This window comes from Calypte anna, chromosome 2, assembly GCF_003957555.1.
Source record: "Calypte anna isolate BGI_N300 chromosome 2, bCalAnn1_v1.p, whole genome shotgun sequence".
Lineage (NCBI taxonomy): Eukaryota > Metazoa > Chordata > Aves > Apodiformes > Trochilidae > Calypte > Calypte anna.
Genome location: NC_044245.1, coordinates 6547544 through 6691722, shown reverse-complemented (window position 1 = coordinate 6691722; position 144179 = coordinate 6547544). Strand labels below are relative to the sequence as shown.

The window sequence follows — 144179 nt, the reverse complement described above, 5'->3', positions numbered from 1 at the left end:
CTCTGCCCTTGCATGGCAAAACACATCCTCAAAGAGTGTTGGCAGAGAGGATGGATGGGAAAAGGGCATCATCTGCTGATGCTCTCCCTGGCAATGTCAGGTCTGGGTCTGTGGGAGGCTCTGGCAGGGATCAGCATCCTCTGGTTCCTGCAGCCTGGGATTTTTCCAGCCTCAGAGGCATCTACCCATCCACACCCTCCCGTGGAGTTGAGCAGCAGGATTTCCAGCTCCCCATGCTCCTGTGCCTGGCTGCCCTTGCAAGCAGCACTTGGAAATGGGACATTCCTGCCATCATAGAGTCTTCAGGAGGTCTGCACACATTCCTCTGGCCCCTGACATTGTTGGGTTTTTTTTTTTCCTTCCTTTCCCCCCCTGTTTCTATCCAATTTTGGGGACAAAAACAAAAAAACACAACCCACACAGCTTCTGACCAGGCCTATACATGACACAGCTCTTCACAGCTCAACACCCCTGATGTTTTTGCTGTGCCAAAAGGGTCTCATTGTGTAAGGGTTTTCCTTTTGAATAGGGCAAAGCAAAACAGCAAAGCAGTGGGATTACTGGGCTGCTGAAGGGAAACAATGGGGAAACAAAACTCGAGCCCCAGAGACATTTATTTTTTGGAGGGACATGGGTGCCCTTACACAATCCCTTTTTAAAGTGCTGTGAAGTTTCTCTAACACAATCCAGTCCTGCAGCCAGACAGAAATCCAGAGTGTTCAAAACCTTTTATTCCCTCTTCAATTTAAAAAATGTGCATCTGTTTATGACCACAAGCTGTGGAGGTATTAAAGTATAGGAAGCTTTAACAACAGGTTTTGGGGTGTCTCTGTTTGAGCACCTCTGGACATTTCAAGCCCTGAATTATGAGGGCAGTCAGACCTTTCTGTGCTGACCAGCTGATATGGAAATTGTAGCATGCTGATGCAGGTTTCAGTGATCCACTGCCTGCTGACCAAGCACATCTCTGTCATTTCCCATCCCATAGTGGTCCGCTTTTGGTTTCCAGCCTGAATTTTAGCTCACAGTACCTCCAAATGGCTCAAGGCTTTTCAGCGTGGGAGCAAGGAGAAGGAGCTGCCTTCTCTTTGTGACAGTGGTAGTGATCCACATCCATGGTGGGATGGGATTGAAAAGGGGGTGTTAGTTCTGGGGGTGCTGGTAGGGTCCAGGTTTGCTCTTTATTGGGGATTCAGGCTATGACTGTCATTCTTTCCCTTGTAGAAATTTTCTCCAGGGCCACTCCAATGCTGGAAGTTGACCTTATCCATACAGGACCACTCCATGCAGCCTCATTTGTGCTTGCTATGAGCCCCCCCAGATCAGCAAAAGGAATTAGTTTCTTCTCAGGTTCCTACAAGTCAAGCAGTGACTGACTACCTGCCATGGACACAACAGGAAAAATACTGGAGAGAGGGCACTAAGGCATCCCATGGGGCTGTTTGCCATAGGACTAGCTCTTGACACACTCCTTTGTTTCCCCTACAAAGGCTCTTGGGATAGGGAGAAGCCAGTCTCATCATAAGTAAACAAAAGCTCTAAGTTGAATTTTTTAAATGGAGTCATAAATAAAAAACTATCACTGGAGAAGTCCCTGAAGATGCTGCTTTTGCTAGGATTTTTTTTTAATGTTGGCAGCTTCAGAAACTTTTACAGAGATGTCAGAGTAAATAGCCTGCGATCCTACAGCATCTTATAAAAGTCTTTAACAACAAGAAGATTTTTACTCTTTCATATTAGAAAGGTTCCTACTAATAGACATTCTGTTCAGGTATCCTTACTTTATGTAGTGTAGAAAAAAGAAAAATAATCCCTACCTGCAGAATATCTGAAAATATCTTTAGCAATTTCTGACTTAAGGAAGAAAGAACTGGATGCCTTTGGACAGAAGATGATCAGAGTTTTCTGGATCATCCCAATAGCTTCTGCACCAGCCACAAAGGGTGAAGGAGGGGAGGAAATGTTTGTTCTGTTTAACTTAACAAATAGAAATTTAAGTGAGACTTAATCACACCATGCAGGTAAATTTCCTGATATGCTATTAGGAGGCTCTTTCATCTTGCAGATTAAAGGCTACCTGGGGAAGCTGTTGGAAGGAGAGGTAAAATGTGCATTAACTCTCCTGGCTCAGTAAGTACAAGGTGGACCATTTCACTTTCAAAGTGAAGTAAATTTTCTCTCATGAGGAGAGTTACTACAAGGAGTATTAGTACAGTTTGATACATATTTACAACATGCACTTGGTTAGATATGATTCTCCTCATAGAAGAGGTCAAAATCATGAAGGGATACAGTAGATGAAAGCTGAATGTCTCAAAATTCAACCTAAAAATGAGCATATAGTGTTAACCACAGGCATTTTTAGCTCCTGGAACAACTTCCCAATTTCCTCATCATCTGACAGTTTTAAATCAAGTCTGGATGGGTTCCTAGAAAATATATTCTAAGTCAGCTGAAAGTCAAGAGCCTGTTGCATGATTCCCCTAAGGGAGGGCCCTACAGCCTACATTATGAGGGAGGTGAGATAAAGAGAACAGAACGGTCTTAGAGTTGCTGAAGCCAGTGAGCAACATGTCCGACACCACTCTAAACCAATTGCATCTGCCTGCAGAGTGAGTATCTTTAGTAAATCACATGATTTTCCTTTCTGTATCAATCGCTTGTTTCAAGTAGGAAGATTTCTCAAAGGGAACTTTACAGGCACCCAAAATCTTCATGCATGGTTGACATGCCAACATGGTGACAACATTTTGAAACGTGGAGCTGTCTTTATTGAAGTCTGTTCTTCTTCATGTCTGGAACTTATTCCTAAAACCTTCAGATTGTTTCCTTTTTATAATCTGCGTCCACTGTGACAGATAAGGTGCAGCCCACCCAGACCACCTTTGGAGTTGTTCACATTGTTGATGGCCACCTGACACGGTCACTGTATATAGAGGAAGGAGAGAAAGCAGCTTTATAAAGAGTTAATCATCTGGTTAATGTTAGGGGTGAGGTGGAAAGTGCCCTGGCCTCCCTTGGCTCTACCAGCTGGCTTAGATAGGTGAGTATAGGAGGACCTGAGGGTGATGAGCTCAGGTAGATTTAGAGAGAAGATAGTGCCTCCTGTAGCATGAAATAATCTCCAGGGGAGAATTTAGAGCAGCAAAGTTGGAAAGAAGATGGTGACAATTTTTTATTAGACCTACTGATATGTCTAGAAGAAACCCCAGACAAGCTTCTGAGATGTGTTCTTTCACCGGGCTGGAAACAGGTGATTCCAAGAGAAATGCAGGTTGTCTGCAACTGTTTATCCAATTCTCTGCACAGGTCCATCTTGAGGGATAGGTGCTGAGGGCTGTCAGGAGGTGCCCACTCCCTAGGTGCACCTTAGAGCACCTTCCAGTACCTAAAGAGGTTACAGGAAAGCTGGGGAGGGACTTTTTACAAGGGCATGGAGTGATAGGTTGAGGGATAACTGGCATTAAGCTAAAAGAGTAGATTTAGATTAAAAATTAAGAAGAATTTTTTTACTGTGAGGGTGATGAGACACTGGAACAAGTATCCCAGGGAGGTTGTGGCTTCCTGCACCCTGGAGGTTTTGGTTGGATGGGGCTTTGAGCAACCTGTTCTAGCAGAAGGTCTCCCTGCCCAAGGCAGAGGGGTTGGAACTAGATGATCTTTAAGGTCTTTTTCAACCCAAACCATTCTATGATTCTATGATTCTGTACTAAATGTGGCGATGTAACTGCAACTGAGGTGAAAGCCTCATTAGCTTGGGCAGACCACCATGCTCCTGTGGGCATTAAAATCTCAGTTCAAGATAATGCATCAGTGTGATGTTGCACAGTCCTGAATATCAACCCAGAGTATTCAGAAATGGATTGGACATCTCACATTACACAGTTTGTCAGACTAGAGTTTTTATAAGTCTATCTAAAGCTGATTAAGACTCAGACGAAGGAAATGGCAGCCTGGAAATCAGGACAATTTATTGAAAGACAAATTTCTTTTTGCTATGGAATGGTTTCCTGTGGCAGCTCTATTGCTTGGGATATTTACATCTAGGTCTGAAACAGTGAAGATCACTAATGGCCACCAAAAGGCCTCCACTCAGCTATGAACAGAACAATGGTGATGCAGATATCACCCTGAGTAACTCTGAGGCCATTCCTGACAGATGACTATGGACATGATCTGTCAAACTCTGCCCAGATATCACCATCCTTACTCCACTATAGGACACCTATATGACTTTATGACTACTACCAGCTTGGTTTCTGAACCAAGGTGAATGAAAATGTTAAATTCTGGTGAGCCAAAAAGGAGCCTTTGTTCTACAAGGATGTAACAAGGGATGTTTTCTATTATTCTGTGCATTACTGTGTTTGTTGACCCTGATACTATGACATTCAAGGGTGCTTCACCATTAAGAGGGTTTTTTAGGCAAACAACAAGGTAATAAACAGGTCTTATTAAGCTTCTAAAATCTCTGCAGACAAATTTAATTCCTTAGTGTGCAGAGCGTTAAGAATTATCTTGGTGGTTATTGTGTCTTTGAAGCTCAGAACCTGCTGGATACCAAGTGCAGAAGACAAGTACAGACTGGAAGTAGATGGAATGAGGGCTGCTTAGTTGTGTGGAGATGAGTTCAGACAAGGACCTTCTGGTTGTCGGATTGTGGTTTTCTTGTTTACACTGCTCTGCATTACCTCTTTCTGATCCAGAAAATTTCTTGCAGCCAAGCCACATGCGTGCAAAAAAAGAATTGAGAGTGTTCAGCAGTAACCAAGGGCACCAATATTCCTTGACTGCTCCTAGAACTGTGATAGCTGAGCAATACATGGCTGGAGAAATACACTGGGGACCAATCTTATGTTCCCTGGACAAAGCAATTTTTATATATATTAGTCCTACTGTCCACAGATCATGTCAAGTCCAATGGGTCTATAAAGTCACGGAGCCTCTTAAAACAAAGGAAAACCTTTGAAGAAAGCAGAAACAAATAGGCTGAATATGGGATGACTTTCTGATTTGTCTCCCCCCTTTTTATCAGGGCCCACACCCTATCTCATTCCCTTTGTACTCTTCATACATCAAATGGCTGAATACCTCATGGGAGTAAATCTGTCATTATGACTTTACTTAGCATTCAAACCAACTTTCCTGTTGGATGCAACTTGTAGGATCCAAACTTTGCAGACCAAAGATGACTTGCATAGTTTGTGTTCATATGAGCAGAAGCTTTTGCATTTTGAAATGTTACAATCAAATAATCCCATCTGTACTTGGGAGTCTGTGGCAGGCTGACTTGCAGTTGCTTTTTTGCAGTAATTATGCAACTTCTTTGGTAGGAGGCACCTTGGCTGAGTTAGACCTTAGTCCTCTTGGCTTTCAGCATCCTTACAGGATGAGATTTGTAAACCTAATGGAAAACTGTGCATTTCAACCATCTCTAGGAAGACTGACCACTTAGTGACAGCAGCTCCTACCTTCTTCAAAGCATCTCCTGTCTCCTATACTTCAAAATCCCTGTGAGCTTCCAAAGTCACAGGAAGGTATTCTTATCCAAAGTTTGTCCCTGACTTTTGGGCATTTCACTTTTTTCATAAAGTACAGTGAAGACTTAGAGAAGATTTCTCTCATCTTTCAGTTTGAGCTTTTCCCATCCTCCTGATAATGAAATTCATTGTTGCCTTGCTTCTCCCATCACAGCATTTTCGACTGTTGGTGGAATACAAGGAACTCTTAATCAACATGAACAATTAGAATAAAATTTCCCTGCTGCTTATTTGTACTGTACTTTGTAAGTACAGGTGAAGATATTTTTTATAAACTGCATTTCCAAGAATCTGGATTTGAGGTCTGAACGAAGGGTTTCCTAAATGCCAGTCTCCTCCTCCCATGACTAGCCAAGGTTGCTTTGTATTTCTGAAAAATCAGATCAATTGCTAAAATGTGCTGCCAGCCAGAATTTGCCATCTATTGTTAAAGTGCATTAGACTGAAGCCAAAAAAAAAATTTCCATGTCTGGTTTGGTGTAAAGCTCTTTTTCCCCTGAGTGCCTTTGGCTATGAATTCTGCATATTCTAATTTTAAAGTATCATTCATTTTCTATTTGGTGATAAATGCTTTCCTGAGTATGAATCTTTTGATTGCTCTGCTAATTAAAGTGGATAGTTTCCTTTTATGTTGGGTGACTGGGCTTCTGGGTAACTGCAGTTTTCAGGGAACAGTCAAGGTTATGTGGCAGTGTTTATTACCTTCACTCTCATCAACAATGGGTTCATGTTCTGGAGCTCCACATTTTTAGTAAGGAAATGAATTAAGAAAATTAGGAATTTGTCATTTGGAATGCTTTTTGGTCTCCTTTTCCTAGGGAAAGGCTTTTTACACAGTTGGTGTCCCACATCCATTCTGCTGTGAGAAAGTTTTGATGACTTAGAGGGCACAGAGACAGAAGTAGAAATAGAATTTCCATGTTGTCCCTTTTTTTACCCTCTGAGCTGATTTTGGTCAGCATAAATATCTGTGGTAGTGGCACATGAATGTGTACAAGGAAACTCATTCTTTTTGGGAATGCTGTTTTAGTTGCCAAGTGACACTGTGCCTTCACTTCTGCAAAAATGCCTCTCCCTGGATCTGAATTGCTCTGACAAGTGCAGGAGACTTGGTCTGAAATATTGGAGAAAAGACAGGAGAACACTTTGAAGAGAACAGAAAGTGAATAAGCATGGCCAATCAGCAAGACAAGAGGGCACGGTCTCAAGTTGTGCCAGGGGAGATTTAGGTTGGATATTAGAAAGAATTTCTTTTTGAAGAGGGTGATCAGGCATTGGAATGGGCTGCCCAGGGAAGTAGTGGATTCTCCATCCCTGGAGATATTTAAAAAGAGACTGGATGTGGCACTCAGTGCCATGGTCTTGTAACTGCAGAAGTAGTGGTTCAAGCTTTGGACTTGATGATCTCTGAGGTCCCTTCCAACCCAGCCAATTCTATGATTCAACCTATTCAGAGGAAAGCCTCTGTGGGTGGAGATCCAGCAACCACCCAGATAGCTGCTGTTTCCCCAGGCTGGACTTCTCATGTGATGGATATCAGCAACAAGCCACCAAAGAAGGACCTCAAAATATCTCAGTTATCAAAGGGCACTACTATAGGCAAGGAGGACTGCTATATGCATAAAATTCTTTCCAGGGAAAGAGACTTTCAGCAGGCATAAAAAAAGCTTAGAAGGGAAAATGTGGAAGCAAAAGTGTGTCACTCACATATTCAGATGCCTGTGTGTTCCTGCAGCTCATGGTGTATCTGTCTTAAGTGTGCACATGGCTCAGGAGTGCTGCTAAAATGTGACATTAGAACCTTTATCTGTTTTCACACTATCAGTGTGACCATGAGTAATTCTGATGGTGTGCAAGGTGGTGTTTTTGGTTTTGTTTTGGTTTGTTTTTTTATGAGAGGGAAGGTTCCTGTTCTTTCTGAAGTCACTGGAAGTTGGTCTTCAGAGCTCACAGGGAGCAGGAAGGGGTACAAGCCTGAAATGCCACTTTTAGATCTAGTGTCTGAAGGGGCCTTAGGCTAAAGCATCAAAACTCATGGACTAAAGTTTGGGCTGTCCTCATGGTGCCAGTTCTGGGGAAAATTAGGAAATATTTGGTGACCTAGTCTGACAGCTCTTCTCTGAATGTTAAACATCCCTTTCAGACCCCAGTTTCCTCTGTCCTGTATAGCAGCAGATATCATTAGCCTTGCAGGTCACATCAGTGAGGGAAAGCAACCATAGATGCAGCATCTGTGTGTAGGATAATGGGCTTTAAGCAGACTCCTGAAGCAGCAAGAGCTATAAAGCAACAACCCTATAACAGCACCATGTTCAGACTCCACAGGAGCAGAGGAAACCCAAACTGAAACTCTTTAAGTTTGAATGTTTTGATCCTCACAGGACTCTACATAACCAGAAATGGGGGCACTTAAATCATTCTCTTGAAGAAAACAGACCTTGGAGATTGAGAAGAGCTTGGTGTGTGCTGATACCCCTGTAACCATGTCTGCTGGTAAACTGCATTAGTTCTAAAGCTATGCTGTGCACACCACTTTGACTCATCTATAGTAACCAGGATTTTCCTTTTATAAGCCAGACAGTACATATTGTCTATAAGATTCCCCCAGAACTGTCTCTCCTGTTGTCTTTGGGATTCACTGGGTGAATCACCAGCAACATTAAAGAAACTGCTATAGTTTCCTTGTTCTTCACTTCCATAGATGTATCTCTTCCTAATAATGAGTAACAGAAATGAAGAGCACAGACCTCAGGAAGCCACATGATGCAGCCTTCCAGATCTTGTTTACAAAGCATTTCCCCTTTCTAGGATCTGGTGACCTGCAAGAAAGCCAGCACCTCCACCTACAGAGTTGCTCCTGTCTGCATGCTCAATTGGGGGCAGCCATGGCTTTCCTAGTCCATGTTTGTATTTCCATTTGCAGTGCCACGTGAGTGTTGCCATATCTTCAAACCTGGGGCAGTCTCAAGCCCATGTCTTTGAAACTCCCTCCTTTGGGGGTTGGATCTCCAGAATGATTTTGCCTTTGGGTCATCTCTACCCATCATCTGTGTTGCCCTTGCTGAATGGGAACTCTCACTTCTTCCCCCTTGGTCTGAAATATCCCTTAAAATGTGGAAAGAACCAGAGATAAAAAAGACACCATGACAGATGGCTGTGTCTAACACTAGGCCACCCTGGCTATAATGGCTCTAACAAGTTGTCATCCATTACCAGGCTGTCCTGCATGAGGGTGGTGAGACACTGGCACAGGTTGCCCCAGAGGAGCTGTGTAGGATCCATCCCTGGAAGTGTCAAGAACCAGGTTGTATGGAGCTTGAAGCAACCTTATCCAGTGGGATGTGTCCCTTCCCTTGGCAAGGGGGTTGAAACCAGACAATCTTTAAGGTCCCTTCCTTTCTATGATTCTGTGATTCTCCATGTGAAACAAATGTTGCTCACATTCCAGGTACCCCCTTGTAGGTGCAGTGCTGGTTGCCCTATGGAGGCTGATAGGCTCTTTAGAAGTGCCACTCTAGGGTAATGTGCTGCTAATAGGTAGCCAGCAGGTTCTGAAAAAAATAAATATTGAGACAAATACTTCTAGAAAGCAGAATTTCTCTGGATGCTATGGAGTCATCATGAATCCTCCTAATAATGCATTTGAAGCTTGGCTGCATTGGTTCACTGAGATTGTAATTCCAGAGCACCCGTAGAGCTGATGTGGATCTGGGGAGTTGTTTAACAGATGGTTTCTTTCAGAAGCTGAATAAGAAATATTTGTTAGATACAGGACAAGCAGCTGCATAAAGAGTTTTTGAGAGTTCAGGTAGCCTTACAGCTCAGTACATCTCTCAATTTATTTGGTAAAATGCACTAAGTGAAGGAAAATATTAGTATGGAATTATATAGGTCCTAATCTTATCAAAAAATTATCACTGTAAATCAAGGACAAATGCTGTATGAATCCCTAGTGCTTTTTAGTATAGTCTATATCTGCAGGTGTGTTTATTCTGAATTATTTAGGTCACTGGGAGAGAGCCATTACAATCTTCTGCAGTTCTTCTAAGGCCAGGGATGTTGGACTTGTACAAATCATATTTGAAATCTCTTAGTCTTGTAATGACTGAGAGGATGTACCACCTATCATTGAGATTTTCAACAGTCTACCTGAAGGCTTGTGGTTTATTTGTGCCTTGTGAAGTCCTGGAGTTGAATTCAACTTCATGCATCTATGTCCTTGTCTCCTCCATTTCTTGTAACCACATCAAATTGGCAATGAAATGTTTATGCCATGGCTTTTGGGTTTTTTCCTTCTCTGTGAGAAGATAAACTTATGTCAAGACCCACAGCTGAGTGTGATTAAGAGGAGAGAGTTCTCATCAGCTTTGATGGACTTGGTTTGAGTTTGGTATCATGAAGCCTAAGAGGGGGGAGAAGCTAATTCTGGAAGAAATTAATTTTCTGTTTCCTATTACATGAATATTCCTCACTATAGCATGACAACCAAATGGGTTGGATGCCTTTTCTATAGGATGTTTAGTGACACCCTAGTCAAAGATGAGACAGACCCTTAAAATACTTTGCTAGCACTATGAATAGCATCACAATGAGCAGGTAAGTTTGCTATACTTGGAGTGTAATTGTAAGGAAATTCAAATCAATATAGTCCAATCTAAGTTAAACTGAGCTTTAGGGATTAATCAAATCTTAATTACAGACCAAACCACACAGCCACAGTTATTTCTAAGTTCACTGTCTGAGCATTCATGCTAGAAACTAAATATCACCTTTTGCCTTACTGTTATTAAATATTACACATTCATAATCTTTTAGATTGTAAATTATTAATGTGTGTAGTTATACTTCTAATTAAGACAAACTCTTAGGGACAGATGCTACTACTGTTATTTATCCTGTGCCTTTTCCCACCAGGAGCTCCCTTAACTTCCATGGGATGTGATAAGATACAATTAATTTGTATTTATTCTTGGAAGGTGAATAGTGTATTAGACCATATATTCAACGAGGGATTCATTCAATGTCCCAAACAAATTGAAATCTAAAACCAACAAGAAAGAAGACACAAAGTAAAAGAAAGAGTGATACAGAAAATGGATGGACAAACAAAGTGGTAAAATTTATAGCTACCATCACTTCTATGTCCAAAATAAGTGATAAAGAATTTCTGAAGGTCATAGCTGAATTAGGTGAGTGGACAGTGTGAAGGTACATGATAAGTTAGTATTAGCAGTAGTATTTTTTGTGGGCTTAGTTGAGGATCAAGGTCTTACTTTGTTAGGCACCATATAAACCCAGATCAAGGTGAGAGTCCTTCCCCTGTTATCCTTCAGTTAAACCACTGCAGGTGAATGTGAAATAATCCATATAAAAAAAGGTAGAAAGGAACCTGAGCACACTTTCCAGCTGTAGATGCATCCATTCGACTGATGCACTGGTAGATGACAGGGAATCTCCAGGTAATTTGAAGGGATTTCAGAAGGTTTACAAATAAATTAATTTTTAAAAAAATATACATTAGTGCAAAGCAAACTGAGTTGTGTTGACTTCCATTGGCTCAAGACAAATCCTGTGTGGGTGCTACTGAGAGTTTATCTCTTCAGGCACTAATTACAGGTGTCTGTCCCACCCTGGAGGACCTGAGCTGCTGTCAGCAGTGAAGGGTAGTGAGCAGCTCCCTGATTGCAGTGTTGTACAAGCAAGGGTGAGCTCAAACGGGGAATACACTTGCAGAAAGCTTAAGAGTCAAAGGAACACCTTAGTAACACCATTGACCAGCTGAATCATTATTGCACCCTTCTCACTTAAATTTTCAGCTCAGGGTACAGCTCCTGTCAAACAGGCAAACAAAAGGTTAGGTTGTATAAGAAATGGGATGGAGTAAATTTCAACTTGGTATAAAACCAAGGCTTCTCTCATCTGGAATGCTATATGTCACTGCCAAGGGAATTAAAGGATGTTCAGATAAGGATGACAAGAATAATTTGAGACCTGGGGAAAAAAAAATCTTATATGGAGAGAGATTGAAAAGATAAGTGGTGTTTACGGTGGAGGGGAGCTAAATAAGAAGGGATGTGATAAAAGCTTGTGCTGTCAGGGATGTGGCAGGGGAAAGAGGGGGAATGGTGAAAAGGAACCCAGAAGGTGTGAGCATGCCTGAGCCTGTGGGCAGAAGTGCTGCTCAGCCTACTCAGGAAGACATCAAGCAGGGTGGTGGGAAAGCCCCAGGCATGGGGAAGGAGCCAGAAATCCTGCTGGGGCTGAGGATGTGACTTGGGCTCCAAAGGGAAGGGATACACACTCCATGCCAAAACTTCCCACCTTAAATTTGTGCAGTACCAGAAATAGTGGAAAGGAGGTTGGCTCAACAGTGTTGGGGTTTGTGGTTTTTTTTCATGCCCCTCAACACAAGGCCTAAAATAAGAGAACAAGTGATGAAACCCAAAATCAGTAAGAACTGCCACTGTGGAAAACCTGACTGGTTTTTGGAGATCCATTCCATCAGATGTTGTGGTGGCCAGGGACTTGAAGTGATTCAAAGAGGGTTTGATCATTCTTGTGGGGAATTAAAACCCAGTACTTCCACAGTGAACCTGGACAGACTATTCGGAGCAAACAGGCATCCTCCACCTTCATGGGTCAAACCGTCTCTTAACTTTAGAATCATAGAATCACTTTGGTTGGAAAAGGCCTTTAAGATCAGCAGCTCCAATCATTAACCCAGCACTGCCAAGTCCACCACTAAACCATGTCCCTAAGCACCATATCTACATGTCTTGGAAATACCTCCAGGGAAGTGGTGAGATGGAGGTGAGCTGGGGCCTTCATATAGAACCTGATCTCCAGAGGGTTTCCTTGTCACAGTCTGACATAGCCTGAGGCAAGATCCAGGGCAAGATAGAGGCAAGATGTTTCTGATACAGGGGTGAGAGGGGTTATCCTCTAAAGTCAGTTCTCATGCAATTATAAAAAACTTTCTCATGCTTAAGAAAAGCAGTGGGGCTTGGCACCACAGCTCTGAATGGAGACAAGAGAAAACGTGGGCTGTGCTGCTTACAGCTTCATCGCTGGTTCCTTAGGTTGCCTTTTCCACATCATGGTTTCTTCACATGTAATACATGATCAGTGACATTGGCCACACTCAAAAGTTTGTTGCTCTACAACTAAAAACTACCTCAGAACTGCTAATAACCTATATTTTTGGGTCACACAAGACATGCGTAGCTCCAGAGGAGAAATTTACTACCAGTAAGAAGCTCCAGCTGCCTTCTGTGTTGCCATCCTTGCTTCAGACAGGAGTTTAGCATTTCCTCTCCCTCACCTCATGCAGGAAACTGTTCCAGCAAGAGGCTAAATTAAGTTTACCCAAAAGCATTTGATTTAGCTTCACTAAGACAGTTATCCTATATTAGATAAATACCCACTGGGTTCTAAGGGCGCATTTGTTTGAAGATTAACTACAAGGCAGAGTTGTTTATCCAGTGGGGCAACTGGATTAATGAGGTGAAAACTGAAGCACCTATCCTATTATACTAAAACTGATGACCTAGTTTTGATACTTTGACATTTCAGTTTATTCCAAGTCACCTCACCCTCTTGTTTCTCCTGCTCGTTCTTCCTAGGCAAGGCTGCTGACCTCTGTCCAGCTTCGGAATTGGGTACTCAGTTCAAAAAGTGTCAATGGGCTCAGTGACAAAAAATGAGTCTTTGGGATGCAGCCTGGGGTCTTCCTCCTTCTTGCCCTGCTCCCAGAACCCCATCCCACTTCCATCTTTCTGCATTACAAGCTCTCTGCAGACCTCAGATGTTTGGTCTTCAGCTTCTTCTGAAACTATGATCTGTTTTTTGCAGAATCAAGTGTCCTTCAGGAAAGCCTGGATGACCTCACAGACTGGAATAAGTTAATGGGATGAAATTCTAAAATCCTGAAGGCATGACCTTGTGCTTTGCATAAATTCCTGCAGTAATCAAACATTCTATGGATTTACTGAGTTGCAAAGAAGAAAGCCCCACATGTGCTAAGTAAACATGAGATGTCTAAGATACCAACATTGTCACATCATGTCAGACCAATGCAATCTTGAGATCCATCAAGAGACACATTTCTAGCAAAGATACAGCTGTATTAATGCCATTGTACAGGTGGCTGATGAGGTCTCTCCTGGAACAGTATGTGGAATTCCCATCATGCCTGTGCAAAACTGATGAATTCAGATTGAAAGTGGGAGGACCACCCATCAGGGAAACAGGCAAACTGTTCTGCAAAAGAAGATTACAGATTTGATTACTTTAGCCTGGGGAAAACAAAGATATTCAATGGCTGCTTGTAAACATATCAAGGAGATGATAGCCCTATTAGCCTGAAGGACATCATTGGCACAAGGATAAACAAGAGTGAATTTGGTGTAAATTTCAGATATGAAGTTGGAAGAAGTGTGCAGGTGACAGAAGAAGTGAATGTGTAGCAGCCACTCAGCCAGGGAGGGGAAAAGCCTGGTTAAGTTTAAGATGGAGCATGATCAGTTCTGAAAGAAGAATATGGAACATGCAACTGTTAAAAAAAAAAACAACAACAAAAGAAAAGAGGAACTTTCTAACCTGGAATAACGTTTTTTTTCTTTTCTGGCAAGTCCACAGCCCACAATAACGTTGTGTGGATGTGAAAGGGGGAGATGTCAGCTGAAGAATGCCTTTGAGGCCAAGCTTCATCATCCCTACTAAAAGAAAGTCTTCACTGAAATGTAGTGTTGCTGTTGCTTAACCATACTTCATACACTGAACCCAAGAGCCCCACTTCTCCAGGCATTCTGTAGGTACTATGATTCTGTAAAAAACTCAGCTGCATGAGTGCAGTCCCTGACCCAAAATCTTTCAAACTAAGTTAGGACTTCTTGGTTCGTTAAAAATGTTTTATGGTGTCTCAGGACACTTTCCAAATCATTGAAATAAATTCACAATATGCTTTTAGCATTTAACTGATATATTAAACTGGATTATAGACTTGTGCTTTAGTTCCATTAGCCTACTTTCAACATTGGTATTGAAAGCAGATACTTACTTAAATACCAAATTGTGCCTGGGTTATAATCTGTTTCTCTGATATCATAGATCATTTGCAGTCTACAAAGCCTCTTTGATCTTGCAGAATGCTCAACTGAACTTAAAAGGAAATTAAATGCAGAGCTTAATTTTTCATTAAATTGTCACCCACTGTTTTAGAGTTATGATTCTTTAGATCTGTTTCTTCTAACAGGTGGACAAACAGAATGTTAATACCATGGTATCTGTGGAGTTATAAAATCTGCACTGAGCAAGATATTTTCTAATTATTACTGCTTCTTTATTAGAAAGTCTAAAATCTCATGTTTCCAAAAAGTCTCAGGACATTCTAAAACATGATTGAAAAAGCAGGTCTTAAAAAAAATGGGGACAATTCTGTATCCTTGAGTGGTTTAAAGCAGTAAGACCCAAGCAGATTTTATAAAACCAGAGCTGCAAAAATCAGGGCTTATGTGCAATTAAAGAAGTCCTTGATGGGTGTTTCACCTTTCTAAAACCAGGTATCCTCCTCAAGATCTACAAAACAGATACAAACTTTGATTATGAAACTAAAACTGCAGCATTAATTCTTGCAGGTGCTTTTGCCGGGGACATCAATAGGTGCAGAAACAACCTCTGTGAGAAATTCCCAACTTGCTGTATCTCACTTAGGAGGATCTCAGCTATTGTTTTTCACCCCAAAACTGCATCTTCAGATCCCTGGAACACTGCCTGTGCAATGCCTCCAAGGGGCTGAATTAGGAAGCTTTGTGACACAAGCCATAGGTGTGTGTCCCATGACTCCCTTGCTATCTCCTTTTCAGAGAAAAGATCTCTTGCAGCTCCATCCAGACAATCTTTGGTCTCTTTAATCCAAACTGTGTCAGCTTACCATTTTAGGCTTGAAAGCCTCCAGGTTTGGCCAAGATTGTGGTAATATATAGACTTAACAAGATACCTATTAAGGTCAGAGTCTGACACTGCAGATAGAGCAAAGACTGGCTGGAGGGAAAGAAGGAGATTAGGAAGCTTCCTGTTGAATGCATCCATTAGTAAAATCCATTCTTTTGGATCAGGGTTAGGATTGAGTTGTGCTAAGAGCTAAATAGAATTAAAACCTGACTTGGATCTGTGAATTACCTGTGTTCCACACTTCAATTTATCCCTACCAGAAAGATGTAGGTGAAGGGGAATGACTGCAGCAAGCAAGGCTACTCTGTTCATAGAGATGTGTCTGAACTGGGCACATTTCTCTGCTTCTTGTTTCTTTGTTTTGTGGCTGGACTTCGCTGACAACTACGATTTTAAATTATTTTTAATTTTAATTACAGACATTTTTTAATTGGTGGGATTTTAGGTGGGTTCTGTCAGGTCCAACAAGCCCAGTTCTTGGAAAATTGATGGGTTTTGGCAGGATTTTGTATAAATCTCACTCCAGTTTCATAAAGCTTTCTCTTTTGGGAAGCTCTTGCTTGTTTACACAGGTATCCTTCTCTTGCAGGGGTGCTAGAAACAGCAAGCTGCCTCTATTTGCTGCTTTTACACCAGAGCCTTAATGCTCTGATAAGGTGAAATGAAGAGCAGATGATGTTTTTGAATAATGGAGGGAAAGAAGTATTGAGGGTATCTGGGCCTAGGTGGGGAGGCAGATATGTCTGTTCATTCTGGATTTCAATGAGACTGTAAAGGACTGAAAAGCACAGCTATTATTTCCCCAAAGAGGAGTTTGGAAATACTGAGCAGATGCTTTTATTACAGTAATACTGTCAGTGCTAGTTCAATAAAAATTAAAGGCGACCGTTTTCTCTGAGGGAGAGAGAGAGCAGATCCTCTTTGTGTCCTCTCTTTACACAGACACCAGTGGAAGAAGCAGTTCTTCAGGATGCTTTGAAAAGCAAGGGATTAGGACAAAAGTGTATCAGTTTCCATGTCCAAGACCAGTTGCAAATTGCTTTTAGTGAGTATTACAAAAAGTTGTAACTGGTGTCTGTCAGCCCGGGCTTTTTTTTATGTGAACCCTGCAGAAATTAAGGGGTTTAGCTGTAGCCTAGTGGAAAAAGGCTCAGAGTAGCTATTTCCAGGTATAAACTGCGAAGATAGTATCTATCCAGAAGAAGTTATAAGTGGATCAGCTCTGAGTAATGTCCTCTCTATACTCTCAACACCTGAATGCAAGGAATTCTACCAAAAGATCTGGTTGATTGTGGATGATTCCTCTGTCTGATAGGTTTGAAAATCTTTCCTTAATTAGTAAATCAGTGCATAAAGGAGCTCAGAACTCTTTTTGGGATTGTGATGGTCAGGCTCCCATTGACTTTCATCTCTAGCAGAAGTAAAGATGTGGCAAGACTGGGAGTTTATATTGAGGTCTTGCTCATCAATCACCAGCTGAGCCTCATCACGTCTTGTGCATACAAACCTACAAAGAGAACACCCCTGTCTAGGAAGAACCTAGAGGAAAAAGGCTAAAAAAGAACAGCTGTGTGCAGACACAACAGGGATGCATGAGGTAAGATCAAGATAGTTAAAACTAGCTTGAAAATACCATGAACCTCTTGAATGCTACCACATCTCCACTGTGGTGTTTTCCCTAGTGTGTGCAAACAAAGAACAGTGAGGAGAAGCTTCACAAATGGCACTGCAGTCAAAGAACTTTTTATAAAATCTTGATGCTCCGTCTCCATTAGTCTTGTAATACTAATTAGGTCTCCTGGGAAATGGAAGTTCTTCCAGGACAGCCTTTTGCTGGAAGGCAGACTATGGATTGGAGGGAAGATGATCATTCTTTGGCAACAGAAGGCTCAGAAATCCCTTTTGATAACTGGCTGTTCTGGCTTACTTGCAGATAATACCTGTCTATCTGGGTGGGGGAACCAAAATCCAGGAAATCCAATAGAGAGAGTTAAGTCTTCCTTTGTGTGGTCATAATTTCTTAAATTCAGAAAATAATGGTCTCTTAAAAATCAAATCTTAGCCTCTAGCAGTTTGTTGTTGGGAGCTACTTAAGGCTCTGACTATAACTGATGGTATGTGTGATATGTTTAATGCTTACATACACCTAGCTAACTACCAAAAATTAGCCCTTAACCAGATATACCAGGCCTCTGAAGTGAGAGGAGATACCAAGCGTACAGGGATTCTGCAAGCTTCCCTGTCTATTTCTTTCTAGGTGCTTCAACACCTGTGAGAGCAGGAAAGACTCCACCCAAGAGGGTGACCATTTGCATCATTGGTGCTTAGAAGGTCTTGATCCATTTAAATGTTTCCAAGGAACAGCTTGCTGACAAGTAAAAAAAAAGCTTGACCTCATCTTCCAGGCTCAGCAGAGCAAGGCTACCAGCATATTAGATGACTGCATCACATAACAGCCAGACAGAATATGTTATGAGGATTTATTAGGTTATAATCCTTTTTTGATTAAAAATTATAAATCAGCTCATGTTTGATGTTAGCCCATAACATGCAGAACACATGTCAAGCAAAGTGTGGTGTACACGGCCCCTGGCATGCACTGAGGAGCCCACCCTGCTGCTTCCAGAGCCTTGCAGAAAATAATGGTCCCGATCAAAGGAGTGGCCCAGGCTGTGTCGGGGACAGGGCTTTTGAGAGGCTCACTCTCGGAGATGGAGCATGCTAAGCTGTTGCATTTGATTTATTGTCCCTCCTTTCTTCTTGTTTCTCCTTGAAACATAAAGCTTGCAGCCCACAGACTCTTGACATTTCTTTTAAATGCTCTTGTCATTCAGAAATTGCCACAGACATCTCCCGTGACTTTGCACTTAGTGTTCCCAGCCTGGACGGAGTTACTTGAAGAAGCTGAAAAAGAAATATGAATAGATTACAGGGCTCAATCTTGCAAGGTGGAGAGTCTTCTAGCTCTGAACCAAGAAAGCACTTAACTATTTACTTAACTTCAAGGGTGGGAGCAATCTGACAGAACTCTGTTACCACTAACTGAATTATAATACTGAGAATGAAATTGTGAAGCTGTCTGCAAAATAAACAGCCACGCTAGCTACCGAGGGCAGGTGACACTGTGCAGGATTTTAAAAGCATCTTGTTGATTTATGAGCACAATTATGGCTTGCACTGGAACCTGCCACTTAAATGCTTTTCTTAAAATCTGTCTCCCTGTGATTTGGGGTTAAGTCCCTGGGCTCCTCTTTTGCAGAACAGGACTGGTTTTCTGCTCACCCTGATTTAACCACTCTTTCTAATGAATGCTAATGAAGGATGGAGAGTCATTCAGCTTGCAAGACAATTCAAGAGGTTTGCAACCCAGACCCAAACATCTCCGTGGGAAACTCAGTCTCTGGCCTTTGTAGCCACCCAGGGTTAAGAATAAATGTTGAGGGTCAAAAATAAAAGTTAAGAAAATCTTGGGCTTCTGGGAAAGCACCTTTATTTACTTCATTAGTGCGGGAATGCCAGGTGGAGCTTTCACCCGTTCATGAGCCATTGAACTAACAGCCCATTTTTTAGCTCTATTAGCTAATTGTACGAGGAAGGATAGAGATAATCACCCTGTAAATGGTGCTACATTCAACATGAAAGCAAGCATAATACCACCTTCATTATTGCCCTCTGAAAGGCAGCCAAACAAAGGGAAGACACCCATCAGGACCTGCAGTGATTTCTGATGGGAAAGGTCCTGTGGTTCTGACCAGGGAGGTGCTGCTGATTAGAGAGTGCTTTGGTTGGGTTGTTTACCTGGTGTGAACCTGATCCTCTACCCAGTGCTCCAGGAAACATTGGCTGTCACCCCATAACATAGTCACTGTATGCAATTTAATATTTTATTTTATTGGAAGTATTCTTGATTTATCTTTTTTGGTGGATTTTTGTGTGTGTGACTAATGCTTCCAAAACCTTTTCCTTTCTGAGCACAGGGGAACCTGAATACTAGCCAGCTATTCCAAGGACACATGGAACTCGTATTTCCTCACTGAATCCTGACAGTTCACTGGGCAAGAAATCTTCGGGGGGTTTGCCTCACATATGCTGTAAATTGGAATAAAAATCTTAAATTTTCTTAGTTGCTTGAGGGTGAATGTAGCAGTTGTTTCAATGAAAAGGTCACGTGAGAGAAGCATAACAGGGTGATGGCAAATTGGGGTTTCAGACCTCTACAGACAAAGGAAAGGAATGAACCCAAGTTTTCAATTTCTTGAAGATGTGGTTGCTATGGAATCATAGAGTCATAGAATCGACTGGGTTGGAAGGGACCTCAGAGATCATCAAGTCCAACCCTTGATCCGCTACTGTTGCTGTTCCCAGACCATGGCACTGAGTGCCACATCCAGTCTCTTTTTAAATATCTCCAGACACGGAGAATCCACTACTTCCCTGGGCAGCCCATTCCAATGTCTGATCACCCTCTCAGTAAAGAAATTCTTTCTAATGTCCAACCTAAACCTCCCCCGGCACAACTTAAGACCATGTCCTCTTGTCTTGAAGATGTGGTCCTTTCTCTTTTCACTGTACCCTTTCAAATGAAGCTGCTGCTGGAGTCCAGAGAGCACCTTGCCTTCTGGCTAGGGCATCCCAGGTATTTTGGGGCAAGAAACAGTGTTTGTGGGCACCATAGTTGGGTATGGGACCTGGATGGGCTTGGTGAAGACAGGAACATCTACAGGCATGGGAAACAGTGAAGCTTTGAAGAGTCTTCAGAATATTCAGCCAGGGAAATGTAGACACAGCTTTGCAGGCACCCAAGTAGTGTGGCATTATTATTTTCATAGAACTCTGGGTTCAGCTGAGGTAGCTGTGTTTTGTGCAACTGCTCTTTTAAATGTTGTCCTTCATGATCTGCAAGAGGAGGCCTCAGGTGGCTTCAGGAAGCCATTCCACACCGAAAAGGCAGAGATTTCTCTCAGTAATCCTGGGTAAGATAACAGCGACAAGTGACATGAAAGGTGTGTTTTGCATGAGGTACCTGGAAAAGCCAATTACATGTAATTAATGTTGGTTAAATGCTTTGAAGATGAAAAGCTTTTGTAGAAGTGTGATTAACATATATTCTGTCAAAATGATTGTCTTTATAATGTTTTAAGAAGCTTAGTAACATGCTTCAGCTTTTCAGGTTTTATCTCTGAGACGTGATGACCCTATGTAAAGAACTCACTGGAAAACTACCTAAGAAAGGCCTTCAGTGGGAGTTGTTGTTGGCCACAAACCAAGAGGAACGATTGAGATACTGTAGGACAGACATGATTCACCTGTCAACAACTCAGTTTCTTACAAAGGTTCCTAATCAGCAAACCAATTGAATGATGCTGAAGCATTATCCCAATACAAGGTCTTAAATTGTGAGTGCTCACTCACAGGATGGCTTATGGAGCCTATGGAAAAGTACTCTGTGCATGCTGGATCACTTTTAGAAGGTGGTAAGGCAAACCAGCTTATGCTTAGCAGGATCCCAGGATTTGGCACAGGGCCAGAGAGACACCTTCAAATGGGAATTTTGCCACAGATTTCAATGAGCACAAGAAATGCCTACATTTTAGCATGCACAAAAATAAGCTGTTATTCACTCAAGGCTTGTAGTCAATTGTCTTGCTCCAATATACTTTGCTTTCCCCTGTAAATAAAGTGGATTTCATTGTAAAACACTCACAGGAGATGAGAAACAATAAGGGTCAGACACTGAACAATAGGTGTTCTGAGAAAACAGTGAGTTCATATGCTGGCAGTTGTTGTTATTTTCTGAAAATGAGCACAGATGTTTTAGTATGCTGAAATCACTCAAGACTTTTATGGCAGAAAGAGGCCATGGAGTAAATAAACTGGTGACAGGTATAATGAAAGGCATTCCTTTTATTTGCTTGTTCAGAATTATTTTATTCAAGAGAGCCCTGTTTTGCCTACCACAGGCAAATCCCTGAGACCATCTTGAAGTAGCACCTCCTTGGATAAAAGAGTCATGCAAGATCATGTAACAAGCCCAGGGCTTCTGGATGACAATCAAATGGGTTACTTACTTCTTTGTGAGCAATTCCTAGAAAGCATCTGTCCTCAGAAGAGACATATATGAATGCTTTGCTCTTTATTTGCTGGTGGGAAAACAAAAGGGCTGTACCTCCAGTAGTGAGGGGAAAACCATTTGAATCTCTCATGCTGCCGTTGCCAAAAAAAGAGTCCAGATGTCCCCGAACTTCATGCTGCTGTTAATATCAACTAGGTAAAGGTCAGGGAGGTTTGCAGGGCTGTAGGAATGGACAGAGGTCATGCTCCATCAGTTAGCTCTTTAATGAGCTGATCACCTGCTGGGTTAGGACCAGTCACCTGCAGGTTATACCTCTATGGTGGAAGTTGCAAGGGAGCTCCAAGAGATGAGTTGCTGCTCTCCCTTTTTCTCAGCCAACCTACCAAGCCCTTCCCTGCATTGTCCTCCTGGCAGTGGTTTGGGAGCAGGTGCTGGGGTCAGTATTAGTATCAGTTGCAGCAGTGTTTGCCATCAAGCAGTGAGGCAGTGCCATTCTGAGCTGTTGTCCTTCAACACCCCTCTTCAGGTTCAATACATCCCTTGGAACAACCAGTAATGTGGTGGAGCACTCAGCACTCACGAGGTACCACCCTCTACCCAGCTGCAAGGTCAGTGCTCACCTTGTCAGTCTGCACAAGGCAAACCAGGTGAGACAACCTGAGCTTCTCTTGGACCTGCTAATGCACACAGAAGATGAAAGAGGTCCTCAGGGCTTATCTCTGTCAGTTCACATGTATTAATACTTCGGCTGCTTTGCTTGCACTGGGATTTTACCTCAGGTTAATTACTCTGTATTTGCTAATGCCATGTAGGAACATGCATTTTTTCTCCCCCTGGTGAAGAAATGTTGGATCCAGAGAGGCACTCACTTTCACTACAGCTCACTGGAGCATTGACAGCTTTGTCTTTCAAAAATGCAATTGGTAAAAACATCCAAACTCTTCTCATGAGGCTGTTGGGATTCACATGCCCTCCATGCTCTCCCATCAGGCAGCAAGTTATATTCCTGGAAAACAGGCATTGCTTAGGCTGGACCCCTCCCTGGGATTTACTATCCATCAGGTTTTCAAGTCCACCACCTTTCATAAGCATTAAATGCCCTAAGAAAAGAGTGTTAGGGGAGGAAGCTGCAAGATGACCAACCTTTCCCGCAAGGGAAGGCATAAGATAACTTCAGTTTTTGTTCCTGTGACCTGCCCTTGCAGAACTGAAAAGACCTTTGAGCACACACCCAGGAGAGCAGGAAATCTCTCCTATGGATCATTTGTATAAGGGCCCAGTTTGAAAACACGCTGCAGAAAGAATGAAGCCTGACTGCAAAGGAGAGTGGTTTTGTCTTTGTTTTTGTTTTTGGTTGGGGTTTTTTTTTTTTTTTTTGGTTTTACCCATGAATAGGATTTCAAACTAGCAGCCAAAGTGAATCATTATACATCCTTGCCATATGCCACTTTCAATCAATAAGGCCTTATGCTCTGCTAACAATCATCCTAAACTATACCTATTAACAAGAATGCACATTTTCATAGAAATATTCCATGCACGTCAGCGCACACAGACTGCAAACAGTCGAGAGCGATCACAGCCGAACGGAGACGGAGTTCCTGAAACAACAGGCTAAGTGTGTGGACGTACACCACACTGTAGAGGCTGCCACTCCTACACGTGTAGGCTGCTTTTTGCTTCTAATGGCATACGCTCCTACAGACTGATGGCTTTTTTTCCTCTCGAGCATATTCTTTCCTGATGACCCTGCCAGTTTCTCTTCTGATAACCCGAGACCTTCTCAGGAGTGGCTGATGCACAGGGGATAAACTGCAGCTACTGGAGGGGATGAGATTTGGCTTCAATGGGAGCCCTTTAGTTTGGAGGGGGAGTAATGACAGCAGTCCTCATGAACTAATCTTCAGTATGATTAACTCATACCTGAGATAATCTCTCTGTGAACACACAGAAAAATGCTATAAAAGAGAAGTGGGGGTTGCAGGATGTGGAGCAGGAGGTATAGGCTGTATTTCATTCTGATCACGGGGCACCCATTCTCCACATTCTCCATTCTCCACAAAACTATTCCTTTTGTCTGCTTACACTGCAAACTCCTTCTGATGGGTGTCTGTTCTCCAAAAATACTGTGCTTACCACAGAAGCTATTGACTGAAATGCCTGAGCTGCTCAGAGCAGTCAAGACTTATACTAGGGGCACGAAGCATTTGGTAGATTCACCCAACTAAAGCAGGAATCTGCTCTTGAGCTGATCACCCGTGGCTCCCTCACTGGTCAATGCAGAGCCAGTCAATACAGTCAATGGAGTCTGCAGTGATTCATCTCTTCCTAAAGTGGATGGTTAAAACAGAGCAGACGAATTGCATAATAAAAACACTTATTTCTTCTTGCTGCCTGGGAAGCCTAGCGTGACAGCTCACATCCAGAAGTCTACTCTGTAAATATCTGAAATGAAGCGAGCCTCATCCCACCACTGCCCTCATGACCTTTCCCTGCCCTGATGCTCTCTGTGCACCTCAGCCATTTGCTGTTGCAGCTCACTCTGTGCCCTGTACTGCAAAGAGAGTTGCAATCAGGTTGAGGGGTGCCAGAGCAGGGTGTCTGTAGTGTAACAAGGCAACCAGGTGCCCCTAGTTGCCAGGGAGTGGGCATGAGCTTGTGTTAAGCCCACCTGTGCCTAATTAGGGCGGGCTCCCACTGCGCATGAGCAGGACCAGGGGGCCAATAGCAATTAGGGGTACCTGGTTCCCTTGTTACATTACAGTGTCTGTTTCACACTTAGGTAGCTAAAACATAACACCTCTGACTAGCAGCCCACAGCCTAGCCTCTCTTCTGTGTCCCTAGACCCCAAACCCCCAGCCCCAACCAGGAGTCATGGCCATGGCTCCGAATGCAGTGTGTGGATTGTGAGTTGGGATTGCATCAGCCCTGGGGGGCTGGCTGAGCAGGAGCTCAGACTAGACTATACAAAGTTCTTATGTCCCTGGATTCTGGATTAGTAGAGCATATACAGTATGGCGTGTCCCAGTAAAATGGCCTTCAGATGCTACCACATAAAAAACCCTTCTATCTTCCTCTCAAAGGGTGAATTTAATCTTTGCTTATTTCTACATTTTAGAACTAATGGCTGCTTCTGCAGCTCTTGATTAGGTACTTACACATGGTCTGTGTGATACTCTTCATGACTAATACTTGTCTGTTTTGCAAGGTTCAACATAAAAATTCTTTGCTTATCAAAAGATATTACTGCTCAGATGTTTCTGTGCTTCAAAATAACCTCCAGTCTATCAAAACCCCTTCCAGAAATCCTTGCCCATTCTTACAGCTTTGTAACAGTGTTTTCTGTGGGTGAAGGTGGGAAAGGAGAACATGCTTACCTTTGAGCAAAGAGCTGGGTGACTCTAGGAGCCAGTAATACCACCAAAATATAGCTGAGGTGGTGCAGTGCCTTCTTGCTGGCTTTCTATGCAAGCACATATCAGTAATAGCATCATTTGTTGCAAAGATTTCCCTTGTTTTCTTCCTCACTGGTACAGAATGTATTCATTGAATCTTGAAGCCTTTATTCCTCAGACACTTCCTCTTGCCTTTGATGAAGATTTGTAATCCTGGAAGGGCTTTTCAAAATTTATGCTACTAATTTTTCATATTTGAAGATATTAATGATGTACAAGTCATGGATTCAGTACAAGATAACTGGCCAAATTGCTGCAGCCTATTTTATATGTGAAGTAAATATCAGTGATCAAAGGGTAACTGCTGGCTTGCAAATGCACTAATATTACTAATATCAACTGAAGTAATTAAGCTGCATTTATTTGTTTAAACACTTAGTGTAGCTGTTGACACTATGGTATTCTCTCCCTCCTTGTCCAGAGACTTTGCAACATCTGTGGTATGTTTAGGAATGAGAGCAGTAAAGCTGGACAGAAAGCAGAAATGCTCAAGATCATGAAATCAACACACCCATATTCCAAATCAGGATGAAAGCTGAAAATCACAGCCCCAGAATTCAGATCAGGCAATGACAAAACCACACATGGTCCCATCTAGTTTCACATCTGGAAAAAATGTTCAAACACCCCCTAACCTCTTCTGGCTGCTCTTCCTGGACTTAGAAGATGTGCTTGTTCCCAAAGCAGCCCTGCATCCCTGGGGATCCCATGAAGGCAAGTCATGGGGATGCAGGCAGTTCCTTAAGGCAGCTAGATGGGGAGAAGGTCAAAAGATGACCTTAGATGGGTCTGAACAAACAAGCTGGTGGGTATTTCATAAAGAAATGTTCCTTTTACCTTACTTCAAAGGGCTATGGTTGGTTGAAAAGCAGATTTCCATTTGCCCATGGTGAGCCATCCCCAAGCTGTCCCCAGGCACGACACATTGCGTGGCTTGGGACATGGGGTTTCTTTCTTACACATGTCCTCTGTGACTTCTGAGTTAGGATGGCAGCTATCAAAATAACTATTTTGTTACCCTTACTGTATCCAGAAATGCCAAGCAGTCTTGTCCCCTTGCCTTCTTGTTTGGTACACAGCCACTGAGGCTGGGTCTGCATGGACATGTTGAGATGAATTTTGAGCAAACTCAACTCCTTGTGCTGCAGCTAATTAGAAGGTGCTTCCAGTCTGTGAGATACTGAGGAAGAGCTTTAGCCACAGCAAACTGTTATCTCCAAACAGATTCAAATCCACAGCCCACCCCCAGCAACCGCAGGAGTGTGTCCTCTACTCTGCACAGACCACATTTATTAATATTTCTGTGTCTTGAGTTTTTTCATCCTTCATTTCTCTTCGTGTAGTTTTATTTTTCCCAGTCAATAAGAATGATTTTATTCTTCTTAATTAGATTTTTTTTTAGGTTTCCCATAGTAATTAATGCACTTTTCTTCAGCAACATAACCTATTTCAGTAGTTAAAATATTAAATCATGACTGCTGCCAGATCTAAGGGACCAAGAAACATAGGCTTTTCAATAGCCACTTTGTCTTCATCTTTTGAATTAGTCTGCAGACTGCTTTACATTTTGGGGTAAGTAATAAGATTTGTTAATTTAAATGAAGAACGATATAAAAATAAATTGCATTGTACTCTTAATTACATAGTCTTAATTTTTGTGGTGACACTCCAGGCTCTCATGTAATGTTGTTTAATGTTTACTTCTCTTTATTGATTTGATAGTTTAAATATAAAAAAAAAAAAAAAGTGTCAATTTAATTTGCAAATTTCTGCATTTGGTGTTGGGGTACTATGCTCATTAAGGAATCAGGGGAAATCTGCCTTCCCCCATCTCTTGCATGCTCAAGCAGGCATGGATGTTCCATATTTGCTTTTTCTTAGGCATCAAATCCCAGCAGCAGAGATGCTTTCTTCACCACTGTGAGACTGTGATCCTCCCAGTGTTTGTCATTCAAATAAGGGGACTTGGTGTGAGGTGAGCAGCTGCTCCAGGGAGGCCTTTTTTGGGGGGCACTCCTTGGAGATGGTTGAAGATAGCAGTGGGAAGGTCAAGAGCCACCATTGGACATGCTGCCCTTGGCAGCCTCAAGCACCCTCCCAGCACTGAGAGTGAAGTGAGTCCATCCATTTCCTGCAGAAAACATGATCGAAACAGATCTTGCAAAGGTCCACAGAAACTGTAGGATGAGCCCAGTTTGGTCTCCTTTGGTTTAGCATGAGAATGATGTCCTTGTTGCTTTAGAAGCGGATTAAGAAATAGATATAAGAATGCAAAATACCAATAGAAAACCTTCAAACCTTCCTTCCTCCATCAAAACCAACATCTCTTCTATGCACATAATCTCTCTTGGACAGGAGGCACAAACACCACTGCCTCCTGCCCCAATCAGTGTTAGGTACCCAGCTAAATCCCAGCTTTATGGACTGGTTTTACAGTGTTTGTCTTTTAGTTTTGGAGCTGCAGACATATTCTGGAATTTCTAGAAGTTAAGCTGAACTGAACTTTTCTTTCAAAAATCCATTGCCATAAAAATGTTCCCCCTCTCTCTTCATTAATGATTTACTTTCTGTAGAATAAATGCACCAAGTGAGAACAGAATCATTATTAAAATCTCAGTTAGCAACACAATATTACTTTGGTCCTTTAATTTCCTCCACTATTATAAATTTCAAGATTAATTTCATTTATTAATATTAGCAATCTATTTTGTTTTAATTTTGACCAGGCACAAATTAAAGAAAGGATGATATGGAAGAGGCACTAGAACTTATTCCTTTTTCTGTAAAATCTATTTTTTTCCTTTCCATTAGTTCTTTCTTTGCATCCAATATTGGCTTATTTTGCATTGATATTCCCAGTGCCTTCATTTGATGCCTGGCATTACTCCCATGGATGTCATTTGGAAGAGGCCACCAGACTTCCTTGGAAGGTGATTAAAATTAAAGGTCAGTGAAGAGCTGAAGACTGGCACATGGGTTTGGAAGCAAGGGAGCTGGGTTCTGGTTCTAGCCTTGCCACAAAATTGCTCTGTGACCCTGTGCTAGTAATTTTATTTCTCTGTACTGCCATTTCCATGTGTTTAAAATAGGAACAGGAGTGTCTGATGCTTGTTGTTCAAGTCTCCCAGCAAATAAAACATGATGTCTAAGAGCTATCTGAGCATAAAGGCCCAGATCCTTCTCTCCAGAAATTTGTGTCCTACAGTAGGAGCAGACAGCAAGGACTGGGGCAGCACAGAGGAGCACCCTACTTTTACAAGAGCTCAGGAATTGCTCCTGTTCCCTTTATAACAGATCACTGCTGGTGTATTTGAGTGAGATTTCTGTTGTGCTGCTCAAACACTAAAGGTAACTGAGATTTCTTTGCAATATTTCACACAGAAAAGCTCCACTCATGTGCTGTGTGTCCTTATCAAAGAAAGGATGGATTTTTAATGCTGCAGAACAACCAGCTTCCACAGTTATGGAACATATGTTTCTTTGCTTGTTTCTGTACCCTTATAATCCCAGGAGTTTTACAACAGCTAAATATGTATTGGACTGCTCTTGCCATCTCTTTGACTGCAAACAGGGGATTGCTATTGTGGTGGATATTCCCAAACTGTGGGATTTCAGTGGCAACTGGATGGAAGATGAAAAGAAAGTTGGATAAAACCTTCTAAGAGACCCTTGATACAATCAACAACACCTCTACCATCCCTGCAAGATCTTAGTCTAACACGTTCTTGCACTGACAATTCCACAACAGCCTATGGGAATATCCTTGTGCTGAACTATCCATAGCACTGGAAAGATTTCCCTATTTTTTTTCCCTATGTCTTCCCTGCTGAAGCTGAAACCCATTGCTCTCCCTACATGCAGAAGGTACAAGGATGTGCCACTCTTCTTTGCATCATCCTTGCATGTGCTTGGCAACTTGCTTTGTCTCGCCTTGGTCCCCTTGTCCTCTCTTCAGACCACACACTTCTCTCTCACCCTTGCCTAGAAGGCAGGTTTTCTACACCTCCAATCATTATTTTTGCACCTCTTTAGGCTTTTCCCAGCTGAGCCATATCTTTCCCGAGGTGCAGAAATTGTTCTTGTGCCAAGACCCTGCCACTGCCAAGCTGAATGGAAAGATTGTCCCATGCTGTCTGCAGCATGCCCTGCTGCACAGGCATCCCAGGAGGGCTGCTGGATCTTTGCAGCCCTGAATTTCTGCTATGTTCCCAAACATCACAGCCCTGGATCTTTTTTTCTGCATGGCAGCAGCCTGGCCAATTCCTCCTCATCTTGTATTTGAGAAATTGATTTTAACTCCCCTGCCAGGGAGTGCAACATTTTAATTACTTCTCTGGATAAAGCACATTGTTCCCATTCTGATCAGGACTTAAGAGATAAGTAAAGCAAAGCCTATCAGAGATCCTGCAGAAGCTTGAGCTGGAACCCAGACCACCAGAATACCCCCAAGCAATGCCTCTGCCATATGTTCTTCACCCTTCTCATCCTTGTCCCATGCCAACCTTGCTTTTAAAAAAATCTTTCCTGTCCCTCCATTATTACTGAATTCTTGTCAAATCTGGTGTTGGTAGTCACTTGCAATGATTTTAACCATGGTAGATGAATAGTTAAGGGTCTGTGCACTATCCCACAGCATGGAGAGGCCACAGAAAATGGGAAACAGATTGGGTGCTTGCTGGATTATTGATAGTTTCCCTGCTGCCAGTGCCTGATTCTCAACACAAATGAGTGGCAGCTAGTGACAAAATAAAGGCCTTTGGGAGCAAGAGAGGCTGAGTGGATACAGGGCCAAGAAAGTCAAGTGTAGCCTCTTTTCCAAAGGACCTAATCCCTGTTTAAGGGAAAAAAAGGCACCTACAAATAGATAAAAATTGAAGCTGGCTACAGAAAAATATTTCTGTCTTGCTCTGAAATCCATGGAGAGGATTGCCACATGGCGTGCCACTGCCATGGAGAGGCACTGCCCATGCCAGGAACCCACAATACCCTGGCAGCACAGTCTGCAGGGCTGGATGCTCTCACTTGTGAATGTTTTTATCACTGATAACATGCCAAAATGTCCAAGATCTGAATGCTGGGCAGTGCTTGAAAGGAGAGCAGGTTCTTCTCACAGTCATGACCAAGTGCAGCAGGACTTTATCTGTATTGGCAATGTGTCACTCCTGTCTCTCTACAAAAATGACATGTGGTGTGCTCTGTGCTATGCAGCTAAGAAAATAGTCTGACAAAGGGCTCTAGGGCAGCTGGGCAAGAAGTTGTTAGAGGGTAAAGAGGTAAGACCAAGGTGGAGGCCCATGAAAAGCCTGGATGGCCCCATAAGGGAGCTCTTCAGCATCCCAGAGAGCTGTGTTGTAACAAGAGAAGTTCCTGCAGACATGTGCCAGAGATGGTGGTATTAGCAGTCCAGGACTATATCATCTGTGGTGGCAAACACCATGAGGCCAAAGGACCTGCTGCAACAGGACAAGGGGTGATGGTTGTGAAGTAAAAAAGAGGGGAGGTTCAGGCTAGATATAAGGAAGAATTGTTTTTAATGATGCATGTGGTGAAATACTGAATCAGGTTTCCTGAGAGGTGGCAGAAATCCCATCCCTGGAAACATTAAAGATTGGGCTGGATGGAGCTCTGAGTAGCTTGATCTAGTTGAAGATGTCCTAGTTCATTGCAGGGTGTTTGACTAGATGGCCTTTAAATGTTCTTTCCAACCCAAAATATTACATGATTCTAAGGGAATTAAGCCCCTGAGATATGATTAAGATCCCCACGGAGAGCAGCAGAGACTGACATTTTATGCTGTAAAAAGAATCCCTGCTCCTAGTAAAGATACAAGGAAAACTACCTTACTAGTGATGCCCAGTTCATTGCTCAATACCATGTAACACAGTAATGCTGCACTTCAAACCTTAGAGCATCTGCCTTGCTCTATTTAGTCTGTGGTCCTGAGTGTTTATCACCTCCTGCTAATGGCAGGAGAGTATTTGCCACAAAAACTTAACTATTTTCCTTCTTTGAGAGGGTATTTTTCCTGATTAAAGCCTTCCTGAGAGCAACACAGGAAGCACTCAGCCCCACCGGGCATTCTTATACCCTAACCACTGAAATCTGGGACAGAGGCCAATAATCTGGGACAAATTCTAAAAATACACCAAGCACTCCGGGACATATTTTATTGGTCCTTCTCTACATGCCTTGAGTGTGTCAGGAGGCACAAGGCCACAGGTAAGAACAGTGAAAATAAACCCTCTGGTCCAGTCCAGCTTGCTGCTGGGGGAATATGGATGCATTTCTTAGGCAGAGCCATTTCAAAGAGAGACAGAACCCCTCCCTATGAACCTTCCCATTGGTAAAGCTTATTTGCAACCAGTCACCTCCCCCCCTTCCCCACCCTGAGTCTAGTTTTTAAAATAAAATACTGGCATTTGAAAGAAGTTCTGCCAACCAAACACCTGGGAAGGGAAGAAAAGGAGTGAGCTGGAGAGATGACAGGCCTTGACTCTAGGCTGCTGTAGCCACCATATGCACTTTAAAACACCTGCATTGCATTTTCAGACAAAACATTGATAGCTGAAGAAACTATGGGTAAATACCTACTATCATCTGTCACAGAGGATGGTAACTTCAGTGGATGGGGTTAGGGAATAGTTGAAGGGCAACAACTGGAGATGTTCTCACTCTGCAAATTGCCTTTTTTTTTTTTTTTTTTTTTTTTTAAAGTAAGCTGTTGCAAAAGCCCATGGGATCTGCTGGAAGCCACCCAACAGAGTGCAGCTCATCAGGCTGCACTAACCTGGTCCAGACACATTCCAAGCCCAGAGGTTTACCACCTTGTCCTTCCCCTGCCTCCTCCTGTCAGTATCATCAATTTTGGCCATTGAGCAAAGCAAAGCAGAATGAGCATGGCCTGGGCAGCTCCTGAACCCTGGGCTGGCAGTGTTGTTTCAAGGATGGGAAGTTTTGTTTTTGCCCTTCTGCTTGTCCATTTCACATTGAGGCTTTTTAGATAACCTCTGTGCATGCAAAATGATTCTGATGGTGTGACCCATGGTTATTCACCCTTAGCTTTTAGCAAAAGGAGGACAAATTGCTTTATAGACACAGAGTGAGAGATTTTAATAGATTCCCATTACTGGAGGCTGTCGCAGTCATTGGGATTGTCACCAAGAAGTGATTCTGGTGCTGCTACCACCAATTTGGGGGAATGTTTTCCTGACAGGCATCCAGGCAGTCTTAAACATTTCAAGCAGAAGGGATTTTGCCACTGTGGCACTTGGTAATCTGTTTGAATGACTATCAGCTGGCAGAAACATCTTCCTACCACCCAATTTAAGATGCATTGACTTCGTTTTGTTGCAACACACACTCTCAGAAGTTAGAGGGATACTTATTTTGAGACAAGCACTACCCATGCTGCAGCTGCATTTTGCAGGGAAACTGAGGCAGAGAGCTCAAAAGCAGGACATTAAAATGAATGCCTTAAGTTCAGCACTGTAGTCTGTGCTTTCCCTGACTCTTGGCCCCTGGATTTTCAATAGCCAGAGCTTTACACCTGAGGGAAATCCCTCTGTGAGCTGTGAAATCAACACAGCCTGGCATTTCAGGGGAATTTGAATGCTGCTTTCTCATCACTAAGAAGCAGAGCACTGCTCAAGGGCATAAGACAAAGCCAGCAGCTACGGTAACCTTAAGTACAGTAAAACTCCGCAAAGAAAATCCCTGAAAGGCACCTCAAACATCGGGCAGACCTTTGACGCCAGGCCCTGGGTTTAAAAAAGGCAGAAAACCCAGTCCTTTACCAATTAAGCACACACCGTCACTGCAGAATCAGTCATGTGATGTCCATAATCCTCCTTGTCTAAGCACAGAAGTCTCCAGCTCCAGCGTGGGTGTGCTGTGGTTCCCGACGAGCTGGCAGGACTTGGGGGTATGGATTAGAGCCTGGAATCTCCTTTCAGAGGAGGGTAACGTGCTAAAGGTACAGCTACCACACAGCACCAACTGTCTTCTGGAGCTTTCTTGTAATTAAGCTCCCCACCCAATTGCCCAGGCAAAAGGATTTAAAGGGAAATAATCATATGAGGACTCTGCTGGTTGCAGCAGTAAAAATTATGAGTTATGCCCCAGAAGTCCTAACAAAGTTCATGGATGACTTAAGAGATGCTGAAGATCCAACCTGAACAAAGCTTTGGCACCAGCTGACACGTGCCAGTTGCTGCTATTTACACTTTGAGCAAAATAAAAATGAAAAACCAAGGGAAAAGTTCAAAACCTGGATGAAAGCAAAACTGCCAGCTTATGGTCATCCTGGGAACAGATCCGTTTGCTTGGAATATTCCCTCCTATCTGTAAACATCTGATGCCTTGCTCTTTAGTCTGGAGCTAAGAAAAGCTATCAAAAAATACCTTCATATAGTTTAGGGCCCATTCTGTCTGCCCTATCACTTGCTATTTTTACCAAGTGCCCTGAAGCCAGACCACAAAGGGCAAATTTGTCAACGTGGGTGGGTTTTTTTAGTGTGAAAACCAAGGGCTCACAGAGACAGTAGCAAAGACCATCTGCATCCATGTCTGGAAGTTCAGGCTCTAATTTAAAGCTGCTTCAAATATAGACATTCCAGCAAAGTTAATTGTAGCTGTGTTATGGGGAGGTGACAGCAAGTGAGTCCTTAGAAAGCTGGGGAAAGTTTAAATCTGCCTCAGCTCTGCTCCTTTCAGAGTTGGGCAAAGCCACCAGGAGCAGAGTCAGTGGGTATAAGTCCTACCAGGAAATTCTTCAAGTGAGGTGCTGGCCACACAGCAAAGGCATTTCTTGAAAATAAGGATCAAGTTCTTTACCAAAACCACCTTTTCTCCACATGTTGAGAGAACTCTGCAACACCACCCTGCTGTATTCATTGGCCTGTGCCCTTCAAAGCTTCCCACCTCTGCTCACAACTGAGAACTTGATTTACCCTCAGAAACCTCTTTATGGTGTGCAACTGTTATTACTGGGAAGCTCTTATTACAATAAAATGTGCAGTTAAAGTGACAATTTAATTACTGAAGATTACAAATACAGATTGTTTCCTTTTCATGTAATTTGAAATGGGAAGTTAGAGGCTGGAAGTTTCTTTAGGGTGAGTGATTTCCTACAAGCATCTTTAGGAACTGATATGGGAACTGCAGCCTGTAAACCAGTTTGCTGTCTTAGGGCCACAGCAAACATTTCTCACCTGTTGCAAGGAACGTAGGTTTTGTTTAAGAAGCCTGGAAGCAGGTCCCTTTATTTGCATCAGAGTTCTATAACCTGCAACAAACCAACGCGGAGCTGAAAAATAAATCCCCATTAGTCACTATGTGAAGAGATAAAAGAAACACTGGGTCCCCTTCCCCACAGTATTTTCCATGCTTTATAACACCTCTGTCAGTATAAATTTCCATTCAGTGAAGAAATTACATTTCACGAGAGCTACAATAGGATTTTAAGATAAACGACATGCGAGCACTGCAGTTTTGTAGAGGCTTAAGTGATCCAAGTATCTTTATCACGTGCAGGGTATCAAAATACATGAATTTGACTTGTTACAACAGTCACACGAGAAAGATTGAGTGTCATATGAGGCTGCAAAGCATAAAACCATCTCAGCTAAAATTTATTTTACTGTGAGAGGGGTTTTAACTGTTAAGTATAATTATTTAAAAATGGTCTGAGCCGTGCAGTTCTAGTGATAACTGGAAACAAAAATGCTCTTGAAAACACCACTTGTAAGGGCACTTCTTGCAAGCACTGCCCTCTCTTAACATTTGCTACCTTTGTGTCTGGCTATTTCTGAAATTCTTGGAGCCTGATAAAGTTTTTTAAGTGTGGTTTTGCTAAGGCTGTAACATTATCTCCAGCCAATAATTAGTCCTGGGCTTTTATGTTGCAAGTAGAGAAAACATGTTAGCTTTTCAGGAAAAGGGTAAACATCTCCCTGTGAAACAATGTAAGCAGGACGGACTGCTTTCATTTAATAAATGAAAATTCAAGGTATCAAAAAACCAAACCAAACCAAAGCCAACAAAAAAAACCCCAAAACCACCCTGGGTTCATCTCTCTTGTGGGTTTGCCCTTTGCAGCATCATTTGCCCAAGTGCAAGAGGCCACACAATGCCCACCTCTGTTGGGTGGCTTTGGGACAACATCTGAAGGGCACTGGGCAGGTTTCCTCAGAAGTGATTACAGCCCTGTGATAAACACACTCCCAGCTCTCTGCCTGTAAAGCACAAATCCAGGTACGGGGACATGGGAGCTCTTCATGGTGCAGTGATTAAAAATAGGAGCAGCATCAGCAAGGGAGCATTCGAGTCCAGGCAGGGATGCAGCCCAAGTGATCACTATGTTAGCCCTGCTGCCCAGGGCTAGTATTTTATTGGTATGAACTAAATGCCTTGTTTTAGTTAATCATGAGGAAGCCAGTACAGTGAAACACTGGGCTATATTTTATTTCCCCACACATCCTGCCCTGAAGTCCCTTAAAAGAAAAAAAAATAAGTTACAGAGTAGATATGAGGCAGAATTTCTTTACTGAAAGAGCAGTTAGGTGCTGGAACAGGCTGCCCTGGGAGGTGGTGGAATCCCTGGAAGTATTTAAAAACTATTTAGAAGAGGCACTTCAGGACATGCTCTAGTGGACATGGTGATATAGATATATATTTTATTGTATTTGGGGGGAAGATGTTGACAGTTGGATGCAGTGATCTTAGAGTTCTTTTCCAACAATTCAGTTCCAACAATTTTTATTACAATTCTGTGATTTTTCCATTTCTGTGTTCATACTTCAGCCAGTTGGTAGCTGTTAAAGAATTTATTCCCCAAAAGAAATAAGCACAAATATTGACCCATTATTTGCTCTCAAATGAAATAAGAAACCTCACAGGAAATACTGACCCATTATTTGCCCCTTCTCTTGAGGCTCTGAACATACCCCAAACCGCTGCAGCCCAAGGCCAGGAGATTTGCTTCTCCTTTGACCAATATTTCACATTCCCTTTTGCACCCTGTGTGATCTTCTCAGTGCTTTGTCCAGTCACAAAAATCAGTCCTTGCCACCTCCAGATTAAAATAAAACAAACAAAACCCTACTTGTGAGCACTTCTGAATAAATAAGGATAAGTCCCTGACCTATTCCTTTGCCAGAAACATCTCCTTATTTCTGTCCATGATTTGACTAGCTGAGTGTCATTACCCACCTTGCTTTTTCCAGGCCACAGATCTGACCAGCAGCAGTTCCCTGTGGGCTTCTTTTTGCTGCTTTAGGCTCCAAAAATTATTTTCTTGAGCATCTTTTGCCATCAGTGCATGTGCAGGCTGTAATGTTCCCCCGAGAGTCTCATATTTAAAATCTCAACCACTACAAACTGATGAATTCCTCTTTACTTATAGCAAACATATGAGTGAGGTATGATACCACGAATGATACTATTAATCAGTTTATTGCAGCTCCACTCAGGAATCCCATTCACATTCACTTGTTATACAAGTGCTTTACTTATACAAAACAAGCTTCCAGCTTCAGAGAGGTTACAAGCCCTTTAAAAAGCCTCCTGAAGTTTCCTGCAAGCTTCTTACTGTAACAAAACAAATCAAAACAACCCAACACATATTTCTTCTCAAACTTTTAAAAGAATGATTCATATTTACTCTTACCTTTCTCCAGAGGAAAAAGCAAACACTTTTAGAAATATTTTCAGCCTTACTCCCCATAGGACACATTTGCAAGATCTGACCTGCAATTCATGACCACGAGCAGTGTCCGAGCTGTGGCCCTTTCTCCTGATGAGTCATTGGACCCAAAGCCTTGGGAATGACCCAACTTCAGCATCTTCCCTTCCTCCTCCTTCCCCTTAAGATTGCTCTGGTGCTCCCCAATGCCATATTACTTAGTTATAATTAAAATAAATTGCAGAGAGAGCTCCATTCCTGTAACCCTGGCAATGGAGAAAAACATTAACCCTGAAACAGGCTGAAAATTGATTCTGCCGAGGTGCCGCTTCAGCTCTGGCACCCAGGACACTCTCCCTGAGCCATTGCTCTGGCAAGATCTTGGGGTCCAGGGATTGTTTTGGGTGCAGGGGGCTCCAGAGTAGACAGGACAGAAGCAGGAAAAACATCCTTATCAGCCTGGAAGAGAAGGAGTGGGTTTTTTTTGCAAGGATACAGTTTATTCCTATCTCTGGGAGGAGGCTCCATAGCTCTACCCCATGGAAAGGCAGCAGTTGTGGGGGGCTTCCCAACAACCATCCTCTTTCCCCAAGAGGATGTGGTGGCTTTGCTCTGTGCCCCTCCATCCTCTTCCTCTCCCATGTTGCTACCCTTGCCCCTGCCTCACCAGCCCCTGCCCCACCACTCCAATCTCCCAATACCCCTATCCTCCCTCTCCACCTCTTATCTTCCCCTCACTACCCCAGGCCCCACACCTCCTACCCTCTGCCTGTCCATTTCCCCACTCCTACCTCAACACCCCCACCCTTATCCTCTGCCTCCCCATACCCAGCCCCAATGCCCCTTCCTCCTCTAGCACCCCCTGCCCCTATCCCCCCCCTCTCCAGCACCCCCTCCCTCATCCCCTATTCCTGGCCCAACACCTCCACCACCCCTATTCCCTTGCCTCAAAACCCCCTCCCCATCCCCTCTCGCCCGCCCCCCCGCCCCAACTCCTCCATCCCCGCACCTCCTGCCCTATCCCCCCCTCCTCATCCTTTGCCCCTATCCCTTGCCTCAAACCCCCCGCCCCTATACCCTATCTCCGTCCTCCTACCCCGGGCCACCCAGCGGGCGGTCCGCGGCTCTCCGCGGGGCGCGGCTGTGACGGGCAGCTCCGCTCCCCACTCAGCGCCCGCGGAGCCCCCGCGCCGCTCCGCCCCCCGCCAGCCCCTTTGTATCAAACATCCGGGTTTCCCCCGCTGGCTCCGCTTCGGCTTCTCCCTTTTTTTAGAAGCCATTTTGGACTCGGTTCAGGTTTTTTTTTTTTTAATTATTAAAAAAAAACAAAACAAAACCAACAAAACAAAAGCAAAACAAACCTCCCCTTCTCTTCCCCAGAGTTGCTTTTTTTTTCCCTTTTTTTTTTTTTTTTTTTTCTCGCCCCCCCCCCCTTCCTTTCTCTGTACATGGCAACTCCCGACCCAGCCTCCGCTCCCACCGCCCCCTCGCTCCGCACCCCGCGCAGCCCGCGATGCCGCGGCGCGGCCCGCAGACAGCTCCCCGCCGCCCCTCCGCGCCCGCTCCGCGCCTCCTCTGCGGGCTCTTGCCTGCCGTTCCGCAGCCGCCCTGGATGCGGGGGTCGGTAACCTTGCAAAGTTTCGCTGGGAACGAACGCGTGTGCGTTGCACGGGGTGCGTGTGTATGCGCGTGTGTGTTGCGCGCCTTGCACACGGCTGCGCGTTGCGTTGCGCGGGGAGAGGAGGGGGAGGGGGATGGGGGGTGTGCGCGCACACGATCGTGTGCGCTCGCCCCTGCTGCTGGGGGAGCCGGAGGGGCTGGGTTAGGAGGAGGGGAAGGAGGAGGAGGAGGAGGAGGGGGAGTCGGTGTGTGGTGCACGCCGCGCTCCCAGCACAAAAGCCCAGGGAAAGAAACTCTTGGAAAGCTCGGAGCAAGCGCCGGGGCCAGGCGGGAGCAGGTCGAACCGTCCGGGGCTGTTCCTCTCCACTGGATACATTTTGCAACTGCGAAGGAATTAAATCCGATTTTTCTTTTCTTGTTTTCCTTTTTTTTTGTTTGTTTGTTTGTTTTGTTTTGTTTTCAGGATTTTTTTCTTCTTTTTGCTTCTTGAGAAAGAGAGAGAGGGAGTGGGCAGAGCCTCGCTTCTCTCCCCTTGTTTCACTCTCTCGAGCTTATTATTTTTATTTTTGCTTCCCTTGGGGATAGAGGGGCACACGAGGAAAAAAAAAAAAAAGGAATATGATTGCTTCGTGGCTGACTTTCGCCTTGCTTTGTGGAACTTTCTGTGCAGGTAAGTGCATTTCTGCGTGTTTACCTCCCGCTCGGGCTTCTCCAAACGCAGAATTGAATGGGCTGTGCAATTATTTGCAGCCACCCTCCAAAACAGAGCAGAGCAACCAGCGAGCCTGCAAACTGGGGAATAACCCCGCCGCTGCCATCTGCTTAATTTTCTTCAGGTTTTTTGTTTATTTGTCTTTTTGGTTTTTTGTGTTTTTTTTTTTTTTCTTTTCACCCCCCTCCCTCTGCTTTCTCCCTGCTCTCAGGACGAGCCTTCCCGTGCTGCTTTTTGTTCCCTTCAGGCAGCCTGTGGGAATTAATGGCAATGTAAACACGGCGCGATATCGAGGAAACTTTACAAAAATGGGCATTTACTTTTGGGCGGGTGCTGCTGTGTGTGTGTGTGTGGGGGGGGAACCGGGGGTGGGAGGTTGGGGGGAGAAGAAGTTGAGACCAACGGGAGGAGACCTGGGGGTTGCTCCGAAATGGTGCGGAGCCGCTCAGGTAGTGGCCATGTGTGCGCCCTGCTGCTGCCGGGCTGTGGCTGTGTAACCCGGGGGGGTGGAGAGGAGCACCCCCCTTTTTTTCCCTTTCGTCTTCCTCCTCAGCTTCGAAGGGGGACACACACACACACGCGGTCCCTCCTTAGCCTCCCGGGTCGCTGCGGTCCCATTTGGGTTTGGCTGTTACCACGAATGGAGCCGCTTGGTTCTGGCTCGCGCTGCGATGAACTGGGAGAAAGTTGGGGGGAGGGGGGGGGAATATGAGTGTGTGTGGGGCCAGGGGAGATGTGCCTGGGGGAGCATCCCCTGGGAGAAGCTTTTGTGGCAAGGGGGTGTGTATTTTGTATGTTCTTAATCCGTTTATTCTGTGGAACTGGGCTGGCCCCCAAATTTCATCTTCAGCCTGCGGGGTGCGCATTTTGTCGAGAAACGCGGGGTGAAGTTGGCTGAACCCCGGGCACGGCCGGGGGAGCAGGAGGGGGCACCTGGGCAGCGCTCCGTGGGGCGAGGGGTTCCACAGGGTACCTTATCCCATGGCCGTGGGGAGGCGGGAGCAGTCACAGACCCCCTGAGTCCTCCTCCCCCAGCACTGAAAACGCGGGCAAGCTTGAAATCCCCCCGCTCCCCCCTTTCCCTCCTTGTTGTTATTTATTAATTATTATTATTAATATTTTTCCCCTGTTCCTTTCTACTACTGCTGCATATTCTCCAGGAGAAGCCGGGGCGGCAACAGTTTTGCCCCCTTCCCACCTCTTGCTTGGTCACCACAGCCCCTCGACCCCCCCCACCCCTTCTCCCTCAAAGGCTGAGCCCACCGCCCCCTTCCCCGAGCAATGGGTAGTAACTTGTTACGTTACCAGCATTCCCCAGCCCCGGGGGTGGGTGGGTGAGGGGTGTTGAGGGGCTTGGGGGTCGGGGTCTGTTTGTGGTCAGAGGCTTCCCGGGGGCAGGGTGTGGGAGGCAGCGATGCTGCAGCCGTGCCCTTTCCCCCTCGCTCCGCGATGGGCAGCCGGGGAGTTCCCGTCGGATTTGCCATCGCTCTTCACTGTGTTAAAAAAAAATAGTAAAAAAAAAATAAATATATATATATATGAAAAAGGGGGTGGGGGGTTTCCCTGCGTGAGTGTGTGTCCTCCCCACCCCTCCTCCCTTCGGGGAAGGAAGGGGCTGCCCGGCGGGGCCGGCCCCGGGGCGCTCCTGCAGCCGGGGCTTCCTTTGTTCCGAGTGCCCATTAAATATGCACTGCCACTGCCTGCCTTTGCCATTGTAAACAGTGCCATCGCTTAATCATTATTATTTTTTATTTTTTTTTTTTTAAGTCACACCGAAAGTGTGAAGGGGGGGGGGAGGGAGGGAGGGCGAGGAAGAAAATTAAAAGGGAACAGGCAATAAAAATAATATTAAGAAAAAAAAATCTGATGGTGAGCAAAGCCAGCTTGGGGTTTTTCTTTTTAATCTGATCGCTGGGACACTTGTACGCAGCTTTGTTTCCATGTGTTAGGAAAGGGGGTTGTGCGGGCTTGTATTTGCATAGCAGTGCTGAGGGAGAGCAGGTATTTTGGAAGGAGCAGGCAGGGGGTGTGTGTGTGTGCCATCAGTATTGGTGGTGCTCGGCGTTGCTATCATCACAACAGCTCTCTTGGCTGGAAGATTCTATTATGTGCATAAAGGAGATTTATGGTCAATGTATTTTCTTTCCATATATCTTGGAATCCTTTTATCTCGGGTGATTCAATAAAAGAGATGGCTTCCGGGTTTGGTTTTTTTTTCTGTTTTGTTTTTGGGGTTTTTGTTTGGTTGGTTGGTTGGTTTGTTTTGGGTATGGGGTTGCTTGTTTTTATTTTATTTTATTTTTTACCTACTCTTACGGTTGTGTGCATACAGTGGTAGAAATCTTAAAGCAACTCCTTTTTTTCCTCCAACTTAAAAAAATTAACCCTGAAGGCTGCTTAGATGTATCATGTTATGAAAAGGATAACTGATAGTGCATACCTACACTGACTTTTTCTCCACCCTGAAAATACAATAAGGAAACCCCAGAAAATGAATATAATTCTGTTTATTTGGAAAGGTGCTCTTAAATCAGTGCATGAGAAATTCTTTAAATCCATCTTTTTCTTTTAAAGCCTTTTCTGCCTTTCTTTTGACATTTATGAGTATTTATCAACGTGATCTTTATTGTCCAGTTTTTCCTAAACATGTCCAGTAAAAAGAAAAAAAGCAAACAACCCTGGATACCCAAAGTTGCTGTGTGTTGCTGCCATCCATAGCACTGGGCTTTGCTGGATGTCTTTTGTTTATGTACATGTTAGGACTGTGCAAAAGTGGTGGGCTTTTTGAAAATCGTTTGACCTCCATTGTTGATGCTTCTCATCACTACCTTGGCTGGCTGTAACAAAGCAAGCATGGGCTGCTATTCTTTAAAAAAATAAAATAAAATCTGTTATTCTTAATTTTTGGAATACTGAGGATTCATTGAGGAAAACATTATGTTCATTTTTAGCCCTTTGTTTGCAAATTTTCTGCAGCCCAAATGTTCAGAAATAATGTTTTAATCTATGAGCTTTAGAAAATACAGAAGGTGTAAAAGGATTTGTCCTGCAGAATGCATCGGTAACACATTTTCCCAAGCCATTATATTACTTTTATTTTGGTACAACTTTAAATAATGCCATGCAGCAATGAACTGTGCTGCAAATGGATCTGATCTTCTCTTTCACTGTCTTGTGTTTATCCTCTTGTGCTTGAGAAAGGGAACAGAACTGGCTTCATTAGCTTGCTAATTAAACACAATGAAGTGCATGGCCCAAGGTTAATGGCAATGGCCTTTAAAAACACAAAACTCTTGAACAGGTGTTTAGGATATATGTATTTTTTTTAATCTGTCATCAAATCTAGGTAATGATACCACTGAGAGAACCATTGTCACAGTTCTATGGAGAAGAAAATGCTATGTTAGAGATAGGAGTGCAGTGTATTATTTTTAGTGGTGTTATTTATAAACACCTTTCCAGGTCCAGCACAGCCTGTGGTTTCTCTCCCCCCCCCCCACTTCTCTCCCTCCTCTCCATTTCAAAGCATCTTCTGCACCTCCCCTGTGGGGTAGGGTTGTGTACATCAGGCAGGGTTAAAAATTCACTACCTCTGGACCTGGACTGAAGTGAGAGTCTAACCTGAGCATGGGTAGTTAAAGTATTTATGCACTTAAATTCCTGCCATTTCTTGTGTCTTTGAGCAACCCTTCCAGGCTGTATCTCTCCTGCTGGTGAGATAGCAAGAAACAACCAATTAAAGCTGAGGTCCCTCGGTCCCTGCGCTGGAGCTGTCACCAGCCTCCTGTCCACTCTGGTCTCCATCAGCTAAAACATGCTTGTCAGGTTTTTTTGTGCTTTATGTGACGCAACAGTTGTAGACCTCCCCTGCTGCTGCTGAATGGATGGTAAAGAAGAAAGAAAAGGCCAGCCTCACTTTTCTTCTTTTTCTTGTTTCCCCCCCCCCCCCCCTTCCCTATCGTTCACGCTTTGCTTGCCTTGCAGATCAACCTAGGGGAGGGGTTCCTGGCTTCACCAGTTTTGGGAAGCAGGATAAAAGTTCAGATGGCAGAGGAGCAGCTTCTGGAATGTTGGTAACAGGATTGTCATTAGGACCAGGGCAGGAGTCTTGCAGCTGTGGTTTGCACCATGGCCTGTGCATGGGTTGGGTTCATCTGCAGAAGGTGTGAAAAAGACCCAAGGGATGTTTCTCTTAATTTATTAAGAGTAAAGGAGGTGGGTGGAAAAGATGGTTTGAGGCTGAGCCACAAAGCAAAGGTATACTTGTGTGCTTTGTTCTCATGGTGCCTGTCCTTAGAAAGCCAGGACACCTTTAAAATAAAATAAATAGAAATCGAAGTTATTTCACTTTTGGGCCTTGTAGAGGAAGGCGTTTTGGCTGTCATGTTTCAGGACCTACATTTAGAAGCATTTCTAAAATGTAATGTTTGTACCAGTTGGTCACGTGGAGCTGCACTAGAATAGTCAGAATCAAACGGGGGTTTAGTGGCAGTGAATCTTTCAAACCCCATAAAATACAACACCTTTCTACCAGACACACTCAGGACAGTAATTTTGAGTTTAATGTAGTCTAACAAGTTGTGGAAGCAACAGATAACCCCGTTGCTTCTGGCTGTGTGTGGCCAAGGCAAGGGAAGGCAGTAGTGTGCTGGATGCCCCTTCTCCAGGGACTACAAAATCCAGCATTAGGGATGTGGCCACATGGCCAGGTGTCTGGCCTAGAAACCTGTGTATCCAACCACATCATCCAGTGCTGAAAAAGTGTAGCTGTAATTTGAGAAATGTGGAGACAGGGAAGGGAGCCTGGTTGAGTTCAGTGGTAACCAAGACCCAGGTGAAAGCCCTGATGGGTTCTTACCCTCAGCTTCAGTGACTCAAGAACTGCTTGTGGGCTGAAAGAGCCTTGCAAGGGCAGTTAACTTCTATGGTTGGTCAGTACTTGCTTTGGAGTTGGCTTTCTCCTTCTCTTGGCCTGCAGGAATGGTGTCAGTGTTTTCCTGGTTCAGCTGTGGGCAGCACAGGTCCATCCCTTGGTGCTCCTCAGCACGGCTCACACTGTAACAAAACATTGTGGGAAGTTGGGAAATGGGAACCGTGGAGTGTAATCTCTGCTTTAAAGAGGTGTTGTCTTTCTCTTTTATCCCTCCTTGGCCTTTGATTTTAAAGCTAGCAGGGGGGTGTGATTTTCTTGCCTGGCCAATAGCGCTGCCTGGATCTGAATTATTCAGTGTAGCACTTGGCATCCTGCACCCTGTTCCCACTTAAGCTCTTTTTCGCCTGTTCCTTCATGTGGAGATTTTCACATCAGTGAAATTGGATGTGTTTAAGAGAGGTGTTTGTGGCCGAAGCATTCACCAGTATAAGCTCTCCTCTGCCATGCCTTTTCCCTCCATTAACCATTGAGGATCAGCTAATGTCTAATCTCTTTTCTTTGTTGTTTCTTAATTCTGAAATAATTTTGTATTTCTTTTGTAACTTGTTCCTTTAAGGTGTATTAAAAAGTATGTATCACTTCTCCCCCTTAAATGTTGTAAGTTCTCTTGGAGCCACTGAAGTCAAAGGGGCAGAGAAGTAAATTGGAAATGAAACACCCTACTTGCATTCTGCAGACCCAGCATATTTTATGCTTGGATTTTAATATAACTGTTGGTCTTTTTCACCAGTTTCACCAATTTCCTGTTTTCTCTGTCATCTTTCTCCTTTATTAGTCTATAGCTTCAATCCAAACTAAAAGTTAAGAGCATCAATTGTCTGTGTACAGTGTAAAATAATAATATGCTTCCCTCCAGCACACAAGTACCTCTTCTTTTGCCAGCATTCGAGTCTTGTTGCTCTTATTATGTTATTGCAGGTGGCATCAGTCCATTGTGCTACTTAAGAAAATAATATATTACTGGTGTTTGTGCCTTGGAAAAACACAGCTCCTCTTTTGCAAAGTGTTATTTGCATAGAGACAAGGTCCCTGCCCCCAAAAAACTGAACAGAAGGGCTGAGCATGGGAAAATATTGGTATCTGCAAGTGCTCCATGCTGCATCGTGAAGTGGCTCAGCTAAGGTCACATCAAGTACTTTGTACTTGAACTAAAAAAACCAAGCTGCCTGAGGAAGTGTATCTGTATTGGGTAGAATTGATTTTGAACCTGGTATTGTGCTCTGGCCGCTTTGTGATTTATTTTTTTAATTCAATTTTATTTTTTATTATTATTATTTATTTATTTTATTTATCATTTTGGTGACTTTGTTGGAGGTGATTGGTGTAGTTTTGCTTCTAGAGAAGACCCTTCTCTTTGGGGCTGGGTAGGTTGCAAGGTTCATAAATTTAAATATAAAAGAAATGCAGCATAATGAGCTAGAGCCTGTTTGTGCTCTGCTGGAGGAAGATGTGAATTACCCATTTCTCATTAATAATTCTGCAATTTCCAGCTTGGTGTGCTGTTTCACTGCAGGTTTGGTTTCAGACCTGAGAGGGGAGCTCTGTGGGCAGGAGGTTGCTCAGAGGAGGATATGGGGATGGATGTGGACAGGGGCTGCCCTCATGGGTGCTGAGCAGGGGGCAGACACCACCCAAAATGTTGGGTTTTGCCTCATTGACAGGTTTGGGAAGCAGGGGTGTTGTAAGGAGATGAAATGAGCCTGTTAAAAAGTTTGCACACAAGCTGTTAGAAGTAAAACTTGTCTCTGAGGATGTTTGCATCCTGTTTTTATAGTGTGTAAATTATGGGACGTACCTCTTCTGTGGGAGTCACTTTTCAGAGATCTTGGGAGTCAGTGGCAGGGCAAGAATATTGCTCCCCATCCTCTGGAGTTTGCAGCTGGAGCTCTGACCACTCTGTTACCCTTTTTGTCTACCTGGAATAAAATTTGCTGGGAAAAATGGAATGTCCTATTAATTTTATGAAACTAGAGGTGTAATTTTATTTTCTCTCTCCTTCCTCAGTCTTATGCTAATAAACCCACATATGAGTTCCTCCTCTTTAAATAAAGAAAAGAAAATGTGTTCATAAAAAGATGCAGTGCTTTCCAGTCTGAGCTACATTCATCTTCCATCTAAGTGGATACTTGTGCAAATTAAGATATGGGTTTTGAACTCGACACTTCATGTCTAATGTCTATCCTTGTGTGACAACAGTAAAAGATGCTCACAGGAGCAGAGGGAGTGTGTCAGTTCTCTCCACTAAAGCTGAAAAGGGAATGGATTGCTGTTATTTTTTTTAGAGAAAGAAACAAAAACTAGGAGAGATGAGTGTGTCTTGGGTACTTTCCAGAGCAATCCAAAATCCCAGGCTGGTGCTGAATGATCTCTGAACCACAGCGGAGAAGGTTGTCATATTAAAAACTAGCTGACACCATAGTGTCTTTGGTGCTGTGACTCTCTCTACCTTTTTTTAAAATTTATTTTAAAGCTTTTCCTATTACAGAACCTATTTTGTAACTGGTTGCAGAAGTTTAAATTTTCTGTGTGATGCCTGTAGTGCTAACGTGATGCTTCTTCCTAATTTATTGATCCGAGGTGTGAGATTATAAGCCTTTGAGTGGATGAGAGGGATAAAGTTAGCTCCATTTATGCCTGATCTATCAAATGGTCAATCTAGGTGGCTAACCCTTGTTTCCTCCAACATCATCTATTTAAAATGCCTTGTGTAATGTGTGCAACTTTTAAAATTTGGCTTTTAGGAGTATTTGGCTTATGCATAATTTACCTCTACAAGCAGCCTGGAATTCCTGAGGAGGGAGGAATGTAACCGTGGGTTTGAGGTGAAGAAATGTTCAGTCAAGTTCTTTCTCCTTTTTGTGACTTTTTAAAAACAGTTCATAAAACTGAGGGGGTTTTAGGCTTTTTAAGCCCTTTTAGTGCTATTCTCATGTTCTGCATTTCTGGCTTGCTTCTGCAGACTGGTGGCTATTGCTGCAGTTTGCCTGAGCCCTCTGCAAACTCTGGTAGCTCTATTTGCCATTGATAGATTTTTTGGAGGGGTGAAATGATGGTATTTAAACTTTGCACAGTTGATATCAAGGCCTCTTTCTGGGGCAGCAAGCTGAGCTTTATAGAAGCCTTCCTGTACTTGAAGAGCCCTACAAGAAATCTGCAGAGGGACTTTTTACAAGGGCATGCAGTGATAGGACAAGGGGAAATTGTTTCACACTGAAGGAGGATAGATTTAGATTAGATATTGGAAGAAATTCTTTAGTATGAGAATGTTGAGACACTGGCACAGGTTACCCAGGGAAGCTGTGGATGCTCCATCCCTGGAAGTGTTGAAGGCCAGGTTGGATGGAGCTTGGAGCAACTTCATCTAGTGGATGGTATTCCTACCCATAGCAGGATGATCTTTAAGGTCCCTTCCAACCCAAACAATTCTGTGATTCTGTATGATTTTCTCTACTTAAGTTGTAAGGAGATTATGGTACCAGAGTCTTAGAAGACTCTGTCAGCTTCATAAGTGGTCAAGTGGGAGGAGGCCTTTGCTTTGCCTGAGACCCATGCACTGCTGCTCAGATGTGTAGAGGTCCCTATACTCACCAGAGGGAAACTACTGTTGACTTGAGGTGTGGTAGCTCAGCAAAGTGCAGATTTGCAGCCACCTTGGTGGTAGCCTTGCCCTGGCAAGTTCACTCTTGGGACAACTGAGATGGCAGCACAGCCTGTAGGAGCACAACTCACTTGTTTCTCCCAGTCTTTATTTTTCTGTCCCCAGTATGACAGCAGAAACACAGCAGACTTTTTGTAATCCTACTTTAGCTCCTGAGAGTAATTAATGGGTTAAGAATGCTAATTCCCTCATCTATGTGCAGGCTGAGAAATTCAGTTGTCCTTGGGTTTTCATGGTGGGAGTATCCAGTTACAGCTCTGGTGGCTATTGGGTAGCTGTCGGGTGCATGAAAGTTTGAACTTGGGATCCCTTGCTTTCACATACACCCACAACTTATCAGACACTTTTATTTTTATAGGAGAGTCTCTGCTGAAGCACATTCTTATGCCTGGGTCAAAGCATTTTCCCAAATACCCATTTCAGTGGCACTGAATAACACTCGCCTACTTTGCTCCTAAAAAGCAAATTTGGGATGATAGTGATGATGAGCATTCTCCCTGACATACCTGAAGCAGTTCCCTGCTGTGAAATTCCTGTTTATATAAGGCACATGGGATGAGACAGAGCTTAGCATGACCTGAAGGAGAAGGGGAGGAGGGTGTATTTGATGATACTCGGTGCTGGCTCACTGGGATGTCAGCTCTGGATGTTGTCAGGCATGGTTTTAGTGTCTGACTCCAGTCGTGATACTGGAGCTGTGGCATCTCTGGCTGAAACTGTGTGTGGACCCTTGGGTGGGGATTCGCACATGCATTTGGTTTTAAAATAATGAAACACCCTAATGAAGTGAAGGTTTTATCTGATCTCTGTAGTTTTACTGCCTCACTGTTACAACAAACCTTAGTCACCTTCTCTGGCTCCTGGAGCATGTTTTTAAAGTGAAGGAGTAAAGCAGGGACCTGTAGAAAGGACAGGCTTGGCACACTTAATTATAGTAAGAGACTCGTGTAGATTTTAATCACCTTTTAGTGTCTTGGAAGCAACACGATGGCCCTTCTTTCTTCATTTCCAGGCTCCTTTGTGCAGGTGATAAAGCAAAGCAAAGCTTGACGGAGCATTTCTGATGCTGTTGCTGGGCAGTTCCCACCCTGGGTGCAGCTTGGTGACACAGAGCTCATTCAGCCTGAATTTCGAAGGTGATGGATGCAGGGAGAAAAAAAAAAAAAAAAAAAAAAAAAAGAAACAAACAAACAAACAAAAAACCCCATCACCCAACCCCCACTGAACGTATTGTCCCAGCAAGTACATGTCCCCGTGGCAGTCGCTTGGCTGAAGCCCTGGCACTGTGCCTGTTCACATCAGCAGGGAGTTTGGCCCCATGAGTCTGTTCCTAGGGGGGTATTTTCACATCTATATTGTACCTGAGATAAGCAGGGAAGTCTTTTACAGATAATTTTTATGGCTATAGATAATTTTCCGTAGATAGCTTTTGCGGTCATCTAATGGGACCGAGTTAGTGCTGCTAAAAGCAAACATGAGGAACCTTTTTCTTGGTTTTGTTTTTGTTTCTTTTGGTTTTTTTAATTTATTTTCTTTAATTGGTAATATAATTTCCTTCCCTGTGCAATCCTGTAGAGACTGGCTATTTATTATGTAAATAACAGCTAAAAGAAACCCTTCCAAGGTAACTGTAAGCCCCAAAGGTAAATGAGATCACTCCTAGCCTGTTAGATAAGTGAGATGCAAGTGTATCTGGCTCTGTAACTCTGTCTGTAGGCTCCTTCTCAATGAATTGCTGATGAAAGAAGAAACCTGGAGCGAGGGACGTGCCATTCCCGCAGCCTGGGCTCGAGAATCACCCCAGTGATGTCCCCAGTGTTTTTTTCTTCATGGAAATGATTTCCAACCACCTAAAGTGCAAAACTTTTTGAAGTGTGGTATGACAAGATAAAATCAACTAAAAATAGGTCTGAATATGAAAGCCAGGAGAAAACCCGGAGAGGGGGGAGCTGAGGGTCATTTTACAGGCATTGTTGATAGAGTTTCAGGGTCCTGAGAAGGGAAGATGAATGTCTTTCTGTTATAGTAACAGCTGCTCTCTGTCCATTGGGATCTAGTGTTTGCCCATCCAACTCATAATAATTAAACAAAAGAGTTATTTCATAGCAGCCTTGGTGGGGGATTTATGTTGGAATTTCATCGTTCTCCATTAAGACTTTTCTTCGCCTGTTAAAGAAAAATACAAATTTAACCTCTCACCTGTACTGGGTCATGCCTCTTGTCAGATCCAGCTAATTACTACTGGGAGGAAGCTTGCTGCTAACTGGGCAATCAGAGTTATATTTTTAGAAGAAAATCTCCAATTTTCTCTAATGCACTTGTCCTTAAAGAGCTTGTCAGGGTTTTTCTGGCCTGAATCCTTAGGTGCTTGAGTGACTGTGGGGCTGTTAGTAGTTCCCATGTAATACAATGTGCAGATTCCTTTTCTTCCTTTTCCATATTTTTTTTAAGGAATTTCTTTCACACCACCCCATTTTGAGTGCAAATAGCTTCACAGGAGTTGCATATGCAAAATATAACAGTGTTTCAGGAATAGTGCTACATCACAGGGCTTTATTCCAATGAAGTTAACTCTGCAAAGCCCCCTGGGATGGGTCAGTCTTTGAGGAGGTCCAGAGCAAGCCAAAGCTTGGTTACTCAGTGCCTTTTTGTGTATTCAGGCACAACACTTAAACCAGTTTGGGGTTACAGCTGTACTTGGGAATAAAATGGTCCTGGCCATGAGGTACAGCATGGCATGGCATGGCATGGTGGGTACCACATGCCTCAGTTCTCATCCATTCTTAGCTGGATTGGAATGTTTGAGCCCTGTTCCTGTCCTTTCCCATCTCCTGGGTGTGGTTTGGGAGAAGCATCACCCAGAGCCATGTCACCTGTCCCTCTCTTTGCAAATCCCTCCTACCATTTTCTGTCACTGGGCTCTGTCCCTGTAGATGCTTTCCAGAAGATTGCACCTAGAATTGCTGCTTTGCAACTGGTTTTCTTCACAGTGACACTTTTTTTTTTCCTCCCCCAAAATACACTGAAGCTACCATTCCTTGAAGATCAAAGGCTTGAGTTTGTGCCATGCTGAAGCACAAGCCCAAATATCCCATTGCAGAATCCTTTCCTGGGTTCCAATGGGATACATGCCTCCATGTAGCTGCCTGTTGAACCCTGTCTGTTAATTTAATACTATTTGCCCTTCCCTGAAGGAGAACAGGCCCAGTTGGATGGTAAGGTTAGAACCTGAGCTGTGCTATGTTTATATTAATAATTTCCACTGGTGAAATATGGATCTGAGACTTTCCTCATTCATTTAAACCTCATAGTTAATAGGCAATAGTGGAAATGTACTGTGTACATGATTATTGCAGTGAGCTGATTTCACTTGTATTTCTGATCTAATGTCTATTTAAAAATAAAAAAAAAAGGGAAAAAAAAGAATTATATATAAAATTGATTTTGGGAGCCCTGGGAAGGAGAAGGAAACCATTTATTTCAACCCCCAAATTCCTTTGAGCTGTAGAAACATTGTCAAAGTAATTGTAGCCTTTTCAGGTTTTTTTTCTGTGTAGATTTCTTTCTGTGTAGTCTCAGAAAAACTGTGCTCTGTTGATGGATGTCACTGTTTTTTCTTACTTGTGACAAATATCTCCCAAGGTATTGTTTGAGGGATGTAAAATTGGTTCATGTGTAAAATTCTAGCTTTTCATGAATTCTTTATCATGGATATGTGTATGCCAGGTTTTTCTGGATTAAGGTGTTATACCTTTAGTGGTTTGCTGCAGGATATCATCCTAATAATTTTTGATGTAATTTAGTCATCTTAATTAAAACTGCATTGAATTGTGGAAAGTAATTTGGGTCTGGAGAGCAGGGGGTTTTGTATTTTTTTTCTTTGGTCTCGTTAGGAGATGGTAACAGTCTTGGCAAGATTTTGCTAAAAATTAGCACAGTCTACAAAAACTCATGTTGCCAAGTTAGTACAGTATTTCTCCACCTAATTGTGGCCTTGAAGGGTATAATATAAAAGGTCATCTTTGTTAGTGAACTGCAGGCTTCTCCTGTGAGACAGAAATCCATGTCCTTATCAAGGATGAAATCTTGGCTCCTTGGTTACACAATTGAGCTTTGCTATAATTTGGACATCATTAGTCTCTTTATTAAAGCAGTGGAACACTCTAATCAATCTTGGTGCTTTGCTTTCTTAAATGTATTTCTGTATGTGGATTTTTTGTGACAGCTTCCCTTTCTTTTCCTCCTCCACAAACCCTGTGAAGGGGAAGGCTTTCAGGATGAGGTGGGATGAAAAATTGCTGTTTTCTTGTTCTGGGGGGAAAGTTCTATGCCCAGAAGGTTCCCGTTTTTGACCAGTTTTGAAACCTGGGATGTTTGACCTCTTCTTGTGTTGAGAAGCATCAAGAGGAGACCATTCAGGAAAGAGCAGCTACTTGTTTCAGTTTGTGATGTTAAACCTATTAAAAACAACCCCCAAAACAAAACAAACCAAAAAGTCAGCACAAACTCATAAAACTTAATGAATCCAAAATTTAATTTAGAAGTTATTTAGGTGATTGGCATTAATTTTCTTTCTTTAAATTGAGGTGCTGAACACCAACTCAGAACTGTCTTTCTATGGTACATGGTCATGGGATAGAATTTGGAGGGAAAGTAAAGAAGTTTTGTGGTTTTACCCTTTTTTTGTGCTCTAGATCTTGTTTTCATTAGGGTGTTAGCACTCCCAGGGATGGGTTATTGTGGCTCTGACTTCTGCATTCTATAACATAGCTGGTGTTTACCATCTCTTTTTCTTTGCTGTTTCTTTAACCAGCAGATACTTTTCTGGTTGGGTAAACAAATGGATATTTACTGCTTACTGGACAGTTAGATCTAATTTTCCACAGCTACAAAGGTCAGACCCAAGATTTGGTAGAGCTTCTCTCACAAGGTTTTGGAGACTCTACATTTTGGTGCCTTCCATCAGCTGTGTTTGGGTTGATGATATGCTGGAAGTGCCTGTCTCTGTGAGACGTAGGTGTTAGAAATGCAGAGGCAGGAACAGCAGTATCAGATCATCTCTGTAAGGGACTGTCTTCTGCAGTATCCCTGCCAGCTTCACTTTCATACATTTTGAAGATAATCTGAGCATACCACCCCAGTGGGATGGGAAGGTGCTGTTATTTGCATGCACAAATGAGGACCTGAGTGGAGAGTGATGCTCTACAGGAGTGATGCTTGCACCCATGGTGGTGTTTGGGCAAGTTAATGTCTGTGGCCCTTGATCCCCAAAGACAGAGATTTGTGTTTAGATCATCTTGAAGTCCCCATGCTGAGAGGTAGGTACCTACAATTATTTTAATAATGTACCATATACATGGCTTGATCTCAAGCACAGATGCTGTGTCAAATATCTTGTTTTGCAGTTGCTTGGTGTACGTGCTACAGCTCTACTCAGAGTAACATGTTATACCCTTAAAATAATTAAAACTGGAAAACAGACTCTGTTGTGCTGGTGGATGAAGTTGTGGCACCCAGCAACTTATTTTCAGGAATTCTGCTTTTCCTGGAATCTGCTTACTGAGGGCTCCCAACCACATGCTGGTACCACCATTAGTGACTCCCTGCTGGGTGGCTGCACACCAAAGTACTTGGTGGCATTTGAAATGTGTTGTGCATCACCTCCTTTACAACCCCCTAGTTGGTACTTCTTCTGTTTCTGCTTAACACATGCATGTGCTTTTGTAGAGCTCTCCCCAGCTTTCACTGCTTCATGCAAGAATTTGCTTTTTGAGCAATTAGGAGAAGTGAATGTTTGTTCTCTGAAGGGACAAGCTTTCTTGGACTGCAAGTTTTTAATAAAAACTTTAGGTTATGAATGTGTCATCATCTCATTACTGTTCCTTACCACTTGACATCCTGTTGGTCTAAGCTAGTTTAACTGTCTCCAGCCTAAAATGAGTTCTGCTTTCAGTATTTATAAACTCTACAACTGTTAAAATAAACCAAGCCTCCAGTTGCAGCAATGGCAGTGGGGTTGAAGGCAAGGAGGTGTCCCTAAGGAACAGAGTCTATCATATGTTGGGTATAAATCAACCTCTGACTTGTGGGTGTTGGGAGGAAAATTTCCTTGGGGACTTGTAATCCAGAATCAGCCTCCTATAAATCTGCTTGGATCTTCTTCTGAAGCATGTGGCAGTACTGGAGAGCTGATTATGGATGTACACTGTGGACCTGGGAGTGTGAAATACTACTGCTCCTTCCTTTCCGTCACCATTCTGGACAGATGTGTCTGAGGAGTAGATTGTTTTCAGGATGTTAGAAGTGATGAGTTCATTGTCCTGTTCCCTTCTTCCCAGTAAAACCTCCAGACTTGGCTTTTGATACTGGGAAATGAAAGCAAACAACAGTTATAACTGGGTTGGTTTTATTTGCTTTCTGGGATTTCAGGTGCAAGAACTCACACTGGTTCCACTTTTTGTGCTTTTCATATTTCATTTCCTGTTCCTTGAGGGCTGGAAAATATTCTTCTTTAAATGGAAAGTGATATTTTACATCTTCAAAGTGTCTCTGAAAGATGAGTTTGTAGCAGACAAAAATCCACTGCTTCACTGGGTAGCAAGAAATCCTGGGAAGGGAAAAGAGGGCAGGAACTGCTGCCTCTGAATCTGCAGGGACAGGGAGGTTCATGGCATGTGGACATGAGGGTATGTGAAGTTTGTCTTGGCATGCTTTCTCCAAGGAAAGGGCTTTTTTTGTCTTTTTGTGGTGCAGCCCAGTTGTCTGCAGCAATCTGAGTGCTGCAGGTTAAGGCACTGCTCAAAGAATGGGTTCTGAGAGCAGCTCTAGGCCTCTGGGGGATTGTGTGACAGAGAATATGGTTGATGTTCTCTTTGTAATTGATGAAATCTTCTCCAGAAAGGTAAACCATTCCTTTGGCAGATCTAAATGTCATCCTTCTTCTGTGCTAGGGAAACACCAGCAGTTATTCCAGTTATTCTCTCCAGTTACCTGGTAGGTTTATTGGCATCCAGGTCCAGGAAGCTTCAGCATCAAGCACCTCCAAGATGTAGGCTGTGTCTTCTCCTCGTGTTGGTCACCTCTTCATCCCTGTGTCCATCCTGGTTTGACCACTGGTCAGATGTGGTGTTACAGGAGGTTTCTCCTAATTGGGAACATGGCTGATAGCAGATCATACGTAGACTTGAGTGGTGATTTTTTTAAATTTTATTGTATTTTTTTATTAACCTTTTTCTTTTATCACTTCTCAGGTAACTTGTCTACTTCTCTTCTTGCTTTTTTTTTTTTTTTTCCCTCTCTCTCTCCTCTCTGGCTGTGATCTCTCTATCTTTTTCTCTCCATAGAAGAAATTGTCTGTTCTGACTTCAGTAAATGTTTTCTCACTTGTCAGAACAAAACCAGCTGAGCCCGGTGGCTTTTTTTGTTCATGTGTGTGCATGGAGAACGTGTCAGGGTGGTTTTATGGGCACTGCTGCTGAGCTTGTCAGCTGCAGCTGGGCCAGGAAAGCCAGGCATCTTCAGAGATTGCATATCTTTACAGATTTTTATCTCCAGTTTGCAGGGAAGGGTGGCCTGAAGTCAGTCTTGACAGTGCATCAAAGGAGGAGGCTGTAACCACACCAGTCGTGCAGTGCCTTGCCCAGCTGCTGGCAGAGTAGAGGGGTGATGGGTGCTGTGGACATGGACCCTCTCATGGCCTCTCCATCACCACAGAGAACTTGTCCTGCAGTAATGGTCCTATCAGTCCTTCTGCTTTTGCAGTGAACTCTGCTCCAGTCTCTTCCTCACAGCTGGAGGAGCCTAACTGGAAGTCAAGAAACCTATCTCTGCCATTGGGGGAAGGTCTTCTCTGGCTTGGCTCTTTGGAGTCCTAGTGACAAATGATTTGCTGTTAGTCAGCAGTCCTTAAAACTATGCCTGATAAAGGCTTTTTATTTATCCTTCTCTCAAGTGGCTGTTGGGGGGTGGATGTTTGCAATTCTTTATGCATATTTCTTCTCCTGCTCCTGCTTCAAAGGGCCCTGGAGAGGAACTGACTCCAACTCTCTGGGCTGGAGCATCCTACACCCCAGGGTGAGCTCCCCTTCTCATCCTGATCACGCTTGACCTGTTTTTTGAAAAATCTGGGCAATTCCTGTTGTGCTCTGATGCATTTTAGCTGCAATTTAAAGACTTCACAGGGTCTTTAAACTGACACTCATCCATCCTCCCCTGTGGTATCCGGGACATTTTATCCACAGCAGTTCCTTTGTTTGGTGGGGGATGAGCTGACAGGAGTTAAATCACAAACAGGCAGCAGGTAGCTGGACTGAATTAAACTGATTTTTCCCAGTTTAGTAATATTTCCCTACTAAACACCTTGTCCCTCCCCTCACATCTTTGGGAATACGTTTTATCTAGACTGCAAATTAAATTATTGTTCTTAAGGTTGCTTCGAAGAAGCTGCAAGAATGTGTTAATGGGAGCTCCTGAGAGAGGTCTCCTAAGAAGATCTCCTCTTAATAAAATATTAAGGTATCTTTTCCTAGTTTCCCTGTTTTGTCCAAAGTTAGAATAAAAGCAATCATTCCACTTCTAACTCTCATAATACATTTCCAAAAGAAAAAAAAAGCACTCTAAAAATGTCTTGAGTATTGTCTATTCTTGCAGACTTCATTGTGAAAATACTGAGACCTCATATGCTTGGTCAGCATCATCAAAGCAGTATCTTTGTTTCTTTTTTTAATAATACTTAAAAAAACCCACAACAAAACAAACAAACAAAAAAGCCTAAGGACACCCTCATAGCCTGGATATGCTTGTTTCTTTGGCATTTTTGGTATTTCTTTACCAGATATGAACCTGAAAAAGAGCACTTTTTGCATTGTCAAAGTTGAGCTAGCAGCAGAAGAGGAATGTTTGAAATAATGCTACAGTTGAAGCAGGATGAAAAAGTTTTTTTAGAGAAAGATAAGGCATAAAAAATACTTTTTGGTTTTTTGGTGCATTGATTTTTGTCTTTTAGGTTCAATGATGGCAGTGGTGGTGGTTTGTGGTGTTTTTTTGTTTTTTGGGGGGGGGGGTTGGTTTTGTTTTTGTTTTTTTGTTTTTTGTTTAATTATCCTTGTTTTGGAGTAATTGAGGGTCAAGTGCCATGGAAGAGAAGGAGGGGGAACATCAACCATTCACACAATTTGGACAGGAATGAGTTGGATAACTGGGAAGATTTGCAGGGAGACAGACAAGCTGGTCTGCTGGGGCTTCATTTCACCACTTCCCTTACTGTTTTGTTTGCACCTTTCCTGCCTCTGGACCTTGGTATTGAACAACTTAATGCTTTTGATACTGGCATCTCCTACACATCTATTTGTCACTCTGCTAAACTCCTTCAGTTGAAAGCATTTTGGCTTTTGTCCATCAGGAATAGGCAAGTGGCATTTGGGTGTAGGGTGGTACAGGAAGGTGGTGGATGCTCTGGGGTGTGAGGATCCCTGAGGGCTGCCTTGCAGAGTGCTCATGGCAGATTCTCTGGGATGTGAAATAATAATTATAAAGTAACAGGGAGATGTTCCTGCACTTCCTCAGCACTGATGCCCTCTTTGAGTTTCGAATGGAGAAACTACTGTTTGTTCTCAGATATGTTGTTCCCAGGGCACTGCTTGGAAATCTCTGGTCATGGGAAAATACAGGGGGTAAAAACCAGCTGGGGGAAGGTATTTGAGTCTTTTTATGACATGTAGCTACCTAACGTTTCCTTACTATTTCTATCTCTGTGAAGATGTAGGGATCTCCCTTCTTGTGAGCTGTGGTGGCATTTAGCCAGGGCTGGAAGCTGGGGCTGATGCTGGTGGTAATGAAGATCAGATTTTGGTGCAAGAGATGGACTTTCTGGAAGTGACTGACGTACCAATTCCCCTCACTTATTGGTGAAAGTACAAACTTAGGAAGTCTTGCCTCTTGTACCAGTCAAGAAAAGACAAAAACCAGCTGGGGAGATTTTTTCCTAATGGGGATGTTAGTCCAAAACCCAGCAGCAGTTTCTTGTTTCTTGCCCGCCAGAGCACACTGCAGCCTCTCCTCCTCGAGCGATTGTGGTGGCTGACACAAACCCTATTTTTCAAGTAAGAAATCATCTTTCCCACAAACACAAAGATCTCTGTGTGTGTGTGCAAACCTTCTTCTGTGAAGGGAATAACGTAACCTCTGTCCTTTCGGGCTTCACCTCAGTTGATCTGTACCACATGGCCTTCAAGGTAAGCTGGGTAAGTGGCTAGCAGTCAAGGCAGGGAAAGAGAAATCCCATTTGAGGCTGACCTGATGCCATCTGACATTTTGCTTATTTGAAAAGAGGAGGTTTGATGTGGAAATGGTGGGGCTGCTTCTGGGTTGCTGCCAACCCCTATGTTGTATTAATTTTCAGGGTGAATATCAGCTTTATAAAACAAGGCTTTTTACTCTGTGGAAAAGACTTTTTCTTCCACAGACCACTTACGTCTGCTTGGATCCTTAACTTGTTTGTGTGCCTCACTTGAAGCATGTTGAAAAGCTGTTGTATACCTAGGTACACGTGCTTTAATTCTGTACAATTACTCAATTATTCCTCTACTTAGGTTTTGTGGATGATGTGGTGTATGTTCCCGTCTTGTGAGGCCAATAGACGACTGGTCTCTCTTTAGCTGTTCTTGGAGAAGCTGAAAGTTTGTAGTGTGCTTTGAAGATGAAGTTACCTCTGCAGCCTCTCTGCTCTCCAGCAGATACAATCCCCCTTCCCTTAGGAAGCATTCAGATAGAAGTTACTGAGAATAAAGCACCTCTCTGTACTGTAGTATTTTCATTTTAAATGGGGTCTAGAATTCATTAGAATGGGTAGGAAATTTAGACCACTGCTTCTCTCTCTTTCTTTTTTTTGGTGAAACAGCAGTAGCTTTGAGGCATCTTGATACTTCCTGTTGACCTGGTGCCAGGGTTAGGGTTTCTAGAGTCTGCCATCTAGATTTCTGTACCATACAGTTTGGAGCGTGCCACCAGCATACAGCAGATCCGAGTGGTCCTGCCTTGGTGCAGCAGCCCTTATGTGTCCTCCCTTATTCCAGCTTCTGAGACTCGGGTTGGGAAAACATGTGCAGCTGCTGCAGAGAAGTTTCAGGCAGTGGAAAGTCTGTCCTTGCAAATAGAAGTTGCTGAAAGCTTGGGTTTTTTCTCACTTTTGACTGGCATGTGTGATGTCCTCAGGGGGACGGGTAGGAGGGGTCTGCTCATCCCCTCTCTCCCAATATTCAGCAGCTGGCCAGCCTGGTGGTTGCTCCTCTGTCCCATCCCCATTGCTCTTGGAGCACCAGAGAGCTGGACTGGGGTTGCATTTCTCATCGTGCATTCACTGGGTGCAACCAAAGAGTGGGAAGAGCCAGGAGATTGGTTTGATGGTTCCCACTAGGACATAGGGAGGGGAGTGCTGTGGCCGCGAGTGAGCTGGGCGCTCTGCCGTTACGCTTTCTGCCCACGTCCCCTTCTACAATTGCATCTCATCCAACATTCCTGATTCTCCTTGGCCCAGCACTCGTCTCCAAGAAACCCTGCTGGGTGCTCTTCAAAACATACTGTAATCCAGACGTTGGCTCTGTGTGGTCTGTGGGCCACCAGCCAGGCTATGGGACAGGAGCTGCTCTCTGAGGCGGGGTCCTGCCCGGCTGTTGCGGGAGCAGGTGGGACCATTGCCCTGGCTTTGGGGACATCCACACAGCCATCCAGTCCTGGATGGTTGTAGGGATGGGCCAAGGGGTGATGAGGATATACAGTTGGTGTGATGTGGGTTGCAGTGAGAAGGTGAAGAGCACCTGGAGATCCTCAGTGGAGCCGTTCCAGTAGGCCAAGGGTCATTGGCTTCCACACACTTGAAGTGTGCATATGGCAGCTCTTCCAGACCCCATGTTTCCAGGCAGCAGTGTGTACTTCAGAGAGTTATTCAGGATTTTCCTCCTTGGGAGGAATTACATTGGGTAAAAATCCTTGCATGGAAAAGCTGCTGTTGTCCTGGTAGAATCACATTTGAGGGATCACATTTGAGACTGCCTTCTAATTTGAAATCACAGCTGAAGCAAGGCTTGCATCTTTTTTTTTTTTTTTTTTTTTGTATGTGTTTGCATTCCTAAAAATCATCCAGACTTTTTCTCCTCTTTAAAAGCAGCAGTGCTGCAAACCTCTCCAGCTGCCGTTACAAAATGAGTGGGTTATTCTAGCTAAATTGAGTAGATTGGACTGGAAACACTTCTGGAAATACTGTGCAGGTTGTGGACCAGCTGTTGGCAAAACTAGCCGGGGTTTCATCTACACTGGGTCTCAAAAAAGAAATGATATTTTGCTGTAGTGGTATCTCTCCCCCTTCCTCCTCTTTATTCTGCTACAAGCACAATCCTGCACTTTTTAATTAAAATTTGAGCTGTCTCAGCACTGGGAGAGGGCTGTAAGTCTGCATCATGAAAGGGCATCCGTTTCCTTCATGGTAGCTGGTTTCTCTGCCTCCATCAAGCTGTTGGTGACCTGAGACAACAGCACGTGTGAGGGGACAGAGTGGAGGGAGGTTTTTATATTCCTCTCTGAGGCAGAGTTTTCCTTGTCTTTCCAATCCCCTTCATGAGCTTGACTCTTCCCCTGTTGCATTCAGTGGGAGACCCAGCAGCAGAGGGAGTAAAGGAAGAGTTTGTGTTATTGAGGTAACTCAGCAGAGCATCCAGAAGGGAGCATTGGGGTCAGGTAGACCCCCACTGATCTGAATCCAAGCTGGTGCAGGTTAATGTCTATTTCCTCTAGTGATGTCTCCATGTTTGCCTCAGTTTAATGTTCTTGGGCCCAATCCAATTTCTTGGAAATTTTCTGTTTTCCCAAGAGTGTATCCTAACTTTAATTTAGGGCTGTTGTGGTGTGTGAAGGTCAGTGAGGGTCCTTTCCTACCTGAGAAACAGGGATAGGCACTGAGCACAGAGCAACCTCAGTGGATTTTGAGGTATTTTTCTTCTGGATGCATAGACAGAAATTCTGCCAGCAGCATCTCCCCTGTTTCATGGGAGGTGTGTTTTCATCAAGAAAAATGGACAGAGCCTAATTCTTCAAACTGCTGCTTCTTTTCTTGTTTGTGAAGGACAAGTCTGGTTAGGTTGCCTTCTTAAACATTTCCCTTTTACAGTTTGGATCACCTCTTAATGCATCAGATTTTCAACCAGATGTACACAGATAGGACATTTATTCTTGTTTTCTTGTTGCACTTGCTTGTTGTCCAGTCAGCTCAGCCAGAGCCAGATGCTCTCTCCTGCCTGTGCAGGAGAAGCGAAGTCCAGACACAGCCTTGCCACTGTTACCTGGGGTGAAGCTACCATTAGTTTCTGAATGAATCCAGCTTTAATGTCTTACGGACTGGGAGGTTTGTACATGATCTTTCCCCCAATCTCCCAAAGGAAAAAAAAAAAAACCAAAAAACCAACCAAAAACCAAAACAAGTACTCTAAATCACTGTATTCAAGAGTGCAACTTTTCCCAGCCCTTTGACCAAGAGGTTGACAGTACAGATGAGATGCTGCTGGTTACATCCCATCTACTGCTGGGCTACAGAAGTTTTAATTAGAATAAGTTGAATCAGTCTTTGCAGATTGAGATGTTCCTGCTCTGCACCAAGCATAGCATATAAAAGCAGAAAACCTTGGAAGTACTACAGCAGGAGCCTCTTCTTCCAGTTAATCACAATCTTCCTTCACCAAAGACTTGCTTGCATTTGATGTTTTTTAGCAAAATCATGATACTTGGGAGCATGGGCAATTCAGGATGTGTTGCAGAGGAGCAGCTGTGCAGTGCATACTCCTGCAGCCAATATTGTGGCACCTGACTAAGGTTTTGAATGTTGCTTGTGGTCCAAGAGCACGTGGCTTTAAACAATGACTTTAAACTAGGACACACTCTGATTTTGGAGAAAACAAAGCAATGGAGAGCTGTGATTCAGTGACTGAGTAGGAGTGCTGTTGAAGGAAAATAAGCTACTGTGTCCTCCCTCTGCTCCAAATTTTACTAGAGATGATGCACCTGTAGCGTGCATCCTCAGTGACATCCCAGGACCATGCTTAACTTTTGGGGAGAACTTAGCTGCTTTGCTTTTGTGATGATTTTAGAGTGGTATAACTATTGTGCAAAAATGAAAAATGCTGAAAAAAAAACCCTACCCCAAACCTTGGGGGGGTGGGTGGGTATTACTCTTTAGCTTCATCTTGTTTTGTAGCTTGAGTGAAAACACCTGCTTTATCCTGCTGTGCACACAGGGTCAGAGGCCCTGCATACCTTGTCTGAAACCCAAAAGCACTTGGTGAACTCCATGGATAGTTCTAGTAGGTGTACTTGAGATTACATTATGCTGATTCTATGTTTTAAAATGCTAGGTGAGCTATTTGGCTGGGGCTTTTGGTTTTGGGCTCCATGTGCTTTGAAAAGCACTTTTCTCCTTCAGGCAGGAAAAAGGAGGATCTGAAGGGGCTCAAATTGCTGCATTTGGCCTCGGGAATCCTCCACTGGACTGTGCTGAGCAAAAGCCTTGCTCCTGGCATTGGTGGGGAGGGCAATCACCCTTTGGAAACATTTCAGTAGCGTGAAATGCTGTCCCACCCTGCAAGGAGGAATTTTTTCCCCTTCCCCCTCTTGCCATTCTAATTTGTACATGTGCAAAAAAAAAAAAAAAAATTGCCTTTAATTTTTCAAATTTTTATTATGAGCACAAATTGCTTTCTTCTCTCTCATCAATGTAAAAAGCCATTTTGAATGGCCAGTCTGCTTTTTGGGGAGTTATTTAAGCACAGGAGGTCATCAATGTATTGCACATATTATGGCCATGCCTTGGCATTTGTTTTGCATTTGTAATCCAACACCCAGCTGCTTCAGCCTCGAACTCCAGGCAGCTATTTAGTGGTTCAGCTAGTGGTGAGGAATGCATTGTGGTGCTGTTTACTTTGGTACGTGCAAGGCTTGTATGGAGTACAGTGAGGTTCAGTTAAAAAAACCCAACCAAACAAAACCAAACAACAAATCCAAACCCAAAAGCTGAAAACCCAGGTTAGGAAGTGAAACCTAAATATTGATGTTAAGCCAAGGGTGAGTAGAGGGACGCAACAGACGAAATTTGGGTTATATTCTGCACTCATTGCAAGCATTCTTGACGAGAGCAGAGATTACTTACAGTGTGATAGGGAACTGGACCAAGAAAAAAAAGAAAGTATCCATCTACTCCTCTGCTGCAGCTGTTCCGTTGCTTCTCCATCTCTGGCTGAGCACAAAGCTCTGAAAAACCCCAAGCAGAGCAGTGAAGGGGACTTTCTGCTGGGCCTGCTCAGTTTTTGCTGGTCCTGATCTAATTTAATCTTTCAGCTGTAGACTTGGCAGATGGTTTCACCCTGTGTTTTACCTACAGCCCCAAACTCTTGAGTTTTACTGAAGTGCTATCTGGTCAAGTTACTGTGAGCCTGTATTTATATCCAGTGTGGTAGTGAAAGTGCCTGAAGTCGAGGCGAGTTGAATTCATTATGTTTAGCTGGATAATTAGGATGCTGCTAGCTGGTTACGAAAAGGTGGTAGTAAACAAAGCTTTTGATCAGCTGATGGGGATTTTGCATGTATTCCTGCTGAGGCTTTCTAAGTCTCCCCCCCGGGGGTGAGGAGCAGTGGTGGCTCTTAAGAGGATATAAGGTACTGAGATCTGACTGCTCCGGGAGGAGGGAGAGAAGGCAGAGCTTTAGCAGGTGGGGATTGTCATGATGGTGTCTTCTTGGTCACAGAATAGCTTCTTATGACAGCCAAATATGTTTCCTCTGAAATGAGGAGTGATTAATGGGGGACTATTCCTGTCCCCATGCTGCAACAGCTGGCGTTGGAGGAGGGATCTGAGAATACAGAAAAATTCGGAGAGTTCAGCCCTTATTCCTGATGGTTGCTCTCTTGGAAGAATTTTGGGGTCAGGGTGAAAGTGGTTAGCAGGACTCCCAGTTTAGGCTGACTGCAGCAAGACTGGAGATGAAAAAATGTGCTTTTCTGAAGCACAGGTGCAGCATGTGTGTGTGCAGTCTCTTGGACGAGCCACTGCACTGCAGAGGTACCTGCCAATGCTCCAGCAAACAGGGTGTGATACTCAGTCATGGGGTTTTGCTGGTCCAATATGTTAGTACCTTCTTGGGTCGATCTGTGGTTTTTCTGGAAGGAGAGAGTGATGATCTTCTCCTGCTTTACAAAGCATAAGCCCATTGAACTCAGATTTCTTTATTCTTTTCAAGCCATACATAATTTTTTTAAAGGTGAGATGAGAACATAAATCTCAGTGTGGCTTGGCTGTGTGACCTGGGCACCCTGCACAGTAGGTTGGTTTTAATTTTTAAAATATTGAGCTTGAGAACAGTCATTCCAGTTTAGACTGGGGATTTTTTCAGTTTACCCATTTGTCATTTCTAAAATGATACTATTTTTTTGCTCCTCACTGCTCTTGTGTGGGAGAAATAAGCAACATTCCCTGTAATGGTAGAGGAATACATCTAGGTAGGCACTGAGGAGGTCTGGAGTTCTGGCTGGACACAGCTATCCAACAGAGCAGTTTTAAAAATTCATTTGGTTTATTCGAGCAAAAAGTCCCTTGGTATATGGAGCTGCATCTGACTTGGCATTTATTTTTCAAGTTCAGAGATCTGCTTTAAAGCTTTTGTGTCACTGACATGATTTTAGGGGATGCTGTTATATCCAGCGAGCAACCTGTGCTGGGTTTTGGAAGGGCTTAATGAGTAAAGGTTGGAGCAGTGACCTTTTTCACGTGTAGTGTTTTGGATGTGATCCTGCCTTAGAGCCTGGTGTCTTGACTGCCCTGCTTTTGTGGCTGGAGTCAGGGCTTTATCAGCCTCACTCAGCATTGCTTATCAAATCCCTGGACAGGAGTTCAGTTTCAGTGCCAAAAGGAGAAACTCTTGGTGGAGCATGTGTGTTTTTGTTTTGGTTTGGGTTTTTTAAATTTAAATTTTTCTTTTCTTTTTTTTTTTCCCTCCAGAGTTAAATGTGAAGGAAATGGGAGAGACTGTGGTCTTTCCCCCCTCCCCTTCCCCCAGGACGTTAAACTGCTGGAGGCTGGGGAGTAAGGTGGGAATTCTGCCCCACGAATCTCCTAAAACCATGTACAGAAGCAGCATCCTTTAGAAACAGATCTCTGCACTATGCTTCTGTGTTGAAAAAGGAGGGAGAAAAAAGAAATCTTAAGCTTATTTGTAACAAAGCAAATAAGAACTAGTATTTTATTTAGAGGGGACTGAGACATCCCTTAATTCCAATAAGCTCTTTGTCCTTTACAGCAGGAAAGAAGGATCCTCCTGCCTCAAAGCTGAAGCTTCCAGAAGGGCTTCCTCTGTGTATAGCAGCGGTCTTTAGATTCAGAGAGGTGTTGGATCCTGAAACGTCTTCAGCTGTGAAATGGTTATTATCCAGCTATTTTTGTAGCAGAGGGCATGTAAAAGTGGCTGTGTGGATTTCATTTGCCTGTTTTCCCTGTCAGCATAGGTTAGGTATCTTGTCATACTCTGCGGTGGCTTTCATTAAAGTGGTTTCCAAGCAATAGCACTTCAGTGGTTTTTGTTTTCTTTCTTTTTCTCCCTACTTTTCTGTCTGCACATTTCAGGTTTTGAGAAGAGTTGAAGAAAACCAGGCATGTTTTTTCTGCTTTCTCACCTAGCCTGAAAATCTTTCCCTGCAACCTGGGACAACTCCTACCTGTGCCCCATTTTTCCTGGCTCCCAAACCTTTGCTTTGCCAGGCTTAAGAAACAAAAAACCACAACTAGCTGCTGCTTTCTGATGTGCTATGGAATAGACTAAAAATAGTGCATTGCCCTTTTTAACAGAAGCATGTATTATTAAAGAAAGAATGAATAGGCAATGGAACCAGAATAAAATCCCCCTTCTTCTAGCTGAAGATGAGCTCTAAAAACCTTTAAGCTCAAATTTTTGACCCTTTTGAAAATAGGAGCTCCTCCTTGGAAACTGCTGTGTAAACTTCAAATTTCTCAGCTTATGACAAGGTGGTTGTTTGCCTCCCCAAATTTGGTACTCAGGTGATGGGTGTTTGGTGTGGTTTGGGGTTTTTTTTGTTTTTTTTTTTTTTTTTCCCAGAAGGAGCAGCAGCAATGATGGAGCTGGAACCAGCATGTTCCTAACCACTCTGTGCCCTTGCATTTCTGCCAGGTGCTCTTATGTGGTTTATATATAGTGATAACAGGGCCAATTGTATTTATCTTGCCTGGGATGTAGTGGTATAAAATACTTCTAAATTGGGCTGGTAGCATCTGACACTGCACAGTCATTCACAGGGGTGCTGTGGTGTGTAAAACGACACCGGGCTGCTGCGGTAGCATCTTCTATTCACTGCAAGGCACAAATGAGGTGAAAAAAAATGCCCTGTGCCTTTTCTTGTCTGAGTGACCGATTGGGACAAATTATTGAAGGGTGTTTTATAAGCAGCAGGCTCTTCCCGTTGGCTCAGTTTTCTGTGTGTGTTGCTGGTTGAATAACAGTGTGTATAATAAGCAATTAACGTCTATACATTTAATTTTAAAGGACACTGTAAATAACAGGTTTTACTTCCCTCCCTCCCCCAACTGTTGCATTGAATTTCACCCCCTTTAATTATACTAACAAATGTGGAAAAAATTATAAATATTTATAGTGGACTGGGTGGCTTTATTCCAGGAGTGATTGTCCCAAGGTTGATTATAATCTTCCATTCAATCGCAAATCAAAAGTATCTATTGTACCGCTTCAAGAATGAAACTCTAAACTTCTGCCAAAGGCAGAATGAAGCAACATTGGATGTCGGGAATGCTGTTAGTGTGAGCTGTGGTGTGGCTGGCCAATCCATGTTTGTTATTCCTGTTTCTGAGCAGCTAAAAAGTGAATTATATGGCTGTAATTGTGGTGTGACACTGCACTTTAGATGCTGCCAGTAAGTAATTTTTGGAAAACAAATGTCAGGCACTGTTCTTTGGCTTTGACTTTTATTCAATGTGTCTTTTAGATTTTTAATTTGTTCAAAGCTATTTAGCCAGGCATATGAAATAATGGGTACAGAAGTGCTTTTCCCACATTTTAAATACAGTGTCAAACCTTTAGTTTCAACATTACATTTATATCCCAGGCTTCTCCTTGACAATGAGTTTCTTCCTGCATCCTGTCCACGATGATCACAGGTAAAAGCCACCCTCCTGGCAGAGTAGGGTGCTACTGGGAATAAGTTCATATTGAGGACTATCAGAAGCATAACCCTTCATCAGTCCTCAATTTTTTTTTTAAACTTAATGTTCTGTCTTTTTTTCATTGCTTGGGAAGTGCTGCACAATTAAAGAGAGAGGTTTTCTTTTGCTGCTGTAAGAGCATATGGTTTCAGATGGAGCATTGGAAGGGCTGAGTTTTGATCCCTTGGTGGATAATAAGAACTAAGAGTTTATATTGTTTAACACTGGTGAATTTGCATCAGCATATGGCTGTTTTTGCTTTCTGCTTGTATGGCTGAGAAGAAAGGAAAGGAAAATATCTCAATTTTCACCTCTGACCTTAAAATTGTCAGTTTAGTGATGTGATCAGCTCTCTGGATAAATTCCTCACTCCATGTGCCTTTATATATATTCAGGAGGCTTTTTTGACTAACTTCTTAATCCAGGCTTCTCAAAGCATTTTTAAAAAAAGTTGTGAAAATATTGGGGAAATGTTGCTTTACTTCTAAAGATTTTGCAGATGTTGGGACCCTGAGTAACCTGATCTAGTAGGAGGGGTTTAGAACCTGGTCCCTTCCAAGCCTCGCTGTTCAATGATTCTATAATTATGTAACATATATAAAAAAAAAATATTATGTATAAAAATGTTAAAAAGCATTGAGTAATGTTATGTTTGGGTAAAATTTTTGTGAAAAGAAAATAAAGGGAGGACTTTCAAACCTTTTTTTAAGATCTTTATTTGCTATTCCTCTTTGTCATCCCACTGCTGTAAGCCAGCCAGGTGGATATTTAATGGTATGGATTGTATTTCATAAAGAGTCCAGCATAACAATGTCCTAACTGGAGCCTGTACTAGAGACAGTGATCATTACTGGCAATAAAACGAGGCAAATTTGCTGGAAGTATCTTTTGATTTTATGCCTTCAGTTGTCTTTCTTACATTATGTTTAAATAATCAGGTCTCAAATTAGGAATTGAAGGCTTAAATTAGACGAATGTTCCCACAAGTTTCATGAATTTCATTCTGACTTTGAAGAGCTGAAATAAAATCACTTCTGTTTATTGCTTTTCCCCTTCCCTTTTTATTACTGAAGAGGACTGAAACAACAACTTCAAAATACTTTAAATGTGTTTGTTTGACATGTTGGTCATGTAACTTTTTAATAGGCCCTTTCAACTGAAATAGCAGGTTTGAGCTGAGGCCTTGAGCAGAAGACACATCAGAGAGATTTTAATCTTATTTATTTATTTATTTTTCTTTTTAAAGTAAGTTACAGTGATAGGCAAATGCAGTATGGTCTCACATGCTCCTGGCATTTGCTCCTCTGGCTTCTCCTCTTTGGCTGTCCCAGTTACATCATCTCTGTGAACATCCCCCAGCCCTTCTTTCAACATTTCTTCCATCCACAGTATCACACCATCTTTTTTCTTTTTTTTTTTTTTTTTTTTTTTTTTTTACTCCTTTTCCTCATCTTTAAAGATTCATTGTGGCTCCCCCTCTGGTCACTTTGGTGATGTGATGCTTTGCCATGTCACTGGGACCATTCCAGCCTTAATCATCCCTTTGTCTGGCTCTCCTGCAGGCATCCTCGGCTGCTCTTTCATGTGCTCCTTAAACAGAACCATGAAGAGGCTGCTTCTTCCTCTGGGCATCCTACAGAGAGTTGGTATTCACACAAGCTGGGAGAAAGGCCCTTTTCATTTGCTCAGATAGGTCATTCAGGGAGTCCTGGGGATTTAGTTCCATAGGAAACTGAGGGTTTGAAAAGTTAAAACCCTCAAAGTTAAAACCCTATGAGTTTTAGATGGTGCCTGTGTAAAATCACATTATTGGTGTGTCTTCTTGTGGCTTTCTGGTTTTATTTTTATTGTTCTCTCTATCCATTGTTTCTTCTCAAATTAAATTGCAATGTTGGGGTGGCAGCTCAGAGAGGGAGAAGAGGCAGGAATTTTTCCTTACATTCTTGAGTGGATCCTACCACAGTAAGAGCTCAGTCCTGTTTCATACCTTTGGATACTGCTCCAATATATAGATCTTTTAATGGAGTGGTGTGCAGTTCCCCAACAGCTCCACCCATCAGCACCTTTATGGGGATAATTTGTGATCCCTGCATGACCAGGTAGTTTTAATGTATCTTTTACATAGCCCACAGTGACAATGAGATACTCAACAACAACCCATTCCATTTTCTTCTTTCTCCTTCCTAAAGTTGGATGAGTTTACTTGCATAGTGTGGATGCTGATAAAGCTTCTGGCAGTCCAGCTCTGTTAGCCAAATGAAATTGGGTTTGAAGTGCTTTCCCTGTTTTTGAACATCAAGTTTTGCCACGCTGGGTCTTGATGGCCATGCAGTGGGAAAGAGGCCTTGCTGGTGACATTCCATGTGCTCTGCTGGGGGTGTCTGCCGTGGCAGCTTTTGTCACGTGCAGTAAAAGTCATATTTGCAGATCAGTAGTGCCAGGCTGTCCTGTTCCTGAATAGCCCTGATTTGTACTTCACAGCCCAGGAGGCACCCAAGTGTGCTCCGAGGGTGAGAGCGGCTGAAGTTAACCAGGAGCCAAGTGGAAGGAGAAGGGGGAGAAAGCAAGGTCCTAATTTTTCTAAAGGAAAGCATGGCTGAACACCTGCTGTTCCCCAACAGAATAATATGAATTTGCATTAAAAAGGGGTCCCAATCAGTTGTACTGACTGCTTTTGAGGAGAGCAGTTGTGTCTGGAGGCATTCTGTTGGGGGAGATGTCTTCCAGTGAAAGCATTTTCCACACAAGGGCTGTGGGGCCCACCCTGCGACTGGCATTTAGAGAGGGGTGGAAATGCTATTTAAATTTCAAATAGCCTCAAGTTTTCACAGTTGCCATGTCAATAGATCAAGTTCCTTGAAATACATTTTAAGCAGAGTTTACACAGAGCCACAGGAGCCCGTATTGACTCCAAGGGCTGCCTTTATTGTGCCTCCAGCAGTGGTAAGTCAATATGGCACATTGAAAGCAGCTCTGCTTTGCTGCCTAGTGAATGTTAGCAAATTCCCCCATCTTCTTCCAACTCTTTTCTTGGATAGCAGCATGTTTAACTAACTGAAATGCCTTCTTTTTGTTTGGTTTTTTTTTTTTTCTTGTTTTGGGAAGGTGGTGGCTATCAGACTCATCGCAGCTTCCAAAGGGCACAGTCCAGGCAAGGATGAAAAACCCATGGGATGCAAAGGAAGGTGACAGGAAAAGAAGCAAGATGGGACAGTTTTGATAAGGGCTGACAGTTGCTTAGTACAGAGCAATAGAAACTAAAACTAGGGAAACAAATCCAGCCAGAAGGGTGGTTGTATTTCATTGTGGGAGCTGATAAAGGTTACAGACTATAAATCCAGTGGTTCCAGGAACAACATCCTCTGGGAGTGACCTGATCTGACCCTCCCTCTCACTGGTACCCTTGCCTAATTGTGGTACTCTTAATCTTTTCTACCTATCCAAAACATCTCCAAACCTCATGGGTTTAAGGTGTGTGGCAGGTGTGGGCTGTGGGCAGAGATTCGGGAGATGGAGTTCTCTATAGCTAGAGATGAAGCTCCCAGTGTGGCTGGAGGTGGCTGTTGCTGGGAGAGGCTGTCGACCTTGTCACTGACTTCCTCAACTGGTCCACCAGGGCACAAATGTGTCTTGATTTTATATATATATATATATATATATATAAAATATAATATATATATCTTAATTTTTTTTAATTTTTCCTGGGGGAAGGGTGCATGGACTAACACATTCTTCTGTGTTCTCTTGCTCATGGCTGACTCTGGAATCAAATATTGTCCCTGATCTTCTGCCTTGTCTCCACTTCTGGTGCGTGGGTGCGTGCAGCAAGTCTGCAGCACTGGAAATTGTTTTCTTTGATTTCTACCAGACATGTTTGAAATGATTCTGGAGATGTTGTGTGTGCTTCTTTCTCCATCATCCAGTCGTGCATGAAAAATAATCATTTCTCCATTGCGTGACTACCGTACAGGCTGTCCCTATTAAAGATGCTCATTAACTATTTCTTGCTGGGCATTCCCAATGGGTCTGTGAATGTGAACATCCCCATTCATGATGAGCAAATGCCAGCAGGTACTTCTGGCTTTGAATTTGTTCTACTTTGATATTTTAAGATGTGGCATGTTATTTGTCTACTGTCCTCTTGCCCTTGAGTAGTGTGTGTGGAATCTGGAGCAGCAGGCAAGTTAGAGTCTAGACATTGAATTTTAAATGTTCTGGTATGAGTTGTTTTGTTTCTGTTTGGATTGCACCTATCACTTTTACACCCTGGTGCTACCCTTGCCAGGAAAAATCACTCTTGAGGTGACTACACATTTCCTGAGAAATCCTGAAAGCAGATGACTGACCTGGCAAATTGCCATGTGATGTTGGGTACCAATGGTGGAACCTTTGATCCTGCAACCCAGTGAGTGTTCCTTTGCCTTTTTAAGGGCCTTGGTACAGCTCTGTGTTTGCAGTACACAAAACAGGATGGCTAGATTTAAATTCTACCAGAAATAGAAGAGAAACATATGCCTTGATTCCTAAATGGGGAAAAAGGAAAATATTTAGGAAGGAAAAACAGTTCTGTGACTCATTATTTTTAATTGTTTTCCTTTTAAGAAAAGAAAGATCAAGATTGTTAGAGTGCTTCTTCCCCTCCAAAACATCTACCAAGTGATCAGGCTACCAAACAGACTAATTAGATGTCAAATAGACTTCAGTTCTTAAATTGGTGTAGTTACACAATAAAAAACATCACATTGGAAAGCAGATGGTGTGTCATTTTTAATATGTCTTGTAACTTGCCTGAAACCACTTCAAAGTTTCCTTAAAGAAAATATTGCATCTACTGACCAAAAGAGATGCCACCGAGTGTCTCTCAGTGTAATGGCAAGATGTTGGGCCAGTCTCTTGCAAATATTGTTGGTGCCTTCAGAGGCTTAGGAGGAGAGTGATCTTTTTAAAAGGGTTTACATTCAGTGGATAAAAAGATAATGCTCCCTTAAAAAATGTGATTCTTTAAAGGCTGGACAAATTGGACACCCAAAAAGTCAAAGCTAATAATAACAAAGTTTTTAAAAAATTATTTTCCCTTACCCAGACTGTGGGTCAGTTGGAAAGCCTGTAAGGCCATATCTTGCCCAGGAATGCCTGGGTTGCACTGAAATGTAAGAGATCTGTTGAATAAGAAAATGGAGAACCAGAAAACCCTGCAGCAGTAGGGGGGGAACTGTTAACCTTGTTTGCAAAAACATAAAATTGCTTGGTATCTTGTAACTTGAATCATTACACATTAATAAAAACAGCATTAAATCCTGCCAGGCTGTTCTATTGCAACCTTAATTACTTGAAAGAGTGGGAAATAAATGTTTGGGTGGAAAACAGTTTAGGATTGTGGTAGAGATCAAGTAATAACAAAGAGGAAGGGGAACTGTGCTTGACTGACCAAAACTAGGAGATAATCTCAATTATATTTCGAATCCCTAACCAATTCTGCTTCAGTGGCTTTGCAGGGTGTATTTGTTGCATAGGTGGAAAAGTTCATGAGATGCTGACAATAGCAATGAAAATAAAGTTGGTAGCAGGTGAGGAGATGAGTTTTTTTTTTTATAGGCACTGCTATATATGGAAGGTCATTTTAAGTGTCCTCAGATGATTTAATGCTTGAAGACACACATCTTCCCATTGTAGGTTTCATTAGCTATTATTAGAAGATTATCAGTTTGACTTAGAATTAAAATCAGAAAATAAAGCAGTATAGACAAAATAAGGTGGAGGGCTTAATGTCTCTAATATTATTCATTCATACACAACATTAATTTTCTTACTTAAAATTCATATTTCTAAAGGAAAGTGATAAATGCAGAGAATTAGTTCCAAATTAACATTTTAACCTATTGTGCAAACTTTTGAAATATTCTCTTTTATCACAAAGCAACACAAAATAGTGATGTTTCTTCTACCTCACCCTTCCCAAGCTCATAAGGATCAGGAGGAGCAGGGTAAGCTTTGCCACAGGGCATTCTCTTGTGAAAGATGCTTAATTGCCTCCAAGTCTAGTAATCTAATATATGAACAGATACCAAAGCATTTAATTGTGTTGATTTAAAACCCATTTCTATTTTCTTTCCACCTTCCCCTTCCAAAGTGTCCTTCTGTATTAGTCCTGTTGGCATCAGACCATCAGTTGTGAAATTGGGTAACATATTAACTTTTTTGGGTCAGAAAACTGTGGCTTGCAGAATAAGTGGTATTTAAGAGGGAAGGAAGAGATGGAGGAGTTGGTTTGGATGTGGTGGTAGTGGGGTTTGCTTTCTCTTGGGATGAGGTGTGATCCAAAACCACTGTTGGATGGGGGACCTTTGGTCATCCCCATTGGAAAAGAAGAAAACCAAGCTGGATTATCCCTCCCCTCCCATTTTCCTGGGCAGGAAAGAGGGGAACTGGCCCTTTTGAGTTGTTTTCACACCCGTTAGTTCCCCTGCTGGTAACAGAGTTTATAATTAACCTCATTAATACAGTATAAAGGGTTTCAATCAATCTGTGGGAGATTGCTCCCAAGGATATCTTGCTAAAGGACTATCAGATAAGCACGTTTGGCACCAGAATGTGCTGAAGATCTTTGTCCGTGGCGCTAATTGCTTGTGTCATCCTTCTCCCTGCTGCCAACTGCACATGGTCCTGGAGATTTTCCTGAATGGCAGAGTTTCCTTGGAAAGAAAATGACCTTGGCTGTATTTTTTTTTTTTTTTTTTTTTTTTTTTTAATAGCAGTGGGTAGTTTTTAGTGCTGCTCTAGGGGATTGGAGGAGGTGGAGGGCATTTGGAGCAGGACCCCATGTGAACCCAGTGGAGAGCTGAGTGCTTCTCACCTTTGAGTGCTTTAGAAAAATCTGTTTCTCAAAAGGATTCCAACCCCAAACAGAAGGTGTAAAATAAGCAAGGAGCAGGATCTCTTGCCTTACTTTTTTTCTTGTTGCTTCCCCTCAATGTGGGTGCTTTACAATGTGGAGCTGCGTGAAGGTCATGAAGTTCACAGAACAGCAACCAAGTGGAGAAGCAAAAAGTGAACACAAAACATACTGGGATTAGTTTGGGGTGTTTTGGGGGGAAAAATGGTTGTCCAGATTGTTTTCGTGGCAGGCTGCTTTCTATTGAGACCAAATTGAGCCATCACATCTTGTTCAACTCTCAGCATGACTTTGTTTCTTGGTGCCCAGCAGGGTTTCATCATGGCTTTGTGGACCCTTCCACATTTTTACTAAGGATTTACAGATCTCAGGGAGCACCTTTTAATAATATTGGCTTTAGAGTTGCTTTTATTTGTTTTTTTCCTAGACCCTTCGCAAGTAGTCCTGGGATCCCTAAGAGTGTGTGCCATCAGTAGTTTAAAACTCCTTATCCCTTGAATTATGGTCGATGGGCTGATCAACTTTTTTTTCCTTTCTCTCTTTTTTTTTTTTCTCTTTTTTCTTTTTTTTTTTTTTTCCTTTTTTCTTTTTTTTCCTTTTTTCTTCTTCTCTCTCTCTCTCTCTCCTAAGAGGCAGAGCAAGACTGGGAACTGTTATGGAAATTTTCAGTTTGACAACACTGTTTGTCTCACAGTGGATGCTGGAGTTATAAATAAAATAATTAAAATAATAATTTTGGGTGGGGGAGGTGGCTTCTGGGTTGCCTTTGCTAGTGGATGGCTGTGGGTGTTTGCTCACCTTTCTGGCTATGCTGGATTATTGGCTTCATTCTATCCTGGTGTGGGAAAAGGTGTTGGAAGAGGAAGGGAGAAGCAGCTTTTTTAGCCCATCTTGGACACTGATCCTGCCTTGCTCGTTATTTTAATTACAAATGTTTTACTCATGGTTTTTGTTTGCTGGACTTCTGGAGTAGACCCTTAACCCATAAACTCAAATGAATGGGAATGACTTGAGAAATCTGACCTACTCTTGTCTTTCATTCTCAAAGCTATTTTCAGTAACTGCAGTTTTTGTTTGTGCTACAGCTGAAGGAAAATCCCTTTTAGCAGCCCCAACTGGTGGACCGGAGGAGGATGGGAAGGCCTTGTAGCCATTTCCCCCATTTTATTTTCCATAAAGTGTGAGCATTTTAAACAGAAAACCTGACAAGTCTTTCCCTATCATGCATTGTAATTATCTATTATAATAGGGAATAAAGGATTAATTAGTTTTCAAGCTGCAGATATGATTTAATTAGTTTTCAAGCTGTATCTGAAACACCTGTGTCGGCAGAATCAAAGTGCTTTAATTTAAGGGGAAAAACAATAGGGGAGAGGAAGAGAAGGAGAGAAGTGAGTTCAGGGTTTTTTGCTGACCACAGAGTGACTCCCCCATTTTACACCCTCAGCAAGGTGTGAGTTGGTTTTTTTTGTTTTAATTGCCCAATTTATGGCAAGTGTCTGATTGCACTAATGAGTGCACCTGTGCTCAAGACATGTCATTGCCAGTTCATGCCACTGCCCCCCAAAACCTAAGAGATTTTAGTGGTCCTCTATAGGGTACATGTGCTGGCCCCAGGGAGGTCATAGCAGAGAATAAGAGACCAAAACTCACTGTTCCTTGTGAAAATTTCAGCTCCAGTCACTTTGGTGGCTGTGAAATTCTGCTCTGGTCATTGATTTAGGGGCAGTTGAGTGCTGAGTGTTTGATTTAGGTCAAAGGATGGTTTTGTTCTATGTGAGTGGCAGCTGATGTCTGTCATAGGCAGCAGCATCTTTACATTTGGATTAAATGTGATTTGGGTGGAAAAGAGGATAGAGGGATGGCACTCTGGGATGGAGTGGGAAGATGAATCCCCTGGCTACAGCTTCTCCTGGGAGCCAGCTCTGCCTAGGAGAGAAATGGCATCCTCTCTGGTGTCTTTTCCTTCCTAGTAATAATAACGGTGATGATAGCAGCAACAACAACATGCAAGAAACTATGCTGCTTCTACCTTTCTCTCCCAGCCCAAATTTCAGGGTCACTCCCTGGGAAGAGGTTTCCAAAAGATCGAGAGGTTTCCCATCTCATCTTAAAAGTTGGAAAAAGGGACCAGTCTTGATAAGAAGGCTATTTTTTTTTTCTTTTTTTCCCCTTCATCTAAAGATTTTTCTTGGCATGTATGTTCTTCCCTCCACCTCCCTTTCTCCCCACCACTTTTATTTTTCATTCTTCCTCCCCAGAGCAGCTCTACCTCCCCAGGCAGGCACAGGGTGCAGTGTGCTGCTTTCTTCCTGTAGTAGTAGTAAAGGTCACGCTTCCCTGCGGTGGCTTTTTTGGCTGGGTTATTTTTAACTCAGAACAACCCATCCGTGATTCTCCCTTCCCATCCCATTCGCACGCAGCGGGGTCTGTGGGAGCAGAGCAGCAAACCCGATTGTGCTTGAATTTATTTTCTTCTTTTTATTTTTATGTTTATTGTGTGATTTTTGTTTTTTGTTTTTTTGTTTTTGTTTTTTTTTTTGAACCGCTGGAGCTCTGTGGTTGGGTTGTGCCTGGTTGCTTGCCAGCAGCTATAAATAGCGTTGTGTACAAGCAAGAAGTGCCTGAATGAGGTTGAGCGGCAGGAAAGGAAAAGCCCCTTTTGGCTTCCAGCTGGCTGCCAGCCAAGCAGCGCATTGCTTCAGCAGATGAGTGTTTTGAGGTAGCGTGGGAAGGAAAGAGCAGTGAGTAAGATGGTCTTTCTCCTGTTAGAGGTGTGTGTGTGTGTGGTGTGGATGTCTGCCTCGGTGTCTTTTGTTGGGGTTTTTATTTTATGAATGGCTGCCTGCGGGTAGGGCGGTGCTGCCGGAGGGGATGCTGAGGGCTGTGAGCGGCTTCCTACCAAGGTTTGGTGCCTAGAGGTGTCAGTGGGTGAGCCTTGGGATGGACACAGTGGTGTGAGGATTCCCGGTGAGGTGGTGCTGGGCTGGGAATCAAGTAGGTTTTGGTTGTGGTTGTGGTTTTGCCTCTGTAGCTGATGGATTTTAACAGCAGTCAAGTTTCTTTTTTTTTTTCTGATCTAGAAATTCACGGTCACATTTGTACTGGGGTGTTGCACTTGTTTATGTGCATCCCATCTCCTGTGCTTCTCATGACAGATCATGATCCTGGTGGGATTTGGACTTTCAAACTCAGGAGTGGTACTTCTGCAGTGGGAGGAATGGGACCCTTCTCCCTCATCATCCCTGGAGCTGAGCTGCTGGTTGGGCACCCCAAAAGGCATCACTAACCCCAAACCTGCTTCTTTATATCCAGGCTCTTCCTTCCCAGGGGCTGGTGTTGATTGTTGCATTACTCCAGCACTGAGCAGACCCCAGTGCAACTGGGGCTGTACAAACAGATCAAATGGAAACACTGAAAATCAACCCTTGATACATATTTTTTCCCTTCAGTGTGTGTAGAACTTAATTTTAATTAAAGACTTTACTTGAAAAATATTTTGTCCATAGATATATGTTAACAAAAATGAAAAATACCATTCCTTTAAGTGCTATATATATAAGCACAGATTAAAAGGCATCATTACTATCAAATGAGTTTTTTTCAGAACACTTAGACATTTTCAATAAAACCTGAATTGAACTGGGGAAACTCTGACTTTTCTCTCCAGCTATTTTGCTCCATGGAAAAGCTTTCGAGGAAGAGCTGCAGCTCAGCGTGGAGAGCCTGCCAGGTTTGTGGGAAGGGGATAAAAGGAGAGTTTGCTGTCTTTGGCTTTCAGTTTTAAGAAGAAAAGCAGTAAAAAAACCCTCACTAAATTTCCTTTTTTTACTCTAGTCTGAATTTGTAAAATTTTGGTCTGGAACTTGACTATTTAAATTAATTATGAGAAATTATTTATGGAATTTATCCTCGTCCCTCTCCTTAGTATAATTTGTTTGCAAATTCTGTGAGAGACATTTATGCTGAAAGAAGATATTCTTTAAGAAGTACAATTGGTGGTTTAAGAAACCTTACCCGGTTAAGTAAAACTCCAAAACTGAGGAATTAATTAGCACTGAAAAAAAGTGTGCAGGACATTAGGGATAGGCTGATGAGCTGATGGAGGCAGCAATAGTTTTTAATAGTGATGGTAATGAGTAAGCGATTGCTCATGTGGCAGAACAATATATTTAAATGTTTATGGTTGTCTGTGCTGTGTCATGCCATGAATAGCAGTTACTGTAACCAGAAAAGCCATATACTGTGAGGTTTGAGCTCTTATATGTTCTGGGGTCTTTTCTCCCTTGGAAGCTTTGTGATATCATCCTGCAATACAGATAATGAATTCAGCATTAATTTAATAAATAAACAAAATATCCTTCTTTTTTGTTTCATAGCTATTCAGATTTTATAGCTGTGTGACATTGCTGGATAATTTCATTTCTGTCTGTAATTGAGTAGTATCAAAATGCAGAAACAGCACTCTGCTTATTTGAAGTGTTTAGAGGAAAATTGATGGAGGTGTTTTTATGATTGGTCTTTTGTGTCACAGTTTTATTTTCACTATCTGATATATGTACCTAGAGTTAAAGGACACCCTCTGCAAAAAAAAACCAACCAAAAAAAAAAACACCCCACAGAAAACCTAAAACTTCCTCATTAGAATTGCTGATACTTCTTTTCCAGAGGTTTAGGTTGGGATTTTGTAGTTTCTTCCTTCAGAGCAGGAGACAGAGCTCGTGCAGGGAAACTTGAAATTGGGAGTTTCTTTTGTGCTGTTGTGATACTGGGGCTGCTTTGATCTCCCAGGGTGAAATGTAAGATGCTGGAAAATGAAGGGTTGCTGGAGACTGAGGGGAGGGGGAGTCCCCCTTAAAATTCTTCAGGCGGCTGGATCAGAGAGGGACCCCCGGGCAGGAGTGGGATGGGGTGGGGGCTGCAGACTGGAAATGCCATTAGGAGAATTTGAGTGATGAAGGTTGGCAGAGCCCATCCTTAAACCTAAGCCAAGGTTGTGACCTCCAAGTCCTGACTGGGGCACTGTCCCCTTTGAAGCTACAGGATCACTCCCAGATGAAACCGAGATGTAGAGGTTTGGCTTTCTCTTTTTCTGGACTTTATTTAGACAGTTTGTTCTGTTGGGTGCTGTTTGCTAACTCGGGTCAGGGATCAGACACCAGGCTGAGCAAGGAGGTTGTGAATGATGGATTGGGAAGTCTGTAAAGCAGTGGACATGGGACAACCACCTTCATTACTGGTTTTGAAGCTTTCTCCTGAGCTGTGTTTTCTCCCTGGTGCCAGCCCTCTGTGGCTGTGGGAGGCTTCCAGAGGTGCTGCTGCAGCTACTTGAGCAAACCCAAATTTAAGGGTGGGTTTTGATAGCTTGGCAATTAGTGACAGCCTGGCCACACCTGTGTCTCCAGTTACTTGCAATGCCAAGGAAACAAGGTGGCTTGAATCCCTGGAAGGAGAAATGGGATTGAGGCACCTTCCTGTTCCAAGGAGTTCCTCAAACCCAGCCCTTGCCTGCCTGCTCCAGGACAGGTTTTGGGATTGAAACCTCCTTGGGATGGTCTTTCACTTCCCCATCTCTGCCCAGAAGGGGCTCCCAGCCATGCTGTCTGCACAGGCAGCGTTGGAGGAGCAGTGAGTTCTGTCTGCACCCTGGGAGGAGAGAGCCCATGGTGGGCACAGCCCTGGGTCATTGCTGCTGTGGGTATATGGTGTCCTTCCTGAGCTGCCAGATAAGTCACACCTCTGATTTTTTCCTTCCTGATGTGCTGTGATTTTATGAAACCCACTTTTGGCTGACTCTCCCCAAAGTTTTGCTAAAATATTTATAAATCTGGGGTCTGCCATTCAGCAAAGGCAGCTGTGCCAAGTGCCTGGGCTGGATCAGAGATTGTGGTCCCATAGTGAGCAGCTCTTATTTGATACAGTGGGTTTAAAATGTTAAAAAGTTTTGGGTTTTTTTTTTTCCCTTTGTGGTTGTCATGTGGGTTTTTTTAAAGCAGATAACTATCATAGGATCACAGAATCACAGAGTGGTTTAGATTGGAAGAGACCTCAAAAATAATTCAGTTCCAACCCCCCTGCCACAAGCTGGAACCCTTTCCACTAAATGACATTGCTTTAAGCCCCATCCAACCTGGCCTTGAACACTTCCAGGGCTGGGGCATCCAATCTTCCTGGCCAACCTGTGCCAGTGTCTTAACACCCTCACACTAAAGACTTTCTTCTTCTTTATCACCAGCTTGTGGTTCTGTCCTTTTCCTCCCCTCTCCTTGCCTAAGGACTTGAGCTGGGTTGCAATGGGACTGGCTGCTCCCCAGCATCGCCGTGGTGCTGAGCCCCACCAGAAGGCCACTGGAGGAACCTTTTCTGACAGCAAGAACTTGCTATCCAGGGAAATGCTGTTATCTCTGTGATAAAATGGTGTTTATGTTTTTTTTGGCAAACAGCCTCCATCCCGTACAGTCCCAGCTACCAGAGGAGTTAAATCATCCAACTCCAAGGAGATGGAGCCAAGCACTTCAAGTGCAGCTGCCTGCTCCTGGGGAACTCCCTCTCCTTGGTGGCCTTTGCTTTTCTGTGGCAGCATAGCTTGTTGATAGGGAAGTGTTGTCCTCTAATAAATGAGAGATAGTGGATAAGGACATGTTCATAGTGGAAGGTGCCATATGAGAAACAAACACCAAGAGTGTTTCCCTTCCCGTGCAGACTCTGGCATGCTCCTGGGCTGCACAGTTCATGAACTCTCTAAGGGTTGTTGAGAGGTTACTGGTAGCTCTGAGGCTAAAATCTGCTTTGGTATTATGGTATGATACCTCTACATTTTACACTTTTTTTTTTTTTTAACTTTATCAACTGTATTTTCTAGTTAGAACATCTCCAGACATGGCATACTTTTTGTTTTCTGAGCATCTAACACTCACTGTTAGTGAAGGGAGACAGAAAACCTTCTGCCTATGGTGGTGCCATGTACCCAAATCTCACCATCCCAGAAGGGATTCACGTCTCCTGGTGCAGCTGAGAAGGTCATACATCAATGGAGAGAGACCAATTGATACCAGGCTGCTTGTCTGAACTTTCGGTAAAACAAAGTATGAGACCATGCTTTAACTCCTCTGCTAAGTCAGAAAAAAAGAGATGAGATGAGAAGATAAGCTTGTTCCCACTAAAAATCCTAAAGCCATGCAGGTTTTCTAGCCATACAGGTTTTAAAGCAAGTATAGTCACTGTTGAAGGCCATCTCTGCTCCATCCTGTTGATGAGAGGGAGGATGAAGCTGTCATCAGAGCTCTGGACAGGTAGGAAATCCTGGGCTGATCCTTATCTCTCTGACAGGCTTTCCCCTGGTCCTTGGTAAGTCCATTTGCTTCTCAGTTTCCCAGCCCCCAGCCTCTAAGCACAGAATATGCAGGGAGACCAAAAATAACGTATCAGGGTGTGTAAGGTACTCACACTGTCAAGTGGAGGTTTTGTGTGCCAGCAGCACATGCATGCTGAAACTGTCTCCTGGTTATGTGTACCAGAAATTACTATTGCTACAATTCCACATGTGTAAAGTGCTCCTTTTCTGAGCTGATCAGGTTGTATCAGTTTGGCCTGAGCTGATGGACTGGCAGGTCATGAAAAGTGCTTTGAGATGTGGAAACCAAGGTGTGCCATCCCTGACCAGCAAATCTCTTTATTGCTCCCTTTACATACTTTTTTTTTAATTGTAGATATGTGCACTGAAATTATTGAAAGAGTTTTGCAGGGTTGTTTCAGAAGCAAAGTGCCATAAGTGGTCTGGATGCCTGCAGTCACTGGAGTGAGTGGGTTTCTAGGTCATGTTTTCTTTCTCTGTTTGAATCTTTGGAGTATGAAGTTGTACAGAGCTGTGTTTCAGAAACATGCAAATCAGTGTATTTGAGTGTACAGCGTAATTAGCAGTGTAATTATCCTTCTAATTAATGAAAGCCTTGATTCTGACATCCAAAATAGTGTCCTGGTGGCTGGGAAGAATACATGTCACTGTGATGGGGTTGCACAGTGTCTCTGAAGGCTGCACTGAGAACTGCTGGTCCAGGCACTTGGACTGAGCTGCCATAGGGATCCCAATGAAATAGATAGGGCAAGGATGTGTGCTATTAGAAGAATTATGTAGGCACACTGCCATGGAGATAGAGGTTAAATCACTGTGGCCTAATGCAGATTGGCATTAAACCTCACCAAATTAAATGTTCAACCTTTCCTCTGTCAGAGGTTGCATTAGCCAATAGTGTAATTAAGAAAAAAACAGTAATTTCATTCTGAGAGAGAGCTGAGAGGGGTCTTGTACCTTGAGTTGCAACAGTGATTAACGTGGATGTCTGGCAAATTCAAGTGTTCATGCTAACAGGTTTTTACCAAAAATGAGTCAGGATGGAGAATTAATTCTAGCGCCAAGCAGAAGTTCCTGCTGCAAAATACCATGGCCCAAAGAAGTGGAGAAGATGAAGTATGGATGAAAGGAAAGTTGAAACTCCCTTTTCATTAGTGGGATATCAGTGAAAATTGGCTGTATCACTAAAACGAGTGTAGGTTCAGACGGTGCTTTCTTGTTTATTTGGTTTTATAACTGTGACAAAACCCCCACTGATTTTAAGCAGTTGAACCATTTAAATGAGGTTTTGGATTTACTTGATTCTTTGGCTCTGCATCATTCATTGCATCGTTCATCATCCATCAGTGAAGTCTGATGGTTTGGAGAGGGCTCAAGCAAACATGTTGGTGTGGTGGCTCAGATCTTCACTGGATTTTATATTCCTCCAGATGTTGCTTTTTAAAAAAAAAATATTTTAAAGCTCCTTTCTCCTGTAGCTGTTTGGTGTTATTTCAAGCAACTTGAGCAAGCCAAGTGCCTTGCCTATGGTGACATTGCAATGCTGGAAGAAAACTGTTGGGTTTTTGTGTTGGGATGAACTTTTGAATACCTGATCCTTTGTCTGCCTGGTGAGAAAACAGCTGTCCCATTACTGCTGATACTTTCCATGGTGGAAATAAGACAAGTGTGTGCCTGGAGATGTGAAGGAAGAGGAGAACACCCATTTTCTTGGGCTGGAGAACCAGTGTCAGGGGATGTGACTCTGTTTCCCTGGGCTGGAGGAGCAGTGCAGACTCAGTGGAGGCAGCAACATGCTGGTGAGGTTCTAAGCAGCCAGTCTGCAAGAAACCTTCAAGTGAAGTGAGACTTCCAGGAGCCACCTGATCACAGAGCCTGGGCTTGATTATCAGTAATGATGGTCTAAGAAGTTGTGCTGGTCCTTTCATCTTTCCAAGATGATCTGAGCACTGTCACAGTTGTTCAGGTGTAGTGAAAAATTCCAGGTTTAATAACATGATCCTGAGGGCTGCAGCATCAACCTGAGCTCTGCCAGGAACAGCCCCTGTGGGTGTTGTTAGACTTGACAGATTGAAGATGCTCGTTCAATTAATGCTGCATCATGGTTCACTTTTGGTAATGCAGGAGGTGTCAGCAGTTTTGTTTACGAGCCTCTGTGCTCTCCCTGTTTAAGTCATTCCTGACAAAAGGAAGTTTAAATGCTTCCATTGATTCCTGGCGCTGCAGCGCAAAATATCTGCACGTGGCAGAGATGCAGAGATTTTTCAAAGCAGCCTAAAGGATTTAAAGTGCTTTTAACATCTCAGGCACTGAGCTCACAGACCTTGGACCACTGCTTTTAAGTCACAAATAGATTTAGAAGATAAAATGCTGTAGGCTATTAGTACTCTCAGTGCATACTTTAGTTATTATTTCTTTTGAGGACAGCACACTGACTAAATTTACCCTTTATAATGTTTAGAGATTGATATTCACAGATTTGACCTTTCTAAAAAGCCTGTTGGGTTTTATAAATAACATTATGGCTCAGAAGCAAGATTTCTCGAGACTTTTTTGTAAGTGTGGTTGTTATTGGGTTGGGGTTTTTTTGTTGTTGTTGTTTGTTGTTTTTTTTTTTTTTAAACACAACATTTTAAATAGAAGTGGCTAAATTTTGCCCGTTTTTAGTGGAGTTGAAATGTTCTGCAATTGAATGTTTCCTTTGAAATCTTTCTGAAAGCCCAATTCTGTGTTTACTGAAAAAAAATTAGTATTGTTATTAGGAAGTCCCAGTATTTGGGGACAAAAATGTGAAAGGCAAAAAAAAAAAGAATTGAAAATGTTTTACATGTCAGATATTTTGGAGTTAAATGGCTTTTGTATCATGTTCATCTGCAGTGAATCTACCAAAACAACCTAGATGATTGCTTTGCTCCACCTGGATATTCTCTTGCTTCTTATAATATCCTGTGCCACAGGACTGTGGCTGGCCATGGCTGTGAAAAAGCTTGCTGGAGATTCCCAAAGATCTGCTTTGTTATACATTACCAACTTGTCAGGGACTCACTTGACAAATTGAAAATTAGCCAAGTGCTTTTCCAAGCCAAAGTAGCCTGAGATGATGTCTATGCATCATACCGAAGAGCTCTTTTTAGTTCCTTAAGGTGACTGACTCCAAATACTCCTCAGATTATTAATAGTGCCCTAATAAACCTGGAGAGTGATCCTATAAATTTCTACATGTTCGAGGGTCAAGCAGCAAAGTCAATATTAATTAATAGTCAAATGCAGTGTTTTATTTCATGTAATCAGCCTCCTGACAGTCTGAGCAGTCTTGGAGGTTAGTTATGTGCAAAGAGTGGGAACAATGCCAGAGCATCCTGTGCTCTGTTGTTAGAAAACAGCAAATATTCTTGAGCTGTTGCATGTAATATCTGCAGATTCCATCCATTGCCTGAAGTGCCCCCTGTCCTTTTATAAGGGATGTTCTGGTGGACCTCGTGGTGATTTCTCCTTGCCCTCCCCACCAACTCTTGGTGTGGAAACGTTGCAAAGCAATGGAAGAAGGTGGTTTTATCATGAGGGCAGGAGAAGGGGTTCAAAGACCTGAGGGTCAGGGTGACCAAGGGTGGTTGGTAGCTTCAGTGGCTTCATGGTGGCAGCTTCAAGGCAGAAGGTTGCAAGGAGGATGAAGGACACATGGAACAGATTTGCAGCTGTATCGCAGATGGAAAAGGAGAGGGACTCCAGAGGGAAAGAAGATGCCCCTGATGTCAGCTCTAGTTTAAAAAAATTAATTCAGAATGTTTGTAATACACTACTGGGAGTATTTAAAGGATTAAAATTATTTTTGAGGGGAAGTTGTGCTTGTGTACCAGGACTGTCAGATTATTCTGCTCATAAGCAAATCCAGTTATTTCCACCAGCACAGGTTGCCCAGGGATGTTGTGGCTGCCCCATCTGTGGAACTGTTCAAGGCCAGGTTGGATGGGGCAATCTGGTCTAGTGGTTTGGAGACTCAGTGGAAAAGGGTGGGAGATATCTAAAACTCATTGCTGGTAATTGGATAATCGCACTCATTTGATAATATAAAGCTCCACTTGTCCAGAAATTCTGTCTTTGCTCATTTTCATGCTAACTCGAAACTGTAACCTATCCCAAATGCAACCCTTCATACCCATTAAATGTGTAAAGGGGGGAAGAAAGAGAGGGGAAAAAGACAGTATTTTCCAGGCAGATGCACAAATTCCTCTTAGCCAAAGATATTTGACAGTGTGAAGAAGGATGCTTCATCCAGTTGTTTGTATTTTTTCTCCAATCCATTTTTAGGTGACTTAAGCTACCCTTTTGCTACCCTCTCATCTCTTCAAGCAGCAGGCTTCTCATAAGTTATTTACATAGTATATGTCACCTTGTTAATTACATCCCTGTACAACCTTATGGAACTGATGCAAAGTGTTCCCCAGCATGAGGAGGATTCATGTGTGACCAAGCCAGGCTCATCTCCCAGCCTGCACCACACTTCATTCTAGGGGAATAAAACTCAAAAAAATTGCAGAGATGTTTGGTCAGTGAACCCAGACCAATACATCATTTCTGTGGAAGGAGAAAAAAGATTTGTGGCCAGGGAAAGGTTTACTATTGAATTTTAAAGTATCATGTATATACACATAAATACAATACGTGAATTAAAATAAGCATATATTCATTGCCAGTCCTACTGATGATGTTGTAATTCCATTTAAATACATTTTGGCTGCTGTCCTGCTGTAGCTGGAGTTGCCATCTTCGGTGTCCCCAGTGGAGTCCCTCACCACAGGGCAGCCAGGTGGTGATCTAGCAGGGTAAAGCCAAGTATGTTGCTGTTTCCAAAACAAGGCTGCTCTCTTTTTCAGTTATTTTTTCCTCTATGGAACCTGATCAGTTCATTCAGAGAATCAGAGAAAATAAACCTGTGGCTAAAGTCTTTCCCTGTCCCAGTTTTGGCCCCTGTTCAGTGGAGCACATCTTGTGATTCTAGTTTTGACGTATCATTTATTTTATATACATTGTCCTACTGTCATGTTTAAGGCCTTTGCTGAAAGATTTGGACTAAAGCACATTATGTCAATGCCCTCTGAATTGGGGTCTTTAATGGCATTAACCAGATGTTAGGCAGCCTATTTTGGGGAGATGGAGGGTAGGAGTGGCAGCTCTTCCTATCATCCTCTGTTTCCCTAATGCGTAAGGGAACAGTTGTTCATCATCCACATTTCTACATCCAGATACAGATGAAAAGAAATGTTCCTGGTTTTAATCATTTTTCAACAAAATTGTTTAAATCCTTCCTTCAAAGCTTGGGGTTTTTCTTCCATGAACTCTTCTTATCCCAAGAAGTTTCCTAAAAGAGATGCTGGGTGATGATTTTTGTGTCTTTTATTGTGATTAAGTTTTCAAAGCTGATGTGTGTTTCTATACCAATCTCAAGAAAAGGCTGTTGGGTTGAAAAATTGTGTTTCTGGTGTCTTCTTGGCCAGATGTTTTCTCCCATCTGGACTCTTGGCGTTTTGGGGTGCAAACTCCAGCTGCAGAAGGAACTGCCCCACGGGCCAGCCCTCCAGCCACCAACTGAGTAAACCCCTGGCCCATGGGGCCCACAGGGCACCTCTGCAATCCCACAGAGTTTTACAGTCACTGCCTTTTTCTGCTTTATTTTCTAGAAGTGTTTTGCTTCATCTCTGGCTGTAATGGGTGTTTTTTTGCAGCTGAGGAGACAAGCTGAGAAGCTCCACTTGAAGATACCTCATTGACAGCCTCTCCTGTGCTCCAGGAGTGCGTTTTCTTTCGGGTCATGGGTGGTTTTTCAGCTGTAGGGGCCAAGTTTTGAGTGTGTCTTGTTGAACGCATCACAAGGCTTTTTGGTCACCAAATCAATTCCCTGGCATTACACTGTGTTTTCCTTTAATACAAGCAACATCAAAACAATTTAACTAGATATCTTCTCTCTACATTGCTACAAAAGCAGGATAAATAACCATAGATTGAATAATTTGGAATTTGGGTTTTGGTGGGAGGTTTTTTTTTTTTCTTCTAATTCGTGGGGCCAAAAATGGTCTTGCCTTCATGAAGGTGAAGATGTATTCCTGTGGTGTCTATTAAGTACAATCTGGTATGTCTCCTAATGAGAAATCTGGCTGCTTACTTTCCCCTGTAGCAATTCCTTGCTCCATTTCTTGTCTTTTTTTATAAAGTGTGTGCCTTCCATAAAGCCCAATATATTGAGCATCTTTTAGTCTCTGTTTAAGCACCTCTATGCACTGCCTTGGATAGGGGAGGACTTAAGTCCTGATCTGCCAGTTTCTACATTGCCTGTTCCCTGAAAATCTGTCTAAAAAGTTAATACAAACCTCCAGCTTTTTTTCAGATATGCTTGTGACATGAGTAAATAAACAGCTCAGTGTTTTCCTAAAGGACTAAATATATTCCATAACTGTACCAAATAACTCTCACTGTGCAGAGGTATTTTGAATGAGGCCACCCAACGAGTTGGTTTTATTGTGGTTTTTTCACTGATATCCCTGTGCCTAAACCTGATTTTTTTATTTTATTGTGTAGCTGCATCAGCCAGGGATTTGGACAGCCACAGTGCTGGGGGAAGCACCACATCAGATCTTTAAATAGCTGCTTTTTGAACTAATTTCTTCTGTAGTGGTCTAGGTTTGAGTGGATGGAGAATGATTAACATCTGCCATTGAGTTTGGATGATTGTGCCTGAACTCCCAAACATAATTGTTATGACTCGGGGTGGGAAGAAATGACAGGAGCTGGTTTAACAGGTGAAGTGTTAGTGTTATGTGGGAGGGAGAGGCATGGTGGCCAGGAGCCCAGGGTGCATGCCTTGGTTGTGTTTTGTTCTCCAGGGTGGGAAAGAAGTTGTAGACAACAAAAAAAATTAAATAAAATACTTGAACATCTCAATATTCTGACAGGTCTGAGCCTTTGAGCTCCAAAGGGAAACGTTTGCAATCAGACTCCTTGTGTGATTGTTGGGTGTATCTGGTATCTACCCAGGCACATCTAAGTTTGTGAGAAGGTACTGGAGTTTGGGTCTTCCATCTTCATGCTTGTTTTTTTAGCTGACTGCTAAGAGGCTTTAGGCAGGATGCTGAGACACCCTTTGTCCAAGTGGATCCCTCTTCTGTTTTCAGGGGAGCTTGAGCACACCTGCAGAGAAAAAATTCTATGCGAACACATCCTCTGTCAAAATCTGTATTAAGTGTAAATAGGGCTGGTTGGACTCTTCTAATCTCTAGTTTGTGTGTCTGGTGATGGAGACAGTCTTGGCCTACTTTGAAGTGAGAGAAAGGGAATGTGTAAGGGGAAGCAGGAGCTGGAGTTGCTAGGGAAACACGAGCAGGGATGCTTGCACGGCTCTCACCTGATCCCTGCTGCAGCTCCACGGCTCAGGTTCCCTTTCATACAAGGGTCAGGTGGCCTCCTGGGTGAATTCATGGTCACAAAAATGCACTTAAATTGTCCACTTCTGAAGCATTTCTCCACCGAGGTTTAAGAGGCAGCAGTGGTGCCCCACAGAATCCAAAGGAGATGATGACATGTCAGCTCCTGGGCAGCTGCAGGGATCTGCAGCCATTGGCATCATGGCCAGTCCACAAGGGTTGCACTGAGGAATGAAGCAAAAAGAGATCTTCTCCTTCTGGGACCACTTTTGGGGAACTACCAGCTCTCCCCTGCTAGGAAGAAAAGCAGCAAGTTTGGTGGTTTCTCCACTTGTGCCCATATTCCAGGACATGGGGGTTGATGCTGGACCCCTCTGTTTTGTCCCCATTTTCATTGCTCTTGCCATTGTCATTCCATTTGTCCCCCTGGACTACAGGTCCCAGACTACTTTGCTATCTGTTGATGCAAAACAACCTACTTCAACTCCTTTTTTTTGGGTGTGTGTGCACAATGAAAAATAAGCCCTAGTAGAAATCTGAGTATCTGGATTTCTCTTGGCTTGCTCCCCCCTTGGGTACAATTTGATAATATCTTGTAAATGTTTTCATCAGCTGCTCCTGTGTGATTTAATTGAGTGCAGATGAGTGAATGGGGTCTGTATGACTGGTTTTGGTTGATTGGTTGCTTGGGTTTTTTTCATGTTTGAGCAGCGATCCATTTGGTTTAAGCAGTAAAAACTTTTGGGAAGTGAATGGGATACTGTTTGTAGTGTGTTCTTTTCTTAAGTTTAGAATTAAACACTTGAGGAGCATAGCAACTGAAACTTCTGCCAGTTTGTTCCTTGGGAAGCAGCCTGTACTGTGCAGGAATTGGAAGCAGCTGGCTTTGCTTTATAATTAATCAAGGCAGCAATTATCTTGTGATAATCTTGCCCCCTTCATCTCCTATGGCATAAGTAAACACAACTTCAGCTTGTATAAATGGAATTTTGGCCTTCCACCTGTTGCTACCAGAGGTGACAATTCAGGCGTGCTGGGGTGAGCTGCTCCTCCTGCAGCTCTGCCCCTCTCACCATCCTTATCTCCCTGCATGGGGCTGAGCTGGGCTGGCTCTGCCAGGAGCAGTGGTGGATCCTGGTGCCAGCTCACCCTGTCCACGAGTGAGCTGTCCCCAACTCAGTGAAGCAGAGACACCACATTTCACAGCCAAACAGCCACACGAGGAGAAGAGATACATGGGTGGTCCAAGGCTTCGGTTGCACTCCACTAACTGGATTTTATTATTTTTTTTAAATGAAGCATTTCTGGCCTGAGGCTGCTGCTTTGAGCTTCAGTCAGAAGAAAGGGACCAATTAAAAAATGGAAGGGATGGACATGAGGCTTATGTTGTGGTACCACGCAGGGTGGTGCTGGGTCAGGTGAGCTCAGATTAGTTGCACTCCTGTCCTTAATAGCCTTGGTTACACCTGAACTTGCAATGGACTTGAGAGGTGGTTGTCACGCACATGGGCAGCTTTGGGGCAAAGCCTCCAATCCCTTTCTGCCAGCTTGCCCAAATGCTGCTGGGGCACTGGCATTGCCACTTTCTGCCTGTCCCAGCACCCCAGGTTAGGGCTTTGCCTCTCCAGGCTACTTTCAGATTCCATTAAAACAAAAAACAAATGAACAAACAAACAAAAAACAAACAACAACAAAAAAAAAGAGGCATGTCTGAATAGCAGATTTCACATTCATCTCTGCTTTTCCTCCTTACCCTTCCCCTGTGATATCTTCCCTCTGGGAAGGTGAAACCATGAGCTGGATGGAACTGGCTCCTTGGCTTGTCAGTGGCGCCAGCATGGCCCATGTGCTGGCCCAGAGGCAGTGAATGCTCAGTGCCAGCTCCTGGTCAAAATACATTTGGTTTCTAAATTAAGATGGGGATTCTGCAGAAACCCTTGGCATAGGTGAGTTAGAAAAAGGTTTTAAGGGTAAGCAGGTTATTTATACTCTGCCTTGCGTGCCCGCCCTGTGTTTGTGCTGCTAAGTCGTTTATGTTAATTTTATGGAGAAAGACCTGTGCTATAAATACTCCTCTAACTATCAGTCATCAGCACGTGCAGTGATCCCCCTTGTGAAGTCCCTGGGAAGTACTGTTTAATGTATAAATATAAAATATACATTTCCCTTCTCTGGACACAGGTAAGAATTGGCCACATGGCACTCAGACTTGTAAAAGGTGTTTAGAGGTGTTTCCTGGTTTCAGGGCTGGAGGAAAAAGGTTGGCAGGAGCTGAAACCCATGGGGTATAAAAGAAAATCCCTATTTTTACTTAAAATATCTGCGGGGGCATTTATCCTCACAGTTATCTCAGACTTTATAGTGGGAAAGTGTTAAATGTTTACTCACAAGTAAACATTTCATTGCCACAGCCCTGAGGAAGGTTCCTCTTCAAGAAATAAATGTAGCACGTGTTGAGCTAAAAATATTGCAGGAGGAATCCTTCCTTGGCCACAGGCCTGATATGGGAAAGTATCTGGGAGTCATGAGGACTTTGTTTTTAAACTTCGTCTGTCTTCAGAGTCATGCTGTGGTGGTCATGGGGAATTAAAAGAGCCAAAGTCTCCATTGAGACTTTTGCATCCTAGGGTGGATGCAGACTAGGATTTCTTGGCAACTATTTGCAGCTTGGATTGGAGAAGGTTGTTGGTTTAACCTGACCTGCAAAAGCAGGAAAACTGGAGGTTACCAGGATGAGTTGTGCATAGGTGGATGCAGGATGGAGCATCTTTTAGGTTGCTTGCCAGCATGGTGATCTATTGCTGCACAGAGGAGGAGGGTGAGGAGAGACATCTCAGCTTAACTTTTTTTGGGAGTCAATCTGTGACACCAAACCTTCCTCATCGAGCAATGCACCTGATTTGCTGTCTTAACAGGTAAAATGGATATTGACCCTTCATCCTGAGTGTCTTCCTCTACCTGCCTGTGCCTTTGATCAGCTCACCTCTGTTGAGAAGGCAAGCTGCTCCCATGTGTGCCTCACTGGGGTGGCATGTGGCTTTAACTACTTTAGGGCATCTTACCACTGGAGGTAATTCCAGCTTAGTGTTTCCATTCTTTAGTCACCCATAGTGTGGGGTTGTTGCTGCCTTGATAGTGTGTGATAGGGCTTCTTTGTTGGCTGTATTAACCCTCCAGGTGGATGCTGCTGCTGCTCATCATAGTGAAGGATCTGGGAAGCTGCACTCAAGGGCTGCTGTACCCTGTACTATCTGCTCCCACTCCCAGATAGATCATTTTAAATTAGACTTTACTTTGTATTGTAAAAGTAAACCTTTCCCCCTTTTTTTTGTTCTTTTTTTTTTTTTTTTTTTTTCGTTTCCCCTCCTCCCTTTCCTTTTTTTTTTTTTTTTCCATCTTCTTTTCTGGCCAGTCATTTGCCCAGTACCTCAAATCTCAATTGAGACCTGACACTGAGGGGCAGATGAGGCAGTGAATGTATTCAGCCCGATGATTTCCACATGAGCAGGGCTCTGTGCTGGTGAAAGACTTGAACTCATTGCAGAAACCTTCCAAGAACAAAGCTTTGGAGAAAGGATCAACCTTATTAGCACATTTAAGGAGAAAGGGGGGTTGTCACTGTATCAGTTTATGCTTCAGCACATTAGCGTTGTAAATCTCATTGTGGAAGGATTGATTACAAAACTATATTTATATTGCCTCCTAAAAACCCAGAAAGAAAAAATTAAATCCTCACTGCACTAGCTTGCTGTAAATCTCTTAAACAAAGTTTATGGGAATTGATGGCTTGAGGCCTTCTGCAAATTAAAATGACTTTTTTTTTCAAGCAAGTTTCCCAAGTATTCTTCTGGCCTTTTTACTTCAAAAGGAAAGGCAGACTTTTATGAATTGAGCAGGGGCACTCTTTGAATGAAGCAAGGGTCAGTGCTTCTGCAGGCTTTTCTTCCCATTGTTTAAAGAATACACTGAGGATGTTAGGAGCAGATGTGCTGCTTCTCTCCAAGCTTATTCTGCCCCTAGTATGGATATCAGCTGCCTTTGCATTAATTCCTTCTATAGTTAATGCAGTTTCATCAATGTTACCTAATGTATCAAGGCCATTCTTAAGCACAGAGTGAGGCTCTTCTGATAAAGAGTTGGTGCTTTACATTGAGAGCATCCCATTTAAAAAGAAGGAAGAAAAGATGGAAAATACCAGAACAAAAAATTGGTGGCAATCTTTCAGTTCTGTGATTTATGCTGTGGGATGTATGCACTGCACTTGTGACCCTTGGTAGAGGTGTATCAACCATGAAGTCCTACTGCATCTGGGCTTGGCAAACTTAGCCAGCTGTGTAAGTGATGGAGGGTGAACTAATGCCATTGAATGCTGAATGTGAAATGTTGTTTGCAATATATCTGCTGCTGGGATTATATTTTATTAAAAAAAAAAAAGTGGAAGGGGACTGAATTTAAAATAAGTGTATGTGAATGATTTATCTGAATTTCATAATTTACAGAAAGATTAGCTGTGCTTTGAGCACTAGACTACTAATGGCTTTTGCTTGGCCAGTGGTTCTTGATTTAACTGTTCTGTAAATGAGATGGAGAATGGGTACTTGTGGTCACAAATGTTTTAATGTTAACAAAAATAAATGTCTTTTTTATTAGGGTAGAAGTTAAGCAGAGTGTGGCTTGGGAGCACAGATGTTGCATTAATTAGAGGAAGTTAGAAATCTGGCAGATTTTTTGCTTTTCTGGGGGGAAGAAGTCCTGCAATGAGGCCCTTGCTTCTCACTGTTCAAACTGACATGAAAATCTTAGTTACAGATGTAGCATCTTTGGTTGAGCTTAGCCCCATCATGAAAATACTGCTCTGTCACTGCATGTCACCACCAGGGTGCTGCTGTTATGGTATCTTTTAAGGTAGGGTTTGTCTTGTGGGCACACAGCATTGCAGCTGCCATTTCAAGGACAGTATCTCTTTCATTAGGACTGTATCTCTTGCACCTTCTGAATCTCTCATCCCCTTGAAACAGAGCAATTGTTCAGAGCAGAATGTAAGGTACATCTTCATCCATACCCGCCACTGATGATGGAGGCAGTTTGCTTGGGCTGGGGGAAAAGATGTAAAATACATATAATAATTCATCTATTCCTCTCCCTTTCTGTCCCATTCCTTTTTCCTCCATGCATGTGGAAAAGGCTTTGCCAAGAGCAGAGGACAGAGCTGGGCAGTGGTCTTTGCAATATGAGGAAGCTGTAGGAAACCCTGCTTGCATGAGCAGTGGCTCCAAAGAAGAGGTTCATGGTCCATTTGTTCACTTGTAGTGGGCAAGGAGTGATCTTTACCCCATGAAATGCCCATGTGGACAATCTGCAGTGTGTGTCTCACTTCTCCAGAGGAGGGATGCCTTTCCTCTCTCAGGAAGAAATCCAGATCTGCTCTGCTGGAGCTGCCTTTGCCACAGCCACCTCTTAATTCAGCGTCGTCTGGATGAAATTACTGCTTTGCACCTGATTCATTATCAAAAAATACTTAACAGTGAGGCTGGATTAACTGTGGTATTTTACAAGGACAGCTGGGAAAAATGCTTTATGATTAAGTGAAGCCATGTGCTTTACTCTCAAAAATACCTCGTTTTTGGAGGGCACGATGCCTATTTCTCACTTTTGCTCTGACAAATACATTTTAAAAACAGGGCTAAACTGTAACTGGTCAAACTCACTCCATCCCCAGGTCGGAGTTGGAGAGATGCTGTCTTCAACAGAATTTATGATGCATTGTGTGCTTGGAAGATGCTATGTGATACCCAGCCTTAGGATTCAGGGAAGTGGTTGGATGGCAGAAGGAGTCACTCAGCAGAAGCTTAGTGTGATGGGCTTGAGATTTAGTAGACATTAACGCTGTTGAAGAGAACTGTGGTGAATTTAACTTTCTACATGGCATGGACAGTGGAATTTTATCTTCTGATACTCACAGCCTGTCTTTTTCTACTGGGTACTCTTCAGCCTTAAAATCTGTTCCCAGATAAGAGTCGCCTTAAGCCTCTGAGATTGCTGAGCCATCAGTAGAGCTGGAAAGAGCATGGTTGGCTGAGAAGCAAAATGATGCTGGGGATATCAGTTCCAAACCCTGCAGGAATACCCATGATATGGTAGAGGCTGTTGCTACTGACAGAAAGCTCTGCTGAAGGAGTGGTACCCAAGAAATCTGACTGTAATGAAACCTAATATCCACAGTGGTGTTTGAGGTGAAAACCAGCTGTTTGAGCTCTCTTGCTAATCCAGCATGAGAAGTTTATGTGCTTGCAGGAGGTACTGTGGAGACATTGTGTCCTTCATGTGTAAGTGGAAGCTGAAATTAAGAATCAGGAGACAGAAATCATTCCATCCTAGGATGATAATGAGACGAGAGAATAAAGCATCAGGAGAAAATACCTGGGAGGCACATCTGGTTGATGCAGATGACTGAAAAAAATTAAAATTGCCAATCCTTAATCTCCTACTGAGGATGCCCTGAATTTGAGATTCCTGTTGTGCCCCAGAAAACATCTTGCAGATTCATCTGGCTTCCCTGTGCGTTAAAATGCACGAGAAAGATTCACACTGCTGTGGTGTGCTCTATCTGTTCTTGCTGTCCCTTAGGCAGGATTTCCCCAAAGCACTTCATATTGACTCAACCCTCCTTCCAGAAGCCAAGCTGAGGTGCTTGGAAGTCCCTTTTGGAGTTGCTCAGGTCTGTGGGGACTTCCACATGTGCTTTGATCTTGCTGCCTGCTGTTCGTGGAAACAAAAATTTTGTGGAGAGCAGATAGTCATAATTCCTGATTCCTGAAGACTTTTAACTTCTGCTCCATCTCAGTGCATCTTGTTTTTAGGGTGATGATCCCCCATACAATGCAGCTTTGGCATTTTTGGGTACTGGCAGACTCAGGGCTATAGCCTTCTGGTTTGCCAATTTTCCTATTTGATGGACAAGAGGATTCACTGCAGAAGGGGATGAGACAGGAGTCTGGGGGAAGTTAGATGCAAGCAGCAAGTCATGGCACCGAAACTCCTGGGTGTGCTGGGGAAGATGTCCTTGTCTAAGTGCTGTGATCTTCAAGTCCTCAAGTGACTTTGAGTCTCTGTGGGGAAGGTGGTTTGCTCTGTCCTTCACCAATGAAATTGCATCCACGTGAGGCTTTTCTCCAGTGGCCCAAACGTGCCTCACTCTGCTGCCAACAGCTCTGTGGATGCTGCCTGGGGAAGAGCTCTTTGGACTGCTGTTGTAATGCTCTCACTCCACATACCCCGTGTTTGCCTACCTGGTTTAAAGTGTTACTAGTTCCTGCATACAGAAATTATTTGCAGGAACTTATTAGCTTCCCTGCTCTTGAGCACTACAGCTTTTAAGAAGTGGTTGCTAAAGATGTGGTCAGATGTGCTATTAAAATTAAAATGCGGTGTGGATTTAATGTGAAATTGCTGCTCCTAAATGGCTGCGTACACATAGCTGTTCGTAACCCGGTGGGAAGATTAATTTGTCATCTCTTTGTATTTCATTGCAATACGTCCAGGAGGCTAAATTCAAACAAAACAATATTATTCCAGGATAAACACGCTCGCCTGTGGGTATTCGGGAGGAATGGGAGCCTGAACAGCTCTGCTGGAACAGCTCTGTGCGTGCAGAAGCCGCAAAGTGATTGCAGGCGGCAATCGTCTGCTGTGATTTTAAGAGGGAACCCATGATGTGGAAAATCCTTTGCAGCTGATATGTCAGTCATACCTGAGGATCAGCTGGGAGGGGAGGGATAACAACAGCACATTTGCTTCCCAGTCAAGGGTGAGCAGCTTGGAAAAAAAAATGGTGTAAAGCTGAAAATAAGATGCTGGGAGTTAATGGGAAAGTGCAGTGTGGTGTATAAGCAGGTATAATGTTGGAGAATAAAAAATAAAAATGCTTGGAAAACAAAAACAAAAACAAAAAAAGTGAAAAAAAATCCTACAACTGAGCTGGTGCTCCTGATCTTGATCAGTGTCTTAAAAGCAGTAAGATTGATCAACATTTCCTGCAAACCACCATTTTCTGGAGCATTTGCTTGAAATGTCCTCTAAGTTAGCTGTCTCTGCAGGAGCCATGGGGACATTTTCAAGGAGGTTCTGGGAACCTATTAGGCTAAAAAAAAATGACAAATTAACCTATGATGAGTATGAGTGTTCACTGTTTTTTTTCTTTTAAAATTTCTGAGCTGGGCTTCCCCACCCCTCCATCACCCTCTCCAGTGTTGGTGTTTGTGTGCACAGCTTTGGATGTGCCAAACCAGAAATGCCCAGACCCTTTTGGCCAGATTTTGGGGCAGGGAGAGATGTTTCTGACTCACAGGGCTTGAGAGGCATTCAGAAAGCCTTTGCTCTGGCAGAAGTTTCCCTGCCAGGCTGCCTCCTCCTCCTCCCCCTGCCTGAGCTGCTGCTGTGGTGCTGGTGGTCCTGGGTGGGTTGATTGGCCCGGTCAGGTCAGAGGGATGACATGCTCTGGAGGCACCTGGGCTGTGTGGCCATGGGGTCTTCCCCACATCCACCAGCTGGAAACGGTGTAGGATGCCACATTTTACTGGATAGAGTTAAGTAATTTTTTTTTCCTTCTCTTTTCATGAGGGACTGTGATACTTTTCCACTTCACTTCCACTTCAGCTATTTATACATACAGGCAGCCCTGCCTGCTAGTACTGGTCCCTGTTTTAGCACAGCCCAGCTTCTTCCTTTGAGGCTGCCCTCACCTGGTTTCTTTCATGATAAAATGAGCCCATCTTCATCCTGGCTTTACCTCCAGGGCTGTGAGTTATGAGTTAAGAGCTGTGGTATTTTTCTCTTAGTCATATAGAGGTGCTCAAAGCCCTAATGCTAAGCAGCAGTGATCCCAAGGGTTGTGGGCATCTGTGGGAATTGGTGGAAACATCCTTTTTCTTTTGGGGTTTATGCATTAATTTGTTTTGCTAATTGGAAGAAGCTCTAAAAATTCTTCCCCTTTTCTGTTGCTTAAAATTCCACAAACCCATTGCTTCAAAAGGGAGAAGAGCACAGGTACAGGGCTGAGGCTGGGACTGTGGGTGGTGGTAGCAAAGCAGTGAAACACTGCAGGGTCCTGGACTACTAAGAGTCATCACACCCCTGTGGCATCTTCTTGTCACAGAGAAACATTTGATTTCATCTTAGCAAAACCTGCTGGGTAGTTTGTGCTGGAATGGTGACAGTGGCACACTGGGTCTGTTCCTTGTATTTGGTACTGTGCTGTTTCACCTCTGGTAGAAATTTGGTTCTTTTCATCTAACCCCAGCATCATCTATTGGAAAGTGGTTGATGATTAATGTGTTTGGGGTTTTTTTCTCCCTAAATTCAGGGAAATCTCAGTAGAAGGTTGGAGCAGAGCAGGAAGCAGCAGCAAATGCCATCTCTCCCTCACGGGGATAGATCCTCCTCCTTCCTTATTCCTAAATTGACAATAATGAAATAACTTCTTTATATTCATAGCTGGCCAGAAATAACTTGCCCATCTCAGGAGTCTCCTTATGTGTTGGCTGAAATTTTTTTACAGGATGTAGGGCTCATTTTTCAAGTTCAAGGAAATTGCACTTTGTGTTTTTTTCTGGTATTAAACCTTACAGCAGGTTTACCTGCTGGAATCAAGAGGATTTAAAATGAAACCGAAGACGTTCAAGTGAAGATAGTGCAGTGATGATGAGTCTGAAGGTGATAGAAAATGGCTGTAAAACATGAGGAATGGTAGCCTGAAATCTGAGACAGTAGAAGGCTAATGAGAAGTTAAGATAGAAAGTTTCTCAGAGGCGTTTGCTAAATAAAATAACATAAAAGCTGTAGAAGTGGTTTGCTGCTAATGCACACACGAAAGATTTGGCAATTCAAAGAAAGAAAATGCTAAAAAAAAGTATTACAGTTCCTTATATTTTTTGAAAGGCAAGAGACTGCTGCCTTAGAAGAAGTGCCATTGGCATGTATTCTAAAATAGCTTGAGAGAGAATATTGAACTGGTGGGGGGGGAACAGAGGGGGAGACTAATTATATATAATCTTAAAATGAATTAGGTGATATAAATGTAATGAAAGCAAATCCTGTTCCTGGAGAGACTTTTCAGTTTGCATTTTGATATCCTAGGGCAATGGCATGTTGCTCTCTGACAGACAACCATTTGATTTGGAAATATGTGAATAATTGGGAAGTGGAACCTCTTTGAATTTGTTCCCCTCTAGCGTTTGAAGGACTAATTATAGGCAGAGCTGCAGAATGCCCGGTGTGGACACGCATGCAGCCAATATTACACTGTGCCCGTTGCGTGAGTCACTGCGCCGCATCCTGCACTCTTTGATATGTGTCCTTGCTTAAAAAAATTATATCTTTATTTTCTAGATGGAGAGATAAGTGGGTTACACTCCCTCTTGCCAAGTCCCTGCTAAAGATACCTATGGCAAAAAAAATGCGCAGCAGCTCTGCGGTGGAGGCAGGGGCTGGGCTGGGACATGCAGGTGCTTGGGTGTGAATAAACACACGTGGCCAATGTGAAAAGTGAGTGGCTGAAAGCTTAAGCATCTTGGCAGGGCTTGTGCTGCCTGCTCGACTGAGAGGCACCGCCCTGCTTGAAGATTATTTTAAAATGAGTCTGAGGATCCTCCTGTCTGCAGTTCTTCACTTGACAGCAGCTGGAGGCCAACCCTGCTCCAGGCATGAGGGGCCATCTGCCCCTGCCCAACATGGCCACTGTCAATCCCCTGGACAACATGGGCAAAATCAATGTTACCCACTCAAGGTTTCTGATGAGGAGAGAGGGTTAATGAGCTGCGTGGCTGGTCTGGGATATCTGATCTCATTTATCATCTCTGCCTGTGGCCATCCCCTGGGTGGTGGGTTTGATGGGAGGGGATTAGGGCCAGCATCAGGGCAGGGGGAGACACTGAGTGTGTGAATAAAAGTACTTCTTGGTCTGGAAGAAAAAACAGTATTTCACTACTTGAAATAGCTCACACATCCTAAATAATACTACTCTATAAATGACTTAAAAATATATGAAGAACTCTCCCACAGAAGGAACATTCATGACGGGAGCAAAACCGTTGCTGGACTGGGCTGTGCAAGGGGTGGAAAGAGTGACAGGGGAGTGATGGATATAAGACTAGAAAAATGCATGTGAGATCTGCAGTTCCCAAGCTGTGCTTTGCACACCCTTTATAGTGTTGTGTTAAGCTTTTGTTGTTTAGGCAACAGGGAAAGTTTGGAATCTTCTGACATTGAGTCAAATACTCCTAATGCCTTATTCCTGACCTGACTTATAACCTTGGACTTGGAGCTGTGCCTCATCCTCCCTCTCTCCCCACCTGTGGGAACTGGGAAATTTGCTGCTGTTTGTAAAGTAGTGCTGGGATGGAGAGCAGCAGAATGCATCGGGCTGCTTCTCTGGGCTGAGATGCAGGAGGATCTGCTCATGGTTTTGGCCAAGAGCTGATGTCTGAGGTTGCACAAGAGTCGGTGCATCCTTTGTCTTCCCTTCTTTAGGCTACATCCTCTTGGGGAAGAGACTGGTGCAGTGAGGACCAGATGTATGTTAAGCCCTTAGGGCCATATTGAAATGCAAATGGAAATGAAATAGTGTGCTGCTCCCAAGAGCAGTGATAGTGGTGCAAAGACAAAAATGCTGCGTTGGTAAACTGTGCATCAGAAGGAGATCACTGGTTATCGGCCCTGACAATGCTTTATCCTGTTGGGAAACCTGCATGCAATGCAATGTTGTATTTGGGGTTTTGAGGTCATTGTTACACAGATTATTTAAGCCTGGATGCATTTTTAGCTGGACTTTGTCTAAAGAATAAACATAGCCAGAGCTGTTTTCCAGTCATCAGCTAAACAGCCAGATCGAGGGCTTGAATCAGCGATCCTTGCAAAACATTACAGGCTGTCTTCAAAAAAATTTCCTAACACTTTTTGCTTTTGAAAATGTAATCGTGCATAAAGTGATGCATGTTATTTTTACTTCACAAGCCATTTTGAAGCCTGGACCTTGTGTGTGTGTGTGTGTCTTGGCTCTGCTTCTCAATTGTGTGTAGGGTGATTCCTACATTCATGTATGCCTGAGATGGCAGTGTAAGGGGGGGTCTAGTCCTCTTCCAGGATTAAGAAAGTTTAATTATTCCTTCTGCAAAACTAGTAGCACAGAGACAGGAGTTATACTTTTGCTATGCTAGTGATGTGGAGCTTGTATCAGCATAATTAGATGTCCCTATCCCTCTAGAAAAGCCTGCTGTTACCCAGGGATTCCAGCTCTTATAAAGCTGCCCTTGCTTTTGATTCAACCTCCAGAACTACTGTGTTCCAGTAGGAACACAGGCATCATTCAATTTTGCAGTGCAGTAGCTAAACCCATTAGTTATCCCACACTCGAAATGTATCTTTTATGGCAAGGAAGACAGTGGTTGATACCTGGCTGTTCTGAGATAGAAGCTGGTTGTGAAACTCCTGCTTGGACTGAGCACTATGGTGACTTCTCATCTCTGCTTAGATTTCTCAAAACTGTGTAGTAGCTTGTAGAAAGTTAATCTGAGGTATTTTAAGCATTTTTAGCCCCCTGAGGAATCAGACACCTTGTCAAGATAGCTTTGGTGGGCTACGCTGCATGGAAGTCTTTACTCCTTTGAAACTCTTGGTCCACATCTTCTTCCGAAATACAGCTGGACAGGCACAGCTGCTTCCTCTGCTTCAGTGCTGTTAATCCATAATTGCTACTTCATGCTTCCCTCCTTAAATGGCCAGAGCATCCTTGCTACATAAAACATTAAAAAGTTGCTAAGGTGGAAAATACCAATGAACAGATTAAAACCCTGTGCAAAATCTCTGCCCACTGGAAAACAGTTGCAAGGGTTGATCTGAAGGGGAGCAGGGATGGGATCTGGCAGGGAGGAGCTTGAGGAGGCGTTGTGTCCTTCTCCCAGCAGCTGTTGGCTCCAAATGGCACTTCTGGGCTTGGGGCAGTTGTTCGAAAGTATTGGGTTCCTCAAATCCCAACATGAAAAGAAGGGCAGGCTGTGTGGATGGATCAAATGGAAATAAAGAACAAAGTCACAGTCAGTAACATACTGCACTTGGTTTACCATTAGTTGCTTGGGTCTTGCAACATTTGAAGTCTTTTAAAACTATTTTTTTTAGTTTGAAGACATTTAGTATGGGAGTTGGAAAATGGCCAGCCTGGGCTAGAAAAAAAGTTCACCCACTCTGGTGGCTTCTCCCCATCTATTGCCAAAAGATGCCTGGGGAAGAATGGCAGAACAAGTAAGTGCATGGGGTTCTTCTTAAGACATTGCGGAGCACCTTCTCAGAAGAGGTTCCACATGTCACTTACCTTTTGTATGAGCAACCAGCTTCTCCAATTTTGTTTTGAACCTGAATCCCACCAGCTGTAATTGTTTCACCCTTCATCATTTATTGTTTATCACATGTTTCACCCCTCATTGCTCATCAGTTGCTTGCTCCTTCATCCCATGTTTTACTCAGTTGTCTCTCTACTGCAAAGCAGGGGCCATCTTATGGGATGGAGGAGATCAATCAGCAGTATTATTCTCCAGTCTTAATTCATTGTTAAGAAGAGCACATCCAGAAGTCCCAGGACAGCTAGAATTATAGGTTACATTTTGCCAAGGCTAGTTTATTAAAGAAAGTGAGTCCTGTACTAGGGTATTTATATTGCAAAGCTTGAACTGTGATGTGGTACCCAGGGGAAATCATACAGGTACTGGTGGGCTGAAACACTCCTGTAGTCTTATATTTGCTCCAACATAAGAGGAAAGATAAAAAAAGTGGAAAATTTCCCACCCGTGTTACCCTTTGCCTGAAGCAGGTGCGTTCACCTGTGTGTCCGAGTGGGAGCAGATGAATGGTCCTGCACTCTCTAAAAAGTTATCACAAACTTTGTTTGCTCTTCTCGGATAGCTGCAACACCTTACCAAAGTTCAGGAAAATTGGCTGAAGAGCACTGAGATCTGTGTGTTCAAACCTATTTGGTGGTAGCTCAGTGTTTTATTGCTCAACAGGCTGCTGCTTCAGTGAAACTTTTCACAGTACCTTGGAATTTTTTTTCTTGTTCTATTTAGAGAAATGTGGAATTTATTGATGGCATGTCTTCCATTTCTGTTCCTGCTGATTAACAGGAGTGTGCAGTAATGTCTCATATGGCATTTTTTTTTATTAGAGAGGTGGGAGGAATTTGCATGCCTATGTGCCCTGGTATATCTGAGCAGAGGGAGGCAGTGAGAAGATGGTTCAGGGCTGCAGTTTGCTCATCTCTGTGTAGCTGCCAGACCTCTGGGTGTATGTGCTTGCAGACAGCTCTCTCATCTTGCAGCTCATGCACATGGAGGTAAACAAGTGATTATTGCATCTTGCTGATGGGAGAAGGGTTTGACTGTAGCCTAAAATGATCACCTTGCAGGCTGTGGAGGAAGTATTTGAAAGATTTTTTGCAAGGTGTTTTAAAGGAGGATGAATTGATCCTTGGTTGCCCTCTTACTGAAATCTGTAGGAGAAGGAAGAGAAGGAAATATAAAGTGTCTTCACATTTTAAAATGGTTTCCTCTGTCAAGGTCAGACCTTCTCTCTTACATCAGGAAAGGTCTCTCTACTGAGTGTGCAGGTTATTTAGAAGGAGGATTTATATAAATTGATTGCTTATAATAAATTCAGCTACATCTTGCATAATGCTTCAGCCATCAATGCCTGTTGGTAGTCCTTTTTTATCTACAGGGAAACCAAGGCTCATGGCAAGTCAGGGGGTGGCTTGGGTCAGTTTGTAGCTTTGTGGTGGGAGCAGAATGGTGACTTTGGCAGCAGAGCTGGAGCTGTGTGCTCTGAGTCACAGCTGACTCTCAACATGATGAGAATCACCAGGGATCAAACGTCCTTTTGTCACCACAACAGTTGTGTAATCGAGGCTGACAACCGTGTACCGTTGTTTTTCTTTCAGAGACCCAGCTGTCTACATTATGGAATCACAAAATGGTTTGGGTTGGAAGGGACCTTTAAAGATCATCCAGTCAACCCTCCCTGCTATGGGCTGGGACATCTTTCACAGATCAGGTTGCTCAAAAGCCACATCCAGCCTGGCATTTAACACTTGCAATGATGAGGCATCCGTAGCTTTTCTGGACAACTTGCTCCAATGTCTCCCCACCCTCATCATGAAAAAATTTCTTCCTTATGCCCAATATAAAACTACCCTCCTTCAGTCTAAAACTCTTACTTCTTGGTCACTCCAAACCTGGGTTAAAAGCCTCTCTCCGTCTTTCTTGTAAGCCTCTTTTATACATTGAAAGGCTCCAATAAATTCTTCCCAGAGCCTTCTCTTCTCTTGACTTCTCACTGCATTTCCAGTGATAAATCCTTCTGAATACTTCAGTGTCCCTCCAAGTGGCCAAACAAGGCTACCTCCATCTCCTTGATCTTATGGGAGCAGCTTCCGAGATGAAGCTTGTGGAGATTCCCACCTTTCAGAGGTTAGGAAATTGTCTAGAAGTACAGCACTGAATCTTGGAATATTACTTTATGTTGTTTTACGTAATATTGAAGCCTGGTCACCATGGGAACGGGCATCTAAATAGAAGGTTGAAGTGGAAGGGGGTGTACTCAGTTTCTGGGGTGGAGCTCATGTCATCCAGAAACCTTGGACAGGGACGGAGGGTAAGTGCTTCTTCTGTGCCACGTGCACATTATGGTCCAAAATAGTTTGGTCTTCCTTATGGCTTGAGAAAACTATGAAACACCCAGGAAGGAGAAGTGTCCAAGACCATGCAATTATTTTATTGCTTTCTGCCTGCATAACAGGCAGAGTTTCAACTATGGGACAATCTGCTCAGAAACATTTTTATTTCAAAGTGGAACACAGATGCTGGTGAGTGCATGTAATCAAGATGAAAGCTGATAAGTTTACTTTATTCTCCCCCCCCCTCCTCCCTTTACATAATACCTCTTCAGCATCTCTTTTATGACTTGTCTTTAGAGAATCACTGTAGTTATCCAGCCTTTCATTATTGTAACAGAAACAATCACTGGAAATTGCATGATGGTATTGGATTGTGCTACATTCCTTCCTCAGGTCATTTGACAGGAGCTTTTTTCAGTACACCCAAAGGAGAAAGGTGCATTTCTGTAAACATGTGACAAGTCCTAGATGTGCTGTAGCCACTTGGGGGGAAATTCCATTGTAGAAGAGGCTTTTAAATTGCTCGTGTGGGTTTTGCCATTAATAGTGTAAAGATGGGAGAAATGGACTTCTGATTCAGCTGACAACTTGCTTCTCATCCTCTGAAGAATTTTAGGAATGTCTTTACTTCCTTTTGGAGAGCTAAAGGCTAGTGTGTGGTTGCAAGGGCTAGAGAGTTGCTTTTCTTCCTGCCTCTCTTCCAGGCTAGGCTCAGATGCCTTAGCATGCCTGGTCTGAAGCTTGTTAACTCTTTAAATACCAGAGTATGCAGTGAAAGATGCTTTTGAAAGTCAGTGGTTTCTTCTTTTTGCAAGACTCAAATGATGTAAATATCTAGGATGTAATGAAAAAGATGTTACTTGCCTCAGGGAGTTATCAAGTATTTCCATATATACTGATGGGGGCTGAACTGAGGGAACTCTGACTGGGGTGTGATAACATGGGCTTGTCCTTCCTCAGTGTAACACTGGCTGTAAATTTTGCTAGTGCTGGCTTGTGCACTGTATTTTGACCAAATTCTTACTCTTTTTATCTAAAAAGCACCAGGGCATCAGAGCATCAGCGATTGCTCCGGTGCTGGGGAATGCAGGTCGGACTGGCAGGTAAAATTTGTGGGCTTTATTCTCTAGAACAGAGAGAAATATGGGAATTTTGTCATACTGTATTTTGATGAGAAAGATCTTTGCCCAAAAGGACTTGATAGCCCATCAAAATGCTGAACCCTTATATGGGCTTTGCTGCAGCTCTCTCTTAGGGCTCTACCTAAAGACCTGGGCAAGCATCCTCGGCATTGTCCTGAAGTTTTTCTTCTTGCTGAAGCCCTTGGTTCCTCTAAAGCAGGAGTCTGGTCTTCTTAGGGGAATAAAGTAGAGGTCCCTGTTGGAATCAGCCATCATCACACTGCAACTGAGGTTTGAATTTACGTATCTGGTAAGATTTTCTCTCTGGCACAGGCTCCCCATTGGCTGGCTGGCTGCCAAGGAGAAGGCCAGTGCCTGTAAAGCTAAGGAGCAGCAGAAATGTAATCTTAGAAACCCAATTTCTAACTCGAGAGAATCTTCTACTATCAGAGTTATCAAATTATTTTTTTTCCCTGAGTTTCCCACTTACTCATACAATCTGCTGATTTAGTCAACTCTATGGTGTATTTGAATTTTGGTCAATGATGGAGTTGAAAACAGTGATTTTGAACCCTCTCCCAGTTTAGAGAGATTGTGTTTTATTATTTCCTTTCTTCCTCCTGGCCAACTCCGAGCTTTGATTATCCAAGTGGAAGACAATGACAAGAAGACAAACAAACATCATTTAGTTCTTGGGGGCTTGCTTTCCTGATGCTTGACCTTTTGGACTTCCAACATCTTCTTGTCCATTTACATGCATTACAGTTTTTCCAATTACCAGTGGATTAAATTTGGAATTGTGGTATTTGGAAATGTCAAGCAGAATCAATAGAAAAACACTTGGGGCCCAATCTAGTAGACTCAGCAGATTTTAAAGCATATTTGAAATGTCCCTGCTGATAAATCTCAGAGGACCACACATAGGTTATGAAGTGGGGTGCTGCTGTTTGGGCAGCCAAGCTCTCTGGCTTGCCAGGTGGGCTGTTTTACTATTATTTTAGGTGCATAGTGTTCTTAGGCACACATTTTCCATGAAGAAGACCTTAGAAATCAAGAGCTCTGGAAAACATTTCTGCTGGTGACGTTGACATTGGCATGGGAGAATGAGGATGGTGGGGTGGAGCAGGCACCCATAAAAGAGCTGGGAGAGGTTGCCACATGGTTATTAGTGTTCCTTAAATCTCTGCACTCCACAAGGAGATGCTCCTGTATCCTCATCCCTTTGTCTAGAAGGAAATTTATTTTGTAGACTTGCTTTGAAAGCTTTTCAAAACTTCTCTGTGTGGGGGGAAAATATTTACGAGCATACGTGTTTTCACTTCCTCCTCCCATACTCTTTGGGGACCTCATGCTGGCTCCCAAGGAGAACAGGAGAGAACAAATGATGAGGTTTTTAAATGTCATTTCAGAAATTGCTGCATATTTTACTGAGTGATTTGTGGCATCTGGTCAAAATCTGCCCTCTCTTTGGTTTTTAGGAGTGTAGTTGGAAATATCTTAATCTCGTAATTAAACTCTAATATTTTCCGTCACTGAAGCAGCAAAGTTTTGGGGCCGAGACAACCTTCTCAGTAGCTTACTTGCACAGTGTTTAGCCCACAAGGGTCCATTTTTCATGCCAGAGAGCAGTCATTGCAGCTACAAGCTAAATAAATTGTCTGCTTAATGCTTTTATAAATGCCTATCTCAAAGTTAGGAAAAAAAATCATCTCAATAATGAGACACTTGTTTGAAAACTTATGCTCCAGGGGGAAAACACAACCTCTCCTCTATGGAAATGTGGTAGTGAAGCAAGGCAGTTTCTTGGTGTAATGCTGCAAAAAAAGGCAGGAGGTGTCTCCCAGTGAGCAGGGTAGATGGAGAAGCAATCTGCATTTGTCTGCTACACTTCTGGCAGGGGTCCTGCATGAGGTGGTAGCCTTGGGGATGATCACACATGAATAGATGGAGCTTTGAGCAATCTGGTCCAGAGGAAGGTGTCCCTGTCCTTGAAGAGGGAATTAGAAATAGGTGACCTTCGAGGTACCTTCCAACCCAAATCATTCTATGAGAGACAGCAACTCGGCATCTCAGGAGGTTTGGATGGGCAGTCTGAGGATCCGTGCTTCTTCCTTGTCGTCCTTGTGCAGGCAGGTGGTCAGTGGCAGGGCAATTTTTGGATGTGTAACTTGGTGTTTGTTGAGGCTGACTTGATTTTGCTTTTATCCTCTGAGGTGTAGTGGAAGAGTGTCTATCTATTAAAAATAAGGGATAAGAAAAAGAATTTGGGCTTTTTTTGTGTGTTATTACTAATCTGATTTGAGCTCTGCTGTCCAAATTGCCTCATTTGTGACCCAAAGTGCATTTAAACATGAACTGCAGAAGCACCATGGCATTAAATGCTTTTGATTGATCTCCCTGGTGGTTTTATTAAAGAACTAAAACCTTTTTTGGGAGACAGATACAGTTAGCGATGAGAAAGGAAAAAATCTAATTACATTTTGGCTTTGTCCTTAACTGAAATGCTACAAAATAGGATTTTTCTAATGGATAACTGAAATGATCTCTTCTTTAAGTAAAATATAGAAATGACCAGCTGAGTTCAAGTAAAAAATGCACTGCTTCCAAAAATTGATTAACTGCTGGCAACGTTTCTGTCCTGCTGCACACCAGTCCAGCCTGTGACCCGGCCAAACCTCCTTGGATCACTCTGCTTGGCCAGAGGAATGATTTACTAAACCTTTTCCAGAGTGATCCTCCCCTTCGGGCCAAGGGATTAATCTCATCAGCTCTGTGTGTGTGTGTGAGCGTGTGTGTACACTCAGTATTTCACCAAATCGAATAACGCTGTCATTTCACCCAGCTCTGTCTTCCCTAAACAGGAATCTGCCTGGTTTTATGGACTTGTAAGGAGTTGGGATGCTCCATGTCTTTCTCCAGATCCTTCTGTCTGCCCTGTTTGACTTAAAATACCAGGGGTATTATTCAGAAGAATTAAATCTTTGTTGCATCCTTTCCCCAAGCTGGTAGTAATTGCTATTAAAAAATACTCCCTATATTTTAGAAACTAGGTTTTACTGCCAGTTTGGGGGAAAATTCTAATAAAGATCTAATTCTCTTCTATAATTTTCTTGTTACCTTTTACTGACTTAAGCCCAAGTTAAAAAAAAAGATATATAGAGGGGGGGATTGCTACACAGATGTCCGTGGAAGCTGTGAAGTGTGAGTCATGGCATGAATATAGAAGCCCTGAGTTGCCATCCCTGGTGAGCAGGGAGGATGTATTTCTTAATATTAAAGTTCCTTTTTTAATTTTAAAAGAAAATGACTTAAAGCCTCCTGTCCTTTTGAGACTGGTTGTCAATGGCATCATTGCAGGTTACCATGGCAATATATGCTGAGATAATAGATTAACAGCCATTGATTGACTTGAAAACTTAAAGCTCCTTTATCGTGGGATATGCCAAATGTATTGACAGAAAACAAAATTCAAAGTAATAGCTTCCCCTGGCATTCCACTGTTGCCATTCTTTGTGCTGCGTGAGCCTGTTTTCACCTGATCTGGCTCAAGAACTGAAACATTTTGAAATAGTAGATGTTTTACCAGTTTTTTTTTTAAATAAGCCAGGGCACTGCCCATCCCTTCACCCAGACAGCTGGAAGGGACAGGCCTTGGGGATTTGATGGCTCCAAGCTCGGGTATACATTGGCCTTGGGGGTCCCCAGAAGTGGGGTGAAGTTTTGGTTTGTGATGCAAACAATGAAGCTTTAAATCCTCATGTACAGTTTCTTAACCACAGATGTCATTGCTAATTTGATGCTTTGGCTAAAAATGTATTTAGACCTCGTTATTTAAGTACAGCAGGAATGAAATCACCCTGCTTGGGGAATAAGCACTGGAGCAACACTTGCTAATTGCAGAATCATTATCAGCTCTGTAGAGATGCAACTGGGTGGTCTCTCTAAAGCAACATTTTTCAAACTTCCCCAATTGCAAGCCTTCATTTGGCTTGATTTTGGGATTTGCAAAGCTAGTAATAATTATTTGAATTTCTTGAATCTGTGGTCCTGCACATAATTTCTGGGCAGCTGCGAGGGAGAGGGAAAGCTGGGGGGAAGCAGCCCTCTTTCTCTGACTCTCCTTCTCCACCAGTGCCTCTCAGTTTGCTCTACAAATGTTTAGATCGTGGTCCAAGGATGTGCCAGACCGCAGCCCCAGGTTCAGAGGGGGCTGGTTTAGCATCTCCACAGGCACTGGGCAATGGGAAGGGCTGGGTGTGAGCCAGCACTGAAGTGGCTCATCCCAGCAGATGCTGGGCTGCAAGGTGAGTGCCCAGCAGCCTTTTCCTTCCAAGTTCTGCTCAACCATGTTGCAGTTTGAGGGATGGGTCTTGAAAACAAACTCAAACCTCAAACAAAGGGCCCGACTTTCATAATCACACATGCAAGAATGCATCTGCAGTTGCTTAATTACTACATGCAATTACCCTCCAAATTAGAGGGCAATTACCCCAATTCAGTGTACAATCTCTGTCGTTTTATATTATAAAATTACATGTACAAATAGCTATATAGGGACATAACGAAGTGTTTGCAAATAACTTCAGTTGCATACACAGTTTCATGGATGGAACCCGGTGGTTTTGACAGATAGGCAAACAGTCTGTCTGGTAAATCACTCAGTGTTTGTGCAGACTATTTTGACACATCCCATCTTTTTGTATACACTTTCATCTTAGGTTTTTTAAAAGGGGAAAGGCAGAGATAAGGAGCCGAGATTTGCAGCAGCCTTCAGCCTTGGGGAAGATACTCCCTATGTATCTAATTATGAGTTAGGAGTCCAGCAACTGCTAACACCTAGACCCAGAGTTGCTACACTGGATCTTGGCTATAATTTAGCTGTTGTTGGATAATGACACAGCCACAGTGATCTGTTGGCAGCTCCAAATTAGGAGAGCAGAGTTTAGTCTCAGATCAGCAGCAAGGTCCCATGCCTCAGCAAGCTGAAGTCCTTCAGTTCAAGAGGGCCCTTTTTAATGAGTTCCCTCTGTGCCTTGCTACTCCCAAGTAGAGGAGAGAGGTCTCACACATCGCACGGTGTGTTGGCTGCTCTTCCTATCACTGAGTGTCTCTGATGGGTGCTGGGAATCTTGCTTGGAAAAATCCTAGTGATGCTTCAGTCATCTGGAGCAGAAAATTTGCCCTATGTCATCAGCATAATGATAGTTTCTCAGGACTGAGGTAACAAAGTTGACTTCCTACCCAAAAATGGGTGGTGGTGGGTAGCCTGCCTCTGCCTTTGTGGTGTTTTGGGTGTTATTCCAGCTTGGTGGTGTTTGTGTAAGGTGTTTGTTTGGGGAAAGTGTTGGAATCCATTCTGCATCATCCCCAAAGTGCTAGGTGGATGCAGTAGGATGCCAGAAACCTATCTGCTCCTGCAAAGCCTGATTCTTCCTTAGGCTTCAATTTCACACAGGACTTCAGATTTTATTTGTTCTATGACTATTCATGGATCGTGGCATTAAAAGGTTTTTGCCCAGCTGTTAACATGAAGCTCTTTTCTTTGTAGAGAGCATGGGCTGACAGCAGGCTGTGCAGCTGGGGGTGCCATGCTCCTAGTTTGCTTGCTCAGCATTTTCTTAAAAGCTGCAGTTCTGCCTGCTGTAGCTTCTTCAGACATGGCTCAACCATCATCTCCCCTGCAGAATGCAAGGGCCAGCAGGTCCCACCAGTCTTCCAACAGTTCTTTAGTTAATAGTTTATATCTTGTTACACCCAGCTCCAGTTGACTTTCTGCCAAAAGCTAAGCATGAGTGTCCTTACCAGGCAATGCCACCAAATGAAGAAGGTCAGGAACTTCTGTCCTGCATGCCAGTGCTGGCATGAGGGAGAGTAAGAGCATAGTGGGGAGTGAAGAGCATGACCAGGGGGTGATACAGCTGTGGTTTATGAGGGTTTTAGTTCAGGAAAATCTTTTTATTGCTAAAATTAATCCTGTCCCTTCTTTAAGGTGCTCAGGTTTGGTTCTACACCTCCCCTGAGCCAGGTCCTGCTGATGTGGTTTAAGGGAAGTCCACTCAAGTTGAACCCAGCCCTTGTTGCCTGAATGCATCAGCTGTGTCTGGTGGAAGGAGACGAGTGCTTCCTGCATCTTTTTTTAGGGCAACACCCTTCAATTTTTCTTGCAACTTGCCGTGGTTAATCTGTGCCTCTCCCACCTGTGTTGCTCTGCAGAAGTGTTCAGCTCTGTTTCTTCTAGACCTTCTAGCCTTGGGGGAATGTGTACTTCCACAGCCACTGTTCAAGTGGGAAAGAAGAGGCAGGAAAAACTACCTGGCTTCTTGGAGATGCAGGAACAGAGCTCAGATTTCCTTCTCTCAGTCACCACCACCCCACCATTCTCCCTCAAAGGGACAAACCCCAGTTTCAGTTCCCTCTCCCCTCTATTCCATTGAGGTTTTTAACACAGTGAGTGTAGATTGGTTACAAACTTTGGTCTCTGCATGATCCATTACAGAGCAAGGTGTGAGTGTTTCTTGATGAGCTAAAGCAGCAGGTAAATTAACACCCTGTTCTGGAGCTGTGCCCCTTCCTGCTGAGACTGTCTTGGGAACAAACTAAATGGTTTCTTGCAGTCCTGAGCACCCAGCAGGATGAGGACCCTTACCAAACAGCTTTTTAAAAAGATGTGAAAGAAGGTAGGAAACACACAGGTTTTTAGTGTCTCCTTAATGCAATCAGACATAGGAGCTGTTTTAAGGAAAATGCACATGTTCAGTCATCAAAAACTTTATACAGGATTTTATTCGATTCATCTAAACTTTGACAGTGAAGAAAAAAATTGTGAAAGGCCTTTTTCCTGGCACAGTTGCTGTTTGCAGAGTTTGGTTTGTGTGTTTGCAAGCAGATCTTAGTCTTCAGCTGAAACTTGTTCCAGAAAAGACAACTGTCTTGGGGGAGGGGAGCCTGGGCTCAGCAATGGATTCAGCAGCCTGGGTTTGCTGGTCCCAGAGCTGATACAGCTCCTGCTTCACATCTTTTTAACATTCCCTCTTCAAAGCATAGTGGAACCATCAAATCTCCCTGCAGCTTTGTGCATTGCATTGGCCTTCATTTCAGGTGGAGAAAACAGAGGCTACACAATATTGCTTGAGGTTATAGACAGAAGTGGCTAAGCCAGGATTAGATTTTGGGGCTGCTTCCCAAGCAAATGGTTCATTAAACCTTCCTGCTTTTTGGGAGATGGAGTTGGGGAGGGAGAGAAGATTTCCATCTGGAGCATGAGCAGGATTCCTTTTGGTATGATGGAAATGTTATTACAAAATGTAATTCAAGGACTGGGTCAGAAGATGATCATGACTATCGGGTATCAGCCATGTGAAGTATCACAATGAAGCTACGATATTTATTAATTCCTTTATTTAAAAAAAATAAAGTATCACCCTCCTTGCATACAAGACAATGCTCCTTCACTTGCCTGATGTTTAAGTGGCATTTAGCAGAAATACTTAATCTGCCCTAACAAAGAGTGGTGTAAGTATCAAGAGGACAAATATCAAGGCTCTAACAAGGAGTGTCAATATTGACACTGTTCTGTGTTGAGGGATATTGGTAGGTTGTTTTTATTATAGCAGGCAACTTGTCAGAGGAAAACTCAAATGGAGCTTTGCAAGTGCCAATAAAACCTGCAGGTGCTATTGAAACTGAGCCTTTGTTTGCATGTGCTTTGAATATAATTCCCAGTTTCAGAAGTCAGCTTTATGACTTTCTCATACCTCTCCTCCCTTTGTAGCCTCTCCCTCGATGCAGATTAAACCCCTTTCCCAAAAAAGCCATTGTGGGATTAAACACCTCTGCAACGTGCAGAGAGATCCTTCTATTTTGATTTTGCTCCATACCATGAAAATTGTCCATTGCTGAGTACAGGTGTCAGTATCAAGAGAAGGTTGGACACATCACCCTGAGCTTGGACAGAAACCATGGTTTCTCCTGCTACTTTCTTTCCACTCTGTGCCAGGTCCCCTGCACTCCTTGCTTGATACCTGTAGGCAGCTGATTCCCTGCAGCAGCTCAGGCTACGTTCAATAGCTTGAGTGCAATCTCTAGCTCAAGCACTATCTCTAAAGGGCTATCCATGCACTGCAAAACTGGAGGTGAATCCTGCTTCCAGGTAACAACTTGGAGACATGGCAGCTTGAGGAATTGCAGGCTGTGGAAAGGCAGGTCAGGCTTCTCCCAGCATCCTGGTCACTTGGGACAGTTTGCTTAATCTTGGCGTGTTGGATCTGCAGGTGGGAGTAATACTCCCTTCTCTGGCTGAGTGTTGTGAGGATACTTAAATTAGTAGTGGATGGATGTTCAGGTATGGAAATGCTAAAGCTACAGAAGGTATCTGGTGCCTGAGCTCAGGCTGGCTATTTATCTGCTGGCTGTAAGCCACTCACTTCTCAGTCAGTGTCTTAGGAAGAGTGAATTGCATCACCTTGTAGAGAACTTGGCTGGTTTGCCACGTTGAGTGGCAGTCACAGGCTTGAGTTGCACTTAGACTGTCCAAACATGCTCCTGCTGCCTTGGTCTCAGTATTAAAGGTGTCACAGCCTTTGGAGAAGATAGTCACAAAAGCACTGCAAATTTTTTCCTGCCAGAAACTTGGTTCTGTGCTTTGCAAAGGTCTGGCTATTCTGGGAGCACAACACTTTTCATTTCACCATCCTATGGGACCCATTTGTGTTTTCTACCCAGTTGTCAACACGTTTTATTGGGATACCTACATTTTCCATGATTGCAATCTGTCAAAATAATGGCCAGGTCTGACCTTGCTGTAGGTTGGGTAATCCCAGAGAGAGATGGCTGCAGGGCATCTCAGGATTTATGAATCCACAAGCTTCGTGGTACCTTTTCTGGTTGTCTGCTTACATGTCATGTCTTTGTTTCATTCTTCTTTTCAAAGTAATCCTCAAAATGCCAGATAGCAGAACATTTACAAATGAAGGGAGGATTTCTGAGGCCTAGGACAAAATGGGTCACTCAGATATGAGGTTTACCTGACTCTGATGTGTCTGTAATCCCATCTCAGTTCTGTGCTGTGGTGGCCACAGAGGAATTGTTTCACTTGGGGCAGTAGGAACTCCTCAGCTCTTTGGTACCAGTCTCTAATGGGGTATATATGGCTCTCTATAGGCTATATATGCCTATAGGCTATATATGGAGACTTCTTGGTTTGTGTTGACCAGAGTTTGGGTTGGCCAGAGTTGTTTAGGGAAAAGAGTTGCTTTTTGCTGAAAGTCTTGCTTGGGTGGCAAGGCAGTGTGGACTGTGTCCACCAGAGCTAAAAGCATGGTATTTGTTGTATGGAGACATAACCAAGTGAGCTTGAGCCTGGGATCTAAGTATGGAACAGGGAGTTCTCTGGCCCTGCTTTGTAGGATGAATAATATCTCCTCTTAGTTACATCCTATTGATATGAGAAATCATTTATTTTTCAGTAGTGTTTCCCAAACTAGTGGTTGAAAAGGAGGGTAACTCTGGTGTGTGACAGTCTAAGAACCAGCAAGTAGCACTCTGGGAGATTCTTTTTCTAAACAGGATTTTTGTGGGTAGAAAATACTGGATTTGGATTGCCTTATACATCCTCCTGGTTTGGGTTCTGTGGTTGAAGCACTGGCTGGGGAGGGGGAAGGAAAGGATGGTGTGTGATTTTACCTGGGGTCTTGGCTTAACCATGAACTTCTGTTGTAAAACTTGGCAAACCTGACCTCTCTTTCCCACCACACACCAGCAAAGGAGAAGAACTCTCCACACTAAGCTGAAGCTCCCCTTGATGAGCTGCTTTAGCTCCACATGCATCACCTTTGTTAAGCCACGTGGAGATGCCTCTCCCAGGATCTGTGTCTGATTTGCTTTAACATACCCGGGGTTTGGATTTTCCTTCAGGACCAGGCCACGGGGAGGCCGAGACAAGGGAATGCATTTACTACAATGCCAACTGGGAGTTGGAGAAGACCAACCAGAGCGGCGTGGAGCGCTGCGAGGGGGAGAAGGACAAGAGGCTCCACTGCTACGCCTCCTGGAGAAACAACTCAGGCTCCATTGAGCTGGTGAAGAAAGGCTGCTGGTTGGATGACTTCAACTGTTATGACAGGTAATAGTCTGCTTTTTCTGAGTGCAGGTTTCATTGCTCCTCTAAGAGCAAAGGCTTCTGATTTTCATGTGGAGGACAAGCAAGGAAGTCCAAGTCAACTGGCACATTCGGCCAGATAATTTCTGATGGTAATGCAGCTCTCAGAATTGTCATTTATCTGCCTTGACTTTCTAAACAGAAGCTGCAAAAGGCACTTCTAGGTTTTTTTGTTTTGTGGTTTGCTTTTGTTTTGTTTTTTTCCTTAACAAAGCTTTGATAATTCTGGCATGCATCAAAAAATGTGTCCTGTATCATCAAATGAAGAGCAATATGTTCTTCCAAGAGCATTTGGCAATACAAAGGAAAACTTGGAATCATTTGAAGCTCTCTAGGAACGCATAGATATCTGAGCGGGGTTAGAGATTTAGATACTCTGGTATTTATGATGTTGCAAAAAGTTTCAGCATCTTTTGGCTGAGTTAAGAGATGGGCCAGGAGAAAGAATGGGGCAGCAAAGGCACTACACGTGTTTGTGTGTCACTGCCTGTAACCAGCTGAAAAGGAATGAGGTTTTGTAATATGAAATAAAAATCATTAAATAGCTGAGAAAATAAACTAGTTTTTTCTCATTTTCCTTGATTCAATTTATAGAGCGGAGAAGAATTACAAACAGCTCTCTGAAGTTTCACAGTTTGAAAGGACAATGCTCAGTTACTCTGGGCCTTTCCTCAGTGTTTCTATTAAAAAAAAAAAAACAATGACAAGCCAACCAAGCCAAACTCATCCCTTTCAGTAAGGATTAGCAGAACATATAATTCAGGGATTTCCCTTGATGTAACACCAATGTAGGCTGATCTCACCTTTGTTCATTTCCCAGCTGTTCATCTTTGTAGCTTCTCATTCAAAGAAATTTAGGACATCAGGCCCTAAACTGTGGAACTAGATGTGTCCCATGACTGGAGAGTTTTCTCCCTTTGGCACTGTGCACTGTCCCTGCTTTTGTGCCCGTTGCCATAGCTTACCCTGACTGTGAGCTGTTCCTCATCTTCTTTCTATTATTAGCACCAGGGTTACTTTCCTACCACACCTATTCCCTTGCCAGTTGTGTAGCCAAGCTCTCTATATAGTTAAATTTTTATTCTTTCCCAATAAATCAATCCTCCTGGGCCCATTAGTCATCTTAATGCCAATCCTTCTGAGAACAGAAGGTCACTCTAGTTGCCTCCTTCCAAGCACAAGTGTTTACTGTAAACAGATTTCTCCTTTCAGTGCCTGCTCTCATATACAGTGACACTTGTATTGTCACTGAGTGTCTCTGTGCAGGGATGTAGTGGTTCTTAAACTTTGTCATAATGCGTTGCTCTGTTACAACAGTAAAAACTTTCCAGGGCTCCTTACAAGCCTTTTTGCAGCCCTGGGGTTGAGCATCCATTATCCTGCAGCTTGATGCTTCAAAGCTGCAGTTCTAGGGCAAAGCTAAAAGATCTTCTGAGAATTAACAAACAGTGCAAGTGTTGAAAGCAACATTTGAAATAAAGGTTAGCTTTAATTAAATAAAAGCTGTTTAAATTGAGTCTTTTTTTTTTCCTCTTCCTTTGAGTGTCCTTGTAGTCTTTCATGCAGGTAGTGTTGCATCCCAAGATGGCAAAAAAGACTATAAAAAGATGATTTTTTGATTGATGGTGCTATGCTGATGCCCTTTTCTGTCTTCAGCATTTTTGGATGCTAAGCTCCTTCATGCAGCTCCAGGAGATGTGGATAATGGTTTTAAGTTGAAAGAGGGTAGATTTAGATTAGGAATTAGGAAGAAATTCTTTCCCTGGATGGTGGTGAGACACTGGGACAGGTTACCCAAGGATGTTGTAGCTGCCCCATCCCTGGAAGTGTTCAAGGTCAGGTTGTACGGGCCATGGAGCAACCTGGTTTAGTAGGACGTGTCCCTGCCCATGCAGAGAGGTTGGAACTGGATGGTCTTTAAGGTCTCTTCCAACCCAAGCCATTCTAGAATTCTATGCACCTGTATCTGCAGAAGCATCCCCTGCATGCAGGGCATGGTCCTGTTCTTCTAGGCTGCAGTTCTTCTCCCAGCACAGAGACCCTGTTTGTCTGTGCCAACCACTGCCTCCTTGTTTCTGGAAAGTGAAAAATTCATTAGTGCAAGGACAAGGGTATTAAAGGTGATGGTTCTTTACTCTGTCCTTTATCTTAAGGAAGCAAGAATACCATATATATACATTTAAGGTTATAGAAAAAAAGGTAGTGTCTAAAAACCTACTTGTGTGCTCTTTGTTTATTTACACAGCCCCACCAGAGAGGATATGTTCATGCTCCCTTGAAGAGCACATGAACTGCTACGAAACGTGCCCTCACTGCCATAGAAAAATGTGTCATTCTCTCCCACCATCCCATTTGTAATATTTACTAAGTATAACATGTCATACGTACCTGGATGGCTGCCCTGGGTGCACATCAACTTGAAGACAGGGATAATGAATTGCAGATGTGGAGTAGGCTGTTTTCACTCATTAGCCTGGTTTCTTAACCAACAGATTTAGCAAAGGATGTGTTTCCTATTGAAGGCTCCAATACTGATGCTTGTAAATCCAAATGGCTTGTTATCTGATTTCACAAAAAAGCATCTGGAAACATTGCTTAACTTGTTGAAACATCTTTGTTCATTTGAATAAGTCAAATAGCTGCATTTTTTCTTAGAAGTTTTAAGAACTAAAATACTTAACAAACCAAGTTCTTCCAGCTGAGACTTTGCAGGAGATGTTTCAGCTAGAGCCTTTTTTTTCCCCAAAAAAGGAAAAAAGCACCAAAACCTACCCTGTGCTACAATTGCAGAGTGCCCTTTCCGTTCTTCTTGTGGCAGTGTCAGTGATACCACAGAAACGGAGGCTTGGCAGGGGTTCATAAATGAGTAATAATGTCAAACACATATGATTGTTTTGCTACTTCCTCTGAGTGGTTGAAGGAAGGAAGTTATGCATATAATTTAGCTGGGCTTCAGGAAATAGTTTGATACAGTTCTCTGCGGAGAGCAACTCTGCAACCCTGATAGCTAAAAGCAGAGGGCTTAGCAAAAAGTGACAGGGAAGGGAAGCAGGCGTTTAAGAGAGAGAAAGAAATGACTGGTAGAGATCTGCAAAAATTGCTACACTACTCTTCGGGCATTGATCTGTGGGAGAAGGAGGATGTGTGGAAGTAGAGTTGGTCTGATCCATGGAAGTCCCCTAACGCCTCGCACAGCATGGGAGGGAAACCTCAGTGCTGAGAAAGCTGTAGTGCTACCTGGATTAGAGGCAAATACAGAAAAAGAGAGATGCAACCTGATTTTCTTGAAGGCTTTTGTGCAGGAATAGGATTTTTTTAAAGGAGAAGGCAGTTGGAAATTAAACATTAAAAAAAAAAAAGCCTAAATTCCAAACCTGCAGCCTCCCTCCTACCTGCAGCAGGACTCTCGTTGCTGCTGCTGTCTGGTGCCCTTCCAGGATGTGAAGTATTCTTGGGGCCATGAAAGCAGCCTCGTCATATGTGTTTTATGGCACAATCTTTACTTGCATGATCAAATACTCCTTTCCCCTGACAGCATGCATACAGGCTGCAGGAAAGGCACTGCTCAGGGAACCAAGTATCTCGCCATCATTTCTCTGCTTCTCATTCTGTTAGCAGTGGCAGCTGTTATTTATTACTCACCATCTAATGCCTTCAGTACATATGGAAGCATTTGTTTCCTTTACGGTCTTTTCAAGGATCTTTGCTATCCACTGGGGTATTTGAGTGCCAAGTTGTTTTCTGTAAGTGGAGACTGCAGATCTGTGCAGTGCTGCAGCAGGAGAGGGCACACAGAGAAGACAATTTGGGGCAGGTCAGCTCCCGAAGACAAGAAGCAGGAGTTGGCTGACATTGTTTTATCTCTTCCCTTCCTTGCTTTGTCTGCCCCTCCCCAATGCAGGCAGGAGTGCGTAGCCACAGAAGAAAACCCTCAAGTGTTTTTCTGCTGCTGTGAGGGCAACTATTGCAATGAGAAATTTACCCATTTGCCTGAAGTCACCGGCCCAGAAGGTGAGTGACTGGGTGGGTGCAAAGGGAGTTGAGGGCTCTTTCTCAAGACCCAGTTTGTGATGACTTTGATTGTTGGATGCTGAGCAGAAAAATAGAAAAATACCATGGGACACAAAATACCATTTTGGTTACAAAGTCCAGAAATCCTTCTGCTGGGATTCGTCAAGAATAGTTTTTTAATGTTGTTTCACTCTGTGGGTAAAGTGTGTACCAACATCTCGTGTTCCATCAGTAAGGATTAAATTTTCTTTATGGTGGACATTCACAGTGGGCTGTTACAAAACAAAATCCCACACAAGGGGATGAGGGCAGTGGGATTTATACACTGTGGATCGATTCCAACTCTTAAAAGTTATTTGACACCTTCTTCATTAATTTTCAGAGGTCACAGGTCTTCAGATATCTTGATCATCAAGGATCTTTTCATTTGATTCATCTTTCCTTGGTCTAGGGATTGGAAGGAAATGGTTACGTGTGTCAGCTTGCAGAGTTTATAGATATACTTCAAGGAAGAAAAGTAATAGCAGGTCCTTCTTCTGAGGCTAATAGAAAAATGATGATTCTTTTAGCTGCAATCTTGCTAAAGGATCATTCATTAAAAAGTATTAAAGCGGGTGAATCTTTTCCTTAGGATGGTTTATTTTGCTATCAACTACCTGCATTTACTGTGATTTTTCAGTAGACTATCAGTTTTTCCTGGACTTCCCTGTTAGATGTTTAATTGTTTACATGAGTTTTATTATCTCCTGTTATTAATGTACCCGTGGCAACCTAGTAGCAAATATTCTTTCTCTCACCATTTTTTTGTTTAATTTGGCAAGTCTTGCTATTTTTTCCTTCCCTGTCTCCAACATAGCAACATGGCTCCATTTAGTATTCCCATTGTTTGTGTCTCAACTGCACTGATGTAATTTGGAACAAGAACTACTGTGGGAATAGTGCATTTGATTGTGGCTCCAGCAGCATGTTACTAAAAACTGACATCTTGTCAATCACTGTAAAAGGCAAAGCAATGCTGCAAGGGATTTCGTGCTCACTTAATACATTCACAAGGGTTAAGATGATGAATTTTTCTGGTTTTACATATCCCAGCAAGAAATGCCCATCTTAAATAAAGGTCAGCTTGCAAAGTGTGGTTTGGACTATTGTAGCTCCATTTGTAATAGCCATATGGAAAAGAGTAAACCGTGGAGCCTTATAAATGCCACTGGATGTGATGAGATGTGCCACTAAACACTGTCAACTTTGGAGTAGAAGGCAGGACAGGGTTTGGCTGTGTAGCTGACAGTGATGTTGCATGCCTGAAGGGCTCTTTCCCTCGTTTACCCTGCTCTTTTCCCACAGTCATATACGAGCCACCACCACCAACGCCCTCCCTGCTCAACATCTTGGTGTACTCACTGCTTCCCATCATTGTCCTCTCCGTTGCCATCCTCTTGGCCTTCTGGATGTACCGACACCGCAAGCCTCCCTACGGGCATGTCGACATTAATGAGGTGAGGGAGAAGCTGTGGACTTCCCCAAGTCACTCCCCCGTGTTTGGACCTTACAAAAAGCTCAGCAGCTGCTCAGTATATGTGCACATCCACTTTTGCTTCACTCTTTTCAGCTGGCCTACCTTTTCTTCTTTATCTTTTTGAAGCTGGTTGATACAGTTGGCCTGTGGTAGCATCCCCTGCAAGGCTAATGGGTTTAGGTAGGGTTATTACCATGCCTGAGATTCCTAAAGGATGGAGTTACACTAACGTGATTGGTAGCTACCTTTCCCCCTTGCCAGATTTCACTCAGCTTCATGGAGGAAGAGAGATCAAAGAGATAATAAAGTTCTTACCTGTTGAATAAGTGGGAGATGCTTTACCTGTTCAATCTCAGTTTTTATGAGCCATCCAAGAATTCATGCAGGAGGTCATGCTCATGTCTCAAAGCCACCAGAAACTGGTCCTTGCTGGCTCTGCTGTACCCTGAGCCTTCTGGTTTCTTCTGAAGGGCTGAGCAGCTACCTTCCCCCCCTTCCTCTGCCTGTTACAGCCCATACTGTGAACCTTTCCCATCTGAAAGAAGATAGGACAGAGCTCTAACCCCTTGCATCCTGCAGGCTTGCGTTGTTCTCCTGGACAAATGCAGAATTCAAACAGAGATACTATCTTCATGGTGCCGACAGACCTGCTAGGATTATGTGAAACATGCCTAATGAAGTGCAAAGCAGCGGGAGCTTTTAGGTGTTAGTTGGCTGTTGGGTCACAAAGATCAAAAAGTTCCTACTTTTGGCAGGAGGTAGCCTTGGGGTCAGCAGCGTTTTACAGCCCAAAATAGCTCTTGCTTTGAAAACATAGGAGAATTCAGGTTTTGCCAGAGGATGGCAAGCAGTAGTTTGACACACAAAGTGATATTCGGTAGATTGTTAAAAATATATTCTGTACAGATATTCTGCAAAGCAAGATGGGGACTTCTGAGCTGCTCTTGCTGCAACAGCACATCTAAATGATTCATTTTAAATAAAATATCACTTTTTTACTCCTCTTTCCCCCATGCAGCCTTCCCATCCCTCCCTTTCCTTTGTTTTATCATCCAGCTTCATCTTGTGATAGTGTTTTTCTCTCATACAGGACCCTGGCCCACCACCCCCTTCTCCTCTGGTTGGCCTAAAGCCTCTTCAGCTCTTGGAAATCAAGGCAAGAGGACGCTTTGGCTGCGTGTGGAAGGCTCAGCTGATGAATGACTACGTAGCAGTGAAAATCTTCCCTATTCAGGTGAGAAGAGCCTTGCATTAGGTTCTCACTTGTGTTTCCTCACTGGCCCTGGTATGCCCTCAGTGTCTATGGGGGTGTTTTTAAGACCATAACAAAGGTGCATTTGGGCTCTACAGCTGGGAGAAAAGGTTCAAGGACCCTCCCTTCCTACCCTTTTCTCTGTGTTATCTCATTACCATGCTTCCTGCAGCAGTAGTTGTTGCAAGAATGGCAAACACGAGTGTATTTTGAAATCTACAGAGTATTTTAATTGCTGGAAACATCCATGTTGTTAAAGTCCAGTGAGGCAGTGTGCTGCTGTGATGCCCAAAGTGCACTCAAAGGACCAAAGCCCCAGCTTTGTGTGTCCTGCCCGGGTAAACTGTCAGTTCAGACCCAAACTTAGCAAATATTTTGAATCTTACACAGGCACAGCCCCGGTGCTGTGGAAGCTCCTTGCACTGCAGTGTTTCTGTCAGCTCACATCTTCTGCTCCAGGAAACCTTTGAACTCTCCTGACCTGACTCTCTAGCAGTTGCAGGTGGAAAGAGTAAAGCAATCAAAATCAAATGAAATTTGAAATGAAATCAAATGAAAGAAGAACTGAAACATCTTTGTGCTCCTTTGTTATCTCCTTCTTAGTTAATTTTTTGCCCTGTATTTGTTGTCATAGTGTTGGTAAAGGAGATTTGCACATCTTCTGTCCAGGCCAGCTGAGACCTACTAGTAAATATTCAGTAGAGCCTAGATTAGATTTTTGGAATTGTAACAATTACAGCTACAGATCTGGGTGCTGTATGCACAGGCTTCCTTCTTGAAAGCATTCTCAGCAAATCTTGTTTCTCAGTGCGGTTGGGTTTGGATTCCTACCCCCTCTCCATACATGTGTTTAAGGATAACTAAGGATAATTTTGGAGGAGGGAGACTGAGAACAGCAACTTCCAGTTTTTCTCCAGCATCTACCCTTCAGGAAAACAGCCTCATTTTGAAGGGATACATCCCACCAAATGCCAGAGGATGATGTGAAGAGGAATGTGAGAAGCTTTGACTGAGCTGAAGGAGTTGTTTACTTTAAAGGGAAACGTGATCTTTGATGGTGCATTTCTCCCTGTTACAGGATAAGCAGTCTTGGCAGAGTGAGAGGGAGATTTTCAATACTCCTGGCATGAAGCATGAAAACCTCTTGCAATTTATTGCAGCAGAGAAAAGAGGAACAAACCTGGAGACAGAGCTCTGGTTGATCACAGCTTTCCATGACAAGGTAATGTATCATGGCATGTACATTTGGGAAGACAGAAAGGCCATGGTTAAGAAGTAGCAGATTTGGTCTCTTAATATTTTCCTTGAAGCCCCCCTGTAATCTATCCAGGCTGTTCCTGGTGAGCCACGGCTCAGTGATAGTGAAGACCTGCTCTTGTTCCCCTCATTCAAAGGCCCTTCCTTTCAAGCCTTCAAGGCTTTCATACTCAAACATAGGATTAATAAAGTAGGATTTGGGGAGAGAGAAAGGCACAAAAGGTCACAGCTCACGTATGTGGTGGTCACCATCTCTTAAACTGTGTAGATGAGCAGGTGGAAGGTGGGGGGTTGCAGGCTGTCGTAGTCCCAACTCACCCCTTGCAGATATCTCTGTGTTTGCTTTTGAAGCTTGGGGCTTATCTTCCATTTCATGGATTGCTTTAGTTATCAAACATAACTAACACTTAAAATAAAACAAACATGCTTAAATCCGGGGTTGAGCCAGCAGTGTCATCCCTCTGTTTAATCCAAGGTCTACTGAGTCAATCATTGCCACCACCAGCTGATATGATGCATCATCTCCTTGCATGAAAGGCTTGGCTTTTCCCTTTCTTAGCTTAGATGAATTGTTCTATTTTGAGATGATTTTGTTCCCTTCCTTACCTCTCTCCCCTTCACTGGCAGATTAGGCTCCTTATAAGCATCCAGATACTTTCTGTACTGTCAAAAGCTTGAGGACTCCAGAACACTTCAGAGTTTTATTTCTTCTTCTTTTTTATTTTTGCTAGGTTTTTTTCCCTGTGTTAAATCAAAGTTCAAATTTCTTAAGCAGTCATTAAGACCATTTTCTAAATTGATGAGTTGACACATCTGTCTGCAATTAAGAACATGTGATGTCCTGTTTTGCAGGGTTCTCTGACAGATTATCTGAAGGGCAATATTATCAGCTGGAATGAACTCTGCCATGTTGCAGAAACAATGGCTCGTGGCTTATCCTACTTACATGAAGATGTTCCCTGGTGCAAAGGTGAAGGACACAAACCTGCGATAGCACACAGGTAGGGCCTCTTTCATTGACACTATTTAAGTGCTGCATACAGATGTTCACAACCTCTTTGAAATGATGCTGGTGAATTAAGGAGGAGATTGTGCTCTTAGGAAATAAATGCATTTTAACCTAACAAACCTTATACCAAAATAAAAATTATTTTCAACCACATATGGGATGGTGAAAAGTAAGAAATAAGCATCTTGTCTATGAAACAGTATGGTTGGTACTGGTTTATGGCAACTGTCTGAAGGGTAGATGCTTCCCTGTTCCATTAACTCCTCTCCTGACATATAGTGGGATGGGAAATCTGTTTGCTGCAAAACTGCTCTCTAAAAGGACTGTGCTTAAGTCACATTAGAATTTATCTATTGCTATGGCTGTACCAAAATTTGAACCCTAATTATTTTAGACTGAAACTCTGTATCTTCCCACAGAGCTTTTGCTCATTAGATAAGGAAAGGAGAAATTGTAGAAGCACAGAAAATGGTTGCTGTTTATTTTTTCACTATAGTTTTGTGGTGCCCAATTTGCTCCAGGGTGCTTGTGAGAGACACCAGAGCAGGCACCAAGGTCCCTCTGAGACCTCTTGGCACACACTTCAACCCACCTGGGACAGCAATAATCACCAAACCACTGGGTAAAACCATCCTCATTGTTTTAGCCCTTCTCTGCAGTCCTGCATTGCTTGCCCTGGACTATAGCACCACTACTGAGCTGCTTCCTAGTCACATGGTGTGTGTGTCGGGGGGAGTTTTCCAGAAGGGATTTACATGGGCTCCATGCCATAATCCACAGCCTTACACCCCCACCACCCACCACATTTCATCTAGGAGCAACTTAAACCCCATGTCCAGCTGCAGCAATTTGTACCCGATCTAGCAGGGGCTGTCTTCATGTGTACACCAAGATAATCCCTGTTTTTTCAAGAGTATCCCTGCCTCCAAAACAGCCCCCCTTCCCCAAACCTGAAGGTTTCTGAAGGCTGTTGAAAGGGCCTGCAGCTGCCTTTGTGCTGCTCCTGGAGCTGACCCCTGTGTCCCTGACATTTGTCCCTGTGGAATAAAGGCAGTGGTTTATACATGAAAATTCCTGAGGGTGGGGAAGAGAGAAAGGCTATAGAAAGGCTTTAAAGCAACACATCCTCATTGACAACACATGCTCATTAGTGTCCCTATCCATTTAGCAAATGATAAAAGCTGGAGAATGCACCATTTGTGTGAATGTAGCACATACCTAGGGAAGAGGGATTTCAGGACACAGGGGATTTCCCTTGAATTACCCCCACTCTTTTTAGTTCTATTTTTATCTTAAAGGAAAACACCAAATATATTTTAAATCTGAGAAGGGGGGTGGGTATTTTTTTAATGGCTTCACACAATGCTTTGGGAGATGCTGGAGTTGCCAGGTGGGACTCCAAGTCACTGATGGCAGGGGTTCAGCTAACTCCTTGCCAGCCCCCAGCACTACAAGGAGAGGATTAAGGTTATGGGATTGCTGCTTGGTGTGAAAGTGCCCCCACGTGGAAGCTGAAAATAAAATCTTCAGTGTCTGAATTGAGTTAATGCACCCATCGTTCACAGTCTGCTCACTCTCTTATTCCCTAGTTTGAAGTATTACAGAGAAAAGGATTTTTGTCTTCTTTTCAGTTTTATTAGTTACCATTTTAGGATGGTCTAAGGTATACGATGTTAGTGGGAATTCTACTTGGTCTGGCTTGGATCAGGTCTTTTTCCCTGTCCTGCTTATGCTTGCATTGCAGCTCACACTTGTCAGTGGAAGGAGGGAAAGCATGGAAAAATGAAGGAATGTATGGAAATAGGGTTAAAAAAGAAGCACAAAGGGGAACACCTTCATCAAGTATCAAGATATAATAGCTAACTGTTACATGCCCAAAGGGCAGTGTAGGTGGGTAACACCCACTTAGTAATCCTGGCTTGTGTCTTGCTTTACTTTGGAAATGGATTATTCAGGCAAACTGTCTAATAATTTTTGTCTTTGTTGAGCCATTTTGTGCAAAAATCTTGTGCACATTTTGCACCATCCTGGAGGGCATAATCCCCTAACTTTGACCAAGCAAAGGAATTCATCTATGTCATTAGATGATGGCTGTTTTCTAAGCCTGTGGGGCAACTGCAGTAGTGTGGAAGCAGTCAGTCTCTAAGAGGAGATATATTGGATAAATGGTGTTTTTTCTGTGTAACAGAGGGGTAAAAATATTTTGCAGGCTCTGCAAAACTGTACTGTGTCCCTAGAAACACTTGAGGTGATGGAGGCTGGCTTCTGCTAGGGATCCCTGGCTATATGATGCTCTCCAACTTCACACTAACTTTCCCTGTCTGAGTCTTCAAGTCAGAAATGCCCATCACACTGTTTTTAGCTTAGAAAGGAAAAATTTCTTGCTGATATTTTTTTCTTTTTAAAGCTCAGAATCAGGGGCTGGGTGGTACGGGAGGATTTTTGCTGCGGTGGTTCAAGCTCTGGCATCTGAGGTCACAGCGAGCAGCCCTTCTCTATGGTCTAGCAGTTTCTCTCTTCTCAAAGAATTTTGACAGGTCTCTCTAGTGCAGAACAATTGTATCTGCCCTCATTAATTATTTTGTGCAGGCCTGCAATGTCCTGCAATCAGCAGGGTCACCGAGTGAATTGATGATAGGGAAATTATAATGCTGAGCATACAGGACAATTGCCATCTGCTGTCTAAGGTCTGTAATTTAATTAGATTGCCAAACATTCCTTTTCAGATGAAAACATGGGAAGCCCAGGGAACAGGGCTGGACTTGGTTAGGCATTTTGGTGTGATCCTCCTCCACCACCACCACCCCTTTCCAGCCCCTGCAGTTTTACCTGAGCCGCCCTGCAACAATTCCACTGCAGCCCAGGACTGACACAAATGTCCCCTTAAAGCCACCTTCAAGCACAGAACCACCATCTCTACTGCAGACTCTTACACCTGCCTGTCAGCTGCCTGGTGTGATCCTAACAGTTTGTCTGACTGTGGGCTCCCCTCTTTCCCTGTTTGCTTTTCAGCCTTCTGAATTCTCCAGGGAAGATCGATCCAGCAATTAAAACATAAGTATAATAGATGACTATGGCAAAAGTCTACTGAAGCGTATAGTGAGGGTGAAGAGAGTCCCACCAGCACCTGCTAATTTGCAGGAAGATCTAATTTTGTAGATAGAAGTGAATGTGCTTACTAGTAAAAAGAGTAAATGCATCCCTTTAACCTGTCTTGCATTTGTCTTTGGGAGTGAGAAATAGAAGTGCCCAGAGGTGAGGGTCCACAGCTGGTGCTCAGTGCAAGAAATGGTGCCTTATACTGCCTGCTTTAATTAAAACACCCCCTTCACATCACTCTTTGCTTATATTTTGAGGTAAATTCACTGCAGACTTCAGCTGACTTTGTGCCAGGCAGCACAGGGCTTGGTTGTGTTTTAGGGATGAAGGCAGCTGAATAATATAGCACTGGTCATGCTGGGAAGATGGAGAAGAAGGAAAGGAGCTGATTTACTGAGGGTTGCCAGGCCTCTAAACTTCAAACATGGTGTGTTGCAATGTGATTTAGGCACCTGCCATAGTAAACCTGTCCCTAACTTGGTTCTTGGCTTGTCTGCAGGGACTTCAAGAGTAAAAATGTCTTGCTGAAGAACGACTTGACGGCAGTGCTGGCTGATTTTGGACTGGCTGTACGGTTTGAGCCTGGAAAACCTCCAGGGGACACTCACGGACAGGTAATCGTTATCTTGAACAATAACAGTTTAAAAAGTGGGGCTTTGTTGTAGCTCCTCAGGAGTGTGTGTGGGGGGCGTAATTTGTATAGATGAATTTCATTCTCTTTGAGATGTATGTTTTCTATAAAAGCTCATGCTCAGGCATAGATTCCAGGAGATGCTTTGATCTGGGTTAGCAGAGAAAACACTCAGACCCTCTCAACCACTTTGCTGGTGGAGTCCCCTGTCCTCAGGCCAGGCAGCTTCTTCCTTCAAACAGGGGACTTGCTGACTCTTTATTGTCTTAGTATTAAATATTAATATTCCTAAAATTATTCATTTAGTTTTAAGAATTTAGTCAGGCTGGCTGTTTGGGTGACCTTTAGCAATGGCAGATCTTGCAAACTGGCTGTGTGCTGCGTGAACAATTTTACTACATTTTTATGGGTTCTTAATTTTCTGCCCTTGTGTTGAGGTGAGTGGCCCCTTGTTCTGTTCTCGTGCCAGGGTTCAGCAAGGCCAGCATCCCATGCAATCTCCCTTTTTACCTTAATCTCAGGAGTGAACACTTCAGGGTTAGCCACCCCCCAGCTTTCCTCATTTTTTGCCTTCTTTTATGGGGCTTATTGTTCCCCCAGTGTTTTCCACACCTTTTCATGTCCCAGCTTTCCCCTGCTCTCACTGCCTCAGGTAACAGCACAAATAGGTGAAGATTTCCTAAAGGAAAATATTAAAAGCATTTTGATTCCTGTGTTTTTGCCTTCCTCTGCTCTCCACTCCTACATTATAGGCTACAATCCTGCCACATACATTACCATGACCTCATGAGAAGCTCACTATGGCTCTGCCTGAACTGAACACAACAAGATGGACATTATAATGAGGACTGAATCCCCTTGAAGCAAGAGGGGACCTTTCACTGAACAGATCACAGCAAGCCAGAGCAGGGTAGACTTTGCAGGGTTCACACTTTACTATACCTGTGGATGCAGGGGACTTGGTCAAACCACCACCTTTTTTCTTCCGTTTCAGGGTGTAGCAGTTTTACTCTTCTCCATTTTTTAAAAATATATTTAAGATTTTTTTTTAGTGAAAGGGGATCAGTGACTATGATAACCAAGCCTGGTTTTACTTCAGGGTGTTTTATGTGTCTCCAGAGACTGTATTTTCTCATGCAGCATGTGCTGCTGGAGCAAGATGTGGTAGGAGGCAGCAAAGGCAGATTTCATCTGTACTGACCACACTGTGCTGAATTGAAATGAGACCTCTAGCATACACTGAATGAATATCACACACAGAGCCATGCACTTTGGCTTTTTCCTTTGGATAGTTTATTTAGACTCCAGTGATCTTAATGAGAACCGGTGTCAGAAAAAAAAAACTCCTTTTTGCTTGTTTTTCAAGCGAGGTGCAACTTCAGCAGAAGTAGCCTTAAGGCTAATGAAACCAGCTGTCATTCATCTCTGACCAGGTGATGTACCCAAATGGAATGTGACTTGAGTTGTTTTTTATCTCCACACAGGTGGGAACAAGGAGGTATATGGCTCCTGAAGTGTTAGAGGGAGCAATCAACTTCCAACGAGACGCCTTCTTGAGGATAGACATGTATGCAATGGGACTGGTGTTGTGGGAGCTAGTCTCCAGATGTAGAGCAGTTGATGGTAAGAATAAAGATCCTCTCTCCCCTGGAGAGGGCTCTGTTTCAGTGTGGTTCAGTGATCCAGCCTGGCTCAGTTTAAAAAAAAATAGTAATCAATGACGTATTTTTACCGAGCAGCTAACCTGTTGCTCACTTGCTTGTTTTTAACATAAGGTGTCATGTTCTGTAGATAATAACCTTTGTAGTGTTCAGGTCTCCCAAGTGTTCTAACTTTATTGCAAATTACCTGAGAACTAAGAGGGAGAAGCAGAAGAGGATTTCTCCATGAGTGGTGGGTGTCCTTTAGCCCTGAGCCTGCTCTGCTCTCTCTTCATTCTGCATTCCTGCCAGGGACCAGGGCAAATTTTGAGCTCCAGAGGAGATCTGCACTCAGCTCTGGCTTGGCTGTCAAACCCCACTTTTGCAGAGCAGTGTGGTAGCTTGAATTGGAATCCCAGAAGTGAAGCACCTTGGTCTGGAAAAATCTGCCTGGGTCAGCAAGCCCATATCCTCACTATCATAAGTTTTTAGGTATTAAACTTTGACTTTTGTTGATTAAGCCATCTCTCAGCTGTGGGCTGTTTCTTGTTTGATCTGCAACTTTGGAGACACTCAGTTTCTCCCAAATGATACAAAAGAATGACCTTTTAAGGCGTTTCCTTTATCAGTTGTTTTTACTCTAAAATGATGCTGAAAAATGGGGTCCCTTTTCTGTTGAGATAGCACATATGCCCTTTGACACCCTTGCCATTTTCAGGACCTTGATCTGGGTCAGGGAAGCAATTATTTTATAGCAGTAGTTCAAGGCTCCTTGCTCCACCATCTTTCTTCTTGTATAGATATGGGTGCTCTGAAGTCAGTATCAAGTTCATAAATTAACAGTGCCTCACCTGGGTTGTTTTTAGTATTACAGTAGGACTGAGAAGTTTGATTAAAATCAGGACATCTGAATAGAGACATATGTGGTAAGAGAAGGTCTCTCCCTCAGAAATCTACTATCTAACTAGATACATTGATGGAGGAGCAGGGAGGCAGGACCACAGTAAGTTGAAACAGTGGTAACCAGATCACTCACGTAGGGAACAACCCTTTTCTGTTGAGGCCCCTCAAATATCTACTTGGATTTTTGCCTGTCACATTTATGATCTCCTTCCAACTCCTCTTGGGCAGCAGCTGGCCAAGATACTCCATGTGACGTACACAGCATGGCTAAATCAGAGGGAAGGCTTCTTTGGGGATGATGGGGAGTTACACTGAACCTCATCTGCACTTCTAGCTCAGAAGTGATGTTGTATAAATATCAGATTTGGCTTGGAGATCATCAGTGTAGCTTTTCATGGCCTTGACCCTTCTTGGAGGTAGAGCAGGGGAAGATTGTGAATGTTATAGTGCCATCCATTGGAATGAATGTTTCAGTTTGGTTTAGTAACAGACATTGTGTCAACAAGAATAATGATAAGCTGTTCTAGTGATTCAAGTTTTTTAGAGTATCTGAACATTACACTGTTGGTGTGACAGCTCTTGATCAGCTAAAGTGGTCAGTTCTTTTATTTTAGTCTGTAAAGGCCCTATTGGAATATCTCCACTCTTGAAAAAGGTCACTCTGCTACTGAGAAGCCGTAAGTGATGGCATGGAGCACCCTGGGAAAGTCCATCAGTTAAGCTGGGCTGCTGTTCATGAGAGCCAAATCATGTTTGCTACTGTCTGATGTTTGTACTGATGCTCATAAATGTTCTCATCCCCTTGGCCCAGGGCAGTTCACAGCCACAACTGATATAACTGAAGTGTTCAGAAATCATTTTGCTCTTAGGAGTTGGTATTTGGGACAAATGCATCTGGCTCCAGCCTGTCAGGGCTGACTCAAATCTCTATGAATGAGCCAGATCACAAAGGAAGAAATTAAAAGCTTGACCTTGCTAGTGTCTAAAATGAAATTATGCTCATGCTGAAACCTCTCCCTAGGTTATTGTGTGTTGAATTGCTGTGCTGAAATGTGAGGAGGATGGGCTGATTTGCTCTTTCTAGTAAAATAAATCATGGACTACCTGGCAAGCCTCCTTAAGGAGAATGATGGGATGAGGGAGGCCCAGTTGGGGGTTCAGATTTGTAACTTGATGAGGTGGAAAATGTGTTGGCCAGACAAGCAGTAGGGACAACAAAGTCTATTGTGCAGGAGGAATGTAAATCACATTTGTCTGCAATGACATGTGAACTTCAGGCTTTGCTGTGCTGGGTTGAGATTGCTCTGGAGCCACAGCTCGCTCATGCGTGGGGAGGACGTGGCTCTGTGGAGGACATTTCTCTACTAACCTGGTTCATCCTGTGCATTTTAGGTCCAGTGGATGAGTACATGCTGCCTTTTGAAGAAGAAATAGGTCAGCACCCATCCCTTGAGGACCTGCAAGAAGTGGTGGTTCACAAGAAGATGCGCCCTGTGTTCAAGGATCACTGGCTGAAACACCCTGTATGTCCCTCCTGATTAATGGTGGAAAATGTTTTCCTGTGTGATGGGAACAAGGGATATGGTTATACATCACTTTTTAGCTTCAGAGGGAAGCTAACCAGTCCACCCTGATGTACAAACCTGCTTCCCAGTGCTAGAGAGTTGGTGTCAGGGAATAAGGAGTTGCTCAACACCTTCATGCACCCCTTTCCATTTATCACTGATTATTTAAAGGGCAAACCACCAGCTTAAAGTCAGCCACCTCTAATGTGGTGAAAGAATGGGAAACGAAGTCCATTTCATTCAGAAAAATTAAAATATCCATACCAATGTAGATGCATTCCTCACAAGTTAAGCATGCAAAACTTGGAATGATTTTTTGATGAAAAATTAATTAGTCATGAAAGCAAGCAGACAATGAAGCAAAATGCAATGTGTGTTTCCCAGAGATACATCATTTTGAGCCTGCGTGATTTTTTTTCAGACTGAGAAACAGAGCAGGTGATGAAATCTCAGAGGGCTTTAGAAAGAAGCTAAAAGCCTCGATTCTGACCAAACTGCCACACTTTTGGTTAGATTCAGGTGCACTAATCATTGTCTAGAAGTCAAGGAGGGCTGTGGGTCATAGATAAATATGAGAGTTCTAGTTCAAATGAGGGTTCAAGTAAGAGCTGTGCTCTTCCAGCAACGTTTAACTGGGTTATTTTGAGGATCTCTACAGAAGTGATTGCAAACAAAGCCATAGTTTCATAGTAACTGATACAGTGCTGCCAGCTCATGTGGTTTTATTGTGGGAATCATAACATTTGATGTCTTAGCTTATAAAGCCTTAACTGCTGAATTTCGGGATGTATTTTTCACATTTAAAAAGTCCTTTCAGTGTTCTGAAAAAAAGGTGACCAAGCCCTGCAGCCATAGAAAGCAGACACTTATAAAAAACAGGCCCAAACACATATTCAGAGTAATTTTTAAAGCTAATCTCACCATCATTCACACACGGGGGAGAAAATAGAATACACAGAACAGTTTCTCTTTATAGAGCTGCATTAAGTGAACCTCCCCGGGGCAGACTTTGTTGCTGAAGGTGTTTTCTCCTCCTTGTTGTCCCCAGGGCTTGGCACAGCTCTGCGTGACCATCGAAGAGTGCTGGGACCACGACGCGGAGGCGCGGCTCTCGGCGGGCTGTGTCGAGGAGCGGATCGCACAGATCCGCAAATCCGTCAACGGCACTACCTCGGACTGCCTCGTCTCCATTGTCACATCTGTCACCAACGTGGACTTGCCTCCCAAAGAGTCTAGTATCTAAGTCCTTGGTTCATTTTTTGTCTTTCCAGACTCGGTGGATTTAAAAAAAAAACAAAGCAAAATAAAACGACGGCGACGACATCAAAAAAATGAACGGACAACACAAACAAACAAGGAAAAAAGTTTAAAAAAAAAGAAACAAAAAAAAAACCAACGGAAAAAAACTACACAAAAAAGACAAAACCACAAAAATCCAACACATGAATGCAGCTGCTATTTTATCTTGACTTTTTATTATTATTGTTATTATTATTATTATTATTATTTTTTTGGATTGGATCAATTTTACCAGCACATTGCTCTACTGTATTAAAAAAAAGGACATTTCAGCAAGCATTCAGGTGCCGACTAATGAATGCAGAAAAGGTGCAGGTACCTCAGAACCTCAACAAACTCACTTCAGTTGTTTTTATTTTATTCAGTTTTCTGGGTTTCTCTTTATCTGTCTGTCTGCTGAATGGAGCATCTGTGACATAAAGGAAAACCAACCACCATCTTAGAAAACACAATGCTGCAAACTGTGGAGGAAACTTAAGACTGTTATATAAAGAATACACCTTCCTCAAAAGGATTTTTTTCCCCATTTTGTTTCGGTTTTGGGTTCAGTTTCTTCTTCATTTTTTGGAAGTGAGCTTCAAAAAAAAAAAACAGCAGATGTGTCTTTTACGGATCTAACGGGTGTCATTGTAACATGGAAAAAAAAGAAAAAGTAACTGGGTGGAGAATGTTAATTCTTGATGGTAGAATTGAAGGGGGGAGCGTAGAATAGGGGTGGGGAGAGTGACGTTGGACTTGGCAGCATTTGGGGAAACATCATTTGCTATGGAGCTACTTCTCAGGTAACCATTAGAGGAGGGGAAGGAGGTTTCTGGGCAGAGTATTAACAGCTACAGTGTATGGAGAAAGCGGAGTTAAAGAGCCAGTGGTTGTAAGCAAGATGCTCGTTCTTTCTTCCTCTGGTATCAGGGTTGATAAAAGAGCAAAGCAGAAGTATAATTACCTTTTATTTTTCAATGAGGAATAGCAATGAGAAGGATGCTTTTAGGCAGTGCAATCGGAAGAGATGGCAAAGTGTGTTCTCAGAAGCAATTTGGTAAAATACTGGAAGATAGGAAAATTTTTGCACCTCACTTTTAAGTGCAAGTCAGTTCAGGAAATTTGGCCGTGGGGTTGGTTATCTCTCAAGCCAAGCTACCAGTGAAGATGGTGGAAAGAGGAAAAGTGTGGAAAACTGGCTCAATAATTTATTTTGTTTTCCTTATTAATTTGGAGTTGGGGAGGTGGAAATACCTGTACCAGTGTCAGATGGCCCCTGTAGCATCCAAGAAGCCTATGAACTGCCCAGGCCACAGGATGCAGAGGCAGCTGAGCAGCAGCAGTGGTTATCACAGCATCTCTCCCACTGTTTTCTCTGACACTGCTTTCTCCTTACTCTGTGATGAAACTTTTTTTGTCTTAAAGTGGTGCATATTCTGAAATACCATTACTCTTATGCCATAAACTCGCTCTAGTCAGTGAATGTTCCTAATGCTGCTGATTCAACATTGAAATATTTTTTTAATTTGCAAAACATGCAATGTTTAAAAAAAAGAAAAAAACTAAAAAAAAATTATACAAAAAAACCACAAAAAAATACCACAAAACACATACACACACATACACAAGTTACGTGGCTTCCGAGGTTTAAACTGAAAAAAAATTAAAAACTTCATGACCACAGACCACCTCAAACCAGAAATACCTCAGAATTTTCTACTTGTATGAGTTTTATTATATATTTTGTTAGTTGTGTTGTCTTGTAGTAAGTATATTTTAATGTAAGTTGGCTTTTATGACAAGGGAGTTTTAAAAAAAGAAAAAAAAGAAAAAAAGTTCCAAAATCTTTTAGGAAGTGCTACCATTTTTTTGTTTGTTTTATAAAGCACCATTGTAAATAACTGTATACAGTTGTAGAATAACTGCCTATATAAGGTACCTGGGCATTATTCGCTCTTATTTGTGAAGGCTGTTTCCATTCTGTGTTATTTTTTGGTCTGTTTTAGTGAAAGGACAGTACATTTTTTTTCTTTCTTTCTTTTTTCTTTTTTTAATAATTTTTTTTTTTTTTTACTTTGACTGTACCATGAATTCTGTGTCTTGCTAGACCCACAAAGTTATGTCCATTGGATGGCCAGAGCTTCTAAATTTTTGTTTGTGTCAAGCCAAAAGGCAGTCCTGAACTAATCACCCTGTAACAAAAATGTAAAAAGTCTGTATTATATAAATTAATTGGACTTCATGCCACTGCCAAATTATCACCGTGCACCCTTGCACAGATACAATTTATTAAGCAGTCAAAATCACTAATTGGAGAAAATATTAAAAAAAAAAATTAAAATATATTTCTTGAAAAAATATAGCTTTAAAACCTAGAGGTCACAAAAGAGGACACAGTCCTTTATCTTGAAGAGACATTAAGATAATTGCCTTAATTTGTCTATCTGAATAAAGTCTTAACGTATTCTTTCAAGTTACTGAATGTATATTGCATATTAGTATGTATACACATGTAACTGTATTTCTGTGTGTAGGTTTGGAAGTTTCTGTTTCTTGATGTGCTTCTGTTGAGGACACCTTGACAAAACCAGACAAAATGATACCATTTTGACCCATCTGATGTCCCCCGGGGTGGGTGGCATCTCTGGGCCTGATGCTGCAACATCATTAAGCTGTGCTTAACGTTAAGTGTGTAGGTAGCTGCTTCTGGTGTTGTGACATTAGGCACTCACTTAATGCTAAGCACAGTCATAAAGGTTTGCAGGATCAGTATTTTTTCATGTTTGAAACATTTCTGCACTGAGATTTATGTAAAAATGTGACTATGTTTTAGAAGTGAAGTGATGTAAGGGTTGGGGTGGAGCGTGGAGCAGTTAAGACTGAGTGAATACTTGTTTTGAGGTGGGCTTGTTCCCATTTCCCTGGGAATGGGAGCCAGTCCATATTGCTGCAGAAAGAAAAAAGCTGTACTGTCTTTTAACTGTTAATATCTGTTTGCTGTTCTGGACTTTTCCCTTCAGCATTATGTATTATGGCTAAAACAGGCTTATTACAGCAGTTGCTTTTTTATCCTGATTTCTTTGAGAAGCTTTAAAGTATTTATTGAAAGTGCCATATGATTTTAATAGCCTATTAGACAGTCTCTGAAATCTTCTCTTTTGAGGAAGCATCAGCAAAAATTCTCACATGTAGCTTATCTGACTGCGGGGAACTGCACGACCAAACAAACTTTGACCAAATGTCGATTGTAAAGTTTTACTTGGTGTAATGGTTCCTTATAGATCATCTTGTCAAAAGTTCAGAAACTGATTTTAAATCCAATTTCCAAATTGCGGATTTCAACTGTATGTAGATGTGTGTGTGTCTTGCTGTCACAGCAGAGAAAGAAATCCTGAATGTTGCATATTTATGAGTTTGTACCAGTTTAGATAAGCTGTTAATTTAAACTGGTATTTATTTCTTTTCTTAATGAGGACAAGCTCTGATTAGCTTATTGGTCTTTCAGTGCTTGAGCTGTGAAGCAGATAGTTTCCTCACTGCTAATCTAGCATTTGAACTCTCATTGACAACATGATTTTGGTTCTGCTCAGTGCTGCAGAGGCTTTTTCCAAGTCAGCAATCGGGCACATCCATAGGTGTAGCTGTAATAAGCAATTGTGGCTCTTTTCTTCTTAACACTCCCTTAAATATGGTGGGGCACAACATCTCTTCAGTTACTTCTCAAACACTAATTTTCAGTTCTCATTCACAACTAGAGGAAGTAGCTCTTTAAAAACTTTGCTGCAGAATTTTATTGTTCACCTTCCTCTCTCATATGGCAGTTTTAAGGTCAATAATAACTTTAAATACCCTGGGTAAAAATTCTCCTTAAGGAGCCAGGATTCCTCTTTCTCCAGTGTAACTCCTTTATGAATTTATTGCACTGGCTGGGCTGGTTTCCCAAGTGGAGGAAGTTTGAGTTAACATTTCGAAACTGGAAATAACCACAGGAACTGAAACTGGGTTTTTTTGAGAGCTGTGATTTGCTAATGAAATTGCATGAGTATAGCAAGACTGGAAATTGTGGCTGATGTTGAAATGCATGTGCATGGCTATAAACCTGTCTAACTACAGTCTAAACCAGTCTAACTACTAAGTAGTACCAGGCTTATTCATTATATGGATTTTAGCTAGTCCTGATCATCAAGTTTTCTCCATTTCATTCAAAAGTAACCCACTTTTATTCTGCCTCATTCTTCAGCTGAGATTCCCTTACGGAATACACTGTGCCAGATAAGGTTACACCTATGGAAATGCCAAAATCTTTGTGTATGTTTCGAATAGAAGGTCTGTGAGTGTCCCCCATTTACTCCACTGCTTTGTACTTGGGTCGGTCTCCTGACTCACTGCTGTTTCCACTCAAAGTGTTTGCTTTTGGTAGAAGCAGCAGAAGCCTTGGGTCCCCCTAGTGCAACATTGCTGGGGGATATTTCTAGATCAGGCCTCACCATTAGGAATCCTGCCTCTCCCCTAAATATCACAGCACAGAAACTGGAGGACACACGTTTCATTCCTCTTGTGCTACCTGCTAGGCAGACTGTCAGAATGTGCCCTGTTTTTCAGGGGAAGGATCTGGTTTCACTTTCTAGGGGAGAAACTTGTATTGCTGAGGAAGGTGCTGGTGGTGGATGCTGTGACAGTGCTGCTGCTGCAGTCCTCTTCAGGCCACACTGCGTGAGAAGTTGCTAAGCAGGGAGTGTCCCGTGACCTATTATCATTTTTACATACAGAATATTGTTTGGTAACATTGTATATATAATAGACTATATAATAGAGAAAAAAAGGACATTCTGACTTTTTTACTTTGGGGAAAAAGATATATTTTAGTTACATATACAAACAGAAATTCTACATTGTGTGAAAATTCTTTTATACCACAAATTATTTTTGTAATGTCTAATATGTTTCTGCAGGGAAAAGGGAGAAATGTCTGTGTACGCACAGCAAATAAAGAAATATATATTAAAAATGTTTAAATTACGTGTGCACTACATCGAAGTCTGGAGGATAGAACAAGTTTAGTCTGAACCTAGTTTGAGGAGCAAGTTTGGATGTACTTGGACATGCTTTGAGGATGGCACTGAGTATATGTATAGCTTACCTTGCATGTCACATCCCTTCTGCTAAAGATGCTTATTGCTTTTCTATGACCATCTTCAGTTTAACCAAGAAGTTTTTTCATGTATTCATACAAATACCCATGTGTGAGCAGTGTGTCCTTTGACATATGCTGTGGTGCTGCAGTGAGTTGTGAAGTCAGGGTGTTAAGAATTTTCTTGAGACCAAATAGCCAGGCTGATCTTGCTCGCTGCTGTATCTGTTTCTAGCAGCTGTGTCTGCTGCATTGACAACATGATCTGTAAGGAGCTGTTGCCAGTAGAGTCCTGATAAAACTGATTCCTAGAAGTTCTTTCCCTCTGAAGTGACACAACTAATCAGGCTTCACCAGAAGATGCAGATATCTGCTCTTTGTTCCCAAGGTCAGATTTTATGGTCTTGGTCAGAGGCACTGAAGAAAAGGAGCACTGTCATGTCCAAAGTCTGCCTTAGGAAAAGGCCAATCCAAATGTGTGTAACCAATCCAAGGCATTCTAAAAGTACTGAAGAAAAAAAACACCTCATAATCCATCCTTTTCACTTAAGCTAACTTTCCCCATTGTACCAAAAACTCACTGTGGTCTTTTTGGTTCCCTTAACCTTGACAGCACAGTGTCAGTGGGGTAAGAGTGACAGGAAAAAAAAGCTTTAAACCAAACAACACACTGGGGCTATCCTGAAGCTGGTTTGACAGTGTGACTTTTAAAATTAGTGCTTAAATGACTTGGAGCAGGCTCCTGCAGTTGCTGAATCCCATCTGATTTCTTGGTGAAGTCCTGGCACTGTGGAAGCCAGGGGAAGTCTTGCCATCCAATTCAGCTGGACCATGAGTGTGTGTGTGTGTTCCTTCCTTAAGCACCTTCTAAACACACCTGGTCCTTCACTTACATGGGACTTCTTTATTAAAACTCTATTTTTAGGGTGACACTCAGTTCCCTGACTGAAGTAGTAGCCTATTGAGCAAACAGTAATCCTTCTTGTCGGGACAATTCCATGGAAAGAGATCATACTTGTGTTATGTCCATCCAGCTGTTCTGAAATGTAATGCTATTCTGTTGTGCCTTTATTTTCCCATGTAAAAGCAACTGCTGTAAGCTTTCTTGGGTGTTTTGGTTGTTTTTTTTTTTACTATTTTTTTCTGCCTGAAAAAAACACTATTTGTTGCCCAGCTGTTATTTCTGGATGCAGTCTGTGATCCAGGTATTTCAAGAACCAATTACCTCAAACCTCATGTTAAACAGTGTTGCTATCTGGATTCTCCTTGATACTACAATATTATAACATACACAAACAGGAACCTTGCTATGTGTGTTTATATATATAGGTATCTTATACATATATACACATATATGATACCTATGTATGTAAATGAAAGCGATCCCCAAGGACTGAAGGAAAAAACAAAACATTTTTGTTTTCCAACATTGAAACCAAAACAGCTTCTTTGAAGCTTTCTAATGGCATTGTGCTGGATATGCATCAAGAAAGTGTTTTCTGAAAAGTGCTTCCTTTGTTAGCCTTTTATTTCAGTATTTTAATGGAGCAGATGATGTGATCAAAACACTATTTCTGTGGTTTTTGGCCTATTTTGAAGCAGAGGCCTCTTAATCTTTCCAGTTGTTAAAAAATACCCCAACACCTCACTGTGTTAACATTCCTGTAAGGCTAGTATTGCAAAACTTGAGCATCTTCTGGGAAGACTTAATAGCTTGTGTTTTTGTGAAAAGAAACGTTTTGGCCATACTTTAATCAATTTTTCCACTCTTGTGAGGAGCTGGTTTAACCAGTAACCTTCCTAGTCAATTAAAATCCTAATTCAGTAGTCAACGGTGTCTCTGCATTACCATCCCTGCTAAAAACAAAATATCAAAACAAAATTCACAAAACCCAACCATGACAGAGGAGGAGGTTGGAGTACTTCATAGCCCCTTGTGGTGGACTTAGCACCAGAGCATCATTGTGGATAGCAAAAAAACATGTTAGGAAGATCTTGACCTTGTCTGGCCCTTTCTTTTTTACAATTACCTTCTCCTAAGAAACTTCTAATAATAGAAAACCTTTTAACCACAGTGATTTAATGGTACTTTGCTGAAGAGAATTCTGTTTCAGATGTATTTTCTGGAGAAAAACCCAAAAGATTACACTATTCTATTAATTAACTTATTACTGTATGTATTCCCCTCCAAAATACCTGTTTAAAAAAAAACCAAAAATAACGTATCCTTATAGCTGATGGAATGATACAGTCTGTATTTTACTTTGACAAAACTGTAGCTTCCCAATCCAAATAATAATGAATTTACTATTACTGGTAATTCATTTAATTAATTGCTGGTAATTGATTGTTAATAGCTAATTTACTGCTAACAGAAGAAAAGGAGATGTTTCTCTTTCCCCGTTTTTTTTCTTCAGCTGTCTAATATTTCTATGGCTATTGGTGGTGTAGGATTAACTTTGGTAAAACATTTTTAAAAAGTACTCAAATCTCCCAGAAGGAGGCATTTTGCAATGCTGCTGGCCTTCCAGTGGAATCACTATGATGGAAAAGTCGATCAACTGGTGGATGAGAATTGAAGGAGGTGGTTACTGCAAACTCAGTAACATTCTTGACCTCATTTTTTTTGGCCATAAGTCCGCACAATGCCATTGTCAATCTGCTCAAACTAACTGTTTATGAATTCTGCATGATCCTCGTGATAGAGTTGAAAGCCTGATCTTTCACCTATTAATATTTTCACATTTGTCCCTAGGTTTGACAAATTTTATACTGTAAAGTTGACTTAAGTACAGTTTGATGTCAATTCTTGTGGAAAGAGCTTTCTGCATGTAACGTTGGACACATACAGTTAAACAACACAGCATAGTACAAACCTCACAGGAAAATATTTTGGCACCAGCAGAAAGAAATCTCACCCTAGCCATTTGTCATTGAAAACCATCTTATTGTAAGTTTACCAGCTACTTCTAAATTTGTGCTTTATTTAAAGAAATGACATAAAAATCCTAAGACTTGTCTAGCGTAGTGAAATATGTGTATATCAGTTTTAGGATAAATAGCTAAGTCTTATTACGCTGTGTTACTTAACTTGTATATATAGAGTATACATAAGAGTTTGCAGTAACCTGTTTCTCCAGGATTTCCAGTTTGAATGGATTTAAACTCAAACTATGTGATTAAGTAAATGATTTAGAAGATTGCAGAATAAACTAAGTGTAAATTACAGGAAGCTCTATCAGATGTTGAAATAATTTTTAAAGAGTCTTTGGTCCTTGGCTCAAATTCCATAAGTACTGTTTGTATACCAAGATATGTGAAATGTAAATGTTGTAGGTTATATTTCACTCTTGTAGCTATAAAAATGTAGAACAGAGATAGCTTGTACTACTGAGTTAACAAAAGTTATACTAAAGTATCCTGTTAAAGAAAAAAGTATACAGAGAGTTAAGCTCGTTGCTGTAACCCCTTTTGGATTGAAGTGTGCTGATTTTTTATATATGTATATTATATATATATTCTGTGAAAGTATATATATATAAAATGTATATATAAAATGGCCTAAAGCAGACATCCGTTGTATTGCAGTTATGAAATGAAGACATTTTTGAAAGAACATTGTATCATAGTTCATGAATTTGCAGTGGATCTTTGTTCCTTTTTACTGTGGTATTTTAGAAATGAGTCTCAAGTTTGAAATTAGATCTGCCAAGTTGGAGTTTTGCTGCTTCAGCTTTGCACTGGGTGTCCGAATAAACCAGTATGAATGTAGTATTTTCCCTGTGTGAAGCAGCTATACCCCAACAGATAGGAGGGAAAAAAAAACCTAGAAAGAACTATTTCAAGTTTATCTTTTTGTATATGAAAATAAACAGTAAATTACAAATAATTGCTTCTCTTGTTTGTGCCACGTTAAAAGTAATTGTTACTTTATTGTCTTTGGCATCTAGCTGGAGTGCTTCTGTTTTTATAAAATAATGTTTTTCTGGTTTAATGGTATCTCTGCTGTCCAAAATCCCTAACAAAATCCCTGCAGAGGCATAGCAGAGGCCCCTATTTCTACACATCATTTGCTAGCTCCTCTAGAGGCAAGAGGGAATTAACTCAAATTGCTGCATCTTTCTAAAGCTGCTGCCTCTTGTACTGTGTTAACACTTTTTATCATTCCCAGCAAAGAACTGTTTGCACAGAGCATTATCTGCATGTTAAGCTCTATCAATGCAACATCCAGCAGGGTTGCTGGTGATGAGGGTTCAGCTAAATCCCAGGACCTTGCAATGAAGTGTCTGCAGAGCAGGCAGCAAGGGACAGTGATCACCTAAAAGGTTCCAACCTGATCTACAAAAACTTCCCCACTCATCCTCTAACTGGAAATTGCTGGAAATGAAAGTTTCACTGAAGGTACAGCTGCTATTCAAGCCAAGAACAGTGTGAAGCAGCTCACTCCTGTTCACAGCATGCCCACCACAACTGCACAGCCAGGTCCTTGCTGAAGATGGCTGGACACATCCTTGGGTAAGGGGGCTGTTAGCAAACACACAGCATGAACAAGTCCTGTGGGGTCTGTTCCCAGTCAGGGAAATAGCTCTGGCATGAGATACCCGCCCTCAGAGCAAGCATAAGACCAGGGGCTTAGATGTAGCTTCTATACATCATGGCTTTCGTTGTTTGGTTGGCTCATTAGTTGGTTTGGTTTGGTTTGGTTTGGTTTGGTTTCCCCACTCCTCAGCTTCAGCTGAGGACCAAGCAACAAACAGCAAGGCAGGGGCACCGGACCTGGAAAAAGATTAAAAATATAAAAAGCTTGAATTTCCTGTACTTGTAGGAACACAGTGAGGTCAGTAATCTCCACATCATGAGGCAAGAAGGTGCTCTCAGCCACAAACTGAAGCATGGCTGGATCTCTCCATGCCTGCGGTGAAGTGATGGTGTGGCAATGCAGCCCTAATATTTTCGTGGTGTATTCCATTGCAAAACTGTTCCCCCTTTTTTTTTTTTTTTTTTTTTAGTGAAATTGTGCTTTTGATTGGTACAGTTGGAAATGCTGACATATGAGGCCAATACAAAAAGGTTGTTTAGCCTGGAGAAAAGGAGGCTCCAAGGTGACCTTAGAGCAACTTCTCAGTATGTCAAGGGGCTACAAGAAAGCTGGGATAGGGCTTCTGACACGGGGGGTGTAGTGAGAGAACAAGGGGAAATGGTTTAAAACTTGAAGAGAGGAGATTTAGGTCAGACATTAGGAAGAAATTTTTTAATTTGAGGGTGGTGAAGCTGGAACAGGTTGTCCAAGGAAGTTGTGGCTGCCCCATCCCTGGAAGTGTTGAAGGACAGGTTGGATGGGGCACTGAGCAAC

The 144179-nt window shown here is 42.9% G+C and overlaps 1 protein-coding gene across 1 annotated transcript; it reads left to right on the top strand.

The window, feature by feature from the left end:
- Positions 1–38938: 38938 nt before the first annotated feature.
- Positions 38939–133755, top strand: ACVR2B (activin A receptor type 2B). The gene is made up of 11 exons (XM_008500747.2): positions 38939–38990; positions 115291–115498; positions 119436–119545; positions 120890–121041; positions 122152–122295; positions 123392–123535; positions 124423–124571; positions 128178–128292; positions 129794–129932; positions 132245–132375; positions 133466–133755. Exons 1-11 carry the CDS (start codon positions 38939–38941, stop codon positions 133658–133660), a joined length of 1539 nt encoding a protein of 512 aa, XP_008498969.1. The 3' UTR covers positions 133661–133755.
- The last annotated feature ends 10424 nt before the right edge of the window (positions 133756–144179 follow it).

What these genes read in the sequence shown, in the direction of transcription:
- ACVR2B (XM_008500747.2), top strand. Translation starts at nt 38,939, where the DNA reads ATGATTGCTTCGTGGCTGACTTTCGCCTTGCTTTGTGGAACTTTCTGT. An exon ending in TTGTGGAACTTTCTGTGCAG is followed by an intron (nt 38,991 to 115,290) that starts GTAAGTGCATTT and finishes ATTTTCCTTCAG; the next exon opens with GACCAGGCCACGGGGAGGCC. An exon ending in CAGGGGACACTCACGGACAG is followed by an intron (nt 128,293 to 129,793) that starts GTAATCGTTATC and finishes ATCTCCACACAG; the next exon opens with GTGGGAACAAGGAGGTATAT.